General features: G+C 41.7%; 6 protein-coding genes and 6 non-coding genes across 16 annotated transcripts in view; 6 read left to right on the plus strand and 6 right to left on the minus strand.

The window, feature by feature from the left end:
- The window catches only part of LOC146988818 (uncharacterized), a 3,452-nt gene extending 2,510 nt beyond the window's left edge, over positions 1–942 (plus strand). Inside the window, exon 3 of the mRNA XM_085775421.1 lies at positions 1–942. This exon is cut by the window's left edge and continues 107 nt beyond it. Within this exon, the coding sequence (XP_085631547.1) occupies positions 1–942 (942 nt within the window).
- A 2,835-nt stretch (positions 943–3,777) lies between these two features.
- On the minus strand, positions 3,778–3,850 carry trnav-cac (transfer RNA valine (anticodon CAC)). The gene has a single exon. It is a non-coding gene; the product is annotated as a tRNA-Val (tRNA).
- Positions 3,851–3,941: 91 nt separating this feature from the next.
- trnad-guc (transfer RNA aspartic acid (anticodon GUC)) lies at positions 3,942–4,013 on the minus strand. The gene has a single exon. It is a non-coding gene; the product is annotated as a tRNA-Asp (tRNA).
- Positions 4,014–4,099: 86 nt separating this feature from the next.
- trnav-aac (transfer RNA valine (anticodon AAC)) lies at positions 4,100–4,172 on the minus strand. Its single transcript has one exon. It is a non-coding gene; the product is annotated as a tRNA-Val (tRNA).
- A 981-nt stretch (positions 4,173–5,153) lies between these two features.
- Positions 5,154–5,226, minus strand: trnav-cac (transfer RNA valine (anticodon CAC)). The gene has a single exon. It is a non-coding gene; the product is annotated as a tRNA-Val (tRNA).
- A 249-nt stretch (positions 5,227–5,475) lies between these two features.
- trnav-aac (transfer RNA valine (anticodon AAC)) lies at positions 5,476–5,548 on the minus strand. The gene has a single exon. It is a non-coding gene; the product is annotated as a tRNA-Val (tRNA).
- Positions 5,549–6,457: 909 nt separating this feature from the next.
- trnav-cac (transfer RNA valine (anticodon CAC)) lies at positions 6,458–6,530 on the minus strand. The gene has a single exon. It is a non-coding gene; the product is annotated as a tRNA-Val (tRNA).
- Positions 6,531–9,045: 2,515 nt separating this feature from the next.
- On the plus strand, positions 9,046–10,141 carry LOC146988825 (uncharacterized). Its single transcript, XM_085775330.1, has 2 exons — positions 9,046–9,724; positions 10,077–10,141. Exons 1-2 carry the CDS (start codon positions 9,046–9,048, stop codon positions 10,139–10,141), a joined length of 744 nt encoding a protein of 247 aa, XP_085631456.1.
- A 1,185-nt stretch (positions 10,142–11,326) lies between these two features.
- Positions 11,327–14,792, plus strand: LOC146988826 (uncharacterized). Its single transcript, XM_085775422.1, has 3 exons — positions 11,327–12,354; positions 12,456–13,636; positions 13,735–14,792. Exons 1-3 carry the CDS (start codon positions 11,357–11,359, stop codon positions 14,790–14,792), a joined length of 3,237 nt encoding a protein of 1,078 aa, XP_085631548.1. The 5' UTR covers positions 11,327–11,356.
- Positions 14,793–19,738: 4,946 nt separating this feature from the next.
- On the plus strand, positions 19,739–26,210 carry tmem44 (transmembrane protein 44). Its single transcript, XM_085774535.1, is given in 11 exon segments — positions 19,739–20,053; positions 20,130–20,256; positions 20,353–20,443; positions 20,681–20,838; positions 21,772–21,858; positions 21,961–22,131; positions 22,502–22,663; positions 22,941–23,009; positions 23,093–23,233; positions 25,850–25,998; positions 26,000–26,210. Coding segments are annotated over 11 exon segments (1,371 nt in total). The 5' UTR covers positions 19,739–19,886; the 3' UTR covers positions 26,049–26,210.
- A 9,040-nt stretch (positions 26,211–35,250) lies between these two features.
- Positions 35,251–72,894, plus strand: atp13a3 (ATPase 13A3). 2 transcript variants are annotated; one of them, XM_085774536.1, is made up of 34 exons: positions 35,251–35,390; positions 45,608–45,688; positions 51,143–51,229; positions 51,331–51,504; positions 53,629–53,856; positions 54,291–54,361; positions 54,591–54,674; positions 54,966–55,035; positions 55,992–56,126; positions 57,296–57,368; positions 58,173–58,304; positions 59,114–59,296; positions 59,643–59,800; positions 60,735–60,923; positions 61,104–61,165; positions 61,568–61,718; positions 61,979–62,098; positions 62,390–62,407; positions 62,689–62,842; positions 63,088–63,208; positions 63,513–63,637; positions 64,872–65,032; positions 66,410–66,538; positions 66,662–66,741; positions 66,944–66,986; positions 67,087–67,196; positions 67,367–67,463; positions 67,566–67,638; positions 67,748–67,925; positions 68,958–69,136; positions 69,242–69,330; positions 69,495–69,575; positions 70,419–70,511; positions 72,204–72,894. In XM_085774536.1, exons 3-34 carry the CDS (start codon positions 51,179–51,181, stop codon positions 72,396–72,398), a joined length of 3,807 nt encoding a protein of 1,268 aa, XP_085630662.1. In that variant the 5' UTR covers positions 35,251–35,390; positions 45,608–45,688; positions 51,143–51,178; the 3' UTR covers positions 72,399–72,894. The 2 variants fall into 2 exon arrangements, with proteins under 2 accessions (XP_085630662.1, XP_085630663.1); XM_085774537.1 differs by lacking the exon at positions 70,419–70,511.
- A 7,660-nt stretch (positions 72,895–80,554) lies between these two features.
- On the plus strand, positions 80,555–120,165 carry opa1 (OPA1 mitochondrial dynamin like GTPase). Of its 4 annotated transcripts, XM_085774547.1 has the most exons (31): positions 80,555–80,741; positions 83,167–83,497; positions 84,467–84,563; positions 84,701–84,808; positions 86,228–86,278; positions 87,552–87,634; positions 89,289–89,444; positions 91,693–91,746; positions 91,982–92,086; positions 92,384–92,470; positions 92,711–92,824; positions 93,085–93,165; positions 93,268–93,342; positions 93,440–93,511; positions 93,705–93,804; positions 93,978–94,108; positions 94,493–94,565; positions 94,778–94,850; positions 94,931–95,046; positions 96,052–96,116; positions 96,208–96,284; positions 97,341–97,506; positions 98,348–98,500; positions 98,769–98,877; positions 99,286–99,365; positions 99,501–99,641; positions 99,790–99,906; positions 100,038–100,131; positions 100,723–100,833; positions 117,707–117,781; positions 117,959–120,165. In XM_085774547.1, exons 1-30 carry the CDS (start codon positions 80,713–80,715, stop codon positions 117,769–117,771), a joined length of 3,114 nt encoding a protein of 1,037 aa, XP_085630673.1. In that variant the 5' UTR covers positions 80,555–80,712; the 3' UTR covers positions 117,772–117,781; positions 117,959–120,165. The 4 variants fall into 4 exon arrangements, with proteins under 4 accessions (XP_085630673.1, XP_085630674.1, XP_085630675.1 ...); XM_085774548.1 differs by lacking the exon at positions 86,228–86,278 and having other exon boundaries at positions 117,959–119,552; XM_085774549.1 differs by lacking the exon at positions 89,289–89,444 and having other exon boundaries at positions 117,959–119,256.
- The last annotated feature ends 22,999 nt before the right edge of the window (positions 120,166–143,164 follow it).

The raw sequence follows: 143,164 nt of genomic DNA on the forward strand, positions 1-143,164 counted from the left end.
ACTCCACCGATGAAGGCTGCCATCGATGGCTTGCTGCAGAAGCATCGTGGAGAGGAGGACATGCTGCGGCGTGTGGATCAGGAGTACGCAGACATGGTCCATCAGTCTGCCTCCGATCCCAACAGCTTGCTGCACCCCACCACCAGGCTGCACATATCGCGGTATGTGAAGCACCTGGCAAAACTGCTGAACACCAGCTCCTCCCTGAACACGAGCCAGGAGAAACTCCTGCAGACTCAGCAGCTGTGGCACGCTCTGTCGGAGGGGAGTGAGACTGCCAGTGTGCCAGTGGTCACTCTGAAGCCAGCTGTTGTTAATCCACCTGCTCTCTCCACACCTCTGTCTCAAGACTCTATTGAGAAGATTGTGGAGAGCATCTTGGAGAAGCAACAGAGGCAGCAGCAGCAGCAACAACAGCAGCAGGAGCAGAAGAAGAGGCAGACAAAGACCTGTCTCGCCTGCGGACAGCCGAAGTCCCGTTATGAGGGTGACGGGTCATCGGTGCACTTTTTTTTCCAGCAGGGGCCTATTCGCTACTTCTACTGCTCCAAGAAAGTGCACCAGGTCTACGCTGCTGATGGACTCTCTGACTCCAGAATGCCCTTTGAAGAGTTCCAGGGGACAGAGTTCTTCCAAAGGGAGCTGGAAGCTGCCAGAAAACGGGCTGAGGAGAGAGCAGACAAGAAGAGGAAAAGGCCGGAGTCTGAGAAAGGAGGCCGCCTCTGCAGATTCTGCCACTTGGAGGTGAAACAGGGACCAAACAGCCCCCACATCCACACCAGCTTCCCTGGAGTGGCAGGGAAATACATTTACTGCCCCTCCAAGGTGTTCTCTCTCTTCAAGGAGAAGGGCATGGCCAAGGAGATGACCTGGGGGGAGTTTCAGGCCTCTCCTTTCTATGAGGCAGAGAAGCAGAGATGGGTGGAGGACAGAAAGAAGTGATGTACAGTATATGTTGTAAATATGTATGTAAATGTTGTACATAGTTTGTGATGTTGAATAGAGAGAACCAAGTTATTGTTTTGTATGTTTACATGTTCTCTCTATGCACTGTATCATACTGTACATATATATAGTAGATGTAAATATAATCATTTGTAAATATCTATCTATCTACTGTATCATAATGTACATATATATATAGTAGATGTAAATATAATCATTTGTAAATATGTAAATATCTATCTATCTATCTATCTATCTATCTATCTATCTATCTATCTATCTATCTATCTATCTATCTATCTATCTATCTATCTATCTATCTATCTACTGTATCATAATGTACATATATATAGTAGATGTAAATATAATAATTTGTAAATATCTATCTATCTATCTATCTATCTACTATATCTACAGTATTGCACATATTGTTCTTTTGGCTGCTACTTTGTATGCCAAAACAACAACAAAGTGTGTAAGTGAACTTACAGTAAAACAGTGCACAAAGTTTGAAATATTTTGTCATACACATGTATATAGTTGTCTTGACCTTTAATATTCCACTTTTCATCTTTATGTAGCCTACATCTGTTGCAATCCAACATCATATTCTTGTTTTCCAGTATTCTTTCATGTTGATACATTGTAAATATTAAAACTGTCAATATGATCAACATGTTAATTGTTCTGCCTAATTACTTTATTTTTTTCATACCTCAATATCTCAGAGTAAAATTTAATTCTGTAGTCTAAAATACTTAGAAAAGAAAAGTAGGACTCTCACAACTATTACTATTACTACTACCGTCAGTATGTTTTGAAAAGTCCATGGTATTAGTACAGACCCTGTATTAGACCCACTGCAGTTTGCATACAGGTAAGGATGGAGTAGCCTAAAGATGATGTCTTATCTATCTACTGTATCTACAGTATTACACATATTGTTCTTTTGGCTGCTACTTTGTATCTTTGTACAAAGTAGCAGCCAAAACAACAGCAAAGTGTGTAGTGAACTTAAAACAGTAGGATGTACACTTTCCAATAAGATGATACTATAATAATTAAATAATGGTGCATTTCCAAATCTAATCAAACATTTCTCAAGCGTTTTCAAAGAGTTTACAGTCATTTAGAATGAAATTTGATGAAGCTCCACTCGGGATTCGAACACGGGTCTGTGTGGAGTTTGAAAAAAAGAAAAAAAGTTGGCTGTTTCTCCGTTACGGGAATTCACAGCTGGCCCCCGCGTGACAGGCGGAGATACTGTCCACTATACTAACGAGGACTGATGTGGACATTACAGCTGTGTCCAGTCACAACCTGATCATATCCTGCTTGTTTCATAAAACCTTGAGAAAATTGCTTTGTTTCCGCCCAATTTCAAATCGGGGACCTTTCGCGTGTTAGGCTAACCACTACACTACGGAAACTGCACCCACGTGCAAATTGAGGAGGCGAAACCACATCCCCTAAAGGGCCCTTCACACCGAACGCGGTTTGCACTGCACCCACCATGGGGTAGGGCACAGAGCAGGGCAGCATGGTGGCAAAGCACGGCGGCAGCGCGCATGTTTGGCGCCGTTGCTAAGCGACAGAGCAGGAAGTGTTTTCTCCCCAGCGCGTTTGGTTCCGAGTTTGTGCAAGATATACCTCTCATCGTCGCAGCAAAGAGCTCTTGCTTTAATTCTCCTGAGGAGGAGGAGGAGACGAGCAGCAGCAGCTGCAAAGAAAAGGGTGTGCGTCCACCCGATCCTGATGGCAAGGCAGGAATTGGGGGAGTACCAGCTCGTCCGGGAGCTCCACTTCCATACGGACCGCTTCGAGGTCTACTTCAGGCTGAGCAAGGAGCAGTTTGACAGCCTGTTGTCCAGAGTTGGTCTGGGCGCAGTGACACAAAATAAATTAGTTTTTCCTCCATTGTCTCATCGGACTGTAGCTCTGCTTCTGCGCACTTTTTTTTCAGAACTGGCTTCTCTCCTATTGGACGCACCAAGATTAAACATTTTTCAATTGGAGCTTGGCACGCGACGGTGGCAGGCGCCCCCCTCGCACGTCTAAGTTTTATCATCCCCTAAGTTTTAGGTGAGCTGCAATAAGCTGAAAACACAACTGTCTCCCCATCAGGGAATCGAACCCCAGTCTTCCACGTGACAGGCGGAGATACCGTCCAATAGGGGTGTTCTGATTAATCAACATAATTGATTACATCGACACTTACAACATACTGTCGATTATGCAAACACACACAGCAGATGTTGTTCACAAACAGAAGTGGACACATGTTGACCACTTAACAATGGCAATAACCGTTAACTGATAAGATTATAATGCTATATTGAATGTCTGTGACTAGACTTGTGCCGCCCAGCAACGTGAGCCGCAATTGAGAAGACGATCGACGATGTGTGTCTTTTTTTCTTTATTTTTTTTCTTGCCGTTATAAAACACAACGCTGCTGCAGCTGAGCAGGTCCACATCCATTGAGCTCTCCCTCAGCTGACGGTGCTCACATGGAGGTTAGAGCTTCACATGTTGAAGAGAGAGGGTGAACCGGCTGGAGAGAGAGCGGAGCGACTGACTTTTTGGGGGGGGTTTTTTAACCGTCACCGTCCTTACAGGCAGATGTCCGTCATGGGGACTGCGCTGCATAACTGGCATACTGTCAGTCCTCCAGTGTAACATTTTGTTGCGAAGTATGACTGAAGGCAGGAGTGGAAGTCTGCACAGTTGACACTTGCCCTACTGTCCACTATATCAACGAGGATTGATGTGGTGGTGACAGCTGTGTCCAGTCGTAACCTGACCATATCTTGCTTGTTTTATAAAACCCTTTGTTTCCGCCCGGTTTCGAACCGGGGACCTTTCGCGTGTGAGGCGAACGTGATAACCACTACACTACGGAAACTATACCCCCATGCACCCACGTGCAAATCGAGGAGGCGAAACCACATCCCCTAAGTTTTAGGTGAGCTGCAATAAGCTGAAAATAGAACTGTCTCCCCGTCGGGGAATCGAACCCCGGTCTTCCGCGTGACAGGCGGAGATACTGTCCACTATACTAACGAGGACTGATGTGGAGGGGACAGCTGTGTCCAGTCACAACCTGACCATATCCTGCTTTTTTTATAAAAAAAAAAAAAAAAGAAAATTGCTTTGTTTCCGCCCGGTTTCGAACCGGGGACCTTTCGCGTGTTAGGCGAACGTGATAACCACTACACTACGGAAACTGCACCTACATGCTAATTGAGGAGGTGAAACCACATCCCCTGGAGGGCCCTTCACACCGAACGCGGTTTGCGCTGCGCCCACCGCTCTGCTTCAGCGCACTTTTTTTTCAGAACCGGCTTCTCTCCTATTGGACGCACCAAGATTAAACATTTTTCAATTGGAGCTCGGCGCGTGACAGTGGCAGGCGCCCCCCTCGCACGTCTAAGTTTTATCATCCCCTAAGTTTTAGGTGAGCTGCAATAAGCTGAAAACACAACTGTCTCCCCGTTGGTGAATTGAACCCCCAGTCTTCCACATGACAGGCGGAGATACCGTCCAACAGGGCTGTTCTGATTAATCAACATAATTGATTACGTCGACACTTACAACATACCGTTGATTACGCAAACACGCACAGCAGATGTTGTTCACAAACAGAAGTGGACACACGTTGACCACTTAACAATGGCAATAACCGTTAACTGATAAGATTATAATGCCATATTGAATGTCTGTGACTAGACTTGTGCCGCCCAGCAACGTGAGCCGCAATTGAGAAGACGATCGACGATGTGTGTCTTTTTTTCTTTCTTTTTTTTCTTGCTGTTATAAAACACACCGCTGCTGCAGCTGAGCAGGTCCACATCCATTGAGCTCTCCCTCAGCTGACGGTGCTCACATGGAGGTTAGAGCTTCACATGTTGAAGAGAGAGGGTGAACCGGCTGGAGAGAGAGCGGAGCGACTGACTTTTTGGGGGGTTTTTTTTAACCGTCACCGTCCTTACAGGCAGATGTCCGTCATGGGGACTGCGCTGCATAACTGGCATACTGTCAGTCCTCCAGTGTAACATTTTGTTGCGAAGTATGACTGAAGGCAGGAGTGGAAGTCTGCACAGTTGACACTTGCCCTACTGTCCACTATATCAACGAGGATTGATGTGGTGGTGACAGCTGTGTCCAGTCGTAACCTGACCATATCTTGCTTGTTTTATAAAACCCTTTGTTTCCGCCCGGTTTCGAACCGGGGACCTTTAACGTGTGAGGCGAACGTGATAACCACTACACTACGGAAACTATACCCCCATGCACCCACGTGCAAATCGAGGAGGCGAAACCACATCCCCTAAGTTTTAGGTGAGCTGCAATAAGCTTTAAATAGAACTGTCTCCCCGTCGGGGAATCGAACCCCGGTCTTCGGCCTCCGCGTGACAGGCGGAGATACTGTCCACTATACTAACGAGGACTGATGTGGAGGGAACAGCTGTGTCCAGTCACAACCTGACCATATCCTGCTTGTTTCATAAAACCCTGAGAAAATTGCTTTGTTTCCGCCCGGTTTCGAATCGGGGACCTTTCGCGTGTTAGGCGAACGTGATAACCACTACACTACGGAAACTGCACCCACATGCAAATTGAGGAGGTGAAACCACATCCCCTTAAGGGCCCTTCACACCGAACGCGGTTTGCACTGCACCCACCGCTCTGCTTCAGTGCACTTTTTTTTCAGAACCAGCTTCTCTCCTATTGGACGCGCCAAGATGTCGTCACAGTGTGCTGCACCCAGATTAAACATTTTTCAATTGGAGCTTGGCGCGTGACAGTGGCAGGCGCCCCCCTCGCACGTCTAAGTTTTATCATCCCCTAAGTTTTAGGTGAGCTGCAATAAGCTGAAAACACAACTGTCTCCCCGTTGGGGAATTGAACCCCCAGTCTTCCACATGACAGGCGGAGATACCGTCCAATAGGGCTGTTCCGATTAATCAACATAATTGATCACGTCGACACTTACAACATACCGTTGATTACGCAAACACACACAGCAGACGTTGTTCACAAACAGAAGTGGACACATGTTGACCACTTAACAATGGCAATAACCGTTAACTGATAAGATTATAATGCTATATTGAATGTCTGTGACTAGACTTGTGCCGCCCAGCAACGTGAGTCGCAATTGAGAAGATGATCGACAATGTGTGTCGCAGCAAAGAGCTCTTGCTTTAATTCTCCTGAGGAGGAGACGAGCAGCAGCAGCTGCAAAGAAAAGGGTGTGCGTCCACCCGATCCTGATGGCAAGGCAGGAATTGGGGGAGTACCAGCTCGTCCGGGAGCTCCACTTCCATACGGACCGCTTCGAGGTCTACAGCCTGCGAAATATGACTGAAGGCAGGAGTGGAAGTCTGCACAGTTGACACTTGCCCTACTGTCCACTATATCAACGAGGATTGATGTAGTGGTGACAGCTGTGTCCAGTCGTAACCTGACCATATCTTGCTTGTTTTATAAAACCCTGAGAAAATTGCTTTGTTTCCGCCCGGTTTCGAACCGGGGACCTTTCGCGTGTGAGGCGAACGTGATAACCACTACACTACGGAAACTATACCCACATGCACCCACTTGCAAACTGAGGAGGCGAAACCACATCTAAGTTTTAGGATGAGCCGCAATAAGCTGAAAACACAGCTGTCTCCCCGTCGGGGAATCGATTAACTCTTTACTTGCTTCAAGTAAAAAAAACTTCTCGGCGCATCTTTGAGTAGCCATCTGACGCTGTCTGTGGAAAAAAATGTACACTTCAAGCAAGTAAAGAGTTGAAATTCCTGTGTTTATGACACAAGCGGTAGCTCCTACTGCGCCTGAATACACCAGCACTGCAACTTCGGGCTCGCGCGAGACTCCAGGAGACTTTGAATTAGATCTAGTTTTACAAACATGTCGGCTTGCTTGAAGTAAATAAACTTCTCGGTGCATGTTTGAGTAGCCATCTGATGCTGTCTGTGGAAAAAAATTGCGGCTTTGAGGGCTGGAAACAGCCTAAACAGCGGAACTTACATCCACTCCCATTGCCCAAGCATTGCTGCCGTGGCGATGCGGGGACAGACGCAACTACCGCAAAACAGGAGCGATTAAACTGAAAATCTTCAGATTCATTCTTTTAGACCTAAAATGATATGAAAATACACCCCGAGTTGAATTCGCCTGGAATTGTCCTTTAAGTGGGACAACAAACAATACAACCTCAGCCATACCAACCCAGCAAATACGTAACATAACAGCTTTGCACATATCCCATGACATAGCACATATTGCATAACATAGCCCATATACACCTCATAATTTGACCATAGTAAGAGCACTATAAAAACCACATCCCCTAAGTTTTAGGTGAGCTGCAATAAGCAGAAAACACAACTGCCTCTCCGTTGGAGAATTGAACCCCGGTCTTACACGCAGAGGCCGGGAATTGTTTAGCTACACACCCTAAACCATTTTCCATTCATTCTCTATGGTAGTGCTAAACCACTACGGATGTAATATATTTTTGGCCACTATGCCCCGGTGGCGCTGTCCTCAACCACTTCAATTGTTTTCTAAGAGCCGTCATCCATTCTACGCTGACTTCTGTTGGAGATGAGTCGAGTCCACAGACACTGCGAGAATTTCACTTCAAGTACATTTATCAAAGGTAAGACATGTTTACGTATACATTTAACACCACAAAACATAACTGCCTCCCCGTCGGGGAATCGAACCCCGGTCTTCCGCGCGGAGGCCGGGAATTGTTTAGCTAAAATCCCTAAACCGTTTCTCATTCATTCTCTATGGTAGTGCTAAACCACTACGGATGTAATATATTTTTGGCCGCTACGCCCCGGTGGCGCTGTTCCCAATCACTTACATTGTTTTCTATGAGCTGTCATTCATTCTACGCTGACTTCTGTTGGAGACCAGTCGAGCCCACGGACACAGCCGAGAATTTCACGTAAGAGTACATTTATCGAAGGTAAGATGCTGTTTTTTAATATATAAATTTAACACTACAGTATGAGTTTACTGTCATATCACCGGGTTTATGTTCCGCGCTCATTCAAACTTTACTGTTCGCTATTCATTCATTCACTCGGTACGATTTGTCTCTGTCAAACGGGTTTTGTGTAAATACGGACTGAACTATGAATTAACTTAGTATTGTTTTTTGATAATATACATGTGTGATAAAGTTAACGTTATGATATTGCCGTGACAGCGCCGTACGATAAGTTACCGATCTGTCACCGGTTAACGTTAGCCCGCTTCTTTTTTCTTTCCCCCGGTAATTCATAAAAAGGCGCTCGTAGTAAAAAGGCGCTTGTAGTAAAAAGGCGCTCGTAGTAAAACGCCGCGCAGAATAAACAATGAAACATGATGGTTTTATATTTTCTTGTGTACAGTTGTTGTTGTTGATGACGGTAAATCGTCTTGTCAGTAAAGTTATGGGCGTGTCTTGACGTTAGCTCAGCTTTATTCCTGTCGTCATTGGTTCGAAGTTTACTATGAGACTACGGTGAAGTTATGCGTCAATTCATGAATGAATATTAATTTTTTTTTTTTTCACATTTCACTTTACATCTGAATAGTATCGATGTTGACAGGTCATTCATATAATAGTGTACACAGCTTGTATGATAACTCGTTTGGTAGTTACTGACAAAGTCTGACTACATTATTGTTAAAATAAAATTTTCCGCCATATTTCCACTCTCACACACACACGTTTATTCTTTTAACCTCTTCATTAATACACACTGAAACAGGTTACACACACTAGTAGTTCTCCACTTCTCCTGTAACTGTCACCCTCCCCCCTCCTGTATCCCAATGTGTGAATTCACACACACACACACACACACACACACACACACACACACACACACACACACACACACACACAGGGTCATGACCTGTTTTGAAGTTCAGAGATCAAAGAGAATGTACGGCAGCAACATCTTAAAAGGCCAGGTTGTTAAATGAATAGAATAACAAAATAAATGTGATGCAAAACAAACCTGAAATGTCATAACTTTAAATGTAAAATAAACTTTAAATTCTGTTTTTCTTTTATGGCAGATCGCGATGCAGATGTCTTTTTTCCCTGGGAGACTCAGTGTTGTGTTCCGCAAGGGACCACTTGGGTTTCTCCTCCAGGACCCGTCTGCTGAAGCCAGGCGGATCAAGGACGACCCCACTCTGCAGGACAAGTCTGCACCCACGAGGGAGGACCAGGTGCGGCAGAACGCTCTGGCTCTCGTCCGTCAGAGAGGAGGCGATGCCTCTGACATGACGGAGGTGCTTGGAGACTACATCCTGCAGTTTGGCAAGTACAAGGGGAAGTCTTTCAGGTGGCTCTTGATGAACGACATCGGGTACACAGTGTACCTCATCAAGCACGTCCAGAAGGAGGAGGCCATGGGAATCTCCACGACCGAGGGGCATAGCAAGGACAGCCTGAGATCTTTCGTCCACTATGCTCTCGGTTTTACTGAGATCCAGTCCCTTCTGGCGTACGAGGCCAAGGAAGTGGGTGTTGCAGCAGGCTCAGCGGAGGACGACCAGCTCGTGGGCTTTGGCACCCGGGCCAAGAGCACCTGGAAGGAGGTGTGGGACAGCAGGGCTGATGGCTACGCCAACTTCATCCTGGGGAGGAACTGCGCCCCAGGGACACGCATGGCCAAGCTGCAGCAGTACCTGAGGAAGAGGCAACAGTCTGCTGCTGCTTCCACAAGTGCCTCAAGTGCCCCAGCCAATCCCACAGGTAAGTTCTTTTATTCATATTTTGTACATAATATAAAGTTAGTGGTGGTTAGTTGTCTGGCCAGAAATAGTGCTTTAAATCTGTATCATCTATATCTATATAGAAATATACTTTACATGTAACAAATTACAGCTTCTTTTAATGCAAACTAAATCTTGTTTTATACACACTTCTGTACAACAAAGTGATGGATGAAGATACTGAGTTGGAGAGAGCGATGCTGAGCATAACACCCTCCAAGCTTCAGGTGCAGAGCTGTAAGTACACTTTTTTCTACACTAAATGTCATAATTGATGATGGTTATGTTTTGTATCTGATGTCTCCTCTATTCATTTCTCTGTGTGTAACCAGGTGATGTGCCAGTAGCAGCAGCTACCACACCAGGAGTGCCGTCAGGAGCAAAGACAGGTTCTTAAATTCAGGGTTTCAGGACTGGAGTACAATTCTTTGACATGATGAAATGCCCTCCAAACCTGAGCCTGTTTTTAACTATTATGTTTGTGTTCTGGCCACGTTCTGGCCTTGTTCTGGCCACGTTCTGGCCCCGTTCCTTTAATAATACGGCCCTATGCTGGAGTTGTGTTAACTGTCCTATGGACTATGAATTGATGCCTGCCACCATGAACTGATTTCAACAGCAAAGATGGTAAGTATACACCGTTGTTCTCCATGCATGTTGTTTTAAAACAAATGAAGCAGTCTTGTCTGCTAACACTTGCATGCTTGTTCGTTGAGTCATACTGCTCCTCCCACTTAGGTTAGTGAGTAGTGTCGTCTGATTTGTTGCCTGCCATGTAATTAATCAATTTAACTTTGTGAAGTTATGAGAAGTGGGAGTAGCAAGTTTATGGCTGTTTGAGTTCCTACTAACACCGACACCTGATGACATTGTGAACTCTGAATATAAGTGATTAATTTGTTTTTCTTTTGTAGTTCCATCTGCTGCATCATCTGCTCCCCCTCCTGATACAACTGTTAAACTGCAGGCATCTCCAGCTCATGGTAAAAACACAGAAATCCAGTCCATGTAAACAAATCATGTGTTAACTTGAGTTAAATATGATTATAATTGTTTTGTTTTTTATATTTGACTCTCCTGTAGCTCCAGCCTCACCAGGAGCTAAGAGGAAGACACCTGTGCCCCTCCCACCACAGTTGGCGTTCCTCTTGAAGGAGACTGCAGGTCCCACAGAGGAGGAGAGGACTGAGTCAACTGCAGGTCACATTGTAGTATACAGCTGACATTTAACTACATATCTGCTAATTGCATGAAGCATTTCATTCACTTTAGCCAACATGTTGCCATGTTTATATCCTGTACAAATGCAAAACAGAAAGATTATATTTTTTTCAGGACCCAGCACAAGTCCTGCTCTCACTGCTGCGCGCAAGGTCCTGACTTTTGAGGACAAAGGTGAAGACGGTGAGACAGTGTGAAGAAACCCCCTCTGCAACTCTGCTATAATCATTTCATTTTATCAAAGCTTTTGACACTAACTATAATGATTTTTCTACTGTTTGTCTCCTTGTTTTATCCAGTCCCTCCAGCACAGCTCCCTGTCCCTGTTACTCTGCTTGGGCCTGAGCAGTACACGGTCACCTGGAGCTGTTCCCGGCAGCAGAGGCTGTGGATGAAGACTGAGCTGCAGGATCTCGGACTGTGGCCAGGGTCACGCCCAGTTCGTCACCCAGGAAACAGCATTTCACTGTGGCGTCTTCCTCCGCAGCCCGAGCTCATTGACACAGTGGCTGACCTCCCATCTCCCAACTTCTTCCAGCTGCACCCCTTCTTTATCTGGAAGCCCGAGAGTGACATCATGGTCAGGCTGAGGAACAATTACACCCTGCCTTGCCTCCATGACTGCCGTCATCCTCGGGTGGTCTCTGCTGGCGTGGGCAGGCCCCGGGTGATTGTTGGCACCAGTGGCCAGTATTACATCTTCTCCTCTCGACTCTGCTGCAAGGACTGTCGGAGGATCTGGTCTGCTGACAGTCCCCGGTGGCTGGAGAAACTGCCCAAGCGCTTCACCAACCTCCTGCCTGCATTCCTGACCTACAAGAAGGCCATCTGCAAGTCTGTGATGGATGAGCTGAGGCGCACTGGCAAGTCCCCCACAGACATGGCAAACCAGGTGAACGAGCTCATGCACCTCAAGTATGAGCGAGCTCACCTGGCGTACCTGCACGCCATCGAGAGTGTCAGGGATGCTGAGGCTGGGGTGTATGGGCAGAAGACCATGGCGCAGTTCCTGAGGAAGGAGAACACACCACAGGCTTTCGGGTCGTACGAGGATCCAGATGGCTGGTGTGGGGTCTCTGTGTCGGCCCACTACCTGACTGACTGCCTGCTGGATGAGTTCAGACGCCAGGAGCCGGCCATGTCCAAACTCCTCCAGGGAACTTTTGGACAGGTCTTCAGATCTGACCACACCAGGAAAGTGGCGCGGAAGGTAACGCTGGCGTCCGGCGTTATGTCCAGTTACGCCGTGATGAACGAGAACTGGCTCATTGCTTCCTGGGTGATGGTTCAGTCTGAGGCTGAGAAGTCCTTGGAGTCGATGTACCAGGGACTGCAGAAGAGGTACATCGACGCCGCAGTGGAAAAGGCAGGCTACCACTGGATGGACAGGTGAGAACAGCCATGTTGTCTTTTCACTGATATACAATTAACAGAAATTGTTTCTTTCATTAATCTAAATTGCACTCCGTCTTGCTTTCTTTGGTGTTTAGGGATTGCTGTGCTCCATTTAGGATCCCAGACTCTGCTCCTGGGGAACATCTTCACTGGGACGCCTGGAAGACCACCCCCTCCGTTGTTGCTGAGGCCACCTCTGGACCGCTGGCAAACTCTTGTGCATCACGCTCGTGTTACAACAGCAACATGGTTGTGAAGCTGGACTTGTTCCACTGCATGAGACGTTTTACACGAGAGTGCACCTCTGAGCATCACCCTCTGTTCAGCACTTTCTGCCAGCTCCTCTCAGCTGCCTTCTCTGTGGTGGACCAGGATGACCTGAAGAAGCTCCGGGCTGCTTATGAGTTCTGCGGCATCCAGCCACCCAACCCCACCAAGCAGCACATCCGCGAGCACTGCAGGACCAAAGTGCCCCAGCCCATGGAGCTGCTGGACAGAGTGGAGAAAGTGCTGCAACATTTCCACGTGGCAACGGACCCCAACAACGTCCCCCTCTTCAAGGCATCCATGCTGAAGACGTGGCGCATCCAGCGCGTCCACGTTCTCCGTGGTTGCCTGAGTGACCCTGAGCTCAAAGAGGGCATCATGTACAGGTACGGCGGCACCCTGCAGCTCAACCACGTACCTGGGGAAGGTGCAGCAGTCCCCCTCTGGATCCCAGTCAGAGGTACATCACAGCAGGAGGGGTTCCACTGCCACCAGGCTCACTGGGTCACTGGGACCCAAGTCTCCCCTGAGCTGTTCCAGGCCCAGGGCATGACAGGGGTGGCACGCTGGAACTACCAGCGGCTGGTGGACCTGAAGCAGCCCGGTGTCATCCTCCCTGCTGTCTTCGACCCAGCGCTGATTGCCGAGCTGAACTCTGCCTCCCAGAGTGCGACAGGCCAGCAGAAGTACCCTGCTCTCTGCCTCTCTGACAGGGACACTGGAGAGAGGTTCGGCCTTGAGTACAGAGAGCCAGGCTGTCGACCGGTGCCTCTGGACTGGGACAAACACCGGACACAGAAAAGAGACAGAACTGTTTCTCCTCCACCTCTGTCCCCTGTGCCGACACCCTCTCCTGTCAAAGGCCAAGCCCCAGACACAGCACCCTCCTCCAGCCAGACACTGTCCTCTGGCCTGACATTTCCTGCGCCTGTCGTCCCTGTCCTCTCTGCTGGCGTGCTGCTGAAGCAAGAAATGCCAGCAGAAGATAAGGATCATCCAGCAGCACAGGGTAAATTGACATAATTCTTTGTGTATAAAAGTTTGGGTTATGTTTTAATGTAATAACATGATTAACTGAGGATGTCCTATTGCTTTATTATGTTCCAGAAATGTCACAGGCCCTGCCACTGCCGCTGAGGTCATCGCCACGGAGTGCACGCACCGGTCCCATCAAGACAGGTGGGCGTGTGTTTGTGCTGGACCACACACGCTGGACTCCACCGATGAAGGCTGCCATCGATGGCTTGCTGCAGAAGCATCGTGGAGAGGAGGACATGCTGCGGCGTGTGGATCAGGAGTACGCAGACATGGTCCATCAGTCTGCCTCCGATCCCAACAGCTTGCTGCACCCCACCACCAGGCTGCACATATCGCGGTATGTGAAGCACCTGGCAAAACTGCTGAACACCAGCTCCTCCCTGAACACGAGCCAGGAGAAACTCCTGCAGACTCAGCAGCTGTGGCACGCTCTGTCGGAGGGGAGTGAGACTGCCAGTGTGCCAGTGGTCACTCTGAAGCCAGCTGTTGTGAATCCACCTGCTCTCTCCACACCTCTGTCTCAAGACTCTATTGAGAAGATTGTGGAGAGCATCTTGGAGAAGCAACAGAGGCAGCAGCAGCAACAACAGCAGCAACAACAGCAGCAGGAGCAGAAGAAGAGGCAGACAAAGACCTGTCTCGCCTGCGGACAGCCGAAGTCCCGTTATGAGGGTGACGGGTCATCGGTGCACTTTTTTTTCCAGCAGGGGCCTATCCGCTACTTCTACTGCTCCAAGAAAGTGCACCAGGTCTACGCTGCTGATGGACTCTCTGACTCCAGAATGCCCTTTGAAGAGTTCCAGGGGACAGAGTTCTTCCAAAGGGAGCTGGAAGCTGCCAGAAAACGGGCTGAGGAGAGAGCAGACAAGAAGAGGAAAAGGCCGGAGTCTGAGAAAGGAGGCCGCCTCTGCAGATTCTGCCACTTGGAGGTGAAACAGGGACCAAACAGCCCCCACATCCACACCAGCTTCCCTGGAGTGGCAGGGAAATACATTTACTGCCCCTCCAAGGTGTTCTCTCTCTTCAAGGAGAAGGGCATGGCCAAGGAGATGACCTGGGGGGAGTTTCAGGCCTCTCCTTTCTATGAGGCAGAGAAGCAGAGATGGGTGGAGGACAGAAAGAAGTGATGTACAGTATATGTTGTAAATATGTATGTAAATGTTGTACATAGTTTGTGATGTTGAATAGAGAGAACCAAGTTATTGTTTTGTATGTTTACATGTTCTCTCTATGCACTGTATCATACTGTACATATATATAGTAGATGTAAATATAATCATTTGTAAATATCTATCTATCTACTGTATCATAATGTACATATATATATAGTAGATGTAAATATAATCATTTGTAAATATGTAAATATCTATCTATCTATCTATCTATCTATCTATCTATCTATCTATCTATCTATCTATCTATCTATCTACTGTATCATAATGTACATATATATAGTAGATGTAAATATAATAATTTGTAAATATCTATCTATCTATCTATCTATCTATCTATCTATCTATCTATCTATCTATCTATCTATCTATCTATCTATCTATCTATCTATCTATCTATCTACTATATCTACAGTATTGCACATATTGTTCTTTTGGCTGCTACTTTGTATGCCAAAACAACAACAAAGTGTGTAAGTGAACTTACAGTAAAACAGTGCACAAAGTTTGAAATATTTTGTCATACACATGTATATAGTTGTCTTGACCTTTAATATTCCACTTTTCATCTTTATGTAGCCTACATCTGTTGCAATCCAACATCATATTCTTGTTTTCCAGTATTCTTTCATGTTGATACATTGTAAATATTAAAACTGTCAATATGATCAACATGTTAATTGTTCTGCCTAATTACTTTATTTTTTTCATACCTCAATATCTCAGAGTAAAATTTAATTCTGTAGTCTAAAATACTTAGAAAAGAAAAGTAGGACTCTCACAACTATTACTATTACTACTACCGTCAGTATGTTTTGAAAAGTCCATGGTATTAGTACAGACCCTGTATTAGACCCACTGCAGTTTGCATACAGGTAAGGATGGAGTAAAGATGATGTCTTATCTATCTACTGTATCTACAGTATTACACATATTGTTCTTTTGGCTGCTACTTTGTATCTTTGTACAAAGTAGCAGCCAAAACAACAGCAAAGTGTGTAGTGAACTTAAAACAGTAGGATGTACACTTTCCAATAAGATGATACTATAATAATTAAATAATGGTGCATTTCCAAATCTAATCAAACATTTCTCAAGCGTTTTCAAAGAGTTTACAGTCATTTAGAATGAAATTTGATGAAGCTCCACTCGGGATTCGAACACGGGTCTGTGTGGAGTTTGAAAAAAAGAAAAAAAGTTGGCTGTTTCTCCGTTACGGGAATTCACAGCTGGCCTCCGCGTGACAGGCGGAGATACTGTCCACTATACTAACGAGGATTGGTGTAGTCATGACAGCTGTGTCCAGTCGCAACCTTGTCGCTGTGGATAGAGGATTGTATCTCCTGTAAGCGATTCAAAATTAAGCATGCAAAGTGGTAAGTGTACAAGACCATCCTTACCAATAAGAAGTGGTTAGGGGTGGGACACGGCCGTGAAATGTTGTCCAGATAGAGACAGAGCGAGCAAGTTTTTCAGGGTTGGGCGACATCGCTGGACAGAGCGATGTCGTTCGTGGCATGTCAGGACAGGCTGATTGAAAAGTATGCATTCTAATCACTTTTTCTCGCTCGCTTGCGTCACTGTCACATCGCTGTGGATGGATGTACCCCATCCATTCACACTGGTGGGACTTTCTCTGTAAGTTTGACTGTGCCGTGCTGAAAATGTTTGTAGAAATTTGACGTAGTGTTTTTGAAGCTAGATAACACTTTGTCGCCAGCACAGAGTGTACAACAAACCTTAATATTATCGTCTTTAGCTGACACAAACTCAAAATAGTTCCTACATTTCCAGCTAGAAAACGCATGTGAGTTGTCCTCATGCTGAAAACGTGACTTGACGCATAGCCTACGTGACGTCACTCCCAGATACGCAAGAAGAAAGCAAATCATTTTACTAAGGAAAATGACAAAAATATGCAGTATAAGTAACTTTAAAGCAGAATTAAGCGATATGTTTGTGTTAATCAGGGTCCAAAACTAACACTCGCCACTCGCCAATTACGGGTAGATTTTGTCTCTGGCTGGTAAATTTTTAAGACCACTCGCCACTCTGGCGAGTTATTTTTTACAGATCAAAATTTCATTTTTTCGTTACTGGTGGAGAATGATGCTGGTATGTTGTTTCCTGACAGAGTAATGTGTCTTTCCAGCAGAGACGATCTTTGGTCAGGTGAGCGCGTCAGGCCGTCATTCACAGCATCGAGGTGGATAACTGTTGTTACTGTCGTACCCGTTTGTGTGGTTTAGCGCGCCCGGTAAAAAATGCTCTCATTGCTTATAGGGCCGTGATCAGCTCCGGTGACCGCTACGCTGACTGTTTATACCCCCGTATTAATTAAAACCAGACGCGGCCCGACACACGGTGCTGAAGCACGGACCAGCGCGGTCCAACTTTTAATTCTCGGTCCGGACTCCGAACCCGCGCGTCTGATTGGGTTGGTTGGACACATGTCAATCGCTCTGGTCGGACCTCACCGCTGACAACATGTGTGTGGGCGCGCGTGTTTGTTTGTGTGCGCGCGTGTGTGTGTGAGAGAGAGAGAGAGAGAATCAACACTACATTACCCCCCACACACACACTCTGAGAGCAGACAGGAAAGACAGTAGAGCAGTGTTTTTCAACCTTAGGATCAGGACCCCATGTGGGGTCGCCTGGAATTCAGATGGGGTCGCCTTAAATGTCTAGTAATTGAAAAAAATAAATTACTGATAAAATATTTTTTAAACTAATTATTATTCTTTAAAAAAAATACGATTAAAAACACCACACACAATCCTAAACAACTGTAAGAGAGAGAGAGATTTTTGAACTAATGATAGTTTATTTGTTTATTTTCTGTCTGTTCAGCAGGTGGTGGTGGGATTCATAATGGATTAGAATTAGAAGTGTATCTCAAAAAAACTGGATTTTTACACCTATTTTGAATTTTACTCGAACACAAATACAAATAGAAATACTTCCCCGCCCTCAACAAATACAAATAGCTACCGGATGCTTTGCACACCCCTAGTATTAGTACGTACTACTAAAATATTGATTGAGAATCGCATATAAGACCCAAATGACACGTTAAATAATACTGACAGCACTTAAACGCAATTTTTAGTTGGTTGGCTGGTAAAATATCTGCCTGGCTGGTAAAAAAAAATCACTTACCAGCCAGGCTGGCTGGTAAGTGAAAAAGTTAGTTTTGGACCCTGGTGTTAATATAAGTCTTAAATAGTTAGCCTATATCTTCCGACAGCAATCACTTACATAGAGTGTTTGGACCAAAACACGGGTCTCTCAGTCCCTCTGCTCTGCTCTGAGCCGAGGAGAAAACATTTCTTGTATCCTACAAGTTTTATCCAATGAGCCCGTAACTCGTGTTTTTCCGACCTGTGAAGTCGTACCAGTTCGATCTGGTACGAGTTCACGGGTCGGAAGTTACGAGTGGCCGTTATAGTGCACTTTCACAGGTAAAACAGGTCGGAAAAACACGAGTGGGTTGCCTGGAACGCTACAAAGTCGTAAGTTGTGACTTGAAGCTGTAATTTACGGTTTCAAAAGTCTGCCTGGAACGCAGCATTAGCCAAAACGACCGGATCGCTTACTTCTGCTTTAATCTGATTACTTGTAGTAATGTGTTAGATTACCCGTTACTGGGCGGTCATGGATTCTAAACGCGTTACTAATGCGTTACTGGCATCGCGAAAGCTGCGCACTCGCTCTTTCTCTATTTGGACGACATTTCGTGGTGGTGGTGTCCCGCCAACACTTCTTATTGGTTTAAAAGTAGGCCTACACGCTGCTTGTTATGCTAGTTAGCAAAGAGAGGAGGGAAATAAAATGACGGCGACAAGGAATCTTAAAATAGCGCCAGAAGTTTGTTTAAGTCCCTCGATAATTTAAGTTTGGATTCAATAGAATATACTCGCAAACAAAATCGTCAAGCTATCAAGACATCTTAAGTTAGCACATCAGACTGGACACACGCAGAATCCCAAAATACGTAGACAGTCCGTATGCGGCTGCACCTAGCATGTCCTTCACTTTAGTTTGCACAAAACCACGTTGAGTAGCCTATTCTGCCCTACTAAGCCAGACCGCAGTAACTACGCAAACAGTGAAACTGAGAAAAATGGCTTTAAAGTTTTTTGATTTGCCTTCCAAATGTGTTATAGGTAGATGAGTGAAAATACACAGATTTGACAGGTTTTCATTAAGTAATATTCATGCAATTAAATATATGACCACATATTTTACATTTTACCCCTAAAAAGCAGATACTGCGCTCTGGTACCAGGTTTCCTTAAACTAAACAGTTAGACAGGTAATGCTGAGGCAAAGTGCAGTAAAATGTTGTTGTTTTCTTCCGGCTTTCATTACTTAATTACTAACTTTGGCCACCTCAAAAATGATTAATAATTTGACAGTACAAACTTTAGTGAGCTAACATTTAATGTCCAGTGTTTAGCTAAAGTGTTATGTGCTTGTGCTAACCTGCCGAAGCTAATGTTAGCTAGCTACTGTAACTGGCTAGCAGTTAACTTACTGCAGGTGGGCTCAGTTTTGAGCGTGATTTTGTACAGGGTAACTGTAGTTACTGCAATTTTCCATACCTCATATCTCTAAAACTGAGCAAAATTGAAAATTTTTACACAAGATAAAACATTTAGGCCGATTGACAAATTTCACAAAAAACTCAATTTGGAATTTTCACGTAGCCTAGTTACTGCGGTCTGGCTTAGCAGGGCAGTATTGATGACATCTAAAACAACAGCAGCAACAACACATCTTACACCTTTCTATCTGCACATTTACCTTTGTTGAAGTCTATGGAGACTGGTCTTCTTCCATCCAGGCTGGTCTGCGGTGTGCACACCTCTCTCCTCCTCGGTTGGCCCCTCCCTTTTAATAATACGTGAGCCACTGTGTATGTGTGTGCGTCCAAGTACGCGCGTCGTTTGCATGGTCGAGTCGGACCGTGCAGTAGCCTAGTTGTTTACACGGAATGTCGACTCACTCGTAATAATAATTCCTGATATTGATTAGCCTAATTAATTGATGATGGTTCGTGAAACCGGACAAAGATCCAGCATTTCTTCCACCGATCTGTTGGCTTTTTACGCGGATTCAGTCGCCACCTGTTTCTCTCATGAGCCACACAAACTCTGCGTCCCCATCGGTCTCAGCTCTCTGTCTGCCCTGCTTTTACTTTTGTCATGCCTCGTGTAAGTAGATTCTTCTTCTTTTTTTTCTTTTCTTTTTGGTAACATTGGCTTCAAAAATGTAACTGTTTTATCTCAGTCTCGTTTCTCAGAGATGCAAATGTACTGGAGGAAATCAGGGAGAAACCATCATTTTCTTCTATTGCTTCCTTGGTAACCTGTGCAGCACTATTGGAGCCATTCTTTCTAACCAGCTGTATATTCAGGTAACATTGTGGTAAATTGTGGTAGCGCTAATTTTTTAATTTTCTGCAACCACAGTGAACTTAATTCTGCTCTCTCTCTTTCTGCATCCTCTTTAGATTTTAATGGGTGCTTTTGCTGCTTTAATGGATGCTGTCAATTTTATGTCTTGCTATCTCCCTGTGTCCCTATGCTGGAACTCAAAGAGAGGTAGGGGTAGAACAAACTGTATTGTAAACATTACAATACCTGGATTTCTGATCTTTAAAAAAACAAACAAAAAACAAAGTGCAAAATTTAGCACAGGTAAATTAGTACGAGCAGCAGCCAGATGCCTGAATCATTTAGGCAAAACAGCAAGCAGACTTATCAGAGGAGCTCTACAGATAACCAAACAAGTGAACAGAGCAACCGTTTTCCAACTGTTGAATGTGTGTCCACTCACAGCACGGAGGCTGAGGATGTTGCAGAGACGGAGGAGACAGCAACTCCTTGCAGTCTGCATATTGATGGTGGTTGCAGGCGGCTTTCTCAAATCCAGGGTCGGCCACCACATGGCAGACAGGCCTCCCATTGGAAGGACACTCCTGAATGTTATTCCTCAAGTAAGCACACCAACTCTGTGAGCAGTTTCATGATAATGTGGTTAACATGTATGTCTACCAGTTAGGTTAATTTAGTTTTTTGACGTATGGTGTTTGTGTGTGTAACTTTGAAATTTCATTCATTCATTCAGAAATTTTATTTAAAGCAGAAGTAAGTGATATATTTGTGTTAATATAAGTCTTAAATAGTTATATCTTCCGACAGCAATCACTTACATAGAGTGTTTGGACTGAAACACGGGTCTGTCAGTCACTCTGCTCTGCTCTGAGCCGAGGAGAAAACATTTATCGTATCCTACAGTTTTTATCCAATGAGGAGAGAGAACGGCATGCAGGGCTGTGTGTGCAGCCAAGGGACGCCGTGAATGTGGTGACGTAGGGACGAGGACTGTTATGGTGCGTTCAAGGAAACTCGTAACTCATGTTTTTCCGACCTGTGAAGTCGTACCAGTTCGATGTGGTACGAGTTCACGGGTCGGAAGTTACGAGTGGCCGTTATAGTGACTTTCACAGGTAAAACAGGTCGGAAAAACACGAGTGGGTTGCCTGAAACGCTACAAAGTCGTAAGTTGTGACTTGAAGCTGTAATTTACGGTTTCAAAAGCCTGCCTGGAACGCAGCATTAGCCAAAACGACCGGATCGCTTACTTCTGCTTTAATAGGATAAACCCCTTGAGAGGAATCCTCTCGTTTTCGAGGGGGTCCTAATATACATTACAAACCAAAAAGAGACAAGACACAATCAACAATCTACAAACATACAACAACAAAGACAACAGACATCAACACAGACATAAAAGAAATGAGTACAAAAATGGACACAACCTCTGGATGGCCGCAAATGGCCATAGCAATAGCCTAAATAAACTAAGAGAAATGTAAAATAATAACATAATATTCAAATTAAAAATTTCTAAATTGTTATTTTAACAGGACAACACTGAAATCCTGGGTTACACACTAGGTTTGATCTCTTTTGTCATTGCCTGCACCTCCAGGTTCCCTGCAGTCTGCAGAGCCGTAAGTTACTACCAGTATGGGTATTCTGGTTTGCTTTGCCCAATCTGTTCCCAGTGATGGATCAATTTCAAAGGAATGCCATTTACTTTTATATCTCCCTAGTTCAGAGGACAGATGTTGACCCCGGCACCCATGTTCTCCGGACTGCTGTGTTTGCTTGCTGGTGCCCTCTACGCTGCCGCCTTACTCCTCTGTGACACTCGATTTAAGTTTCTTCTGAGAGTGATGCCATGGCTGCTGTCAGCATTATGCTGTGTCATTCTGGATCTTCTTGTATCCTTGAACAACACAGTAACTCTATCTCCTATTCAGTAGCACCCGCATCACAGCCCTCAAACAGATCGTTGGCTACAGAGCTAGATATTATAGTACAATATTGATTTGGCCTATGAAAGGGTTTACATGTTTGTGACATGGTTCTTGGTGGCCTGTTCTTGGAGAAGGACCAATAGATTAGCTGAGATGAAATGTCAACAAATATATAAGATACTTTTATTTCTGAAAAATAAAGTAGGCTACAAAAAGATTAAAAGATAATCATAGACTCGAATTAAAAAAATGGATAGTGTTGCTGTAATCTTTATCAATTGTATAGATTTTTCAATCAGTTGTGATCTATTGACCTTTTACCCAACATCATCAGATTCTATTCCTCCACTGGGGCAAGAGAGGAAGCAGGCAGCACCTTGTAAGACTTTTTCCAGACACAGAGAAACTCTTGGGAAGCTCAGGCATTCTCACTGAGGAGAAAGCTGTTGTTAAGAAACACAGAAAACACAAAGTGGATTTGTCAGCAGAAGCTGAAGTAAGTTTTCTTCTTACTTGATGCTGGCTATTGGCTTTTCTTTGCCTTTGTATTAATATAGGAATATTTTGTTACGCTTTATTGTGTAGACATGGTTACTCCTTGCATTTACGTATGGATCTTGATCTAAGTGAAACTTCCTGATTAAGATAAAGTATATAAAGTTTTCACCAACTGCTTTATATGTAACATTGACAGTGTATTTGGTAAAACCCAGCAGAGTCATTTTTGTTTTGCTTGAGTGTGAACATTGGTCTATTCAACCTATTTTTCAAAGACAAAAAATGTCCAGAGGATGACTGAAATGGGCCATTACATGGATATCAGCATTCACCCTGCAAGAAAAGTAAGTGACGAGCATGCCACTGCAAAATGTTCTTCCTCCGGAGTCAGCAGTTGCTAGAAGAAACTGTTGTGCTCCATTTGCAGATATGCCTAAAGGAGGTGACATTGTCCAAAGAGGAAGCAGAGGACCAGCCTCTCAACAGGACAGTGCGAACGATCAGAGTGGATAGTTTCAGCCTTTCGGACACATCATGTGACTCTTCACTAGTCAGCTCTGATCTGGAGGTGGGTTGCATGAATTAACTGCTTATGGTATGCATTATTAAACCTCTGCTGGAACCCCTTAATTTTGTGAAATGGAGAAAAGTAAGGTTGAGTCACAACAGCCATGGGAACTATTTCATGTTTCTATACCTCCACAGTTCACTGAAGCACTTTGCTGTGTTCCCTTTCACCCTGGAGAAAATGTTGACCACCTAATGTCAATGTACAACTGGCACATTGTCTGCACTATTAAATAGATGTTTTTTCTGCAATCAATTGTACTGTTATTAGTGAAAAAGCTTTGCCTCACTGTAGTTGTGGCTACTGAAAGTGATAGCTGGTTTGTAATAAGGTGTACTTTTCAAAGTGGACCACTAGGTGGTGACAGCATGTTGACATAATGGGTGGTTTATACAACCACTGTGAAAAGTGTTTCACTGCTGTAAACTTGGGCTGTATCACCTTGTGTGAACTGTTCTGATGACTTGAATCTGTTCAGTTTGTTGCCCTTTTTATATGGTCTTATGTAACTGACCCATAAAGCACTGAAGTTCATGAAGAGATGAAAGCTATGCCATCTGAACAGACAGACAAACAGATTCACGTTTTTTACTATGACTGTGTTTCTCTGAGTATAATAAACACTAGACTTGAATGCGCAGCAGTTTCACAGAGCTACATTTGACTGTGTCCCTTCATGATGGCAATACTCATCGGGAGGCGGGTGTTTCAAAATGTACTCAAGGATGGTTTTGACTGTGCCTGCAGATTGTTCAATATTGTATTCAAGATAAAAACAAACTAACATAATGCAACCCAGAAGCACTGCTGAAAAGAAGTAACAGAGAGGAAAGCGTGTGAGCTTCTGCAAACCAAGCTCTGTGCTTTTCACGTGATGCTCAGGGAAGTAAGTCAGACAGCTGTCAGAGTGTCTTGTAAGAGGCAAACTGTCAGCATGTTTCATAGGATTGATGAGTCAAACTCTATAGAGAGATGAGTGTGTGTTTTGTGGTTAAAAGTATATGGAGAGGTCACTTGTGAGAAGTATGATTTGTATTTTAACTTTATCCCGCAGTGTACAGTTGTACCCAGAATTAAATACTGGCCACAGAGCAAAACTGGCCCTGACAGTTCACATTTATATAATTTCCTCTCCTCTGAAAGACATAGTTTGAGTTTGAAAGGGGAGTGAAATTACAAGCTTTTCCCTTCTCAGGCCCTGACGCTCCCTGCCACAAGAGAAACTCCCTCAGTGCTGTAGCAAGCCAAGCCATGGAGGATGTCATTTAACTAGAAACAAAGGCAAGGCATGGTGTGAGCGCAAACAATTGCAGCTCAAAACTGTTCACCCAACAGGAAAAAGCAAATGACGAGACCCTTAGCATAGTTAGTGTGTAAGAGGGCTTTAAAAAAGTCTTCAAAATGTCTGTATGTACACCTTGCATTTGGGTATGTGTACAACTTAATTTTGCTGTCGTTTTACCTTTAATCTTATCTCAGTCGATCCGTCTATTATCCCAAAGTACAGCAGGAGCTTCCAAATATTCAATGCTCAGATCAGTGTGCAACAACATAAAAGTTATATCTGTATAGTTTTGATAACAAGATATCTAATCTGTAATATTTTTAATCAAAGGCATAAACAGGTCATAGATTTGTCCCTGTCTCTCTCTCCACTTGCTGGTTAGCATTAACAGAGGCTGTTTACTTGGTGATGTAACAGAACGATTGCTTCCTCCCGAAGTGTCTAATGTTTAACCCCTAAAAGACAGAGTTTAAAATGACTTCAAAGTGGGCAACCGTGCCAGCATATTTTTTAAAGTATTTGCATAGAACACTCCTTTTTCCCCTAATTTTTACAATAACCTAACGATTCACTTATTAAGATAAAACCATACAGCCTTTTTGGAGTGAGATGCATGTCTAAACTGAGCTGTCGGATCAGCTCGAATGGTATTGTGCCTTTGTGATCTTTGCACATTTCTGCTGAGTGCAAGTTCTTCGCTAGGCTGAGGTGGAGGTGAGGGGGGTGGGGGTGGGGGTGGGGGTGGGGGGTCGACTGAGGGGTACAGTGAGGGGAGGAATTGTTTGAGATTTGCCTTGTGGCCCAATTGTTCTGCTGTAAAGGATCTTTGATTAAAGACCAAAACTGGGCAGGGCCTGTCTGCTTAGGAAGTAGTGCAAAATGGTTGCCTTGTCTATAGGGGGCCAGTGCTACCCTCTGCTATTTTGGGAGATGTTTATGGTCTGTTGTGTGGCCTGGAATTTAACTGTGTACGAACACTGCTAAACATTTCATATTGTCAGTTTAGGTAATGTGCACTGCTCATACAATATTAGTTGTTAAAACAGTAAAATAAACTTTCCAGAAGCTCTAACATAACAAACAGCCCGCATTGAAAGGGACAAAGTTCAGGGCCTCAGCAGAAGGAGACCAAAAAATGATTAACTATAAAGGAACAACACTGAAATGTCAGTTAATTTACCAAAAAACACCAATACGTAATACACTTTTATACACCCTGTGGAAGAAATTAGCTACATAGGCTCCATATAAACACAGTATAATATGATATATCTTAATCCCTCCGCTATAATTCTCCATAATAAGTCATTTAACCTGTCCATGTTTTCCAGTGGGATTTTGAAGAGGCACGTGGCCACTGGAGAGAACCAACAACAATGCAGCAGCAAGGGGATAAGTTCCCCCTCCAAGAGTGGACAGGAAACCCCAGCCCGCTTAATGTCTGCACCTGTGCCATGTCTGGACACTCACAGAAAACTGTCTGGTAAAGAATTGGGGAAGTGTGTCTGTGCTCTAAGTCTGGCTAAGTGACAAAGGACTGTCATTTTCAGTTCGTAACACGTAAGATAAGCACATCTGCTACTTTCATTTGAGTAATTTGTAACAGCAAACATTACTTGTCTTATTTTAGTGCACCAGTAAAAGGTCTAACGTGTGGCTGTGTATAATAAAACTGTAACATCAACTGGCAATCAATGTTGGTAAAGTGATTGTGAAAATTGCAGTGCTTCAGCTGATTATGGTGAATGTTTTTTTTTTTATTATTGGTGCATTGTGCACCTTTGTCTCTAACTTGTGGCAGTTTGTTAGTGCAAAGCAGCAAAAACTTTTTACTGTCCAAACGGTCATGGCTGTATTCATCAAGCCCTCTGAGAACTGATGTCTGCAAGGAAGGTTTACGGAAAAGACCTCCCCTAATAAAACAATATTGCTCCCTTGCTGCCTTGCAAGGTTATTGGGTCACATCCTGTATTTTGCTAGTCAACCTGGGTTATCAGGGCTGGACTGGGAAAGGGACCGACAGAGCAGATAAGCACCAGACTAGACGGCCAGAGCTTGTCCGTCCTCTTCATCATCCCTCAGACCTCTGTCCATCTGGCTGCTCCCGGGGCTTTAAAGGATGATGCTAGAGCAACTAACTAGGGCATTTTTAAATGAAGGGACTTCCTAACGCCCGATAACCAAACAATACACAGATAAGAGCAAAGTTATGAAGTACAATGTACTCCTCCCTGTTACATTTCCTCAAGTGACATGTCAAAGACAAATGACTGGGACAAATGACAGGGAAACAACGGGAAAACAACTAATGAAGTGTAACAAAGCAATTGCTGATATCAGCAGTGGCAATTAATATTACTTAACACTCTGTTTGTCATGTAAACATGACTGAGTTGGGGGTGTAATTCAATAATGTAGGGTTCACAATTTCACAAACATATCATGAGTGTATATTGTTCTTCCAGCTTATGTTAATGATTCAATTCATTGTGTTGAATGCACTAAGTATGTCACAATGGGAAAAACCCATTGTTTTCATGCATGGAGGGAATTAATTCATGTGATTGTGATTAATCATCATCTAGCTCTGTCGATTGTATCTTTGTCATATTTCATTCAGTGTCTCCTATATAAATCTACATCTAACACTGTTAAGTCAGAATGTGATAAGTTAACCCACAATGAAAAGCCTCATGCAGTGCTTCCTGCTGCTCATGGGGGCAGTCTAAAGGTGCTGATGGACTTGGATGTATCCCATGTGTATATCTTGTGGAGAGCCCTGAAATCTGAGGCGATCAGAGAGAGGTCCCTCATGATACACTTAGCATTTTGATTTTATCACGTGCCAACAAAATATGGCTCCCTGGTGAGACTGCAACATTATTTTTTATGAATAGATAACCCATTAAATTGTTTAACTGAGAACTTAAACCTACGTAAGAGCCTTCTTGGGAAAAAAAATTATGTTTGCACTCCATTAATGTCATCTGAAGTGATGATAAATGCTGAGTTGGCATTGCTCCATCTCTGGGCCTCATCTTTGTCTCCTTTGAGATTGGGTGAAAGGAAAACAAACCGTGTATCCCACATAAAAAGGTGGAATTTTGTTTGCAGAGGTGATCAAGAGCAAGGATTAGCACATCTGAAGCAGCAGTGGGTAATGGGCCTTTCTGTTTTTCTTGGCCTGTACGTCAGTGATCGCTCCACTGCAGAGGACATGGAAGGTAGTTGATGGGTGATTTGAGGCCTCAGGACATTTTGTTCACCTTGCAAGTTGGTCGGCTGGGGAGGAGTGGGAAGGGGGAAAATTGTTCAACACAATATCCAGAATACATAAAAGGCAGAATACATCAGAAACTGAAGGCTGATTGATGAATAACCACCAGTCACTGATTAAGGATTTTATAGCCTAATAGATAAGGGTGAATTCTTAAGAACATTTGAGTCTAAGTTCGATTTCATTCTCCTATCATAAATAACTCTACTGACTCATTTGGTGAAAATTTGGGTGTGATGTGGACTTATTATGGGAAATGCACTAGTGTTTTAATGACTAGCATTCGAGAATAAAAGATAAAATGTCTTGGCTTCTGCTTTGATTCCAAAAAACTCACTCAGAATCCACATTGGTGAATCGACACCTTTAGACCCAACAATGTCTCTTCTATCTGAGGAAACTGAAGAGTGCTACAATCCCTCAACGGCTCATGGGGAACCTCTACCACTATGCTATTGGTAGCATACTGACCTACGAGCAGGGCCGTTGCTAGGAATTCTGGGCCCCCTTAAAGAATACTAAAGTGGGCCCCTCCCCCTAACTTTTCCTTTTTTTTTCTTAGACTACGTATGTATTATAATTTTTTATTTAGCCTTCTTTGTTTTGATGCTAATGCAGCAGCAGCAGTCAAAATGTAATTTCTAGTCAAAACAAATCTCATTATACTTAAAATAAGACACATCATATTAAAAGTAGCTTGTTTTTAGACACTTTTTACTTCTTTCAAGCATATTTTCACTTGGAATAAGTAGAAAAAATCTGATAGTGGAGCAAGTTTTTCTTCCTTATTCCAAGCACAAAAAACTTACTTTCACTGGCAGAGTTTTCTATTTATTGTGAATTTAAGTGAAAATGATCTAAAAACAAGTTAATTTTTAGGTTCTTCTTTTAGATTCTTATTTTAAGTGGAAAGAGATTAGTTTTGACCAGAAATTAGACATTTGGACAAGAAATAAGACAAATATTATTGGAAAGATGTTGAGTTTTTACAGTGTACTATGAGTATTAGTCAGGGTCTTACGCAGAATAAATCAGTCATACAAAGATTAGACTACTGGGGTTTTTTATGGGCCCCACTGGGCGCTGGGCCCCTAGAATTATCATCACCTTTCTCCCCTATACAACGGCCCTGCCTACGAGTGTTGTTCTCCAGCTGTACTAAGGCTGAGCAACAGGCCCTCCAGAGTGAAAACAGCGGGGAAATCATCGGGGCTGTTCTCCCAGGGATCAGCACCATCCACAGCACCTGCTGTTTACGCCGTGTGCATCCTGCATGAATTTTGATTCCACCTGCTGCCCTCTGGGAGGAGATACATTTGCAGGTCCATTTGCACCAGAACCACCAGACTGGCCAACAGCGTCTATCCTAAGGCAGTGAGGCTGCTACGGAAAGAACAGCCCCCCACCCCCTCCTCTGCCCCCCCATTCGTCATCACACACCACACTCCACCACTGCAACAACTGTGAATTGGACTTTGCATTGTTGCAGCTCTCACACAACATTCCAGTCATCTCAATTTACTGCCCCCACCCCTATTCTTCCTATTCTTCTTTGCACACAGACTTGACTTGAATATTGCACTGTGCACTTGCACTATATCTGCTACTGAACTGTTATTGTCTAACAACTGAGCCTGCAATGGGATCATTGTTGTTTTGTTGTTTTGCTGTGCTAAATAGCACACAGTGCTTATTTTGGATATGTTTTCACAATTGGGAGGCACTTTTAATACTTCTATTCCAGCTCTAAGATGTTTGTGCTAATGACCATGTTTGGATTATTTCTTGTAATTTATAATCTGTTTTCTTCAATTAACCAAAACAAAGATTCAGTACATTCCTGGACATTTTGCTTCTATATAGGTAGGAGGGGTGAGGGGCATACCTTTCATTTTCTTTCTCGTGAGTTGGTAATAATAGACACCATGACTCATTATTACCCAATCATCATACCAGAAACTACCAGAAACACAAATTGAAGTAGCCTAAGCATTGACAACCTCAGGCTCGAAAGGGTCTATGAAAATACCTTTTTGGGGTTGATAATTGATCAAAATCTTGGAAACCCCAAATAAATTGTTTGGTTAGAGTGGTATAATCAACCAAAACAAGACATATGATATAATACATATTACCTACCTGTCATATGAAGGTACTCGGTCTCTCTCACTCACCCAGCTTTGAGTAAAAATGATTAAAAATAATCGTATGATGATGAGGCCTAGTAGAAGTAGTTTATTCGACCTTGTGCACAAATTGTTACAGTCAGGCATCAATCAACAATCAATCAACCTTCAATAGGCTAATGCATTCCTTAATTCATAATTGTTACATAGATCGAAGAAACTACTTCTGCTACCACCTCATCATCATAATAATAATATACCTCATCATCAACAATATACAAAAAATGTTTAAGGAAAGACATAACACAGTTTAAAAAGAAATTAAAACATAGTACTATGATATAAAGCTATAGCCTAAACAGGGTTGAACATTTGAGATTTGACTTCAACTTTAATTCTTCATTTCGGTTAAACCGTGGGAGCTCTTTATGGTTTCAATGTGACTATAGTAGCAAAAATCTAATTATCAACAGATGAAGCCAAATAGATAGGCCTAATCAGCATTAAAATTGTCGTCAAATCTCAAATGTTCAATTATAGCTTTCTATCATACTATGTTTTAATTTATTTTTAAACTGTGTTGTGTTTTTGCTTTGTTCGAAATCCTCTGGCATCCTCTCTTTCTTTAAACAATTTTTTGTATATTATTTGGGAGTGAATTATTCTTTGCTTTGCACAATTAAAGCAGAAGTAAGCGATCCGGTCGTTTTGGCTAACTTCTTGTCAGCAGATGGAGTTAGCAGTCCCCGCCCTCGTCCCTACGTCACCACATTCACGTGCATCCCTTGGCTGCACACACAGAGAGGACCGCCCCTTTATGCCGTTCTCTCTCCTCATTGGATAAAGGTTGTAGGATACGAGGAAAGTTTTCTCCTCGGCTTACAGCAGAGCAGAGTGACTGACAGACCCGTGTTTCGGACCAAACACTCTGATTGCTGTCGGAAGATATAACTATTTAAGGGTGTATTCACACCTGCAGTGTTAGTGCGCACTAAATCTGGTGCGCACTAAATTTGGTCCAGTTTGGGTCAGTGTGAAAGCACATCGCACTCTAATGCGCACCAAAACTAGTGCGGCCTGAGGACGTGGTCTCGGTTCGGCTCCAGCCGAACTCTGGTGCGCACTAGTTTAGGTGTGAAAGCAACCGCACTCTGGTGCGACCCAACTGCCAGGCGAACTCAACACGTTTGAGCTAAAAGGGCTCCCGTAGTCGTTGACAACGGGTTAACGCAGCGGGGAGACCGCCCGGTGCTCCGGTGCTGCGGAGCTCTGTCCCCACAAACGAAGCAGCAGCAGCAGCAGCAGCCGGGCGCTGCGTGTCCGCTGAGTCGCTCAGACACCGACAGGTCGGCGGCTCCGTCCCTTGTGGCCGCGGAGCAGCTGGTTACCGTGGTTACCGAGCAGCAGAGGTCCGCCCGTGTTTAACGTTTAACCGGGAACTAACGGGACCGAGCTGGGTGAACGCAACCGGAAACCAGCCAGAAGTACCAAACAGAGTTATACATGCAAACAATATAGAAATAAATGACCAGAGCTACTAACAACCGACCCTACTTGAGTCTCCATCATGAAAGTTTTATCAATCAGCGCTTCCAGATTCCAACCGGTAGTCATGGAGACGTGACGCTCTCCAAGTTTGGTCCCGAGTGACAAAAAGCAGGTGTGAAAGCAACCGCATTAACTGAAAAATGAAACAATGTATCATTTCAACATTTGGTGCGCACCAGGGTGCGCACTAAACAGGTGTGAATACACCCTAAGACTTATATTAACACAAACATTCCGCTTACTTCTGCTTTAACCAAAACAAAGACTCAGTACATTCCTGGACATTTTGCTATAGGCTAGGTAGGAGGGGTGAGGGGCATACCTCAAATATCTATACTTTTATTTTCTTTCTCGTGAGTTGGTAGAATAATATGACTCATTATTACCTCATCATCATACCAGAAACTACCAGAAACACAAATTGAAGTAAGCATTGACAATATCAGGCTCGAAAGGGTCTATGAAAAGCCCTTCTTGGAGTTTGTTGGCTCTCCTGGCCTGGATGCAGGGGAGGACTAAGCTCAGGTCTCTCTAATCTCAGAACCCCCCCCCCCCCCTTTTTTTTGTTATGTATTTATTTACTTATTACTTATTCATTTATTTACGACTTTATTTTATTACTATTATTTTTTATTTTTTTCTCTCTTCCTTTTATCTTCCTTCTCCTGTGTGTATGTATGTGGTGTTTGTCCCAGTGTGGTTCAGACCTGAAGTGGGTGGGTTTATGGGTGGGTGGGTGGGTGGGACTGGGTTTAGGGGTTTTGTTGACATATTGTTGTGAATGTCTTTTTCCCATATTGTACGATTTCACTTAATGTCATCTTGTTGGAAAACCTCAATAAAAAGATTTGGAAAAAAAAAAGAAAGGGTCTATGAAAATACCTTTTTGGGGGTGATCTTAGTTGGAAACCCCAAATAAATTACCTACCTGTCATATTGTGTAGAGATTTGGGGAAACTATGGAGCCATTTCCCTGACATTAAAAGTTGGCATTAAAAACAGAATTTGGCATTGTAATAACAATTTTTGGCATTGAAAATAAAATTTGGCATTGTAATAAAAGTTGTATTGACACTGAAACAAGTATTGGCATTGAAAAATGTTGGAACACAGGCATAAAAAATACAATATTTAATTTGGATTTAGAAAAAATTTATTATCATGTAGTTTTCAATGTCAGTCTTCAGATTTCTTCTTTATGTCCAGCTTTTTCAGTGTGTTTTTTTTACACTGTATTTCCCCCCAGTCTCACTGGTTTTCAGTTTCAATTTTTTTTTTTTTCTGTTTCACTGTTCTTTTTTTCAATGCCAAGTTACTGTCAGGGTTTTGCCGTGGAGGGGAGGGTCGAGGGGAGGGGCTAGGGACGCATAAAGAAGAAATCTGAAGACTGGCATTGAAAACTACATGATAATATATTTTTAAAAAATCCAAATTAAATATTGTATTTTTTATGCCTGTGTTCCAACATTTTTCAATGCCGATACTTGTTTCAGTGTCAATACAACTTTTATTACAATGCCAAATTTTATTTTCAATGCCAACATTTTTTATTACAATGCCAAATTCTGTTTTCAATGCCAACTTTTAATGTCAGGGAAATAGCTCCATAGGAAACACCTACAAAATCAACCTCTATAATAAACCCTCCCCCCACCGCCGCCACCACCACCTTTTTTTTTTTTTCTTTTTTCAATGAGCTTTATTGAAAACAGCTGTACATATAAACAGATGTACAAAGAACAGGGTTGTACGTACAATTATACAGTAGAACATCAGACAGGTGCTCCAATATCTATCAGTAATCATAAATAATAAGTAAATCACAATAAAATAAGGTAATTATTAGCAATGTTAGTAAATATTCAATCAAAGGAAGGATAATAAATAAATGAACAAATAATATGACGGACGAAAAATGAATTAAAAAAATAGAAAAAGGAAAGAAAAGGGGACAGAATGTAAAAGCTTTATTCTTCTTTGAAAAATCTCTCGTAAATATCTATGGATGTGATGCTTTGTTTAGTGTCAATTAGTGTAAGGGATTTCATGTATTCTTTGAACTCATGCAAGAAACCTCTAAAGTTGGGGTGAAGTTTTGGAGTATTTGCATTTATGTATGTGAAATTTGCCATACAAAATGAATAGGTTTGTAATAAAGGTGATGTCATTTTCTTTATGGGCAAAAAACATAATCACACTTTTACAGTCAATTATAATGTTTATCCTGATTTTACACACTATATATTGTTCAAGTTGAGTCCAGAATAGGCGGGTAGCCTACATATATGAAAAAAAACCACCTAACCCTAAAAAAATTCTAACAAAAGGTTTCTCAGCTGTTTTTTATAGTATTAGATGTCCTTAATAACATACTAAAAGTTTACCAAAATTTGGCCACTAGAAAGGTGTTATTTTCAAGATGGCGTCCAAGATGGATAGGAAGCCTGAGGAGACACCACAGGTGAATAGGGTAACATTTTTAACTAACAGATATCACCATGAAACTTCCCAAGTTTATCACTTACATTAAGACAAATATTTTTTGTATTACAAGTTTTGTCAAATTGTATGTTTAAATATGTAAATTAGGCAATATCTCATTAAATATGCACTAATTTGCATATCCGAAATCTGAACAATGGATAAAAGCCACTTTCAAAATTCTTGTTTTATTTTGTTGACATACTAGAGTCAGAAGTTTTTACAGAGGGGATTTTGGATATCTCTCTTTATCACTCTGTAAATGAGAAAATACTATAGCCCTAAAAATTCAAATATCGTCGTGTTTTTAGGAGTAAAATGTTGTATAAGAGCCCGAAATCTCCACTTCAGCAGCACTTACAGACACCAAACCTTCCAGTTTGATCCCTTTCTATATTCTGAAGGTTTTTACAGAGGGGATTGTTGATATATCATTCATAGCCTGATTTATACAACATTTTACTCCTAAAAACACGACCAACTTGAATTTTTAGGGCTGGTGACAGTATTTTCTCATTTACAGAGTGATAAAGAAAGATATCCAAAATCCCCTCTGTAAAAACTTCTGACTCTAGTATGTCAACAAAATAAAACAAGAATTTTGAAAGTGGCTTTTATCCATTGTTCAGATTTCGGATTATGCAAATTAGCGCATATTTAATGAGATATTGCCTAATTTACATATTTAAACATACAATTTGACAAAACTTGTAATACAAAAAATATTTGTCTTAATGTAAGTGATAAACTTGAGAAGTTTCATGGTGATATCTGTTAGTTAAAAATTTTACCCTATTCACCTGTGGTGTCTCCTCAGGCTTCCTATCCATCTTGGACGCCATCTTGAAAATAACACCTTTCTAGTGGCCAAATTTTGGTAAACTTTTAGTATGTTATTAAGGACATCTAATACTATAAAAAACAACTGAGAAACCTTTTGTTAGAATTTGTTTATAGTCAAGTCATATTTGTACCTGACTATGTCATTTTCTTTATGGGCAAAAAACATAATCACACTTTTACAGTCAATTATAATGTTTATCTTGATTTTACACACTATATATTGTTCAAGTTGAGTCCAGAAACCCCCACCGCCGCCACCACCACCACCACCACCGTGGATTTCACTCACTCTACGACGTCACTTCCTGCCGTCAGACAGACAGCCAGTTCAGGCCAGTTCACTTCACTTCACTACCGCCTGTAATGCTCAGTCTGCCCCACTGAAGCTGTCAAGGCACGGTCGGCGGCGCTGCGCTCGGCTGTCGGCTCAGGCTCAAGCTCGGCTTCGGCTCAAGCTCAAGCTCTAGCTCTTGCGACAACATTTTTCTACCCAACTCGGGTCATTTTTCCTCCTCAACGACGTTTTCCTTCAGATAACAGCTGCTCTCGTCTCACCATGACTCGAAGGTGATCTTCAGCGTGTCCAGGTGGTTCTGGGTGAGTGTCTTTTGCGGGGTTTGCCTTCATCGCTGTCATCATCATCACCACCCATGTGTCAGTTGCTAAAGCTAAAACGTTAGCGTGTGTGTGTGTTTGTGTGAATGTGTGTATCTGTGTGTGTCTGTGTGTGCGGACGTATAAGTCGTCCTCCTTCTTGCGCAAAGGCAGGAAAAAAAAAACGGGCACACGGTTGCGGTGGTAACGCTGTTTCCCCCCTCTCCAACCAACCAACCAACCAACCTCAACGTTGTCTACTCTGAAACCGAAAGCAAGAATAACATAACGTTGTTTGAAGACACATGGGTGCTATTATTGTAGCTAACGTTAGTCACTATAAGTAGCGGGGCTAACAATGAAGCAAGGAAGGAAGGAAGGCTAACCCGGGGCTAACTTAACCCGAGCCAGGCAGGCAGTCCAGTCCAGTCCACAACATCCAGATAGATGTGTCTTTTCCCCGATTAAAGCGCTTCCCTGTGCCGCCTGGGGCTTGTAACGTTAGCCATGAATCGTTGTCAACAATTCAGTGTTTATATATTATGATACCGTTGCCACTAGCTAGAGGAAAAAAAAACAGCCACATGCTAATAATCACTATCCTCTTACAATATTGTGTCTGTTTTTAGTCTGATTGTCTGTCTTTTATGTATTTTTAGTCCCTATGGACCTCTGATTGTGTCCTTAATAAAGTCTTATAAAAAATATATATATAATATGAAGCTTTTAACATCGAGGTTAGGCTACACGATGCACAGTAGTGTCTTTCTCGTCTTCAAATGGCCCTAATATAATAACGAAGTTGTTGCTGTCTGTGTCGTTCAGCAGCTGCACTGCTTTTTAATTAAAATCTCTGGAGCTACTTTTCATCACCCAGTGTTGTTGTGTGTTGTGTGTTGTCGTTTCTATTACAATCAAACGCATCACTGAAAAGAAATGGCTAACAACACACCTCCTTCCTGTCAGCCTCATTCCTTTCAAACACCTGCCATGCCACGCTGATCTGGTTTCCAGTCAGCAGGCAGTTTGATGTAATCATCAATTAGCCTGGGGGCATATTGGTCAAAAGACCCTTGCAAAAAAGAACAACAATTTAACAATCCGCTCCGCATGCATATGCATATAGACATGCAGCCTATGTGCTTTTAAAACATTTCCACACTTATTGTTATGCACTGTTGTAGAGCATTCAGTCGCATCGGATGTCATTATGTTTCCTGACAGAGGAAAGCTTTTAAAGTATTCATTCATGTGATGTTAAAAAGTAAAACAACATTGTAAATCAACAGCCAGGGAGTGAAGTATATACGTCCAATCCTAACCCTACCACAGGAGAAAGTTGTTGTAACATGGTTCAGTTCGATGGTATGAGTTGATAGGTCCTGATGGTATGAATTGATATGGCCCATTGGTATGAGCCGAATGTAAATATTAAAGCAGAAGTAAGCGATCCGGTCGTTTTGGCTAATGCTGCGTTCCAGGCAGGCTTTTGAAACCGTAAATTACAGCTTCAAGTCACAACTTACGACTTTGTAGCGTTCCAGGCAACCCACTCGTGTTTTTCCGACCTGTTTTACCTGTGAAAGTCACTATAACGGCCACTCGTAACTTCCGACCCGTGAACTCGTACCAGATGGTACGACTTCACAGGTCAGAAAAACACGAGTTACGGGCTGCCCTGAACGCACCATAACAGTCCTTGTCCCTACGTCACCACATTCACGCGCATCCCTTGGCTGCACACACAGCCCTTCATGCCGTTCTCTCTCCTCATTGGATAAAAATTGTAGGATACGAGAAAAGTTTTCTCCTCGGCTCAGAGCAGAGCAGAGTGACTGACAGACCCGTGTTTCAGTCCAAACACTCTATGTAAGTGATTGCTGTCGGAAGATATAACTATTTAAGACTTATATTAACACAAATATATCACTTACTTCTGCTTTAATGTGAAACAAGTATGTTTTATTATAGTTTGAATACATATCAAACATACAACACATAACCAGGAACACAAATTAAACTAAACTAAAAACTGGACATAGATCTGATTCAGACTGTGGGTGATGATTCAAGAAAAAACTCATATGATTTGTTTTGTTTCTTTGTTTTTTTTTCCCCCGGCTAGATTAAGAAGAGACATGCTTTGGCTTACAGGTCTCAGTTTTTGCTGTGAACTTCAGCACTTCCTTATTTCCCCTCTTTGAACGACACTTAAGACTCTGTCAAATTGTCCACCATGTAGTGAACGGCCATTTCCAAGCCACAAATTCTCAATTTGATTGAGGTCTGGACTGGAGGACTGGTCTGAAACTAAAGTGGGAAAGTTATTACTTTTACTACACTTTGTTTCTGGGTCTCTCAAAAGCCGTCTGGCAAAAACCAGCCATGTAAGTTAGTTTCAACTACGGTTTTCTTATAGACAAGAACCTGCCATGTAGCTGAAACACCAGAGAAACAGTTGTTTTTTTAATGTACAATGATGCTAGTCCGTCACAGTAGCCGCTTCACTGCTCCTTTAGAGGGGCCCAGGGGTCTTGGTGAACTCACTCATTGGTGGCCCGCATACACAGACAATGAATATTTGAGGATCTTACAGGTGTTTATATCCCACTTTGCTATTTTCCCCTAATTGTGCTGCTGTGACATGTTTGTGCATCACTGCTTTATTGTGCATTGTTTGCAGTATAGTTTTGTTTTATTGACTTATATATTTGGCCAAATCTTTTAGCTTTTGTTACACTTTAATTGATGTCCTTTCAACCTAATTCAGCGGTTTAATGTGATTGACGTTTGTCACAGCAAAGAGAATGAATGTTTACTCAATACTCTTGTATTATATTTGTGGTTAATTTAGATCAGTTTATGGTGATTTATTTTCACTTAGATGGTAAAGAGCCTCGAGCTGAAAGTGGCTATGGTCGCATTGCTTGTGGTTGCATGCCGCCAGTGTGGATATTGTTAATTGAGACTGCTGGCTGCATTTATTTATTTGTGCCATGGCATAGCTGGCATACCCAGACCACAGAAGGTTTCAGTAAACAAAGGATGAGAAAGGGGTTAGAAGCTTTATATAGCCACCACCAATCAGTTTAAAAATAACCTGATCAAGTTTGCTTGAGTAGCACAAATACTAATTCTACACAGCAGCTCGGGAGAAATGTATTCATTGTCTGTCCTTTTTTTCTCCCCCTTTTTTTATGATAACTGATAGTGGGTTGAATAGCATGTGTGTTTTCTGTGGTGCCACAGGGAGGCTTAGGAGATAATTAGTTTGTCTAGCTTTAATGGGAATGTGACCTTTGAGTTGAGAGAAAAAATATCAACACAGGTTTTTGTTGGCGTCTCTGTAGTTATATACACCTAATCAGTGCAGTATTTTACCACGCTGTAGGATTCAGGGGCGATATGCAGCGGTCCTTTCAATGTTATTTTGTCCAGGATCATACAAAAGGAAGCACAGAGTAAGAACTGAACCACTGCTTGAATACGATACCTCTGAATTCTTAATGTGTTCATGATACATTGCGTAAAAGTAGGAGTCACGATGCACATGTAGAAATAAAACCTACTGAGTTAATTTTTTAACTAGATGTGATTTGTCTCTGGTTAACTATTTTCCATTGCTTTAGTTAGCCTTTCTAAATCATTGGCAGCACATGGAGAGATTATTTGCATTAGTTTGCATTCATGCTTTGCTTGTGTTTCATACTCTCAGAAAATTAGACTTGTGTAAACTACTGAATGAGTTTTCATAATTCTGCACATTTTGCAGTTTCTGACATCATGTGATTACCACAGTGAGACAACATTAACTATCCTGATGTGTACAGATTGCAGGAATAAACGAATTTGCTACCCGAACATGCCCTTTTAACCTTTGAGTTCCTTATTCTCTGGGAGAGAGCCTGAGGTCTTGGCCGAACTGGAGATTTGGAAGCAGTTTAGTCTCAGTTAAAGAAGTAAGGCGCCAACGTTCAATGGGTTTTTGAGCCAGTACCTTAAGACTTTTCACAGGTGAGCTTTAAAACAGCAGACTGTAATGGAAGGCCTGCCAGTGTTGATTCAGAGTGGAGATGAGAAATATCCTGACATGGTAAAAGTCCTTTCTGCAGCTCAGCACTATTTGGTGTGGAAGCACGAATGCAGCGGCATAGAGGAACGGATCTTTCTAGTGCCATCATAGCGGTTTGTCTCCAACAAGACCAGGACAAGCCGACGGCCCACATCAGTGGAAGCGAACATGCTTTCTATGAAAATAGAAACAACTGTGAAATTTGACACACTAATGTAAACCTGGGAGCAAAGCTGTGCAATTAGATGAATACACTCAGTGCGAAGGAAGGGACTAAAGGGAGTTCATCGCTGATTCTCCTTCTGATTTTAAATACTAGATCATGTTCACCTAGCAGGGTTCCTACGCATGTATGGAAAGTATGAAAAAGTTTGGAATTTGATTTTATACATTTCCAGGTCTGGAAAAGTATGGAAAATGGAGACTTTTGTATGGAAATATATTTATCTTAACACTTATCTGGGTTTGGTCTTATCTGAAGTTATTTGCGTTAATTATTTTGTATGTGCTATTATACCTAGCTACAATCTCCAGGAAATTACTTGGTTACATAATGGCATACACGTTCAGAATAATGAAAACAAATGATTGCATGCTTTTTTTAAAAATATTATCCACATCTATTTACCCAAATATCACAAATAATTTGATTTTTTTTTACCGAGAAGTCTGGAAATTAGGGTCTGGAAACAGTATGGAATCTGGAAATTTCAAATGTGTAGGAACCCTGACCTAGCAAATCAAGTAGTACTTCCTTTTACAAATAATTTTAAGATTTTAATTTTAAGGCCTTTTATAGTCGTGTCCATTAGATTTTAATCCTCAGTCTCTTGTCCTTCAAGAACATCTTCATCATCCCATCCCTCGTTCAACTGAAGGATGCTGAGATTTGCGCTCTGATGCTGTTGGGACATGTATAGCAGATTATCATTTGTAATTTTGTGGTGTGTCCCTCTCTTTTGGCTCCAACTTCCTCATCAGCAACTGTTTGTTTGAAAAATCAACAAGTGTTATTTTTTTTCTGGGGCAGTCTGTGACAGAGGATCTGGTTAGAGCCCTCCTTAAAATGCTCAGGCTGATGATAATCATGGAGCAGCTCGTCATTAAATGCTGTAAATCAGCTTCTTTTACACCCCCTTTACACACCTGGTCCAACTACCAAACAGATGACCGTCCGCAGCCCAGTAGCTGTTGACAGCACTAATCATCTCGCATTATGGCAGTGACACAGCCTCGCACTTGTTGCATCCTGAGTTGCGCTGGATGAGAGGCTGTGCAGCAAGAGACAGCTGCTGAGGATGTGACTCTAATGCTCTGTGGACATACGAAACGCTGATGCACCAGAAAAAAAACTCTCAAAATTGCGTTTTTGAGAGGGCGAAAGAGTTGGAAGACTTCCATTTGTTCTATTAGCCCGTAGCATGATATGACTGTAACATTAACCAGGCACTCACAGCCCCAAAATACTCCCTGTTGGACTCCACCTCAAGTCTAGTCTGGGGATAGAGGGGGACGTACATCTTCTCGGGGGCGTGTTTGACTGAGATTATGACACAGTTGGAGTTATATTTATTTCCCTTATAGTACTCAAATGGCAATTAACTGGATTTATATAGTAGGTATTAAAGGGATAGTTCAACATTTTGGCAAAGTGGCCCATTGCCATAATTGCTATAGTCATAGCAGTAGGTTCATAACCTTTAATTGTAGGTGTAAGCTATTTTTAGTACAGCGGAGCGCAGCAGCAGGCTGCTCAGAGCTACGCTATGGAGGCTAAGGGAATTTCTTGGTTTCCCTCATTAAACTCATCAAATACAAAAAAAACCACCACGCTATGAGATAATGACGGAACGATACGAAACGGAGCCGTTTTCGAGGTAAATTCATACAAAACCGCTGATGCGCGTTGCGTTCAGGGACAGTTTTTCAGCAAGCAGTCTCCGTATTTACCCTGTATTTACCTCGAAAACGGCTCCGTTTCGTATCGTTCCGTCATTATCTCATAGCGTGGTGGTTGTGCAGGTCACAACTTGTCTACAAAAGCGCTGTGGAGTTTTGGGATGTTGAATTTGATGAGTTTAATGAGGGAAACCAAGAAATTCCCTTAGCCTCCATAGCGTAGCTCTGAGCAGCCAGCTGCTGCGCTCCGCCGTACTGAAAATAGCTTACACCTACAATTAAAGGTAATGAACCTACTGCTATGACTATAGCGATTATGGCAATGGGCCAATTTGCCAAAATGTTGAACTATCCCTTTAATATAAATCTGATTTACCCAAATCTTTTGCAATATTATTCATATTGTTGTATTCCACCAAAGAGACGTTATGTGGCATTTACAGCTTTTTTCCATGAAGTTATATTGAATATCTGACAAAAGACAAAGTATCTGGGGTGTAATGCATTCCAGGTTAGCCCCAGATATTCACAGTAGTCTTCTTCTCATTTGCTACCCTGACCAGAACACTAAACCTGGACAGTGTTTACATTTTTAAGACGGATCAAAGCTCCTTGAAGAAAGATGGTAAGAAATGACCGCTAATGGCTTCGTAGAGCCACATTGGAGATACCACAGGCCTGCCTTGCTGCTATGCCATGACAGTTTTTTTTTTAAAACCTCTCGAGCTTTATACACAGAAGAGTTCAACATTTTCCAATTTGGAATTAAATCAGTGACCAGTACCATGTTATTGCTTTGATACAGGACCGGTCACGTACTGCACCATGCCACCCAGAAGGAGGAGTGTGCCTGTAAAAGCAAGTGGACCCACACATTATCTTGGCATCTTGCAGAAAGCTATAGGTGTCAGATTTTGTCTCTTCGTTTCTCTGCTAATCTCACCTTTTGTCAGAATCTCCACCCTCAACTTTGCTGCTGCGTCATCATCCTCTCCATCTAATCGTGTGTTCCACAGAAACGAGAGTAGCCTTTTCTGCTAATGGTGAATTCAGAAATGACAACTGGCTTCTCCATCCAGTCATGATTTTGAATTTACCCCCATATCTGACAAGCTGCACTCCAGGAGAGTCTGAATATATTGGTTTATTCACCTGTTGCATATTACCCAGCTTATCTTATCTGTTCTTTATCTGTAGCGTTGATGTTTATTTTGTTGTGTGTCAGTTGGAAGTTTATAAGTTTGTGACCTTTGTTTTCTGTGATTCACTTTCACTCACTTAACATTTCCGATCTTTGGTGTTTGTTCTACCTAATGCTGTAGTCTAGATAGTTTGTGCTTTACAGATACTCTGGACTTATCATCCAGAGAAATGGTCGTTATTTTTATGGTGCTACTGAATTATCTCGCTGATCAAACAATTAAAAAGGTTACACCTGATGATAATTGTGATATTTTTCACTAATTGAACTTAATCTTACCTACAAAATGTAGAAATAATATATAATAAAGAGTCTGTTACATTCAGAAATATTATTTCTCATCCAGGTTCATTATACCATTAAGCTGCTCTAATAGGTTAAAAAAAGTGTTTTAATCTCTCACACAACAGTTTTTCATAGTCTGTCAAGCAACACCGCTGTTAATCCAAGAGCATGTGGTGTGACTTAAAACTTTGTACACTTTTGATCTGCAGGATTATTTTTTTCCCAGCCCTGTCCCTCCACTTTTCTTCTTATTGGTACTTGATGGGATTGTAGTCCACATACACTCCCACATACGGACCTTTTTGGTTGTTGTCATCCTTCATTCCCTGATCTCATCCATGTTAAACTTCCTTTCCCCTTATATGGATTGGCAGCAAGTTCTTCCTCACGGTTCTTCTCACTTTTTATGATCTGAAACAGAGACGTTCTGTGTTGCCTCGAAGGACTTTGTCTGAAACCTGTGTATGTTATCTGAAAACGAGCAGTATGAGAGTACCCATGGTATGTTTTGGTATGGTCTGTCTGGGGCAGTGTTTTGATTTAGGCTATGTCTTGGAGTTGCAGCATTAAGGTGAGTGTTGGTCGTGGTTTAGCTCGAACCATGTTTGAAGTTTGAGAAGAAATAGATAAAAAACTATTTTGATTTCTCCTTAGTCGAGTTGTTAAGGGAGGTTTGCTGATATAAACCTGTTGTCAGTGGTGGTGGGCTCTCAAAGTGGACTTTGGAAGAGTTGTTGGTTGTTCAGACAGCAGAGGAAGGGCAGGTGGTCATACATTTTTTTTAGTATAGCCAGTGGCCGCAGTGATAAACAGCTTGATTGGCCCATGATGGGGAACAAAGCTCGGCTATAATACCCAATGAGTAGGAGGGGAAGTGATAAAGAAAGCACATTGAGTGCAGAGCATGATAGCAACAAAACACTTTTTCCTCCGAATGCTTCCATGAATTATAGACTTCTGTCATTAGGTCATGGCTCATTGTTCACTTTTTCCTTTTTGTCTGTATGTTGAAGAACAGGGCAGAAAGGGAAAGGAGAATGTCTACTCTTAGCTGTCCTCTCCAGCTCTTTATTTGTGTACATTTGCTTTGCTTGTATGTAAAACCTGTGTGCCAGCCACTGTCAATGACTCGGCCTGGTTCAAAAGGGATCTTTACTTTGTACAGATGATATTTAGCGAATTGAGACAGTTCGTCCTCATCCAAGTATACTTCTTGAAGTGTAACTTTATGTTTATGCTACTTTGACTTTGATTTGATTTTATATTCATTGTTTTCCAAACAATAATGTCTATCATTTTCCATACAACAGTTAATGTTTACAGCAGATTAAACAATAAAGAAAGTTACCATTAGTTGTATCTATGCCTTCAGCTGTAGTGAATCTGCAAATCACACAGATGTGTTATAAAGAGGCCCATTTGCTAATGGTGGTGAATGTATTGCTGATTGTAAGATGAAAGTAGTTGTTAAACTAGTGATACAAAGAGTTAAAAAAAACAACAACTAGTGTCTTTTGATAATTATCCAAACATATTTTAGCTGTGGTTGATAACAGAATCAGATCTACAGTACCATACTTTTGCACTTAGAATAGTTCTATATGTTTTCTACCTGTGTTGATTGTTGTAAAGTTACAGTTTCTTTCCAGGAACTCTGATGATTGTCATGTTCAATTTGTTTGAAAAATGACATTGTTTTTTTTTTTTTTCTTCTTCTTCCAAGCCAGCATTGCTTATTAATACAATAGCAGACTAATCAAATGCGAGACAACAATGTGTGTGTGCTTTAGGCTGGGCTCAAGGAATCTATTAATATCTCTGAAGTCATGCTGACTCCTAGAGGCCCCAAACATGGTCCTCTTATATTCCAGCAGGAACACTGGTTTCTACTGTTATCCTCTCATTCACAACGGAAGAGATAATTTATATGCTGTTTTTTTTTTCTCTGCTACTTTTTCTGACCGGAAAATGGGGAAGATTTATTGCGTTATATCATTTAGCATTTGTACGGGATGGGAACACCCTGCCATGTTAACAGATAGGAGTCACCTGACAGTTGTCATTTCACCATGAAGTAATTTCTTTTTTTACTCAAGGGGTTGCTCTTTATATTATTAACTACAGTACGTAACCAGGTTCTTTTTATCACTGGGAAATAATTATTAGGAACAGACTTTAAAAGGAACAGGGTCAACACATGACAGGAGGATAGGTGGTAACAGAAGTCTACATAAACTAGTGTGAAGAGGAAGATGTAAATCTGAATATTGGATGATTGGCTCTAGTCCATAAGATTCTGTCCTGAATTGAGCAGAGTGGACATGGTCTCAGTATTTCTACACTCTTTTGGGGTATTACATGATGCTGACAGGTTATTAATGGACTTCTTCACTTCAGACAGTACCCCCATTTCTAATGAATCATTTCTCTGCAAAGTTGTTGTTAGCAGGGACAAACAGACCAAATAAAATAATTATTAATAAAACTTTCAGAGACAAGTCTGAAGTGCTTTTGTTGATGAAAATTATCAATGTAATCTATAGAAATATACATCAGTGAACACAACATGTTTCACATTATCTGGTTGGTTAGGTAAAATCCTTTGCTGGAGCTCAGTACAAACTAACCAATATTCTTTTCCCCAGAGTTACTCTGAGTTACCCTGCGCTGCCTCTTTCACAGTCAATTTTGTGTAATTAGCTAAAAGATGCTTGTGGAAAGTTTTATAATATTCACAGTTAGTAATTATTTGCTTTTCCCCAGGGTTCCAGGTTGGTGTGGTGAGAGTGCGCGCTAACTACGGGGAGGAGCAGTGCCTGGGGCATCGTGTCCCTGGCTCTCAAGGTAACTGAAGAATCTCAAGAATCTCAATCTCAAGAAACTGATTAATGTTGCTGTACTGTTGAGGAGATGCAGCCCAGAGAAGAGCGAGTGTCTCTTACTTACTTGATTGAATTGCACAGATTATTAACATATGAATGTGCAACTGATTCAGTGGGACACCGGCGAAATGACCCAGAGACTTCTCCTATGTCTTAAGTCTCTGCTTTCGCTCAGAAGGAGAAGCCTCTGCTCATTATATATTTTTTTCCAACTCTTCACGGACATTGATGTCATTTGGTTGTTTTCATCTCCTACTTTGCCAAATCACCAAGACCACACTCAGGCAGTAAATCCCCTTGAGCTGACTGCACTGCAAATATACTTACTGAACAGACTTGTTTTGTTTAGTGGACAAGAGCTTTCTGTTTGGCTGTTTGATGATACACATTGAGTCATTGACTGAGTTGTTTTTTGTATTGACCTGGGGAACCTTAGTCATTTTATTACTGTATGCATTTTACAACAAAATAACGTTTGATTGTCAGTTTATTTACCCTGCTACAACTGTATAATATATAATATATTTATATATATTTGGTTTTCTTGCCATTTTAGCCAATATTTTAATTGATCAATTCTTATCTTTTGTTCAAACTATGATATGTGCTATCTTAACATTGTTTCCTAACATTTATAAACTCACAGTAATTTTGTGACAGTGCCTGATCGCTGCTCTTGCACAAGTTTGTCTTACTGAGAGTATAGCTTGTAATATTTCTCCATTCCCACCAGTTAACATGTAACATATTGGCACTTTGGTCATAAATCGGGTGAACATGTCTGGCTTGTCAGCGACCAAGCTTCAACTTTGACTGGTTGTCTGTTTGGAGCCTGTAATTATGGACAGCTTTATGTTTTGTGAGGTTGCACCCTGCTGTTAACTGGGCAGATGATCTCAACACAACACACTGTGTAACAATCTCTGGTTTCGAAAACCACGTAAAGCTGATACTTTTCAATCATTTTGGGTGCTGTTTTTTTCATTGGTGTGTTATCTGAGTCACCATTACTGACAGCTATTCTGTGAAAGAGTGTATCCATGATACCCTGGTATCGGCATTTCCAGTCATTGGAGAGATTGGGGAGGGAATGTTCTTGTTTCACTGCACCCACTGCTTAGCGCCGGTCAGGGGGCTGCTATTGTAAAATATAGGAAGGGCTTGGTCCTAAGCAAAATATCCCGCTGTATGCCAGAGAAAAAGTCCAGCCGGGTGCAGCTGGCAGATAAGATCAGTGTGTGGGGGAGTGATACAGGATCAGTGGGTGTTTTTAGGGTGGTGGGGGCAGAAGCAGGGTGGCCGAATGGGCACAGTGTCCTGTCACAGCATGCGAGCGATTCTCTGTGATATCTGTTCTCTTACTCTCACTGTTTGTGCCACTTTAATATAGCTTTTTTTTTTAAAGTGTGTGTGTTTGTACATGTACTGCTCTGTGATAGGCATGTCCTATCATTTGATTTCACCAAAGACAGCTACTGCACAGACAGAGATGGTGCCTGATTTTGTGTTCAGTTTTGTGTGTTGGCATCTTAGCAGGGCATGATGAGATGTCACCAGTTTCTACTGAAACCCCAGTGAAATCCTCCTGGGCGTAGCTGACTGACCAATTGATCACAAGCTTCTGTCTTTGAAGCCAGTATCCGAATTAGCCTCTTTTTTTTTTAAATGGCGCTTTCTCATAGTAGGAGTCCTCACAAACAGTCAGCCTCCTTGTTTTTTTTCTTGGGCTTGGTGCAGTGCATAAGCCACAAAGTGGAAAACTAACTTGCAGGAGTTTGGTATTGCTTTTAGCCTCATAGACAGATTGTCTGCAGCTGAACTGTCCTTTCTAAGGGCCTGTTCGCTTTGACCCAGATACCCCTCTGTCAATCTCATTACAGCATGAGATACACACTCACACAAAGTGACAGTGTCTCTTCCTTGGCAGCTGGCTTTTCCCCAGGGACAACTGAGATGAGGAAAAAGGGAAGAGCTTGAAATTTGGTAACACACATCTGATGACTCAGTTTGTCTGTGTGTGGGTGTGTCGGCGCTCTAAGGAGATAATCTCAGGTGTTTCGAGGTCAAGCAGTTGTCTGAAAGGAGCTGCACACTTACAGTTGGCGAGTATCCAAGTGCTCCAATTAACTACTGAACTCTGATAACTTTCCTGTACTTTGGACCCACAGACAGTTATGTCTTCCTTTTGTTAATGCTCTGTTCCCACAGAGTTCACAGAGGGTTCAACAGATTTCACCAGAGTTAAGAGTAACATCATCTAAGTCCATGTGCTATCAATCATTTTGCGGCTCATGTACACGTCTCAAATTCCTTGAATATTTTCTGTGTATTGAAAATCAGCTTGTTATTGACATTCAGTTGAAAATCTTAAGTCAGCTCAGGTGTAGTGAGATTTGCATTACATTGCAAAATTGCTGCCTTTACGTTTGCTGCTCAAAACTAATGTATGGTAGCGTTTCACAGTACGTGAGACTCGAGGGCTGCACATCTGACACCGTGATCAGCATTACTGGAGCACCACAGGGGACTGTGCTCTCCCCTGTCCTGTTCACCCCGTACACGGCTGACTTCCAGTATAACTCTGAGCTCAGTCACATGCAGAAGTGCTGCAGGTTTCATCGGGCCACTCTACCTACAACTGGCCGTCCGGCAATATGGCAGAGTCCTGGTTGACCCAAACTTCCTCCAGTTAAGAATGATGGATGCCACTGTGCTCTTAGAAACAATGAGTGCGGCAGGTTTTTTTTGTCGCCTTGCCCAGATCTGGGCCTTGCTACCATTCTGTGTCTGAGCTCTTTGGAGCAGTTCCTTCGACCTCATGGATCTATTTTTGCTCCGATATTCATTGTGAGCTGTAAGACCTTTCTAAATCACGTCCAAACTATTTAATTCAACACAGCTGGACTCAGATTAAGGTGTAGAACCATCTCAAGAATGAACAAAAGACATTGATGGCACCTGAATGACCTACATTGAGTGTCACAGCAAATGATCTGAATACTTACGCTCACGTGATAGTTTAGTTGTTTGTTTTTTTTTTAATTAATTTGCAAAACATTGTAAAATTCTGGGTTTGTGCTGTCATTTTGCGGTGGTGAGTGTAGATATGAATTTTATTGATTTTAACATAAAGCTGCAACATAACTAATGGTGAATAATTGAGGGGTTCTGAATACTTTGCGTATCCACTGTATATAGTGTATATTTTCTTTAACTTGTGTCCTCTACATTCAAATTGTATGTCCTTGCTGCTACTGAAATCTTAGATTTCCCTTGGGATTAATAAAGTATCTCTAAATCCAAGTCCAATTTCAGTGATTTATCTCCTATTGAGCAGACGCAGATGAGGTTTGTATCTTTGTTGAAGTATACGTTATATTGTGAAACACTGTATGCTGGGTAGGGACCAATAGGGTTGGACGGTATGAGCAAAATCTTATATCACGGTATGAGTAATTTCATATCACGGTAACGGTATATATCACGGTATGTTTTTTCCCCCCTGTAAATTCAATTAATGGCTTAAAATAACCATACTGTCGCATTTGATCATTTTCCTCTTTTATTTTTTAACTTTGATTTCTATATAAAAAATAAAAAAAAGACAGGAAAAATGCCAGAGCAGTCTGGCTCCAGTTAGTGCAATTATTGCTATATATATATATAAAAAAGAAATCACAGAATCACAAATTAGCATTTTACAAAAATGCCTACGGTCTGTGCTGTCTATGGCTGTTCAAACAGGTCAAACCGGGAAAATCAAAGAAGTGACTTTAGAGTTCCTAAGTAACCTTTACAGTCTATGGTAGTACACAAAGGGCTCAAATTTCAACAACTGACGGAAAAACGGTGGGTGGGAGGGACGGAAGTGACCATAATAAACAAACAGCCTGTCCTACAGTAAAAATGGCACATGGAGGAGTAAAGCAATATGTTAAGCGGCAATATATATTTAAGCATCAAAGATGTTAACCCACATAGTTTGAAACAATGTTTAAAACACACACAGCCAGTGTCACAACTAAGCATAAAAAGCCCGCTAGCTTAATGCTAACGTATAATGTAAAACACCATAGACGGGCTAACAGAAATTAGCATCGCTTATAACTTGACTTACTCCTCTTCTGAAAAACTCTGACAAGTCAAACTTTAGGATGTGTTAGAGGTCTAATTCATCTGTCTAACCATCAGAACTATGACACATGAAACGGTAAACACAGCTGATCGATCGAAAAAAATTACGGCTGGAGTGAATTACTTTCACTTTTCACTTTTTCGTCTTGTTGGGCGGTCGGGCTGCTTCCGTTTCCTCGTGACTCCCACTCATGGATGTATTGTCATGGATTATGCTCCCACTCCTGCTTTCACTCTCCGCCTCAGCCATGGTTGTTATCACTCCGGTAACCGGTAAAGCTGTTTCTTCTTCGTCGTGCTCATGCAACCACCTCAAGCAGTCTGCTGCAGTGCCGGCTCCCCCGTGTGTCGAGGCGGTGTAACTACAGTGACTTCAGAGAGATGCCGCAGATATCTGCTCTTTCTCCGGTATAAACGGTATTGCAAAATCTCTACCGGTAGACATTTTATACCGTCACACGGTATAATACCGTCATACCGCCCAACCCTAGGGACCAACCACAAAAACTCAGAAATATACTTTTTCTAGTTGGTTGTAATGAATTGGCAGAGTAGTAGTAAGGCAAATTTGTTCTGCTGAAAATACACACAATCACATTGGCACTGACTGTATCTTATCAGATCTGTCCATGATGTTCAGAAGTCGAAACAGCCACTATCACACCCGTTCCCCCATATGGTTCCAGTGTCCATCTGTCCCTGGACACTCTGCTCCTACTTCGGAGAAAATGCTTTGTTTGTTTAGATAAACGCAGCAGTGTACAACTTCATTGCCGAGTGGCTATTGCTGTGTTTGTATGGGATCAAGGCAGGATAATCAGACTAAAAGGTCACACTGTCACCCAAATTACAAACTGCACCACCAATGTACCAGTAGATTATGATAACATATTAAATAGCAACTGGTTGCAGAGTAATGGTTCACAACTCCATCCAGTCTATAAGCCCCAGCTCAAACGGTGTGGAGTTATTGCATGATTTTTTGCAACGGCAGAAATGCAGGAAATAACACTGAATGTTTTGGATTTTTCCCTTTGTCAACCTGTTTCACATCATTATGTAATGGAGAAATCAGAAAAAAGTGTGACGGAATGTCTTGGGGACAAACTGGATTTTCCACACACAACTCTTTTGCGTAATATCCTTAGAAAGTGTCTTGAGACCCTACTTGGGGGTGTTTGACCTTTTGGTGTCCAGTCACAGTTGTTTTGTTTGGTTGTTTTTGGAGCTGAAATGTTTTCCATGCTGTTATCCTGACATTTTGACTGTTGTGTGTTTACAGTGACTAAGGAAGGGGCTTAGCAAACTGTTCTGCAGCATGGAGAAGGAAGACCTCAAGGTCCTCAACAAGGGGGAAGAAGAGGAGATGGTACGCTTCTTTAATTTAATTTTGCATAAGTGCCAAGATGAGATGTCATACTTTCTGACATGTGTGACGACTGCATCGTGTCTTTTTCCTGTACCTTTTAGGAGCTGCAAGGCTACCGTCTATGTCGTTGGCGGCTGGCCCTTGTGGCCCTCGGGGTGCTGTGTACAGGGGGCTTCCTCCTCCTGGTGCTCTACTGGATGCCAGAGTGGTGTGTTAAATCCACCTGCACCCGTACCACAGCCCGTGATGCTGAAGTGGTGTTGATGCGCTCCACGGTAGGTGGCAAGTCGAGCTGTGGTGGTGATATGATCGACAAAAAATGTAGTGTCTGCGTCTTCTGGGGAAAACGCCACATATTCTACATACCAGGGCGTTGAGGGGTGTAGCCAGTATCATCTCCAGAATAGTTTGATGCTGTTTTAATTATGTGGGTGTGAAGGGCTGTTCAAAAAAATGTTATGAGTCCAAAAAACATCATAAAAATGCGCCGCACCCTCGCAGCCCCACCCCTTAACCTACAGACAATCTTTTAAAGTTTTGGTTTCCATGGTGTAAAGATGAAATCTACCAAATCTGAAGTCAGTTGGGTGAAATCCCTACGATGAGTTCCTGTTGGTTTGACATGTAATGATGTCAGGAGACCTTTTTGTACATCTTTGTGTGATACATATGTCGACCGATTTTTGTCTGCCTACGACAAAGTAACCCCAATACAGAGGGATTTTGAAAAAATTCAAGAGGGCGCTGTTTTGCCATTTTGGCTCGACCATGTGCAGCAGCCAGCGCCCCTAAAATACGTCAAATTTGGGCCGTCCGGACATATGTGCAAAACAGTACGATTTCAATAGGATCCTAAATAGGGCGTCTAGTCCAAATGATGTGAGGCACAATCTGGCGTATACTGTATCTATATGCAAGAGATACAGATCTCAGCCTCATGTGCTTTTAGAGTGGTGAGTGAACACAACCAGTGTATTGTATCGCAATATGTTGCAACACAGTGAATACACTCAGACAGACAGACAGACAGGCTACCGGCACCAACTTTAGGGCAAATCTGGAAGAGCAGTAAGTAGCACACAGGGTGATGGGCACTGTGTGACCAATGTTTACGCTGTGGACTGATAGAGAGACGACCATACAATCCTGCATAGACTCGAAACAACATCAGGCTGCGTCCAGATACAGGGGAACAGGAGTGAGCCAGGGATTCAGATTTTTAAATACATTTTGTCTGGGCACAAGTATCGACCAAGTATAAGGAGCCAGTCAAAAAAAAAAAAAAACACCACCGGGGGGCGTAGCTTTGTAGCCAAAAACAGTTTGAAGATTTCTCTTTCCCTCTGTCAAAATCAATATCTGATTTAAGTGTACGACCTTATGAGAGTTCAGAAATCGGTAAATGTAGTTTACAACCGGCATTGGTTCACAGGGATTAAAGTTCTTCGTTGCTACTGTGGATTTCCATCATTTTGAGTCCATAGAGACTAATATGGTGGTGTAGATCCGAGGAGGGGGGTAATGAACCAGGAGTAACTAACTCACCAGCCAAAAATGACCCATTATGAGCAGTATTTCACAATAGAAATATTAAAACATCTTATACTTCAGATCACTGATAAAACCAATAACATAACATAATATATAGATGCTGTGAAGTGTTAAGATAGTTAAAGGAATAGTTCACTCAAAATTGAAATTTCACTCATTATCTACTCACCCTCATGTCGACTAAGGGCTGGGAGAAGTTTCAGAGTCATCCGTGGCTTCTCTGAGTTACAGGGGGTCTCGGCATAGCAGTGCATGTCCATATAACGGTTGCAAATGGATACCAACTGTCTTCGTAACAAAAAGACACACCAAAAAACATCCAAATACCTCCATGCTGCTCGTATGTAATGTCCGTCTTGTATTGAAGCCCCGAAATGCGAAATTGTTCCGAAAAAAATTAAATAAGTCTATATTTGCGAGATTTGGACGGACCAGGAAGAGGAGCTTCCGCTGCAAACAAGCTTGAAATATAGACTTATTTAATTTTTTCGGAACAATTCCGCATTTCGGGGCTTCAATACAAGACGGACATTACATACGAGCAGCATGGAGGTATTTGGATGTTTTTTGGTGTGTCTTTTTGTTATGAAGACAGTTGGTATCCATTTGCAACTGTTATATTGACATGCACTGCTACGCCGAGACCCCCTGTAACTCAGAGAAGCCACGGAGGACTCTGAAACTTCTCCCATCCCTTAGTCGACATGAGGGTGAGTAGATAATGAGTGCAATTTGAATTTTGGGTGAACTATTCTTTTAAGTTAGTAATGAAGGAGGATTATGAGCCTTAAGAATGACGCTCAAAAGTTCAGTAAGTCTAATTTTATTCGTGCTGCTTGTTTGACCAGGATGAGTTCCGGCGCTGGTTCCTGGCCAGGGTGCGAGTGATGCTGGCCCCAGGGAGAAACCCCTTCCACAGCCTGGATACCCAGACCACCTCCCCCCCCTCTTCTCCTTCCTGCCCCTTCTCCTCCCCCGACTCCCCCCCTCTGGCCAACGGACACACCCCTCATCCCTCCGAAGGCAGCCCCGCTCAGGAGCTCATCAGAAGATTTGCCGAGTACCAGCCCACACAGGTAGCCCCCCAGTCTCTGCAATATACTGTATCTACAGTATTTTAATGAGTAATTATTTTCTAAAGTAATCATATCACAATTTTTGAATTTATGTCACATAAAACATATTGCTGTCTTGGCCTTTTGTCTTTCTGTAGAGACAGGACACACATGCACTCATTAGCTTTGCGGTTCTTGTGACCACATAGTTTACATAACTTCTGACCCAAACAATAAACTAAGTTGTTCTGCTATACTATAATTTCCTCCTGAAATATTCAAATTGACTACATGGGAAGTTGATATGGTGCACTTTGTCAGTCTGCTTTTCCTATCAGTTTTCCTTTTAAAATTTGATTTGACTTGTGTGGACAACATTATAATGCGACTGAGTGACAGGCATCAGGTGAAAGTCATTGACTCTTCCTTCTGTCCCTCTTTTTTGATTCCCTCAGATTCGTTATTTTACCTTTCATAGCACAAAGTATTATTGGAATGACGAGGTGCAGAATTTTGAAGTCTTATGGTAAGCATTTCTTTTAATTATCTACAGAGTTTGTATTTGCTATTGTTACGTCATGTTCCAGTTACTGTCACAGCAGAAACAGTAATGCACAACACTTATAATAACAATAGATAAAATCAGCAAAACAAGCCCTTCGAATACCAGCTGTAGTATCAGTTAGATTTGCATCTATTTTAGGCTAATTAAGTGCTGAGTTGGTCTCATGCTTTCTCCCACTTTCCACTTGCAGTGGCCTGGAGGATCTGCAGGTCAACTGCTCCACCCTCCACTCGGAGCACAGTGCAGGCCTGACCAGGAACCAGCAGGAGTACAGGTAATGACTCATCTGTCCTGTCCACCAGGCAGCCAGACAGGGGGAGGGCACTCTGGCCTGTAGGTCAGATGATCCTCATATGTGAGTTATGGTAGCTGCAGATAATGGGCCCTCTGCGCTGACATTGCCTTTGGTTTTGTCGAGACTGATGTCAATTGTGAAATTGTTAAGAATGAAAACCCGCAAACTCTTAACCTTTAACGGTGCATTGTTGTGTGTCTGTGCAGAATATTCTGTGCATGTGTGTTAGATACAACAGTCCTAATGAATGTCTCTTTCACAACTTGTCAGGAAACTGTTCTTCGGAGTGAATGAAATTGCAGTGAAAGTGCCTTCTGTTTTCAAGCTGCTTATCAAAGAGGTAAGGCCTTATTTGAAGCATTTTCTTTAACCCAGAGTTTGACTTTTTCTTGGCGTGAAAAACACTTTGTCAAATTGTGTGTTCAACTACATTTAATTCATTTTCACATGAATATTGTGACAAAGAAATAGTTTTTATGCAAAATATTATACAAAGTGTAACTTAATGTATACCAATTGGTTTAATTATTCAGCTACTGATTGATCCTCATATGTGAGTTATGGTAGCTGCAGATAATGGGCCCTCTGCGCTGACATTGCCTTTGGAGAAATGTGTTGTCACTCTTATGCACTTCCAGGTAAAGCAATAGAAATAATGAGCAAATTATTGTAACAATTTTGATCGAGTAACTCTTTATTATATATTATTAAGTAATTTTGTAATTGACAGAGCCAAAACATTCTGATTTCAGTTTCTCAAGTAAGAATTACTGTTCATTTCTTTTAACCTCTATATCAGTAAACTTAATATATTAGCATTTTTGACTTTTTGCTAAAAACGCCAAAAGTTGAATATTTCAATTTAGGGCCCTTCTCGTTCAGGGATTGCCTGCAGGGTGTCTAGCCTAGTGTGTGTGACAGGATGTCTACATACTTGAATCATTTCTTTTGGTTATGCAAAAACAAGCATGTAAAGCCAACATTTTACCCTGTAGAAAAGCTTCAGGCTAGATGGATAAATGTTTACTGTTGTTATTTCTGCATTGGTATTTAGTCACTTCAACCGCCAACAGGATGTATGTTAACAATTCAAACAGCTACTCATCAGCCTAATCCGTGTAAATAATCTCTGATCCTCTGTACTCTGTTCTTAGACCTGGTCCTCCTCAGTATTACTCTTTTATACCATAGCTTCTATTACTACTACTTCTCATATAAACTTTGCTGTAGTTCTATTGTCATACTCTCGCTGCTTCATTTGACACTCTGGTTTCTCCCTTCACCTCCCCCCTGCAGGTCCTCAACCCTTTCTACATCTTCCAGCTCTTCAGTGTGATCCTGTGGAGTGCCGATGAGTATTACTACTATGCTGTGGCCATTGTTTTCATGTCGGTCATATCCATAGCTACCTCTCTGTACACCATCAAAAAGGTGAGCTCCACGAATTGGTGAGACTGTACTAAAATAGAGCCATTTATCGTAATGCATATACCATACAGTATGTAGCAGGACCAGGTTAAAGTGAAAGTTGTAGTTTGATCAATGTGCGATCCCATATGGCTACACACAGGGCTTCAGCAATTAACTCCTCATGTCACAATTAGTGGCTGTGTTATGGTTTGATTCAGTTTAGATTCTTTTGATTTGCAGATTTTATCCACATGTTAAACCACATAGCATCACAAGTTCTTAAAGCAGAAGTAAGCGGAATATTTGTGTTAATATAAGTCTTAAATAGTTATATCTTCCGACAGCAATCACTTACATAGAGTGTTTGGTCTGAAACACGGGTCTGTCAGTCACTCTGCTCTGAGCTGTGTGTGCAGCCAAGGGATGCCGTGAATGTGGTGACGTCGGGACGAGGACTGTTATGGTGCGTTCAAGGCAGCCCGTAACTCGTGTTTTTCCGACCTGTGAAGTCGTACCAGTTCGATCTGGTACGAGTTCACGGGTTGGAAGTTACGAGTGGCCGTTATAGTGCAGTTTCACAGGTAAAACAGGTCGGAAAAACACGAGTGGGTTGCCTGGAACGCTACAAAGTCGTAAGTTGTGACTTGAAGCTGTAATTTACGGTTTCAAAAGCCTGCCTGGAACGCAGCATTAGCCGAAACGACCGGATCGCTTACTTCTGCTTTAAGAGACCAATTTAAGTTCAGTAATTTTGATGAACGTCTTTTCTTAATTACGACATGAACATGTCCTGAGTAACCTAGAGCCTAGTTTTATCTTAATGTTGTTTCTCTATTTTGTTTGATGATGTTATTAGGAAAACTCACTCTTTCGTGGAAGACAAGATAATGTATTGCATACATTTTAAACTGCTGTAACTTCACACCGACTTATCAGCATAATTTGTAATGCTAAAGCATCAGAGCAAGGCCGAGGCCAAGCGACGTCAGACACACTCGCTGTCCCATTAATATCTAATCCAGGGTTTTCAAACTAGCATAAAGGCTCATCTGCACACGGTCTAGTGCCCCTGGCTTTGTAGCTCATAAACTCAGATGAAAACACACTTGCCGTTTCACAGGTGGTCGTGAGAATCAAGAACCATTCAGTTTTTTCATCACTGTTTTCTTTGTGTTTTGTTTTTCCTCCAGCAATACGTCATGCTTCACGATATGGTGGCAACTCACAGTATTGTCCGTGTGTCTGTATGCCGAGCCAACAATGGTTTGTCAATTTTTTTGTTCTTGTCTCTCTTTTTTTCTTCTCTTTCTTTTTCTGTAGATTTATTTGACTAGTAGCCCACAGCATGTATTACTCTATTCTGCTTCCACCTTGTCTGAAGAGTGCTCTCCAAACCAAACCTGACAGTAGACATTTTTCTGCTTCTGTGCTGAGCCAGACTCGATTACACAGTTACCCTGCTTTGGCTCTCTTCCAGATGGCTTCTTGGGTGGGACACTGCAGACCCTGAGATAGAGGGAGTTTCTATGAGATAGTGAGAGTAGCATATACATTTAAAAATACCCTAGCCATTCCCTTTAAAACCAGTAACGTGTCTGCATAGGTGATACATAAACATGTCTTATCGGCTGTTGCCAATTACAATAAATTTCACGCATTGAGCAAAGGGGGAAAAAAAACAACTTTTTACAGTACTTGGGATTAATCAGAAATTATTCTGTGAGGGTTTGTACGCCTCTTATTTATGTTTATGCATCCATTTATTGCACTGGTCCACACTTGCGATGCCTCAGCTTTTCTTCCTGCTGCCTAGAGGGGCGTGAGTAATGAGATACTGTATGTGCTGAACAAGACTCAGGGGCTCTGACACACAAAATATCTCCTTTCTCACCCCCCCCTCACCCTGCAACTCCACCATCTGCCACTGTTGGCTTATTTACACACTTTTCACCTTTATTCTTACTACTTATTTTCTTTCTTTTTTTCTATTAGCCACATTGTTTTCTACACCTGTGTATTTATTGTACACATCTATTCTCTCCTCTCTCTCTCTCATTGCACCCTCAGATATTGAAGAGATTTTATCTACTGATCTTGTGCCCGGTGATGTGATGGTCATTCCCAGCAACGGGACCATTATGCCATGTGATGCTGTGTTGATCAGTGGCACCTGCATCGTCAATGAAAGCATGCTCACAGGTGAGAGGAGAAAATCTGAAAATTTTGGAAAACAACAACAATATTTAAAGGGATAGTTCAACATTTTGGCAAATTGGCCCATTGCCATAATTGCTATAGTCATAGCAGTAGGTTCGTTACCTTTAATTGTAGGTGTAAGCTATTTTTAGTACAGCGGAGCGCAGCAGCAGGCTGCTCAGAGTTACGCTATGGAGGCTAAGGGAATTTCTTGGTTTCCCTCATTAAACTCATCAAATACAAAATCCCAAAACTCCACAGCGCTTTTGTAGACAAGTTGTGAGCTGCACAACCACCACGCTATGAGATAATGACGGAACGATACGAAACGGAGCCGTTTTCGAGGTAAATTCATACAAAACCGCTGATGCGCGTTGCGTTCAGGGACAGTTTTTCAGCAAGCAGTCTCCGTATTTACCCTGTATTTACCTCGAAAATGGCTCCGTTTCGTATCGTTCCGTCATTATCTCATAGCGTGGTGGTTGTGCAGGTCACAACTTGTCTACAAAAGCGCTGTGGAGTTTTGGGATGTTGAATTTGATGAGTTTAATGAGGGAAACCAAGAAATTCCCTTAGCCTCCATAGCGTAGCTCTGAGCAGCCAGCTGCTGCGCTCCGCCGTACTGAAAATAGCTTACACCTACAATTAAAGGTAATGAACCTACTGCTATGACTATAGCGATTATGACAATGGGCCAATTTGCCAAAATGTTGAACTATCCCTTTAAGAAGTTTATAGATAAACTTACCACAAAATGCTTTCTTTCTACACCGGCCAGAAGCCAGATCTAATATCAATGTACTCTCCATCAGGTGAGAGTGTTCCTGTGACAAAGACTAATCTCCCAAACCCAGTTCCAGGGGAGAGGGGGGAGGAGGTTGACAATGCCTACAACACAGAGGACTATAAAAGACACACACTTTTCTGTGGCACTAACGTCATCCAGACCCGCTTCTACACAGGAGAACTAGTGAAAGCTGTGGTGGTCCGCACAGGTAAGTCTGTGTGTGTGTGTGTGTGTGTGTGTGTAAAAACACCTGTATTCTCAGTGTTGTGATGTATCTGATGTGTATCCACTCATATATTTTTATCCATAATGTAAACTGGACTCAATGAAACTGAAATACAGTAGTTGGCTGCAGACAAACAATCTGGAGACTCGTTCTGTACCTCTCAAGCACCACTGCTGCTCATTACAACGGCATTGCAGCATTTCAGAGGTCACGAATATCGCTTTCATTCCGCCAATGTACTGTAATCCCTGTTCCACTAAATGTGTTAAATTCACTTTTAGAAGACGTCTGTCGCAGCAGTTTTGAAAGACTTTGTTTCTTCGCTCAGGTTTCAGCACAGCCAAAGGCCAGCTGGTGCGCTCCATTCTGTATCCCAAACCCACCGACTTCAAGCTGTACCGTGATGCCTACCTCTTCCTGTTGTGTCTGGTTGCTGTGGCCGGAATCGGCTTTGTCTACTCCATCGTCCTTAGCATCATGAATAAGGTATGAAAAACATAACTGTTTCAGCGTACTGTATGTTTAGATATCGGTACACCACGGCAGGTATTTTTTTAGGGGACAAGTGGCCCTTTTACATTCCCATTCACATAGTTTCACACAGACCCGGAAGCTGCCCGGTTCAACAGTTTAATCTCCTTACCAAAGAAAAGCCTACCGTGGCGGCAGCTTAAACTGAGTTCAGAGATTTTTGCCCACTAGGTGGCTGAAAAGGGAGAGAAGGACAGGAGACAGGGAACTAATGCAAGTATGCAAGATGTAGGTGTAAAAAAAACAACAACAAAACAAACAAATATGACATGAAATGTGACTAATAATTAAACAGTGAGCTTGTGTGGGAATTTTCTTTGCTGGTGTTGTTTAAATCCAAATTGTTCTAAAAGTGTAACAATGCCTCTTTTTCATTTGGTATTGTGCAATTAGGAAGAAAGTCTTATAAAATGCCAAAACCAGCTGCACTTTTTAGAAGTTGCACACTGAGACCAGCGGAAAATATATTATTTTCCCTTTATGCAACATTACATAAAAAGCTTTTCTTAGCAACACACAACACTTTAACACATTAGTTGATCTCTATGTGCTTAAAAAAAGGAACTGTTTGAGACATTGGTTTGCATTCTAGGCTTTTAGTAGGATTAGCGCCAGACTTAGAGGATCAGCCAGTTTGGGTCATTTATTTGGATTTGGTGTTAACATGAACACTCAGAGGAGAAACATACTGTGTAGAAAGCTCATATCTGCAAACGCCACATATCTGAGTCTGAAACCAGGATTTTAGCAGCCCTTCCAAGAAAATGAGTGAGATTGAGTTGTGACTGATCTGATATGACCGTGAGTGTGAAATCCTGACCTGATGTATAGTTTGAAAGGTCATTATTACAAAAGAGGCAGATCAGGATGTAAACTTCTCCTCCCCTAGGTGCCAGCTAAGACCATCATCATTGAGTCCCTGGACATCATCACCATCACTGTGCCACCAGCGCTGCCAGCTGCCATGACAGCTGGCATTGTGTATGCCCAGCGACGCCTCAAACACATTGGCATTTTCTGCATCAGCCCACAAAGGATTAACATCTGTGGGCAAATTAATCTGGTCTGTTTTGATAAGGTGAGCACAAGTAGAAGTTGGACTTACTGTAAGTTACCAAGTAATTGATTCATATTGTTGATGTTAGAGTTGCTGTGATGAAGTCACTCCAAATTACCCAAATGAATGCTACCTGCCTTTGGTTGTGATCAACGCAGAACCCATCTATCCAGATTTATTCTACTTTCTTTGTACTGACAGACGGGAACTCTGACAGAGGATGGATTAGACCTATGGGGAGTGCAGAGAGTTGAGAATGGCAGGTAAGCTGATCTTTGGCTACATTACTGACAACCTGGTGACACACATTCAAAGTATTTATATAATCTTACTGCAGATGGTCACATTTCTTTATATCTTTGATGTCAGACACTTAAATTTACTGAAAAATGCAAATATGACACTGATGAACTTTTTGACTTTATTTAGTTGCGCACCAACTTACTCTAACAACTTAAGGTGGTTAATTTTATTCATAAAATAACTAAGTAATAATGTTTGACCAAGAGTATCTGTCTCAACTAATAAAGCGGTATTGACCTCTGTCTGTTTTCATACATGTCATTAAAATCCTAATATCCTAATATCCTAAATATTGATATATATTTTTCACATAATAAAAAAATATTTGTCAGAGTGAAACTTCTCCTTTCCTTTCTGTTCAGTTTCCACCTGTCAGAGGAAAATGCCTACAAGAAGAACCTTGTCAAGTCCCAGTTTGTGGCTTGCATGGCCACCTGCCACTCTCTTACCAAAATAGAGGGCCAGCTGTCTGGAGACCCACTGGACCTCAAAATGTTTGAGGCTACAGGCTGGGTGAGTTATTCTATGTCTATCCATAAGCTTAAAGTTGTTGATTTCAATCACAAATCACAAGTCAGACCACCCTTAAAAAGGTGTATTGGGACCAACAGCCATATGAAATCCATTTTATGTGTAGGCTGTTTATGAATAACAGAGAAATGTCAAACATGAAAGTCATGCCTTGTGTTAAATACTTTTCTTGCTATCTCTGTTTGTTGTTTCATAAACAGTTCTTTGTGATTCATGTTTTCTCGAAACCTTTGATTGCCCAGATCCTGGAAGAGGCCACCGAGGAGGAAACATCGCTTCACAACCGTATCATGCCCACTGTCGTTCGACCCCCAAAGCAGCTGTTGCCCCCAGAGCCTGCTGTGGCTGAAGACCAGGACATGGTATGTATAGCAGCCCAGTTGTTCAACAGGATAACAGGATACCATAAATCATTTTATCATCCCATAGACATAGGCTAAGTGAAATATATATCTATTTAATATTCCAGCTGGAGAGAGGTCTGATCTGTTCTGTAATTAGTCCAATTAAAGTTGCGTTGAACTAAATCCGCAGTATATCAACAGAAAAAAAAAAAAAAAAAACTACAACACTGTAACAAAAGCAACATTATTAATCTGAAGGTTTGCTTTATTTGTATTGACATTATGTTTTGCTCTTTTTTCTCATTCTAGGAACTCTATGAGCTCTCGGTAAGAACTCTTCAAAATGCAGTAATCAAAATTGTCTTTACCTTAATGACCTGTAAGCATGAACAGTGGACTTGAACTGTTAATGTTGACAAAAATATTGACTTGTCCGTACACTCATCTTCCATACTAACATCAAGGATACCTTTAGATTCTAAAGTATATTTTACATTATCCATATTTAGTACAGCAATACGTTTTTTCGCCTTGACATAAATGATAGACTGTTATTTTGTGTGTTTTTGTTTTTGTTTGTATGTGTGTGTGTGTGTGTGCATGTGCAGTCGGCGTATGAGATAGGTATTGTGCGCCAGTTTCCCTTTTCTTCAGCTCTCCAAAGAATGAGTGTGGTTGCTCGTCTGCTGGGGGAGAAGCGTATGAATGCATACACAAAGGGGGCACCAGAGGTGGTGGCAAGTCTCTGCAAGAAAGAGACAGGTGAGGTGTGCACTAGGTGCATTGGGAAATGCTTAGCCTTTTATTTGGACCCACTAGACTGCCAAATGTGTAGGAGTTGTAGGTGCATCACTGCAGTATCTACATCTGTATGTTTTTGGTAACCTGTGATCCCTACCCTGAGCTTAAAAACTACAGAAGTTTGATGCCTTATTTCTCTTCTTTTCCTGCTGTTTGCACTTGTTTAATGTTAATCATTTCTCCACTGTCTCTCCATCTCTTTGTAGTGCCAGAAAATTTTGCCGAGGTTTTGGAGGGCTACACCATGCAGGGTTTCAGGGTGATTGCTCTGGCTCACCGTCGACTCGAATCAAAACTCACGTGGCACAAAGTCCAGAACGTCAACAGGTTGGATTGACTGCCGTTGCTTTTGATTTTAACTAAATATCCTTTTCAGGGAGGTTTGCTCCTCACCAGTGATGTTACACACTCTTATACCTGCGTTCCTCATGTCTGTCCATCTTATAATGGCTACTTCCAGCATTATTAAGCACCATGTCATAAACTGTAAGCTGTCTCAAACTGGTTTTTAAGATGAATAGATGACAATGAATCCAATAGAACAGGGGATTGGCAGCTACTTGTTTTGTATTTGAAGCTTTTTGGACTGGACACCGAGATACTAATGTGTACTCATCTTCCTTTGAACTAGGGATCACATCGAGGCAAACATGGAGTTCCTGGGTCTGATCATAATGCAGAACAAGCTGAAGGCTGAAACCCCAGCTGTGCTCCAGGACCTCCACCAAGCCCACATCCGCACTGTCATGGTTACTGGTGAGAGCTCACACGTCTGCACATACGTATACACAGAGCCCCAAACAAAGACAGTTTTTGCATCGTAACATTTCCTAAATAGGAATGCAAAACACACAAACACTATAACTAACAGCACTTAAACACACAATATTTGTACTTCTCCCACCAGCCGATTAAAACCTCTTGAACTGTTATCACACACGGCGCCCAGGAAACTTGGTAATCTCCTGTGTTTTGGCACTGGATATATTTAGCCCCTTGGGTATTTACTCAGCTGTACCAGTAATCTCAACTAATAACATTTCTAGGCTGCTCAGTGTAACTGGCACAAACTAACTCCATTGTCCTCCAGAGGATCCATTGTTGTTGGTGTTTTTCTTCTTTACTTCATTCCCTTCGCTCTTACATTACCCTTTGTTTTGTGAAAGGTGCTGCAGGCAAAGAACATTATTTAGAATTCATGAGTGACTCATCGTTTGCACATACGGCTGCTAGTTGTTTGTAAACTGAAAAGTGCTTTACAATTTAAATTAACCCATATAGTACGTATTCAAAGTGTTTCATGGATTAAAAAAAAAAGAAACGGGTGAAGTCACAATGTAAGGACAAAAGGTAATGACGTACGTATGAACCTTCAGATGATAAAAACAAAAGCAAAATACAAACAGCCTCTTTTCAAAACACTATTATGTGTCTAAGGCCTTTAGATTAGTGCACTCAGGCAGAATTTCTAATTCTCAGTGGCAAATGTCTTACTCTCTGCCTCAAGTCTTGCCCTCAGACCAGAGACAACTTCTGATTTGCAGATTTAAGGGAGTGAGCATGGGAGTAGGGGAGAGATGTACATGAGACGGGGCCAAGGCTGCTCACGGATTTAAAACAAGCAATGAGATTTAAAAATCCATTCAAATGTAGCTATGCAAATATGCTTTTTTTTTTGCAAACACAGTCTGTGCCATCACATCTCAAACCAATTTATAGCGCCCCCTTGTGGTTGTAAAATGCTCCAGGACAACAAGATTGTATTTTCATTCACAATTGTAGCACCAGTCACCAGCAGGCAAACAAAAGGCAGATGGAAGAGCATAATCCAGTAGACTCTTGTGGGTAGTGCTAGTGTTACAGGTTTGAGCTTTGTACTTGATAGTTGATTGTTTGCACATTCAAGCATAATGCAGGGATGTGCGTTAGGTAAACAAGTCAATGAAATATGTAATCTTGGTGATTAATGTTTTCTCCACCCACTGTCCAGGTGACAACATGCTGACAGCGATTTCAGTGGCCCGAGACTGTGGAATGATCCCTCCCAAGGACACAGTCATCATCGCTGATGCACTCCCTCCCCACGATGGACAGGCTGCCAAGATCACCTGGAGATACGCTGACAAGCCGAGCAAGACAACTCGCCTGGAGGTGAGGCGTCGAAACTAATACTAAACGTGGAAATAATGCTAAAACAAACAAAACATGAACAGATGCAACAGTGGAAAAAGGTTTGCACAATCAGACATGCACAGCATGCAGGCACACAAATGTACAGCCATGAGCCGAAAGACAAACTGAAGTCCATGTGGCTGCATGTAATGATGAAATGTCTCATGTCTATGTAGTGGAAGTAAACGCTGTCTCACTTTTTTTATTGTGACAGTAAGAGACAAACTAAATTGAACTTGTTTGTAAGTACCTGGTTATATAGACTCAAAGGGATTTATATTTGTGTTTTCTTTTTTAAGGGGTGCTGTGCTGTGTTGTCAATGATATCTATACCAAAGTCCAAACACAGGCTATTGTGTCATAAAGCATCACACAAGTAGTTTACTGATAAGATGAGTATATAGAAAGCCTATCAGCATTTGAATGAAAAGTAAAATTCAATGTAGCCGTCGAACAAAATCCGCTTATTTGGATCTTGAATTCAGGTACATCTTTCTGTGTGTAAAAGGGAAAGAAAAGTTCACATAATTCAATCCAATACAAATAGAACTTTTTGAGAAATATTGAATTATATATTAAAGGTTGAATATGGAGAATGAGCAGAACACCACCATCTATCGATCAAGATAGGAATTGCAACAACAGAAAAATAACTCCAGCAGTCGGTTGCCAAGTATAACACACTGTTGCTAGGGAAGCCACACAGAGGAGAAGAACTATACAGGATATTTACCTTATGTTTCATTTTTGCCTTCAATAAACAGCTTCGGACTAATTGTGATGTTAGATAAATGACTTGTAACTTGTTACAGGGAGGGTCGAGGCTCGCTTCCACATGTCATCGTGGCTGAAAACCAAACCTGCGAGTCCGTGACACAAACGAACGTCTCTGACAAACGTGCTCCATAAACCGCAATCTCTTGTTTATGACAGATAAACAAGAGATAACTACACAAATACACTCATCGTAACATGTGTATGATAATCCATCGATCCACTGATTAATTTTACGTTGAAAATAAATGCACACGACCGGGAGGAGGGTTGGCAAGGGGGGAGAAGTGACCCCCAATGCCGGCTACTGGCTGGTACCAGGTAAACGGGAAGTCATTGTCGAACCTGTCAACGATTAGTTAAATTAGTTAATTCAGACTAAATATAATTTTTTATGGAAAAGCAACACTTGTATTCTGCACCGCTCTAAACGCCCCGTGGATGTATTATTTTTGAAAAAATAGCGCTTTTAATAAGGATTCTCTATATTCAACCTTTAATTAGTTTGAAATGTCTGTTCAACTCACTACTAGTGACTATTTATATCGAATATTTGACCTCTGATCTGTACTTTTGTTATAGGAGGTCAACATCAGCCTGGAGGATGTGTGCCATGTAGATGAGCCCAAAACACAGGAGCTGTTCCACTTTGCTATGAATGGAAAATCATTTGCAGTAATCGAAGAGCATTTTCCCGACATGCTACAAAAGGTATGATGTCTCCCAAATGAGAATATCTCCTCACTCTGGTGTGTTCTGTTACTGCAGTAGAAAGGTTGAAGTTGTACCACTGTACACAATATCTAATGCTTGTGTTGTCATGACCCTGCGTAGTTGGTGCTACATGGGACGGTGTTTGCCCGGATGGCCCCAGACCAGAAAACACAGCTTATCGAGGCGTTGCAAGGCGTGGAGTGAGTATTTTAGCCAGGGATGGTTACGTTTATTTATTAATTATTGTACATTGTATGTATGTCCCTCTCTGCACTCTGTTAGATTATCATGAGTAGTAAAAGCCATAAGTCATAATTGTAAAAAAAATGTATGAAATGTTATTAGAAATAAATACTGATATCCTTAAGAGTCACTGTTTTGTTTTGTTTTGTTTGCTCACAGCTACTTTGTAGGGATGTGTGGAGATGGAGCAAATGATTGTGGGGTACGTACAGCCATGAGTTTTGGTGTCATAACAGATTGAAATTGATATAAATCGGAGGCAGTCTCTACATAAGCTTATCTTTCTTTCTTTCCTCACCCAGGCACTGAAGAGGGCTCATGGTGGCATCTCTCTCTCAGAGCTCGAGGCCTCTGTAGCCTCTCCTTTCACGTCCAGGACCCCCAACATCTCCTGTGTCCCCAGCCTCATCAGGTTTTTTTTGGGTTTTTTTTTTTTGCCTTCTTTTCATTTTATTACCTTAATCCTAGTAATTGAAAGAAGTCAATTTAGTGCAGTCTGAAAGTGTTTTTTAATGACTTCAAATTATTATGGAGTTGTATGTTGTATACTGTACTTAACACAGTGTTTTCTCCCTTTTACAGGGAGGGCCGCGCTGCTCTCATCACCTCCTTCTGTGTGTTCAAGTTTATGGCTCTCTACAGCATTATTCAGTATATCAGTGTCACTCTCCTCTATTCTGTACGTATTGCTGCCTCTGTAATCAATACTAGCTGTGTGACGTGGTCCATTGTACTCAACAGGAGTGTCTGACATGTGTTTTCTGCTGTCTTTGTTCCCCAGATACTCAGTAACCTTGGAGACTTCCAGTTCCTCTTCATTGATGTCGCTATCATCCTCGTCATTGTCTTTACCAGTAAGTAGAAGAGGAGTCACGATGATAAAGCAGTTTGTCTCACAGCATGGTCAAATCTCACACACATGCTTTTCTTTCTAATCTACTTTCTGTCCATTCTCCTCATCAGTGAGTCTCAATCCTGCGTGGAAAGAGCTTGTGGCACGTCGGCCGCCATCAGGTCTGATCTCAGGGCCTCTGTTGTTCTCCGTGCTGACCCAGATCCTCATCTGCTTGGGCTTCCAGACCATTACATTCCTTTGGGTTCGACAGCAGCCCTGGTACACAGTCTGGACACCATTTGCAGAGTGAGTATCTTTCTTAAAGGATTCAACTCGGGGGGTGTATTTTCCTATCATTTTAGGTCTAAAAGAAGGAATCTGAAGATTTTCAGTTTAATTGCTCCTGTTTTGCGGTAGTTGCGTCTGTCCCCGCATCGCCACGGCAGCAATGAATGGGAGTGGATGTAAGTTACGCTGTTTAGGCTGTTTCCATCCCTCAAAACCGCAATTTTTTTCCACAGACAGCGTCAGATGGCTACTCAAACATGCACCGAGAAGTTTATTTACTTCAAGCAAGCCGACATGTTTGTAAAACTAGATCTAATTCAAAGTCTCCCGGAGTCTCGCGTGAGCCCGAAGTTGCAGTGCTGGTGTGTTCAGGTGCAGTAGGAGCTACCGCTTGTGTCATAAACACAGGAATATCAACTCTTTACTTGCTTCAAATGTACATTTTTTTCCACAGACAGCGTCAGGTGGCTACTCAAACATGCGCCAAGAAGGTTTTTTTACTTGAAGCAAGTAAAGAGTTGATATTCCTGTGTTTATGACACAAGCGGTAGCTTTTCCCACTGCACCTGAACACACCGAGCACGGCAACTGGGTCTCGCGCGAGACTCCGGGAGACGTTGCATTAGATCTAGTTTTACAAACATGTCGGCTTGCTTGAAATAAATAAACTTCTCGGTGCATGTTTGAGTAGCCATCTGATGCTGTCTGTGGAAAAAAATTGCGGTTTTGAGGGCTGGAAACAGCCTAAACAGCGGAACTTACATCCACTCCCATTCATTGCTGCGGTGGCGATGCGGGGACAGACGCAACTACCGCAAAACAGGAGCAATTAAACTGAAAATCTTCAGATTCCTTCTTTTAGACCTAAAATGATAGGAAAATACACAGTTGAATTCGCCTGGAATTGTCCTTTAACAAATGGCCTAACAGTAGTCTCACTTTGCTTTTGAATGTGTATTAATTGATAATAGCCCATTTGAACACCCCTTTTTTGTTCAGTTAAACAGTCCCTGTATTTTGACTAAAGTTCTTCTTGTGTCCTTACCCCAGCGCCTGCAACTCCTCATCCCATATTAACATCTCAGACCACAACGATACAGAATTGGATGACCACAATATCCAAAACTACGAGAACACCAGCCTCTTCTACGTCTCCTCCTTCCAGTATCTCATTGTTGCCATTGTTTTCTCCAAAGGCAAACCTTTCAGGCAGCCTAGCTACAAGAATTGTAAGGAACCTCCTTCTTAAGACTAATAAATCTCCCTTAAAATTGTTACAAGGTTATATTTTGTATTTTAAATTTGTATGTTTACTTTTTTTATGCACTGCCCAGGGCCTTTTATGGTGTCTGCCTTGGGTTTGTATTGTTTCCTGCTGTTCATCATGTTCTACCCTGTCGAAACCATCGACAGCTTTCTTGAGGTAAGAAGACCTTATACTGTTATGTGTTTAAAATCATATTAAAACACGCCTCAGTAAACTGCTATGGAGCATTAAACAAGAATTTCTTCATACTTCATTTTGGAGTATCTCTCTCTCTCTCTCTTTCTTTCTCTCTCTCTTTCTCTCTCTCTCTCTCTGTACAGATTGTTTGCGTCCCGTTTGAATGGAGGCTAACTCTCTTCATCATCGTCTTAGTCAATGCTGCTGTATCTGTTGTGGTGGAGGTAAGACACGCACAAACATACACACACGTGACAGTAGATGTTTTTCCCATGTTCAGTTTTTGTTTTTTCATGCAGTGTGCCCATCTTTCTCTCACTTAGCTGGAAAGCAGGATTGATCTTGTGTTGTAAGAAAGGCTCAAAGTGAAAATGTTAGCGTCTTCCCTGAGACAAATGTGATGTCAGTTATTATTAACTAATGATGTATGTGACCGTTTTTTTTTTAAACTTTTTTTTCTTCATAAGATACATGTGTTAGTGAAAATCATCAAAGCAGCGTATGCTTGTCTTGTCATAATTTTGGACGGACAAATGCGTTTAGAAAATAACTTACTGTGCAACTGCATGACAATGGATAGTTTATGCTGGCCTGCCACACTCAGTGGAGCAGTATCACTACACTTCTGCCTTCCTTCTAGATGGCTGCCTTTGCATACACACACTGCTTAGCAGACACATCAGATGAAGCTATTCCCCAAACTACCAGTGCAAATTCCTTTCACCTTTTTTTTTTTTTAAAGTTAATTAAAGAAAATCAAGCAAAAAAAGAATGATTTTGCACATAATCAAACATTTTTCCAAACTTTTCAGAATTTTGAGACAGTACTTACCATGCACTCTCTTCCTACTAATTTAACTTTAACCTCACATGTAATGATTGTAATGAACACAACAACTTCACAGAAGACAGAAAAATTGCCACGTGATTACATAAAGCTTTGGTACAATGTGGCAGTGCAAACACAATTGAAGACCTCTGTGCAAAGAAAACCAATAGCAGGAGCTATGTGAAATCAAATTAGCCTCTCTGTAATTCTTTCCCCTGCCCACTGCGCTATTCCATAGACCTTCATCCTTGACATCGTCTTATGGAAGCTTGTGTTCAGCCGAGACAAACAGGGCAGCTTTGGCATCACTCCTGTCGCCCCGACACCACAGGTTGGGAATATCTGACACCTTCTTCTCTAGCCCTTTCATTTTCCTGTTGTGTGGTCTTCCCTCTCTCTGTCCCCACCTTCTTCTCTATTGTAACCTCTAACCAAGAAATGCATGTGCGAGACACCAGCCTCATCCTTAACTTTCCTCTCATGTCCTCCTAATGGGCACCCTGTTCATGGGGGATAACAGTTACAGTTGTACGCCAAACCTGTTATGAGATAAGCTTTTTGGACAATTGGTTTACCTAATAACATCGTTGCTGAAATACAGTTACGTTAAAGGGATAGTAGCATTTTTTTTTAAGTGGGGTTGTATGATCTACAAATAGCCCCTAAGTACTTTAATTGCAGTAGAAGACTCTCTACACTCCTCCCATGGAACTGTGTATTTTTTTTTTTCAGGTAAAACCTCTTTTAGGCCACGTAAATAGGCCGTTTCTTTGGGTCCATTCACAACACTGTATGTTGTAAATCTCTGGGCAGGGCTATGGGCTGGCGTTGCTAACAGGAGGAGTGCAGAGAGTCTTCTACTGCAATTACAGTACTTAGGGGCTATTTGTAGATCATACAACCCCACTTTAAAAAAAATGCTACTATCCCTTTAAGACAGCTGTGTCTCTGACCGGAAAGTCATTTGTTTAATTTGAGACTCAGTTGACCCCCACTTGTAGAATATAACAATACAACAAGCGCTTCTTACAATGTTGTGGTCAAGACATTGCATTGCATTTCTGAAGCATGTGTTGCTGAAAAGAGCATCAATAATTTCAATTTATAAGTAAAGAGAGTGAAGCTGTCACTCAGCACACTGAAGCACAAGAGATAAGGTGGTGCTAGTGCACACACTTCTAGTCAGAAATCCTCAAGCTAGAGCAGCCATGACATTATTTAAATATTAACGTAACACCTTTTAACAGTCTTTTATCTCTGAAATGAACTGTATGTAAAGGTGGTGACATACACCGCTACAAAGCACACATCGAGTTTTTGTGGGTATTTCCATACTATTACCATACTACGTGTGATATGTAGCCATGCAAATGTGTACCATACACGTTGCAGTTGAAAACATTAATCACATTTTTACTGATTGCTCAAACCCTTTCCAAGCCTTGAATATCTCGTTTCCCCATAGAAGTACGATTGCTTGCCACCTCCTTTCTCCTGTTTACTGCGCCTCCACTTTGTCTAAGCTTTATTTGCTACACTTTTCCCTTGGTTTCCTTGTTACCTAACTGTCAGTCAACGCTGTCAGTGGTTCCTATCACAGTAGATTTAAAATTGAAGCTGGCTAGCCTTAAATGTCTGTTCCAATATAATATTTTATTTGTTACTATTTATTTTTAATCTTTATAGATTTGCTGTGGAATCTTTTCTTTGTTTGACCTTTGACTTCATGAGCTTGTTTTTAAGTAGAAGGCTCATTGTTTAAGCCATTTACTGAAAAATAACTATCATGCTGAATTTTGTTTTGAATGACTTGCGTGCATGTACACTCACTGCAGTCTACCAGTTTAAAGAAATGTGCCTGTGTGTTACACAAATGGTTCCTGTGCAGTTTCTTACTTTGCATGCAACAGATAAAAAATAGCATGCCATTGTCAGTCACTTGATGGAACTTTTCATTCCTCCCTTTCCTCCTTTCACTGGTATTTTTTTATTTTTTTTATTTTTGGGGTTGTGGTATTTTCAGGGGGTCATTGACCTGCGGGCGTACAAGTGTCTGTCCTGGCTGTGCTGCCCACGCAAGATGCCCAAGGCCCGCTACATGCATCTGGCCCAGGAGCTCAGTGTGGACCCCGACTGGCCTCCAAAGCCAACCACCACCACTGAAGCCAAACCCCGCCCAGAAAATGGTTCCACCTATCAAATTATGCTCAACTCCTAGCACACAAACCATCACAGTATTTGGTCTAACCAGAATGCATATTCAACCTCGTCACATTAAATATCGCAGGACAATTGCTTGTCAGCGCCATTCTCAGAGACTTGCGTCTAATACTGTAGGTTCAGAAACATTACTGCAAAAACCATAGGATTACACATAAGTACCAAATAAAGTTAAAGCTTCAGTTCCCACAGTACGTACAATACGCTCTCTGTCTTGCCCACTTGCGTGTGCTCAGGTCTCTTTTGCTTATGTTCAAATGTCATTTAGATATCTATCACAGCAAATTTAATTCCCATCCCCTATTGCAGTGTGTTCACCAAAGCAGTCGGCCCACATTGGGTGGTGGTTTAATAACACAGGTTGAATTAGCAGCATGACCTCTTGATATCCCCTCTGTTTAGATGCGGGTATAAAGGAGAACCAAAGCTCCACTACACTTCAGCTACGCTTCTGACACACGCGTGCTGTTGGATGGAGTGGTATTAAATGCTAGAATAGAACTGCTATTATGCCACTGTTAAAAAGCACGCTGTTCTGTTTTAATTAGCAGCCACAGTACTAGATACTCATTTTACACTAAGAGTGAAATAACCTAATATCATGAATGGTCCTTTCACAATCATCACTGCACTGAAAAAAGAAAATATAAATCTAGAGTAAAGGATGAAATAGATGTTATCCCTCTTAAGTTCAATCCACTCTAGCTCAAAATGAGAGTAAGAGGAATGGTCAGCGTAGAGTTTGAAGAAGAGGGCAAAACACAGAGGTCCCACTTTAAAAATTGAGAGATTCTGTTATTAGAAGAGTTAAAGCCAATAGAGTTGAATTTGGACTGAATAATGGATGGATACCTGTAGGTGGTTGCACTGACCAATTCAGTAATATGATCTGATCTAACAGCATGCAGGCGTTCAGTCAGCTTTTAGAGCGTTTCCACAGTGATTAGTTTGTTTTACAGGTCTTACCTATCGTGGGCAGTGCAGGCTCTGATTGCTACTATGTAGTGGTATTATACATCTAATGTACATTTATATACTGAGATAGCATATCCACCTGATAACCAAACATATTTTAAAGCTTACTATGGACCCCCAGTGATTACTAATTTGAGACCAGTAATATATACATTGAGAATTATAGAACATTCGTAATGATGAAAGGTTGTAATCTTTCTTGTTCGCTCACACACCATAGGCAGGAGTTCATATTCACATTTAATACTGAAAACAAAGATATGCATATCAAATTGGTTAAAGGAAGTTTAAATCACAGATTGAAGGTTGTTTTTGTTTTGTTTTTTGGCCTGGTGCCATAGGCCTCACCCTGGCCTCTGAAATTCAAACTTTTGTGCCTGGCCATCTTTGATTTAAATTCTGGAGAACATAGGAAATATTTTGTTGACATTATAAGGACATAAGGTAGGTTTAGAGTGAGCTTTTAAAGTTGCGATCCATACTACATCACAGGCTGATGATTGAAAGTATAAAATTGTTAGGCCATAATGTTCATTCACTTTCAGAATATGATGGCTTTTAAAATGTAAAGAATTTAAGGAGAGCAGTGAGGCAGACTGGTGCACAGTCAGACAGATGTGCTCGACCACTCTCAACCACAGGCTGGGACCTGTGGCAGGCTCTACATCATGTTTGCCGGTTTGTCAGATTACATTTACTGGTTTTTAACACAGATATTATGTAGAAAAGTTAAAAAAAATAAAAATAAAAAATAAAAAGAAGAAGGAAAAAAAATACAGTAACAAAAACAACTGTCAATTTAGCCATGCTAGTAGTAGCGGTCTGTTGGTCCAGGCTGATACTTTCTTTTTTTTTTTTACTTGCGGATGCATTGACCCATGGCACAGATGTTCATGTATTTTTTGTAGGACCTTATTTTCCATGTTCATGTCACAAACCAGTCAGCAACATGTCAGTTCATAACAGGATACGTCTAAAGCTACTGACTAAATTTTCATCAACTTCAGTTGTACTGTATTATTAAAGCCAACAGAGCTTTCTTTCATCCGTCAAAAAAGTTGCTTTCTTGTGTGTAATGAGCTTTTTGCAACCTCATGGGCCACTACCATTGCTTGTATGTTTTTGCATCTGTGAGCCCCGTCCTGTCGATATCTACTGACATCACACAGGAACCTGAAAGTATATCAAGACTTGCATGAAGCCATGTGTCCCTATTCGTCATGTTCTGAAAACTTGAAAGACTAGATGGTTGCAATACTAGAAATATTGCAACTGATATACAGCATCACCGTAGAATTAGGAAACATTTACATTCACATGTCTGTTCAAGAAAAAATAACTACACAAGAAACAGCATGAATCTGACTGGTTAACAGTTAATTACATGCATGAGACCATAGGAATCAAAGCATCCTTCATCTACAAACTCATGTCAGATTGGCTACAGAAAGCCAGTAGTTTATTGATCTTTTTTTTATTATTTAAACAAAATTTCTTCCTATGGAAGGTTTGATCAAAAGTGCGATAGTAGAATAGGGTAAAGATGTGTGCATCCCACTTATGCACAGCTCTTGGCACATTTAAAAGATCCATGAAACAGCACACCCTGCTTAAAATGGATGGAGATTACCATGTAGAGTTGTGTCCATGTATTACACAAAGGCTACCTGCATAGAAAGATAAGGGCTATATTTTATGTTCACCGCCTTTTCTTTGACATTTAAAGTGATACTCGCCAATATCTGTTGTCAAAAGTATTCTTTACCCACTCACGGCCTATGGACTGTGAAGGTGGCTGTAAAAGTTTGTTCCTTAATGAAACCTTACTGTGGCACACTGGTAGAGTTAGAGTCCAGTCATGACATAATCAGCAAACACACACCAGAGAAGCAGTTTGCACTCCTTTGGTGGATTGAAGATTATTTCTTTTGCATTTTGATACCTTTTTCACACGTGAAAATCAAGTTTCATTGGAAATCTCTAGTAGCTGACTCAAGTAACCAGTTACTGTAAGAGAAAACTACAAACTTCCTAAAGTCACCAGAGATGAAAATGCAGTTTAAGTGCAGAGAATCACTTTAAAGCAAAAACACTACCATACATGCAGCTGGTTCCCACAGTATAACTAAGCACCCCGCCTTTTAAGCATTTTACGGTTTCATGTTAATGATTTCAAATAGTGTGTGTGTCTCAAAGTATTTTCATAGTGCGACCCAGTGGCTATAAACCATCGTGTCTAAAGAATGTCAAATATATGAAAAAGTTATTTCTTCTGCAGTGACATCATAACACAGCATTTTTCTTCTCACAAATCTGGCAAAAACACTGTATTATCTCACACTTGTATGACATTAAACCACCTTTATCTTGTCTGTTGATTATTGATTATTTTATACATATAGAAACGGTCACAATAGATTTCAATATCGGATATACAGTAACAAGTCTGACGTAGCTCAGCTGCTAAAAGCCATTGTTTATCGAGGTCCTTGCGATAATATTCCAAATGCATATGAAACTTGTGATCCATACTGTTTTTTACTACAAGCTAAAATGTGACATGTGACAATAGTTTTCATAGATACATTGATTATTTAATGAGGAACATGATAGTATTTTTTTTAATAGTATTTTTGTGGGCAAATTGTCAGTGGGAGGAGACGGATGTTTAGTCAATGAAACTGGTAAGAAAAGCATAACATGGCTCAAATGGACATTATTGTGCCAATTTGCAGAAAAATTGTGATATTTTGTCAAAACACATCTACAGTAAGACTCGAATCATTATTTTTGTGGGATTTAAACAATGTTGTTGATGTGCCCACACACGGGCCACATGGGTTTCTGTGCTTCTGAATATTCAGTGGTATTTTTTTCCCCCTTTGCTTTCAGGGTTTATTTGGTTTTTTTTTGTTTTTTTTTCTCTAGATACCTACTGAGGCTAAAATTGAATGTTGTGTAAAGAGCAAAATTTAATGCAATACTATGATTATTGATTCTGTTTCCAAAGACTTTTCATCACATTGTTTGAAAAAAGAAAAAAAAAAGTTTTATTTTAAAAGCCTTTGTTCAGTTCTGTTAAATCTGATTTGACTCAGTAGAAGTGGACTAAACAGTGATAATAATATTAGAAGATGGATTCTATCTGTATATATGAGATGTACATTTTTAGTGCGTGCATAAAAGTCAAAAGATTTAGGTATAAAATGTATGGTTTTGGATTATCAAAGGGCTGGTGTGTCTCTGTCTGCTATTTTGGTACTGTTACAATCAGTTGTTTGTCAATTATTTTGATTTGTACTGTCTATTGGATTTGTTTGTACTTTGACTTTGTACTTTGGGGAGTTAGCTTAGATATTCCTTATTTGGGCATGAAATCTGGGCATTTATTTCACAATTTGAATCAGTTATTGTGAAGTATGATTGGGGCACTTGGATCAATATGTGTTCTGTCTTGGTTAAACATAATGGAGCAAATGTCTGCTTTAGAGCCTGAAAGAAGTTAAACTTTAACCAACCTGAATGGAAAAAAATATTTTTGCAGGTTCCTATAATAAATCTACTTCTCAGCTTTTTTCTATTTTGTTTCACTGCTTTGTATAAAACCAATGATCTGACACAAGAAGGGAATTCAACTGATGTAGTATATCTAGCACCTCATCTCAGCAAATTATGAATTTGAAAAAACATCTGACAATCTTTTTACTTTACTTTCTGATCATCCGATGTACACATTTTACTTTTTTTTGTTTTGTTTGGAGCCTATTAAGAATCTTGTGCATCTGTGTAAAATTACAAAATTGGCAAAAAGAATGTGCATTGCTGCTCAATATCAGCAGTTTGTTATAGATGTGACTATGTTGCTGCTAGGGGTAAAATGATTCGGTCTCAGCTGTGTCATTATCATGCACCTTGAAACAGAAAATTCATCAATTTAATGATGTGCAAAGTGTAAATGCGATTGCTTTTCTTCTACGCTACTGTTTTGCCTTTTATTGTGACACAGCTATGTCAAAGCAATTGATTTTTATGCTGAAACCTCTATGCTCTTACACAGGTACAACATATACCGACTGTTAACAGTTAGCATCGGCCTCTTAGTCACATGATGTATTTTAAACAAACCATCAAATGGCATTTAGATTGAGTCAGCCACTGAGTGTATGAGCCCTCATGTGGATGTTGTTTCCTCAGGGAAATGTCTATTTGTAATGAATAGAGAAAATAATAAAAGTTGATACCCAAACTGAATGAAAATATATTGTTGGTTAAAAAAAAAGATTTTTTTTACAGTTCATCAGTATGTCAGCTCTTTCAGTAGAGTCTATTTGATGTGCTTCTTATTTGCAGCTCCCACACCTCTCAGCAAGAGGCTCACCTGGGGTATATGTGTTTTTGTTATTGGCAGAGATGTACATTTTTCAGAAATTTTTTTTGTACTTCATAATTTATTTTTTATTTATTTCCATTTCTTTTCCCCTGAGGATTGTATTTCATATTTATCTTGATTTCTTTCTTTTCAATAAATGTTATGAAAACAATATGCAATATCTGTCTCTATTATCCCCCCACAAATAATACTGACTTGAAATTGGAAGACAATTGTTGAATAGATATGACTATGATGCAGTACCCAGAAAATCTGAATGGTCACAAGATAGATGATCACAAGTTGATAGAGATGACCTAAATATGAACAACTCAACAGCACATAATGGCTGTGGGATACTGAGGGCTATGAAGGTTTTACAGATAGTGTCCAAATTCAGGCACAAGATGTCTCATTTTGAAGAACCATTGATATTTGTCAACATTTCATGCATCCCTTCCATGAATGTGGACTCAAAGGATCTTGCCTGTGAATTGGGAAATGTACTGTACAGCTCCAGTGTTGTGCACTTTCTGCCCTTGTTAACATTCACCCTGGAGTGCACAAACACGTCTTACATAAGAGCCTGTGTACTTTAATCTCAAATGCGTTTTGTCAAATCTAAACCATTTATTCAAGTTATATATTTACTAATCACACCATCATTCTTGCCAATTTAAATGTCCACTTAAGAGATAGCAGTCAGGGTGGTGCTAACTTTACTGTCTGACTGTGAGGTTGCATACTTTGAGGGAATGACTCACAATTAATGGCATTCTTATGTAAGAAACTTCAAAAAAAGGTTCACAGAACATTTTCATTTCACATTAAAGCTACAGTGCATTGCAGCACACGTTCTAAGATGTATTTTTTTTATATATAGTATCTCCCGCGACGGAGTCATGCTAATTTTATAATCATATGAGGACAGTATGGTCACACTGGTTGAGATAAGTAATAACACAAAATGCTACCATCAGGAAAGACCAGGCATTTTGCCGTGCATCAAATAGATTCAGTGTTAATGTGTGAAGGATTTAACTCAAAGTTTTATTCCATCATCGACGCACCGTAAGGCTGCCTTACCCTAATCCTAACAAAAATAAAATGTATGGCTGCCCTCTTGGCCAGGCCTCCCTTGGAAAAGAGATCTTTGATCTTAATGGAACTAACCGGCTAAATAAAGGTTTCCCCAATGAATTTATTGAACTTTTCAGTTATTTTGATATCAGAAAAAATGACTGGTAAAATATTGCCATGTAAAAAATGGAGGCCCTGTGAACATTTTAGATAAAATTTAATCTAGCTTTCAATTTCATCTATACTATACAGAGTTAAGACTAGTCCAACAAATTTGTGATGGGCGCACAAAAATAGAGCCAGCCCAAGGCATAAGCAAATCCTGTGTATTAAAAACCCTTAATTGTTGTTGTTGCAGTTTATTTAAAAAGAAAAAAAGAAAAAAAAGGCGGTGGAGTGTTTACAGCAAATCCATTATCTGTTGGTTTATTTTGTTACTTTTAGTTGTCGGCCTAGATGACATTCAGTATGTCACTTAGTATCAGTTTGAATATTAAGTGTAAATCAACCCCAGGCTGCTGCACCTTTAGCTGAATTTGGTTCCATTTCAGAATAAAAACCACAGATGGGTAAAACCCTATACAATATATGGTAAAAACATGTCAGGCTAGGATGATGATCATGGTTCGTAATATAATTACAGATTAGAAAAATTAAATAAGTTTGTAGTAGGTGTGTAAATGATCAATATTCAGCATTATTGGCAGTAATATAGGGCTCCAAAATAACATTTAAAATGGGTCATTATCAAAATACGGTGATTTTCCGAGTCAAAAAAGTTGAAAATTGAATTTAGTGGGAACTATTTATTAGCATGTTGACCATGTTACCAACTATAATGGACAACTATAATAGGGGTAACACCAATGACAGTAACACCAATGACAAATATCTATAAAAGGCTAATTATACAAAATAGTGTCCAAGCTAGCTCAAAGCCAGCATGAGTCAGCACCTTAAAATCTATAAATTATACTTATTAAACTGTTTTTTTCCATAAGAATATTTCATTATAGCGCAAATCAAAGTAACACCAATGACACAAAAAAAAGAACCACATTGAAAAATGACATTTTAATAATTGGAAATATCTTACTTTTTACTCTTGAAAGAGACACTCACAATGTTTTGGCTTAAATGGCTCTTTTTCTTCTAATTCTTTCTGATCTTGGGAGTTCTCTTACATATTCTTAACCTTTCAAAATAATGGTCTGTGATACCAGTAACACCAATGACACCAAATCGAAGGACAGATATTCTTTTTAAAATATTTTTATCATTAAATAGCCAATTTAGATTTAATTTTATTCATATATTAAGCCCAGTGTTTGCCCATTATTGACCACTGTTTTTTTTTTAAACAAAAAAGAGGAAATATTTTTACACTGTCCAATAGCGTTGAACCATGGCAGTGGGCCAAGTGTTTTTTTTAGATACAAAGGAAATTAAAACTGAAAAAAATAAAATAAAACAGTAAATATATAAACTGAAATTATCATCATCATTTAAAATGGTTTTAAATTACATAATTTTGGTTTAATGTGGATGATTTTTTAAAAATTTTCAAGCATTTGTGTGTCTGGAAAGTGCAGGGTATTTTGATAATGACCTGATGTGTGGAAGTCATGGTAGAGGTGTTGACGTCTTTTACATAGGAACCACTCTTCGACTGACGCGGTTTCTGTCGGAGGCAGTTTGAGGTCGGTAACGTCCACAGGAAGTGGACTGTCATTCTGGCTGTGTCCTTGTTAGCTAACGAAGACAGTTAGCGGCCGGGGAAATGTGTACCATTTGGAAAGATGAATTAAACTGTGCCTAAAGAGTGGGAGAGGGTTTGTAAAAAAAGATTTTTGCGAAGGTTTTTACCCAGCTGTTAACGACAGCAAACATGTTGCGTGTCGGGAGCAAAGCCGCCTGGTAAGTGTGTTTGTGTGTGTGTTTGTGTGTGTGTTTGGTGAAGGCAGCGGTGACTGACTGAAGCTTAGCCGTGTTAGCTTAGCTGTGTCAGGGAAGGAAAGCATTGGTTCAGCTGGGTCTGTCTGTTTGACAGCTGAGGACAGGCTACACGCTACTAGCTGTAAGTTAGCTGTCGTCCTTGTGAATAAAACACACCCCATCTAAAACTATTAACGACTCACTCACTGCATTGATAAGCTCTGTCCACACACACAAACACACACTGCCACTGACTGACATGTTTGTTATTATAAGCTGCTAAGCGGCCTGAGCTGAGCAGCTGTAGCGATACCGAGCAAGCTAACTGGCTAGCTGTGTGGCTAACCTGGGTGGATGTGTTTAACAGTGATATTGTTTTTAAATGCTTTTCTCTCTAACCAACACTTTTGCGTTTTTAAATAAATGGTGTCATTACATTGTAGGATGACGATTTGTTTTCAGCTTTGTTGTTGTTGTTAATGCATCTCAGCCATAGATCTCAGCTGACAGACACCGTTACCTTGGAGGGCCAAATTAGCCTGGTAACAGTAAGTTAACAGTAACAGTAACGTTACTGGTGGTCGTTCCTAATATTATCGTGTGGTTGATTTTTATTTGTGTCAAACAAGCACATCAAAGAAAGAAAAAAAAAGACAAACAATCTATGTAACAAGAAACAAAACAATAATAATGATACTGTGCAAGTTTGAGAAGAATAAAAATCAACGTAACCACACGATAATATTAGGAACGACCACCAGTAACGTTACTGTTACTGTTACCAGGCTACTTTGGCCCTCCAAGGTAACGGTGTCTGTCAGCTGAGATGCATTGACGTTGTACCGACACGATCACGTACTGTACCTAACTAAAAGTATAACTGAGGCATACACCAGCCTCAGTAAGTTAGTTATATGCACTATGCCACTTCTGTAATGTTGTTTCTTCTCGATTTGGGTAAAAATGAACAAATTCTCTGCAGTTTCTGTTTTTACAACAACAAACAAAAGCAAACCATTGGATTCCCTGGTTTGAAAGACTCACATTTTTCTCATAGAATGAGTTTCTTAGAGTTCATACTACTGTTTCATTGCTTCACTTAAAGTTTAGATGATGAGCAGAAGCTCCCTGTAAAGGTTGTTTCATCTAGCCACATTATAAAGAGACTAGGGATGCACCCGTTATGAAATTATGGACCGATACAGATGTTTTTTGTTTATTTTCTTTTATTTTACTTTTATTTGCGCTTGCTTTCAACTCTGTTTTTAGTGTTTTGTTTGTTTTTATTCTGTCTTATGCTTCTTTTTTTAATGTTTTGTCTTTATGTAAAGCACATTGAGTTGCCTTGATATGAAATGCGCTATATAAATAAAGATGCCTTACCTTGCCTTGCCTAAGATAACAATTTGGCCGATAGCCGACACTGGTACCAATGTTTTTTCTCTGTAATTTATTCCTTCATTGCTTAAAGAAAACCAAGAAATCTTCATCACTCCCACACAACCCTCATTTTTGCTCACTTGATTTCAACAAATTGAATGTGCACACGCCTTCTTGCATCTCAGGAGAGTCAAATACCCCCCAAAAAGAGAGAAAAAAAAAACAGACTTCTCCTCCGAGTCAGCACAATATGCCACTGACTGAACAGATAAAACATCGGCCACTGCCATCAGTATTTTCTGATGGCCGATGTCAGTCAAAGAGGGCGAATATCGGCCGATACCGGCCACATAATCAGAAAAGTACCGGGGTTCATGAAGTCGTTCAAACATCCTGAGGTCTGCATGTGCACGCTATGAGCATTATGTAATTTTAAGTCAATATTCAGCTTCTTTTATCTCACATTTGAGACACTTGGTGAAAACAGAATGGCAGAATGACAACATTTGTGCTCAAAAAGCAATCTTACAAAATTTCATTTTAGACTTTCTACACTTATATATTACTGTATTCATATCCTATTTCAAGCACCAAAACAGTTCATTCTCATGACTGAAGGTGTGTTTTCACAAGAGATTTGAAATTTTTCAAAAAGCAGACCTCAAATTTCCAGCATTTGGCCTAAATTATTTCTTTATACAGTGTTCTAGGACAAATTGAAATTGGCCTCAGTGTGCTTACAGCGGAGGTTCTAATATTTAGACATAAAACACTTGAGTATTGATCTGCAAGTAGAAAGATACATTTAAGAAAATATGTAAAAGTTGAGAAAATGGCCTCAAGCCTCAGAGGGCTTAAACATGTCTGTATTCAGTTTTAACCAGTGATTTGGTGTTTGCGCTTAAGAGTGCAGGGCCACAAACAAAAATCTTGTTTAGGGGGCCACCAAAATCCTAGGGCCGGCCCTGGGTGCATCCCTAAAAGAGACGTTTGTGTAACTTGTTGTCTGATTTCTCTGCCCTTTCAGCGTGGCATGCAGGAACCTGGTCTCCACCAAAATGGGTGTGAGATTCCTGGTACCGCTACAGAAGCTGCACCCTCTGTCCCGCGCCATCCACCACCGCTATTCGGGAAACACTAACCCTCAACGGTATCCTCATCGCACTGCAGCCCGCTACTTCACCTCTATGTCACGGTTGCCCATGCGACCACCCAAGCCCCCTCCTGGATCGGGGGGCCGTGGCCACCAGCAGCAGCAGCAGCGCAACTTCTGGGCTGTCCGCCTCGCTGCTCGGCTGCTGAAGCTCCGATACATTCTGCTGGGCTCAGCAGTGGGAGGAGGGTACACGGCTAAAAAGGTCAGTATGGAGTCACTGAATATGTTTTATGTTGTTGTTTTTCCCCCCCCAACCTTTTTCTTGGAATTGTTTTTAAAGCAGAAGTAAGCGATCCGGTGGGGCGGTGCGTGGCGCAGTGGGTAGAGCGGCCGCCCCATGTAGAGGCTACAGTCCTCGCCGCAGGCGTCCCCGGTTCGAATCCCGCGTCAGACCTTTCCTGCGTGTCATTCCCCCTCTCTCTGCCTCCCCATTTCCTGTCTATCTCTACTGTCATCACTATCAAATAAAGGCAAAAAGCCGAAAAATATACTTTAAAAAAAAAAAAAAAAAGAAGTAAGCGATCCGGTCGTTTTCGCTAATGCTGCGTTCCAGGCAGGCTTTTGAAACCGTAAATTACAGCTTCAAGTCACAACTTACGACTTTGTAGCGTTCCAGGCAACCCACTTGTGTTTTTCCGACCTGATTTACCTGTGAAAGTCACTATAACGGCCACTCGTAACTTCCGACCCGTGAACTCGTACCAAATCGAACTGGTACCACTTCACAGGTCGGAAAAACACGAGTTACGGGCTGCCCTGAACGCACCATAACAGTCCTCGTCCCTACGTCACCACATTCACGCACATCCCTTGGCTGCACACACAGCCCTTCATGCCGTTCTCTCTCCTCATTGGATAAAACTTGTAAGATACGAGAAAAGTTTTCTCCTCAGCTCAGAGCAGAGCAGAGTGACTGACAGACCCGTGTTTCGGTCCAAACACTCTATGTAAGTGATTGCTGTCGGAAGATAGAACTATTTAAGACTTATATTAACACAAAAATATCGCTTACTTCTGCTTTAAATTCTTAGCTATATTCATCAAGGATTTTTTTTTTTTTTACATGTTTATTATACAATACACATTTCCGCCGTTAGTGGTCGTCATGCATGTGTTTAATAAACTGTACTGCATGTGTGAAAATAACAAAGGGTCTTTATTTTACTCTCAGACCTACGACGAATGGAAGGACATGCTGCCTGACCTCAGTGAATACAACTGGGTCATTCCTGATTTCGTCTGGGAATTGAGTGAGCAAATTGATTTTGGTAAGCATCTTCTGTTTAGTGTTTGAAGTGAAAGATGAACAGTTGATGGTACAATTATGCATCATGGGATATGGCTTTTTTGTCATATCCACCATTTATGTCTTCTCCGCTTAACCTGTTATCTTGTGTACCCACAGATAAACTGGCCAAGGCTCTACCAGAGATGGAGGAAATAGCCAAACTGCTACCTGACATGGATAAAATTGGAGAGAACTTCACTTTCCTCAAAAGCCTCCTGTCTACCGGTGAGTGCACAAAACCTGGTCTTCATCCTTTTTACAGCATCATAACAAAAATAAAATTGTTACATGAAAACATCAGATGTCCAGTCCGGTGTCTAGGTTAGAGATAACAGTAATTGTACCAAAGCAAACCTACAGTATCAACCACGTCTGCCTTTGTGTCTTTGCATAATGCATTTTACTATTCAGTACTAGTAGTAAGTCTCTCTCACCTCAGACTGACCTGAGCAGACTGAGATAACATAGGTTGAAAGCTATTACAAAATATGAGGGAATAGCCTGCTTTGTACGTTTGAATTGTTGTGTGTTCTGCAACAGCCCGCCTGTCCGTGGTTGTGGTTGCTGACTGAGCCCTTCCTTTATGCATTTATAAAAACTTATAACTGCTCTGTTTTGGACCAGTACTTTTGTAGGCAGTGCTACTACAAGTGCACATTACAGCAGATAATCTATGGTTGACTAGTAGTATTTATCAATTAGAATACTTTTATGTTCACAAAAAATAAACATAAACTTAAAACACAAGTCATTTTGCCTGAGTGCCTGTCCTTGCGTAGCTAAGGTGAAAACTCGTGTTACTGTAAATTAACCCCACACACCATCTTTTTTATTTTGTTACATTTATCATGTGTTTTGTTTGATAGGATTAATCCCATAATTGTAGAGTAAAAAGGGGTTTAGTGCAGTTGGGGAGAACCTCAGACCACCAGTTTGTCATCACTTCTGCTATGTGTAAAACCGTTCACAATAAGTCCTGCTTCACATGTTTTGATTTCCTCTGCTAATGGCACACAATGACTCACACATCCCAAATGTATGGAAGAATGACTGACAAAAGGGACAGTTCACCCTTGAGCTTTACTCCCTATAATGTCAGTTGAAATTTCCTAAAAAAAAAAAAAATTGGTTGTCAGCAAATTTGCAACAGGTTTATACCCCCCCTTTACTTTTACTACCAGTCTGCCTTTGAAGAGTTTCAAAAAGTAAAGGAAATAAATCACCATGAAATGTGTCAAATTTATCAAATCAGTTTTGAATTGAGTATCTTGAGTCCAAAAGGAAGGACCTGCTGATAAAAATAAGAAATAAATCTTAATCTGCCTACAACTCTCTACACTCTAGCAAGTAGAGGAAATTGCTTTAAGCTTTACAGCAGCCCATTCATAGGCTGATAATTAGGAAAGAGGACATTTTGGGCTCAGGACCAGTTTGGGGTGTGCTCATCTCTTTTAACAGTTTCTCATTAAGTGGCTACTTCACTTGAATTTCCAGCAGCTGCTTTGTTTTAATACACACCATTTAGCTGTGTCCCTGCTTTGACCATCATCCCTCTGCTTCGGTCTTTTATGATTTTTATCTTGTGTTGTTCTCCCTTTCTCCTCCTCCCCTATCCTCCTGTCCTCCTCCCCACATTCTTCACAGGTGTGAGTTTGGGTAGTGAAGTCAAAGGAGCTGGTCTGCATCTGTTGTTAGGTGTGTAAACCCTGCAGTCAGTAGCGCTGCCCACTCCCCTCTATTATCTCTGTCGCTGTTTGACCACCACCACCGTGCCACTGTATTGGTTTGGTTGTGGGTTCCTGCTTGCGGTCCTGAGGAGCGCATGCCACGGTTCAGCTGTAAAAACAGGAAGATTCGGTACCACGTTGGGTTCCCGGTTGCAGACCAGTGCTGCTGTTTAACAGCAGTGTCCATGGTTAACAGTCAACACAGGTTATATTTTATTTAGTGAAATGTGTTACCTGTGACTAAAATGCTGAAAAGGTCTTGGACCCGGGGTTTTCAGAGGAGTATGATCATTTATACCGACATCTGATTTGACCCTGTGCCTGACACTTTGTTTGAATTGTAAAAGCCTTGTTAGATATGTCTCACTCTTCCAGACTAATTTGAAAAATGTGTGAACTTTTCTCTAGTTCACTTCAAAGCAAAAGTGAAAGGAAAGTGGTAAATAGGAGCAATAACCCATAATGATCTTTTTAATTGTTCCTTTCTGGTCTGGAAAGCTCTGAGATGCACATCCACTGTTTCCCTTTAGTTTGTCTCCTCTTCCCCTTTGACTTTCTGTAACATGACTGTCCTTGGCTGTACTCTGTCCCACCTGTGTGATTTTTCTTTTTGCCTCCTTTGACTTCCACCCTCTCTCCCCTGGCCTGTATCTGCTGCTTTCTTTTTACCTACACGCTCAATGCTAATAATGGGGAGATCTCTTTCTGCCATAATTTACTGACACTCAGATGTTTGGAAAATGCACACAAAATTTTAAGTTGACATTTTTGATATATTGACAGAAGAATAAGTAAGTACATTTTAATACACAATATTTGGATTGTAAAAGACAAATATTTGTTAAATATCTTTACATAAATTATGTCAGATAGTGTTGATAATTACAATGACATGAATGTCTGCTCTTAACTGACTGATGTGATTGGTGACACTTTTGGAAGCTACTGTTTCAATAAAAACTGACACAACCAGTTTTTATTGTAAAACACATAACATTTGTGTGTACATGGTATATGCACATAATATATGTGTATATCAGTGCAAGATTTTTCAAACATTTGAGCTTTGATAACCTTGGTCTTTATTTTTCTAATCATAGGCCTGCTTTAAACCACTGTCTGGCATATTTAGATCTGGGCATAATTGTATTCCTAAACTTGTTTACAGTTAGTACTCAACGTGATCAGCGATACATTTTCTTTGGTAACCTTATTTTGTGGTGTTCTGTCTCCTCTGGTAGAAACCTCAGGTGATCCCCCTCTAAAAGCCACAGATTCATCTTCTGCAGCGACACAAGATGCCAGCGACAAGCAATACAAAAAGGCAAGTTTATGAAAACCTGCTGAAAGTTTTCAGCTTTCTGCTCTCTACTACGCCACCACAGCTTGGGCCCAGTCCGCTCCTGTCGTCTGCAGCTTGGCTACGTTTCACTTCAGTGGCAAGAACTGTAGTGGACTGAATCAAAATGCACTCAGAAAATTTCAGTAATGAGTTTTGAGTCTTGTGCAAGGCATTAGGCCATATATTTTAAGAGCCTGTGAGGCACCAGGCAGACTTCATGTTGCCTCACATAAGCATCGGATCCTGACTATTTGAGCATTAGCGCTCATAAAGTGCCTCAACTGATGCATTCACTTTATTTTGTATTTATAAATTCTGTGTGCATTTTGAGCCACTGTGTTCTACTGAATGTGAAATGTTTCACACTAGCTGCCAGTTTATTATCAAGATGCCCTTCTGACGTCCTAAGGAAACGTTATGGTAAGACACATGAGAGCTTTTCTCAGTCCAGAGCAGTATACTATTGAGTGTCGTTCCTTGTACATATTGTATTACACTCATTCATATCTTTATCATTGTTTCATCTGCCTTTACTGCTTGTCATTCATCTCAACCTTTTTCCCCATAAGGCTCTCTCACCTGGCCAACACTTTGTATACATATGTGTTTCATTTCCTTTGTTCTCTTTCCTTTTTGCTGTTTATACATTTAGTCTTTTCTGTTAAGTGACCACTTTCATTGTCTCTGTTTAGTTTTTTTTTTATGTCATAGTACGTGTTTTTATGTTTTCTTATGCAGAATTAAGCTTTGTAAACAAACGACAGAAAACTTTGAGTATGGATATTCTAAGATGAGCTGCATTTAAAAAGATTATAGCTTTCCTCTCCTATGCCCTGCTTTTTGTCTGCAATCATGGTCCCCAACATGAACACGTGTAACACAACAAAAATTTTACAAGTTGAAGCTTCACTTTAAAAAACAATAACATATGTGAATTAGCAAAAACCAGCACAGAATTGCACAATGATGTCATGTTGGTGACCTCTGAACCGAAGCAAATTTTACCTGCTGTATGCCTTACCCCAAATAGAGCGATATCCTAGTGCTTGCTTTGCTTATTTTCATCTTCAACATCATCAGATTGATTATTTTCAGAACCGGCTAATATTGTATTGAAACACACTGAAACAATAGGGACTCAACTTGGTTATTATTTTTACATGTATTATATAAACTAAGTATAAGTATGAAAATCAGTTACAGTGTTGTCTGAATTATGGTGAGCTTGAATCTACAGTGGCGAATGCTGGTGAGGAAAGGGGAGCAGAGTCACTGTTGTTGCCACTTGTTGCGAGGTGCTGCTGCTAGTGGTATTGGTTGCCTCCTCTGCCTTCAGTCTGGCAAAGTTTGGCATCTCCCTATTGTGTTTGAGAGAGACTAACTTTGGCCACGGACCTCGGTTCTCTTAATAAACCTGAGCGTTAACTGAATCGTAAAAATCTCTCAACAAACAGCACCAATGCCAGCGACTGAGACACCGACGACACGTTTCCTCTGTTGTACAGTAGGCTTGTGTTATTTCTTGGATGCAGCAATTGGCCTGTACTGTGTGGCCGACCAGACGAGTTGCTGGTTGTTGTGTTTTTTTTTTTTTTTGCTGCTCCTACCTCTTTCTCACTATGACGTACCCCAGCAGGGTCTGCTCGGCGAGCTCATTCTTATTCAGCAGCAGATCCAGCGGCACGAGGAGGAGGTCCGGCGGGCCGCTGCAGCCAATAATGCGCGTCCCCCACCGCCAGAGCCTGCTCCCAGTCCGCCTCCGAACCCCAGCCCCCTTCAACAGAAACGAAAGGTGAAGGTCCCACCCCACTTAGACTCGATTTGTCCCACAAATGGCTCCTAAAGATCAAAGCTAAAGAGTACACTGCAAAAACTCAAAATCTTTCCAAGAATATTTGTCTTATTTCTTGTCAAAATGTCTCATTTCTAGTCAAAACTAATCTCTTTCCACTTAAAATAAGACTCATCACCTAAAAATGAACTTGTTTTGAGATAATTTTCACTTGTATTAAACTAATTTTCACTTGTATTAAACTAATTTTCACTTGAAATAAGTAGAAAAATCTGCCAATGAAAGCAAGTTTTTTGTGCTTGTAATAAGAAAGATTTTTCTACTTATTTCAAGTGAAAATCTGCTTGAAAGAAGTAAAACGTGTCTAAAAACAAGCTACTTTTTAATGTGATGAGTCTTATTTTAAGTATAATTAGATTTGTTTTGACTAGAAATGAGACATTTTGACTAGAAATAAGACAAATATTCTTGGTAAGATTTTGAGTTTTTGCAGTGTAGGAACGAAATATACACCCTAGCACAGTTTTTTATTTATACCAGCTGCCTTGACAAGAGTAACTTAACACCAGGCTGAACAGCAGGGTTTCACTGGTCCCCCCGGAGGAAAGTTTCACGTTTGTCGCACCTCTAAAACACATCCAGCGTCACTGATTGGTGTGGTTGGACATGGTTGGATCACACCATCAACAGTTATGTCCCAGTGTACTGCCATACACACTGAGGCATCACTGCAGAAAGAAAGGTGAGAAGGTTTATGTACCAGAGGGGAGTGAAAACTCTTTCAGTTGGTGTTAAGTTGCTCTGCACTTGATTAGTGGAGAGTAGAGCTGGCAGTTTTAACAACTGAATAAAAGTCTCTCTATTTTAGAAGATTCAGTTTTTTGGTAGCGTTGCTTTCTATTACTCCCTTAAATGCACAGGATGGAGGACATGACATGAACAGCTGCTAAAAACTAATTGATTAAAACCAATTAATACATTCCAAGGCTGTGGCCATGCAATGAATTTGTAATGTCCACCACATAGACCAAAGTAGCATCTTTAAACAGAACGTAACACAGTGCAACAGAGACCAATCCGTACTCTACATGTACTTTAAATTATTTATTGTATTGCCACTGCATTGGATTATATTGTATTTTACAGGTGTTTATGTCTAGTCCTCCACTGAAGTCAAGGTGCAAAATGTTTTAAAATTAATTAATACAATTTTTAATTTATATTATTTCTAGTTCAGGCCGTTAGTCTGGCCCTTACGATTCCCAACAGTAGCCTCCATGTTTCACCCCCATAGTCTGTCAGGCTGTGCTAAAATTTATTTTGTCAGTGGGCTGTGGAAAAGGCATGCATGGACCTTCATAGCCTGGCTCCAGAAGTGACGTAGTAGCGCAGCCTCACTTCCATGCAAATGGATGGATTGTCATCAGGAGCACAATAATGTACGGAAACATTGCATGGAGTGGAGTGGCAACCTGCTGCATGGTGTGAGCTGCACTATTTGAAACTACCACGGATGGACGACTTACATAAAAACAACTCAGTCATGTTATCTTCAACACAGAAATTGTCTTAAAGTTTTCAAAAAGTATAGTGAAGCCCAAATAACTTTCTTAATTAAGGAACTTCAGATCTTATAAAAAGTTGTTGCCATGTAGTGCTAGACGGTAGTTTACAACGCACTTCTTGTCCTTGTCGTGTGGAGTAGAAATTATTTTTGCTAAATTAGTTTTGCGTGTTTGTCTGTTTCTTGAATTCCCTTTCTTCTGCTGCCAGTCCCATCTGTCCATGTATGCTGTGTCTCCTGCTTTCTGTCCTGTTTCTCATCCTGCCAAAACTATTGCGAGTGTACAAAATGCAAAAATCAAATGACCAATGCGGGGGGAAAAAATCAAGCTGTAATGCCTTCATAATTTTTGGGGATGGGATTGGTTGATATTTTTCAGGGCTCACTCTGATTGGTGTCTGTTTTGTGGAATAGAGCTTGTTGATCAAAGCTGAGTAAACCCAGAACAAGTACTGTCTGCCTGGAATCTGATCTTGTTCTTCTCTTCATGCATTAACATGACTATACTCTGGTTCTCTCTGTAACACAGTGTGCACGTAATGAACCTTCCTGATGCTGGTGGGATTTCATGCTTATGAAGTTGCACAGTGAGAGTGACGGGTAGCCCTTATTTTCAACATGAAAAGAAAACAATAACTCAATTTGTTGCTATTCTTTTTCTGTTTTTATTCTTTAACCTTTTAGTCATCAGACAAAGAAAAGGTAGACCAGCTCCAAGAAGAACTGCTCCGTACCCAGGTACAGTAGATTTTGTGATACTCTTGCTAAAAATCTAATCTTATTATCATGAAAGAGCTTTTATTTTCTAATAAATACTGGTGTAATATGATTGGCAGGAACTGGCCAGTACAATACAATTATCTCGGTAAAGATGAAAGATTAGTAAACCCCACATTTGAAGTGTTACTGATGCTCATTGTTGATGAATATCAGCATTGTTGATTGTTGATGGTTACTACTGTTTATCCCATAGCTAAAATATCAGCGCATGCTGGAGAGACTGGAGAAGGAGAATAAAGAGTTAAGGAAAGTGGTGCTGCAAAAAGATGATAAGGGCATTCACCAAAGGAAAGTGAAGGTGGGTTTGTAAACACACACAAACACAGACAATAAACACATTAACCTCGACTTGCATGGTTTACATTTGAGATTAAACAATTATAGATAATTATTCAGAGGACAGGGTAGTTTTAGCTGCTCTCCTCTTTGGGTACTGTCCTCTTCATGCTGCTCTGAACGGTTAGTGTTGGTTCAGTTACTGTAGCCTCTCTTCCTTTAGCTGTTCCTTCTAATCACTGCTAGACTCTCTGGATAGAAGTGTTGTAAATGTATTTTATCATGTCATCACTGTTCATTTTTGTGTCTCCCCGTGTAGAAATCCCTTATTGACCTGTATTCTGAAGTTCTGGACATTTTGTCTGACTACGATGCCAACTACAACACACAGGACCACCTACCCAGGGTAAGGAGCAGTCAGATTGAAGTCCTCATTCACTAGAGATGGTTTGCTTTCAAAGAAGGGCTTCATTGATTCCTCACAAATTGTCTAACAAGATTACTCGGTGTGTTTGAAGTGTTTACCTACAATCCTTACAAGATTCCCAACTTAGATTTTTTTTATTAGCTGGAGTGGACACTGATCCTTGCCACTCTTTATCCTTTGCTTTACCCCAGTCACTCAGTTTCTCCTCTCCTCCTTCAGGTGGTTGTGGTCGGAGATCAGAGCGCTGGGAAAACTAGCGTGCTGGAGATGATAGCTCAGGCCAGGATCTTTCCTCGGGGCTCAGGAGAGATGATGACACGTTCTCCTGTCAAGGTGAGTGGACTCATACTAGATGAAAAGAGATATGGACAATTGATACAGACATTTACCAACAGCTGGTTATTTTGAAGTGCTATTATTACTACGCTTGTACACTGTCATTGTTGACATGCCATGAAGTTAGCTTTACTTAACAATAGTCATCTCCTAACCAGAATCTAAGTGATTTAATTTACTGCTGGCAACCAAGAAATGAAGGTATAGAATTTGTTTTAAAAAAAAAGCTTTTGACAATGCTCACTTTCTTGCTCTAGGTAACCCTGAGTGAAGGTCCCCATCATGTGGCCTTGTTCAAGGATAGTGGCAGAGAGTTTGACCTTACCAAGGAAGAGGATGTAAGTCACAAAGTCATTCACTTCATCCAACTACTGTGAATTTGAGATTTAACTTTGTTCTCAGTTAATGCAATTTTACCTGTTTTCCCCAATGTCTTGCAGCTGTCTGCTCTGAGGCATGAGATTGAGCTGAGGATGAGGAAGAGTGTGAAGGAGGGGCAGACAGTCAGCTCTGAGGTTGGACATAGTGCTTCCACTCTAAGAAACTGCACCATTATATTTTTTGTGTAAAGTCTCATGGTATAATGATGTTTCTCTTTTGTTTACATGATAGACAATATCCCTGAGTGTCAAAGGCCCTGGCATCCAGAGGATGGTGCTTGTTGACTTACCAGGTGTCATCAGTGTAAGTATAAGTTCGTATGAATGTCTGAATGTCTACAAAAGTATTTTACTGTGTTCAAGATTCTCTCTCTGTAATACACAGGTACTTTCTTAGTTTACTCTTTTGTTATGTTCATATCATTTCTTTACAGTTATCAATTACAATGATACAGTTTTATGATACTAAAATCTTTCATGCTGATTTTTGTCCTCAGACGGTGACTTCTGGCATGGCAGCAGACACCAAGGAAACCATCTTCAGCATCAGCAAAGCCTACATGCAGAACCCCAATGCTATCATCCTCTGTATTCAAGGTGAGCCATAAACACACCATTCCCACGTATAATATCAACGGGTGTCAAACTGAACAGGGAGATGATGTGTTAGAATTAAAGTCTGACTTTCAGACCCACACACTTTCCTGTTGTCCCCATTTTATTCATCTCTACACCATTTCTTTATCTCTTGTGACCTTTCCTGTGTTCAGATGGCAGTGTCGATGCAGAGCGGAGCATCGTAACTGACTTGGTTAGCCAGATGGACCCCCACGGGAAGAGGACTATCTTTGTCCTCACCAAGGTGGACTTGGCTGAGAAGAACCTGGCCAGCCCAAGCAGAGTAAGATGATTTACTTGGTCACTTACCCCAGCGTTGAGCCTTTAGTCTATACTACTCTCAATATTTTTCATCACTTTTAAAGTGGGTAAATGATGAAGTTCAAAATAATGATTATAATTTTTACCCATATATGAAATGTGGTAGGAAGATGGAAGCTAAAAAGGTGTGATTAATAACAAAACAACCGCAACTTCTGAGGATTTTTTGTTTGAGTATGACAAACCAGCCGTCAACCATGAGAGATGAAAATATGAATCTGTCCAACAGAGGGCGCCCACTACTTAGATTTTAACCAGCTTGTCCCTCAATGACCCAGTGTTAAGGAACCTTGCAGTGCAGATTGGGGGAAGTCCTTTCTGTTAAACCTTTTTTTTTTTTCCCCAGATCCAACAAATAGTGGAAGGAAAGCTGTTTCCGATGAAGGCTCTGGGCTATTTTGCTGTGGTAACAGGCAAAGGTAATCTCTGCAACTGAGTCATCCATTGTTTAATTTCAAGTTATTTAATGAGGACCTTCAGATCATTATCATATCCTAACTCTTACATTTTGTTGGCCTGTATAACTCATTATGTAGCTTACATAATATTATTATTCCGTATCAAATCATAACCAAACATTACCTTAAATGTCAATTACTCACTCCTTGTTCTGCTATTTACCTGCACACAGGGAGCACCGGCGAAAGCATAGACTCCATTAAAGACTATGAGGAGGACTTCTTCCAGAACTCCAGATTACTTAGGCAAGTAGCACCTGATTCATCAAAATCGTACATGGTGTTGAATAATGCAAAGCTGACAGTTAATGTATTGATTCAAGCAGGGATGGCATGTTGAAGGCCCACCAGGTGACCACCAAGAACCTCAGTCTGGCCGTTTCCGACTGCTTCTGGAAGATGGTTCGGGAGTCTGTTGAGCAGCAGGCCGATGTCTTCAAAGGTACGACAGCACAGCAACAGGTTTATTGTTTTAATAAATTAATTTTTTTTTCCACACAAGGTTGAGTGGTTGAGTTGTAAACCTTCCTGTTTGCACCAAATCCCTTTTATGTTGCCAGGTTTGTTATGAAAATGGGAGATACAGTACCATAGTAAAATTTTATTCAATATCTGTGATGTTGGCTCCGGCCTCGACTCATTACGCTGCACAGGGAACAGGTGCTACTTCTGCCCACTCCCCCCGCCTGCTTGTGTTGGCTTTACTCAGCCTACACTGCCACGCTTCTCTACCTCTCCAGTCCTGCCTTCCAACCGCAATTAGTCTAGACAATTACAAGCCCATTGCTAACTGCACGGGAGATTTATGGCTGTGAGACCGCAGTTCCCATAGGGCCATTGTGTGGCGTATCGATCCGTAGCCCATCAAATCACACACAGCCGGCCTCAATCGTCCTCGCCTGGCGCCACCGTGGCCCCCACAAACCAGCAATTAGCCTAATCTCCACTGTGGATAGGGAGCTGTGGAAAGGGACAGCAGACTTGGTGTGCGTGTGTTTCCATGTCTGTGACTCTGTCGCAGTGTCTTTCTCTGTGTGCGTATGTGAGAACAGAAACTCTGACTTTTGATAAAGCACATGTGATTGGCCCCATCCCCTCTCCTCCTAAGGGACAATTTAAAAGAGTGAGGCCTCAAGCATTTTTTAAAAAATAATAGGCACCATCATCAGTCTGAAAGCCGCCTTTATATCATACCAAGTTAAAAACAAAGATGGCCCTGCCTGTTGATTATAGTTATTACTATTTGATGTCATCCAGGTATGACGACAAACACTTGGGAAATGGCTTATAACTAGTGAGACTAAGGAGGGTTAAAGTTCAAATAAGGCTTTGTGGTTGAACAACTTATACTAAATTACAATGTCACTGATTTTTAAATGTGATGATCAAGATTAAACCTGCTGGTGTTCTTATTATAAATGATCATCAATGTCTCTTCTCACCACAGCTTCCCGCTTCAACCTGGAGACAGAATGGAAGAACAACTACCCTCGTCTTAGAGAGCTGGACAGGGTGAGAGACTTCGACAGATGTCCTCTTACACAGAAGTTCTCCCAAGGCTCGTCATATTAATCCAAATGATTCTCGTTTTGTTTTCTCACAGAACGAACTGTATGAAAAGGCCAAAAATGAAATCTTGGATGAAGTCATTAGTTTGAGTCAAGTGACCCCACAGCATTGGTAAGTTAAAGATGATTTATATCAAAATAGCATCAATGGTGCAATATTTAAACCTTTTCTAAAAACTAATAATATAATTAATGGACTCCAACTTTGCAAAAACAGTCACAGTATTGAGAGATTTATTTTTGTGCCCCTGATTTAGATAATCATTCATAACAAGAGTTCACCTGTAGAGGACTAAACCTTGTAAAATTGTATAGCTGAACTAGATCATGCATTTGTAATTGCTACAGCAGCACTCGACTAGACGTGTGAGGAAAGCTATTTTTAGGGCAATCTGCTGGTTTTTGTCTCAAAGCATTTACCGTCGTCATGTGAATGTATAGTTATACCTCACCCCCAATGAGGAAAACCTTGCTAAATGAGATGTATGCATGCTGTTGTGGCTGTCCCCAGTGTGCGTGCCATCAGTTGTCCGAGATCAATACTCTGATGAATGGCCCATGGATGGGAACAGGGGGTGGCCCTGTTAGCCAGCAGCCAGCCAGCACTATTGGAGAATGTGCTTATTGACAGTGAGGGGTGCTAGCCTGAACAAAAGGGGAGCCTAATGAAATATGAGCGTGTGTTTATGATTAATGAGAGGGGCACAACACCGCTCTGGTCTCGGGGGAACTTGGGGAAGGTTTTGTTCCATTGTCACGCTGCTGTGGAGAGATAGAGTGAGAGTGTGGGGGCCTTTGGCTACTAACAGGTTCATACCGAAGCTGTATTGGAATCTACAGTCAAGGGCAATCACAGCAGCAGCGCAGACCACAGAGTGAAAGCAGCTGCGGCCAAGAGCGATCCCTCTTCACTCATTGTTTTCAAGCCCCACCGGGTCACTTAAGTGAACTGAGCCAGACACCTAAAAAGCAACTTTGTTCCAAGCACTCTGGCTTGTTAGATAACATCTGAAACAAAAACATGATAACCTAAATCTAAAAAAGATGTAAACATGTATTACCTTAACGTTGTTGCGCCTTCAAATTGCAACAACCAGCTACAAAGTGAAACACTGATAACATTTCTTTCAAAGTACACAACGAGTTACTGTATGTTTTACCCCCCCAGGGAGGCCATCCTGCAGAAGAAGCTCTGGGAACGTGTTTCCACCCATGTAATTGAGAACATCTACCTGCCTGCTGCCCAAACAATGGACTCGGGTACCTTTAACACCACTGTAGACATCAAGCTGAAGCAGTGGACTGACAAGCAGCTGCCACACAAAGCACTGGAGGTAAAGCAAACTGTCATTTTACAATTCAGACTATAGTAGTGAGTTCACATTAAATCAGTTTAATCATATGTTTGATCCAAACCTCTTTCATATACGTTTTTTTTTTGTTTTTTTTTGGATCTCCATTAAAGCAGAAGTAAGTGGTCCGGTCGTTTTCGCTAATGCTGCGTTCCAGGCAGGCTTTTGAAATCGTAAATTACAGCTTCAAGTCACAACTTACGACTTTGTAGCGTTCCAGGCAACCCACTCGTGTTTTTCCGACCTGTTTTACCGGTGAAAGTCACTATAACGGCCACTCGTAACTTCCGACCGGTGAACTCGTACCAGATCGAACTGGTACGACTTCACGGTCGGAAAAATACGAGTTTCCTTGAACGCACCATAACAGTCCTCGTCCCTACGTTGCCACATTCACGGCGTTCCTTGGCTGCACACACAGCCCTGCATGCCGTTCTCTCTCCTCATTGGATAAAAACTGTAGGATACGATAAATGTTTTCTCCTCGGCTCAGAGCAGAGCAGAGTGACTGACAGACCCGTGTTTCAGACCAAACACTCTATGTAAGTGATTGCTGTCGGAAGATATAACTATTTAAGACTTATATTAACACAAATATATCACTTACTTCTGCTTTAACTTTGGCAAAGGTCATTGCTATTCTTCCTGGAGTCCATACCCGACACAATTATCTTTCCACTGCAGTACACATTTTACCACCTTAATGCCATAAGTTTTTATATTTTGTCCCAGGCTGTATGGATTATAAGGTATATTCAAACAGCCAATGGCCTTGTGGTATTCTGATCCTTTTCTTTCCCCAATGCCTTCCGCTCCTCGTCAGGTTGCCTGGGAGACGCTGCAGGAGGAGTTTGCCCGCTTCATGGCTGAATACAAAGGCAAAGACCAGGACGACATCTTTGACAAGCTGAAGGAGGCTGTGAAGGACGAGAGCATCAAAAGGCACAAGTGGAACGAGAGGGCCAAGGACAGCCTGGTAAACACACAGTAAATCCACCAACCCTGAGCACAAGGATACACAGAGCTTACACACAAGTCGATTTAATCCATCCCTCCCGAAAGGCAATTTAGTTAACATGTACCATGCGTTAAAAAGAAACTGGTCTTCGTGACATTGGTGTATTCATGCCATCAAGTATCATACCTGGTACAGGACTTATTGTACCTTTCTGTTCAATTACATTCCATCATACAGCCCGGCTGATAATTTGATTTTCTCTTCGCCCTCTCGTTGTATTTGTCAGAGGGTAATCCAGCACAATGCCCTAGAAGACCGCTCCATCACAGACAAGCCTCAGTGGGATGCAGCTATCCAGTTCATGGAGGAAACCTTACAGTCACGTCTCAAAGACAGTATGTTGGCCGTGATTGCTGAGGCTTCGCTTTCTCTCTCTTTCTGTAACTATGTGATAACAAAATGTTCCATTGTTGTCAAAGCAGGAATTTCTAAATTAATCAAATCATCATCCATTTTCTTTTTGATATACTGCATTTTTCACATTCTTCTTGTTCTTCTTCTGGTTACTTGGGGGTCAGAACCATTTAATTTGTGGGACAAACTCAGGAATCAGTCTAATGTTCACTATGATTCAATATGATGCAGGAGGCCCACATAAACATTTCACAGACACAATGGTCAGAAATGGCCAGTCTTTCTCATTATATACTCTAGTGTGTTTTAGCTATTCTCGATGCAAGAGGTTGTGTGAAATTTGATGTTGTCCATCGTCTTTGAGCGGCTGTCTTTCTCTCTTCTTGTAGCCGACTCAGTAATCAAAGACATGGTGGGTCCAGACTGGAAGCAGAGGTGGCTGAACTGGAAGAATCGCACACCAGATCAGGTCAGAGTTTGGGATGAGTCTCCCCAAATTCTTGAAGAAACACAACTTACACCTTTAAATATAAGAAGAAATAATACCAGTACTAAATTAGTACCGGTAAACAACAATACTGACTCGTTTCCTTTGGCCTTTTAGCACATCCGCAACGAAACGAAAAACGAGCTGGAGCGTTTGCTGAAGCTGCATGATGAACACACAGCCTACCTGGCCAATGACGAGGTCACCACAGTGAGAAAGAACCTCGAAGGACGAGGGGTGGAGGTTGATCCTGTGCTGGTGAGTTTCTAGACAAAAGTTACATCATCATAAAAACATGATGGGGATAAATATATTAGAAATCCAGTTTGCATACACAGAGTTGTAGCTTTATATAATAACTGTCCCCCATTAACACCTCGCGTGCCGACTTCTTTTCCTGAACCAGATCAAGGACACGTGGCATCAGCTGTATCGCCGACACTTCTTGCAGAAGGCGCTGGCTCACTGTAACCTCTGCAAAAGAGGTTTTTACTACTACCAGAGACACTTTGTTGACTCTGAGGTAAGGAGAAGGATGAGTTACCCTGAGGTGTCTTTTTTTAATCTGCATCCTTTTTATTTAATTCAAAATTTTCATTTTGTTATATATTATTGTGTAAAAAAACTTGAACCGTGTCTGTTTGTTTTTCCCAGCTGGAGTGCAATGATGTGGTACTGTTCTGGAGGATCCAGAGGATGCTAGTCATCACAGCCAATACTCTCCGACAGCAGCTCACCAACACTGAGGGTATGGAGTATAGACTGATTTATAATGGAAGGTGGAGGTTTCCACAATTAGCATGCAAAACAAGCAGCTATGGATTGGTTCTACTATATCTAACTCTTTGCCTTCCTCTGTTAGACAACTATGTTTTTATAAGTTGTGATCGTTCAGTTTGGTCTCTTACTGGTACTTTTGAACTATTCAGTGATGTTACCAGGTTATCATCGAAATCTTTACTCCATACTTGAAGATGTTGCTCTTTCTGATGGAGTCAACACTGAGTTCAATGGACAAAGCTTAAAGTGGTCCAGATATTAGATTACTAGGCTGTTGGACAACCTTAACTGCTGGCCTGAACTTTGTCAAATAATTTTCTGCAAGATTTCCAAATGGTTTTCCAGATCAGTCATTGATAATGATTCGATAATGAAATTGGTCCTACAGTACAACCAGTGTGCTCAAAACAACCCATTGTGAGAATAGACAATGTCTGAAAAGTGTTGATCAAATAATCCAATCAGCAAACGGAAAGAAAAATCCAATGCATTGTTGCTGGATTGGATATTGATTCTTGTGTTTTGCATGTGTCTTTGTTCCTCCGTTTGTCCTTCTCAGTGCGCCGGTTGGAGAAAAATGTGAAGGAGGTGCTGGATGACTTTGGGGAAGACACGGAGAAGAAGACACATCTGATCACAGGACGGCGAGTCCAGCTGGCCGAGGATCTCAGTAAGATAAACAAACACTTAGAAAACAGAAGCTCGTGCAACAGTAGAAGATGAAATTGAAATTAATAAAAAAGGGGTATTTTAGGCCTCTCATTGGCTGTTGGCTTCCACATGTTAAAATATACTTATTTGACTCAACTTGTGAGCTCAGCTAGATACACTTCAATAGTTCTATTAGAGGAAATCTTGAAGTTGTCAGTAGGTGGCAGTGGTGCTTAACGGATCTCCATGGATTGTGTCAGATAAAGCAGAAATCAGTTAGTTAATACTTCAAACAGATACATTATTTGCAAGTCAGAATAACTTGAATGTCTGGTGACCAGCTGCTTTTAAGCTTTATTTTACTATTGTTCTTTGACACCTGACAGTTATTAATGTAATAAGCAGTAATACTGTCGCATTGTAAACACTGGGTGTTGGATTGGAGTTGGTCAGAGTTGTGTATGGCTGGCCTGATGAGCCTGGACAAAAACCTTCTTTACATATGTGGTGATGACATATTTGGAGGCTTGAACTGGCACAAGGGAAGGTAAGAGTTGTCTGATTCTGTCCCACCAACCTTGAACCTCTTTTCACTTTTCAACTTTACTGATTAAAAACAGTACAATGCAAAGTGCCCACATACCTACAAGGCAAGTCCAGACTTACTCTCTCTCATGCATTATAATCCATGTATTATATGAACAGCCTTTTAGGTTACACCACATGCAATATATCTGAACTTTGTCAAATTTCTTGAGTCACGTCAGATTGGTAAATTCTGTCCTTCAGGAGCTTGCCTGTGTACTGCATCCATCTGGTTCTACAACTGGATGTTTAACGCTTAAAATGACTGACACTCAAATCAAATCAAATCAAATCAAATACCCTTTATTGTCATTGCAACAGACAAGTGCAACTTTGAGGATTGGACACCTGGCCAACTTAGTTGTATAAAAGTTACATTAAAGGGATAGTTCAACATTTTGGCAAATTGGCCCATTGCCATAATCGCTATAGTCATAGCAGTAGGTTCATTACCTTTAATTGTAGGTGTAAGCTATTTTCAGTACGGCGGAGCGCAGCAGCTGGCTGCTCAGAGCTACGCTATGGAGGCTAAGGGAATTTCTTGGTTTCCCTCATTAAACTCATCAAATTCAACATCCCAAAACTCCACAGCGCTTTTGTAGACAAGTTGTGACCTGCACAACCACCACGCTATGAGATAATGACGGAACGATACGAAACGGAGCCGTTTTCGAGGTAAATACAGGGTAAATACGGAGACTGCTTGCTGAAAAACTGTCCCTGAACGCAACGCGCATCAGCGGTTTTGTATGAATTGAATTTACCTCGAAAACGGCTCCGTTTCGTATCGTTCCGTCATTATCTCATAGCGTGGTGGTTGTGCAGCTCACAACTTGTCTACAAAAGCGCTGTGGAGTTTTGGGATTTTGTATTTGATGAGTTTAATGAGGGAAACCAAGAAATTCCGTTAGCCTCCATAGCGTAGCTCTGAGCAGCCAGCTGCTGCGCTCCGCTGTACTAAAAATAGCTTACACCTACAATTAAAGGTAACGAACCTACTGCTATGACTATAGCAATTATGGCAATGGGCCAATTTGCCAAAATGTTGAACTATCCCTTTAAGAAACCTTAGTGATAGGCACTTGGTATCAGTGATCAATATTCATTCATTTAATTAGTTCATTTTATTTTTTTTTTTAAATTTTTTTTAGCAAAGTTAATGAACCAGACCCAAACCGACAATACTGCAAACGGCTGTTTTGCTTTGTATATTAGAGGGTGTGGCGTTCTGTATGAGTCAGACTACCAGTATGGCTCTGGTCTCATTTCTAGTCTGGCGTTAATAGTAACCAGAGATGGATAGAGAGGATTTCTAGTGCAAACACACACACACACACCAGCAACAACCACTGTAGTTGTTGAGTATTAGTCATGTCTTGGACCATACCACCACTGACATGACTGGACCTGTGTGTGTTGTCTGATACCGTGGATATGTTTTCAGGCTCGACTGGTTTACAGAGTGGATTAAGGCACATAGGCTACCGGTCAGCACAGTTTTTTGGAGCGTTATCCATCAGATGTATTTGTTCCAACAGATCAGATGTGTGTGAAACGTCTGCATGTACTGGTAATCTTGCCTGTGTGTAAATGTGCATTTGCAGAATGGATCCAGAATCTCTAAAGGAAATTGACTCATTTAACCTTGGTTAAGAGACAGCATGTAGGTATGCACTCTATGCAGCATTATTACAGTGAACGTGAAGTATATCTGCACTGTTAAAAACTTTTAAACAACCTTTATTGGCAGTGGGCTAATTGTTTACCTGTCTGCTTGCTGAAGCCTCCTATGAAGAGCTAGTTCAATTAGGGTTCAGTGTCTTCCAGCTTTGTTCTAATTCAACAAATCTCTGCTGGCTAAACAAAGTCTGTATTCACACAGCACGAGGCAGGCTGCCATTTTGCAACTCTGTACACATTCACACACATAATGATAGTTCCTATCACCACAAATACACACACACACACTCTGGGAAACATTGTTTACACACATCTACCTCAAAGTAGAAGTTATACACACACACTAACACAACTGTTTTCTCATTCATTCATACAAAAAAGCAGTAATAAGTCTCAACTGTGTCGACACATTTTGGGGCAGTTTTCAATTAAAGCACATACACTACTCACAAAAAGTTAAGGATGTTTGGCTTTTGGATTAAATTTCAGAATGCACCTAAAATGCATTATAACCTTTACAGGTGAACTTAATTTAACCTTCTCTAAACTTTTGAATGCACACGTCAAATTGTTCAATGTTTCTGTCCTTATTGAATAACATGCTGTTCTCTAACAAGGTGATTAACCACAAACATCACAAGCACTGTCTGATTTAGTGGTTCAATTGTCATTGAACCACTAAATGTTCTGGTTCAGTAACAATTTGTATGTTCAAACGTCCACCATGTTCAAATTTTGACATCATGAGACCAAGACAACACTTTGATCAAATTGATCAAGTTATTGAGACATTGAGATGTTTGTTGTTGCTATAGCCACCACTGTTGTTACCTTTTGTTTGAGATAAAGAAATTACCATTGCATCCTTATACTTAAAAGGATTTCATGATAGAATATCACTGTAGCATACACTTTTTATAGGGATATTCTTGTCAAATATCCCTAACTTTTTGTGAGTAGTGTATATTTTCATTGTCTAATCTTGGTTATTAGTAGACACTTACCGGTAATGTTTACTGTTAACTTTTTCAAATCAGATTCTGTACGAAATTCGTAGAGTGTTTGATTTATTTATTTTTTCACACCTTGCAGATGTGGTGACCTTATGACACATGCATGCATTAGCTATATTCTCCAGCTATGTAGTGACAGGATTCAACTGGCAGTGTTTGCCCCCTGGCCCTGAGAAATCTCATCCTCGTCTACTTCCTGCTGCCAGATATTCTTGGCTTTTATATACAGAATCTAATTGATGGGTGTTTCTTGGGCTTCACACACAAACATTAACCCTGCAAGCGTGATTTGTTTGGACTCTTACGCATGCACACAGTTCCCATTGTTTCCCTCCTTCATGTTTGGCTTCCTGACTGCTGATGGGGGGGCTCATGTTGTAAAAGGCCTACAGGTGAATGAGGCAAGGTTTGAGTGGTTAGACTGACTGTGTGTAAGTGTGCGTGTTTGTGTTGGTTAGATTGAGTCAGTTATGTCCCTAAGAAAACACACACACACACACACCTCTTCATTGACATTTTTCCTTTGTTACTACCAGTGTAAACACACCCACATATGCACGCATGTTCCCACATCAAATAAGAACAGAATTGTTGTGCATTTAAGAAGACAAACATTTAGTAACAACACTGAGTAATGACACACACACACACACACACCAACAGCATTTTTTTGGCCTGGTAGAGTTAAACAAGGGGCTGTTTTTACCTCCTCTGCTGTGGAGTCATGACACCAGCCTAGGGGAAAGAAGAGTGGGTGTACACACACACGCACACACACTACACACACACACACACACACACACACACACGCACACACACACACTCACTCTCTCTCTCTCCATTCCCCACACTGTCAGGAATGCCCAAACCTGCCTGGCCTTGCAAATCCTATAAGGCAATTCAATCCCAAACTTTCCCAAACAGGCATGACATTCCCACTTCCCACCACCAAAGACTCCTCTCAGCGGTAGATGTGGGAATGTGGTTGGAATCTTTCACGGGATAGAAACACACCTGTTCATGCACACACATACACACACACACACACACACACACACACACACACACAGAGTGACAGGCTCCTGGGGTCCAGCATGTATGGGAACCTTGTAACTTCACTGGCTATTAAATCTCAGGTTTTTCCTTTTTGTTTTTTACTATCTTATCTCAGAATAGTAAACGGGGTCTGAAAGACAGCCGGTTTTCAGATGTGGTGACTAGTTGAGTGGCGTGTGAAGAAGTCTTGTGGTGTCTGAACACCTCCATTATTTGTGTGGCAGAGAGACACCCTCACATTCTGCATGTGCATCATTGAAAACTGCCAGTAGTTAGAGGACACAACAATTAGACCCACAGCACTCAGATTTTTATCGAAAAATATGTCTCTTCCGTTATGAAATTAAACATGGGGGAAAACTGTTGATAAATGTAGAAATACTAAACCTAGCCCTACTTTCGGCACCCTGGTGGTCTAATGGTTTAAGTTGCTGACCATGAACCACAACTCTACCGGTTTGCATCTGGCATGGAGCCTTTGTTGCATATTATTCCCCTTGTCTCTTCACTCATTTCCTGTCTGTCTTTGTAGTCTACTCCCTAGTAAATGCATACAATTCCTGGGAGGGAAAAAAAACATTTGAAAATGTCTCATAACTTCTTATATTAAAGTATTCTGTAAATGTACTGCACCTCTCAGCATGCCTATATCACTTAGCCCTAATTGTATGTTGATGTCAGGTTTTTCTTTTCCACCTACCAGGGAAAGTGTGTGTTTCAGAGTTTTAGTTTTGTCAGTCTGTCAGGTTGAGTTAGTGGGTGAGTGGAGGATCTGGGTCATTAGCTGTCTGACACTTTGCACAGGGTTTTCTGTATAATGCAGCCTAGAACCATGTGTGTGGGCGGGGGTATATGGGTCCATCAGTCTAGACTGCACTGCATGGCTGATGGGCTGACACACCTCAAAGCACAAAGTGTACAAGCTTCCTTGGGGGAAAAGTTTTTGAACAAAGAAATATATATACGTATATATCAAAACGTTTTTTTTTTATGTGTGTGTGTAAAAATATTTAACCTGTGGAGCCTTTTAATTTGTTTTAAAAGTCTCACTTCAGATTCAATAACCGATGACTGATAACTGAGTGTAGCTGGGTTAAAAAAAAAAAGCATTTAGTCGAAATTCCCCCAATTAATTGCACAAATGCCTCATACATTTTAGCTGTTGGCTTGGCAGCCATTGCAGCTGTGGGTTCTCAGTTAGGGAAGTGTGTTTGTAACTTCAACACCATCCTTTCACTAGAGCAATTTTGTGTTTTTTCAAATCGGGTTAAACACTTTGTAGCAGTTGCACACTCTTCCTCCCGGACCACAGGGAAATAGATTTTGTGCATGCCATGTCACACATTATGAAATTACTGTTCCTCAGTTTTCGCCTTTTTAAAAGGTAGCAGGTCAAAAAGCCTCAGGCCTAAACCATAGTACGACCTCACAGGTCAGCCAGCTAATACCACAGGCTACTTGATCCAGATAGCTTTCTTTTCCCCCCTCTCCATCTATCAAGATCTCATCGTCACTGTTTCTCTGCCTCTGTCAAATTCTGTCCGACTGCCCCTCACCCTGTCATCTCTGTCATCTCGCCTCTCTCTCCCTTGACAGAGAGAGGGGGGGGGAGAGAGAAAAAAACAAACAGGGGAAACAGACAGGAGACACCACGGTCACCTGACATCCTCTCCTGTAAGAAAAGGAGGGAAGAGAGGAGGGAAAAGGAGGGAGAGTTTGGAGGTTGTAGAAAGGATAAACACTCTTAACAAAAGCAGAAATGTGCTCCCAGGGACAGTCTGCTGTTAAGCTCTATCTGCCCCTACTCGCATTGCTCAGGTTACAAATACAGGTCAGGTTTGTGCGTCAGTGAGTGCGAGCGTGAAAGCACCGTTAATGAGCGGCACAATGTACACTGCAAAGAGGTGTGTGTGTGTGTGTGTGTGTGTGTGTGTTTGTCAGCATGTGCCAGACCAGCTGTATGGCACAGTGCCGCCTCTGGAGCAAAGCCCAGGCCTAATGTGCAAGCACAGGCCTCTTAGGAGACCACTGGGATGTTGCCTGGCTGCTTCACTGCCCCTCATAGAAATCAGAGTTTTGTGTATGTGCGTCGTACCGGAAAGTGCGCCATACGAGAGCGTTTCCAGAGTCGCTGCTGCACTGTTGTGGTGGTGGTGTTGCTTGTCATATTTACAGTAATACCGCGAGACACTTCACACTCTCGGGCATAGATCATGACTGCACCGTTTTTTTTTTTGCTAAAAGGTTTGTGTCAGCAAATTATGTCATATGCGGTACATGTATGTATATGCCGTTTATAACAGAGAGCGCCCTGTCAGTGGGATTTAATACGTGTGTTAGCTTCAAGGCTAATGACAGTTTCAGCCCTCGTCGTATTCCCACAGCATCCCATAGTTTTGTGTTCACGCCTCATCACCCTGTCTGCATATGTGTGTTTTTTATTTCTCTCTCTAGCTCCGACCCACAGCCTCACTTGGTTCCAGTAAATTGTTGTGTCAGTGGTCTGTTTTTCTTCCTCTGCTCCTCTTCTTCCTCTGACACATAAACTGGCTGCCTGTGAAGAGAGTGAAAGTGCTTCCTGGCTGCCGCTCTCGTCCTGGTGGCTGTTTGTCCACCAAGAGCGTGCTGGCATGAGCACCTGAGCAGGAGAAGAGTGATGATATCTCAGTGGCCAATTGAACAGAATCAGCAGCACAAATTATATCGTTCACTGGATTTAACAGTTGTCATATCTTAGAGTGAGGTTCGGGCGACTTTTCTCTTTTGTTTTTTTTAGTTTGGAAACATACAGGTCACTATGTTCATTATGCTTGAAGTAAAGCATTTTGCAGTGTAAGCATTTTCAGACATTAAAATCATGTCTGTTTGTTTCAGACTTGGCTGGCTGAGTCAAATCAGTCAACGCCACCGCCAGCAAACAAAAAGTTCACCGAGGGCTTGTTGCTACCGATGAACGCAACAATGTGCGGAAATTTATGGATTTCAGCTTTTGTGCTCAGGTTATTTGAGGGTTAAGGAATTATAGGTGTCAACTGAAGTTGCTCTCAAGAACAGGGGTAATGTGTGAAGTGCTTGCATGTTTGCGCATGCCGTCACTTTCTCCTTTTCCCTTTATCTCGTGTGGAAGCAGAATACAATAAAGCTCTGGTTGTCTGGGCTTGCTCACCGGAATGCCTCCTCAGCCTCACGCTCACTTTGTTTCCTTTCATCTCCCCCTCCTCCCTCCTCCTCCCCCTTCTCCTCCTCCCTTGAGCAGCTTCCTCCAGAGTGATTAGCCAGGGCTCAATGAGAAGTGCTTCTCTGTTCCCTGGATGACGTATCATCTCAAGGTGTTGTGTGCACATGTGCCGGCGTACAGGAGGGAGGGAAGCAGTTGCTGCCTTTGCACAAAGTGGGTTCTTCTTATTCTGGGTGCTGCTTCAAGTTTTGCTCATAGATAGATAGATAGATAGATAGATAGATAGATAGATAGATAGATAGATAGATAGATAGATAGATAGATAGATAGATAGATACGTTTATTGTCATTGTCATTTCCACAACAACGAGTCTTAGAGGCGTTAATACTTCTGTTGCTTCATCCTCCATGTATCTGAAAACAATTTCATTTTCATCCTGATGACATCATATCCTGTTTAAACCCCAGACAAACCAAAGAAGCTTAAAGGGACAACGAGGAGTTTCTAATCGGTTATAAAAAAGTCTCACGTTAATGTGGATGAATCTCCGCTACCCACACTTGTTAATGGGCCCATTTTCGATAAATATATCATTCTGTCTCTATCGTTATTTTGTTACTATTAGTGGTGGCGGAGATGCTGGTCGAGCCGACCAGCGTTTCTTTACTTTCAGTTTCGCAACGAGTCATGAGAATAACGTAGCTGAATCGCCGTTTATGGTCGGAACTACGACGGTATGTGAACCTCTTTGAACCTCTGACTTTAATTATTGATGAATGAAAACATGAGTCCGTCTTGCGCCGGTCAAAAGAATTTTACGGTGCGCGCGGAGGCTCATAAATATAGTGTGAAAATGCTTTGCTTTTCCAAAACTCCTCGTTGTCCCTTTAAGTTAACTATACAGTTTGAGTTTTCTTAGTTTCATCATACTGTACATCTTTTTTTAACGAATAAGAAATCCACTCAGTGCACCCACTCAGTTTGAACCCAGTTACACATGAACCATGAAATGAATATTTTACAGTCCTATATTAAATCACAGCATGTACAGTACCTTACACTGAGGTCTCTTATACTTCACATATTTGTTTGAGCTTGTGCCTCTAATAGTGTTAACATTTTTGAAAGTGGTTATTATTTGCAGATCTTTTTGTAAAGCTCCACATTTAAACAAAATAACTTTTTAAAGGCAAAAAGCAAATAATGTTTAATGTCCATTCTCTGTTCTAACTCTGTAATCAGAGTTAATTTGGTGTTTCAGTATTGCCGAAAACTCATACATCAGTAGATCAGTTTACAAATGCTTCTCCGGGGCAAAGTTACCTCTTAGTCTGCTGTGTTGAGACCACAGATCAAATCACATCTCTGTGCCAGGTGTCTCTGACAGCTGTTTGGCTGCAAAAGTAGAGAGTTAGCGGGTTGACACACATGTCATCATTTTTGAAAGGGTAATTTACCACTTTGATGCCATGTTGGGGACGCTCGCCCTCAGATGCACTCTTATGATCTACTGTATATGAATTTGATTTATAACTTCATCTGCCGTTTTGTCTTGTTTCCCCGTCTACACTGTTGCCTGGCGTTGTTCCTCCTCACGCTGCTCCCCTTTGCACGCCGTCTTATTTTTATGTCTCTCGTTCTTGGTCTTGTTCTTTTTCTCCTCGTCTTTCTCTTGCTCTTTTTTGTAAACCTCATCTGCACTCATCCTGACCACAGCCTTCATTGTCTCCGAATTAAATGGACAGTGTTAGCAGTGTGGCTGTGTAAACTGAGAGGCTTAGTAGTGTTACAATATAAGTTTGTTTTTTCCCACGGAGGAGGAAACCTCAGGCTTCAGTGTTGCTGCCAAAAGATCCATTTTCTCCCCTGGAGTGTCAAGTACACAAACACTAGATCAACAGTTGTCATAACACTGGCATAGATGTGGTGTCCTGTCTACATTTTATACAATCTCGTCCTGTACATGTTTTGGGAGAGCGACTTCTCAAATGAACACACTACTTTCTATTCCAAGGCATCCTTTGATTATTATTATTATCATTAGGTTCTTCTTAATGCTCTGTGCACTGCTAGATAGTGAAGAACAAGGTTAATACAGTCTGAAAGACATTTTAATAAAGCTGCACAGAGAGCAAGAGTTAGCATTGGCACAACCACTAACGCTGTGTCATCCAGTTCCCGCGTGCTAATAAACAACATTAACAAATAACAGATATTAGTAACTATGCCAACTGCCGTCATACATAATCACCTGTTTTAGTGCACAACAGACTCTGATCTCATCTGGTAGATGATCCTCACAGCTCCTTTCACCTGTCAACCAAGCATAAGCAGCAGCGTTGGTGGTCGAGACCTGATCCAGAGTTTCTCAGTGAGGAAGGAAGCGTAGATGTGCCTCCAGCCCCAAGTTTCCCACTTTCTGTCACTTTTTATGTGAGAAACCCAAGTTAAATCAAATATTAATAACAGCAGAGTGTTTTTACATACTGTAGTTCGACCCAGGTACACTCAGCCTATCCACGTGTTTTATAATGTCTCGATTATGCAGCTGTTGATCGCCGGCCAGAGTGATCAGCCGTTAACAGTCTTGGATGAAATACTTCAATACCTTTCATATCGTATATCAATATGAAAACACAAGTACGATGTTAAAAATGTGTTTGTACTTAAGTGTCCCTGCAATTGAATATCCACTGAACAGCGTACACTGACATTTTTGTTGTTAGCTGCGTTTTGGCGAGACTGTTCCCAGTATTTACAGTCAGATTAAGTTGGCTCACAGACCATCTGCAGGTGATGTGGCTGCTTCTGAATGTGCTCCCCAGACAGAGACTCAGGAAATAACTCCAGCGGACTAAAGGAAGTAAGAAAAAAGAGCTGTGTGTTTTAGATGACAACCAATCAAGAGGTGCTGATGGAACTGGTGTTTAAAAAAAAAAAGAAAAAAGAAAAAGAAGAAGCCTTATAGGAGAGTGTAAAGACCATGATTCATCCTCCTCAGGGACAGAAAGAGCAAATGTAGGGAAAATAGGGAAGAGAAGGAGGTGTGTGTGAGGAGGGGAACCTCAGCGAGGCTTCTGTTCACATGTTTGCTGCGCAGCGTGGCCGCCTCGGACCCAACGTTCACTGACCCACCCGTCAACTGTTGGTTTAGATGTGGTAACAGGAAAGTCGTACTCTTATTTGTGTGTTAATGCTGCTTTTATCCAGCGCTGTGCTCCTCTGTGAGCCACTAGTTGCACTTTGTTGACCCTGTATCTAAGTAAAACACCTGCAGTCCAGTTATTCCAGCCTCTGGGCCTGAACAGGCCTTTTCTAGAGGCTCAAAGGAATTCCAGGTGCATTTACTATCTCCTCAGAGTCATATGGATGGAAAGGTGTGTGTGTGTCTGTGTGTGTGGGGGGGGTCCAGAGCAGCTGGAAACAGATATTTACCTGGGGGCAAGAAGAGAAAGAGTTGGCCTGTCGTATCGCTCTCTGTTGTCTTGTTTGATCGGCTGGTTTGGGGTCAGCGGCGTGTCAAGAGGGGGACTAAGTCAAGGTGATTCGAAATTACATTTCAGGCCATGTTATCAACTGGGTTGGACGCGTGCATGTTTTTTTTCCAACTCAACTGTGTGTGTGTGTGTGTGTGTGTTTTGTGAGCTCACTCTGGTCTGGTCTGTTAACTTAGTCCACACACCTGTGGCTGATTCAGTGGAGGGGAGTTCCTCTGAGGGATTATGACAGGATCTCAGTTTAAACCAGACTTATCAGCCTCACATCCTCGGGCCCAAGTGGCCTCTCAAGATTGATTGCCACTTAGCGTCAGCACAGGCCTCTGTTTGAGTGCAAAAGGTGAGTCTTGGAAAACATCAGACCCCTGAGTTGCTGTGATTTACACACACACGAAGTCTGTCTCAGGCCTGCACATTTATAAGAACGGTATGGGAAAAAGATGGTGACTGTTGTGTTAAGATGATAAGTTAGTTTCTCTTTCTTTGCTTTTGTATTACTTACAGTTACTGTTGTAGCTCTTTTCTCAGATAAATGCCTCTGGCCTCCAGGGAAACTCTCCATCTTCCAGATTTTCTCATCACTATCTTCATCTTTACAACCCCCTGCACTAAAGTGTTTAATGTTTGGCCCTTCAAAGGCACAAGCAGTGCTTGTCAATAAAAGCTGTGCCTTGCTTGGCTCGTTTTAAAAGATTTTCTCTGCATTTTGCTTTTTCGTTTTTGTTTAGTCTGCCCTCTGGCTGACCTCGAGCTTTGACCTGTTCAGACCTACGTATGTCTTTCCCCAGGTTGCGCTGCTCTATCCCAGGCATCTGTTTTCTAGATAAGGGCCGTGAGTATGAGGGCTGATTCATTGCTCTGTCACTGACATGGCGTTCGGGCCGTCGACGTTACAGATCTCCCTGTGTCGATGTCTCCCATGGCCCGGTTTTTATAGCGTGACAATCCAGATTTAGTGACAAATCAAGCAGCATGCTGCGGAAAAAGGCTTTTCTGTTTGTTACATTAAGAGATCATCTTTCAAAGAAGGAAACAGCAGGCCGTTTAAACATTCAGTGTCCCCACCTACACTGTGACCTTGGCAGTCATGAGATATAAAAAGTCTCTTCATGACTGATGACAGGGTGGGACAGGAACTAAACCCTCCACCCCTACTCTCTCTCTAGTGACCATACAGTGAACGGCTGCTCTCTTGTCAGTACAAACCTTCAGCGCGGCATGCGAGAGGAGGCTCAACCTTGGCACCAAACTCCATCCACTGAAATCTTTCTGTTGCCACTTCTTAACATACATCCATACAGCCACAGCCACCCTTTCTTTATAGTTCCCTCCCTTTCACATCCAGTGAAGAAGAGTAGCCATCTCCCACAGGAAGAGGATTAGTATTTTTTTTTTCTGTCTCACAGTAAGTTGCAGGCCTACTTCTCATCTGTTTCTCTCCTCTGTTCTCCCTCTTCTCTGTGGTGGCTACTTGTCCAGCAGGGCCACGCAGTTTCACAGTCTAATTACAGGTCAATTAAAGGCTTTCTGGCTCAGCCCTCCTTCCAGCGCTCCGGCCGTAGCAGGCTTAGGGGACTCTACAGAGTGAGAGTGAATGAGATATCATTTCATGTGGAGATCAGCCGAGAGAAGGCCTTGAAAGAGGGGATTGGGGGAAAAGGCTCCCCTTCTCTTTCTCTGAATGGGCGAGAGTCCCTCCACCCTCGGCAACCCACACAACACCCAGCATCTGAAAGAGGGGGCCTCTGGGATAGAGGCCAGAGGATTATGGGAATATTCATGACCAGATAAAGGGGTGAGCGGTTGAATGACTGTGTTTTGGGGCTCATCTCTTAGGTAAACAGGAGCCTAAATGGAGTTTTAGATCGCTACTCCCACTGCTCAGAGAGGAACAGGCTTCTGTCCACTGTTTTTTTCTCTTCTTCTTTTTTTGTTGCATTTCCACAGAACGAAAGAAAGCCTTGTTGTGGCCTTTTCTCCCACTTGCTGCTGTCTTTTGGTGGCAAACAGATGGTGCTGGGGGAAATAAATATCTGTTTCTCACAGTTTTTATCCACAGAATATTGGCTTTTCTGAAAGATGCCATTCACATTCACCCGTGGCCTCCTGGGCTGCTCAAGGCGGCTGAGGGCTCATTTTAAAGTCATTAAACATCCCGCTGTAAGGGAATGGTTGATGGGACTTGCTGTTCCCATTTATGCTGTTTTACCTCATGGTGTAACTTCATTATGCAGGGAGTCAGGTGCACGTTAACCTTAAAACTGGAATTTCTAGCAGGACATTTTAACCTAATACCTAATATTAAATGTTTCAAACAAAATTGGAAGAAATTAAATAAGGGAAAAAATAGAAAAAGACTTCAAGAGGAACTATGCAGGATTTGTAGCTTAACTATGCTACATTTAATTGTGATGGTTTACTAAATGGCTTAACTCGTTACAAGGGAGAATGGAGGCTCTCTGCCTTCCATGTGCGCGTCACTTATTGCCTCTCTTGGCCTAAAAAAAAAACCATTTTGTAAGATCGGTGTCCCAGCTCTCGTCTCGTGACACAAACGCACCCCGTAAACACTGTAATCTCTTGTTTATGACACATTAAACTACAAAAATATACACATCATAACATCGTATATGATACATAACGTTATCTACAGCTGTATCGACTGCTTTCTCACAGGCATCGTTGTAAACAAATGCACATGGCCAGGAGGAGGGTTAGCAAAACAGCGGAAAAGCGACCGGACTTACATAGTTCTCCTTTAAAAGACATAAATTGAAGGCTGGCTGTCAGTTGTGAAGCAGCTTCTCTGAAGGTGTCACGTTTTGTTGTGTCTGGTTTAACCAAAAGCAAATAAATGTGGAGGCTCACACTCAAGAATTGGAGAAAGAAGAGTTGACCAACAGGTGTTGACTCTTTCACACTTCCTGAATGCCGCTAAGCTTAAGCACAAAATACAACTGCATCTGAGAGTTAATTTATACAACCTTCCCACTATCATCCAGCCAAAAGAAAGAAGGAAATTGATCATGTGGGTCTACTGATACTAGCCCACTACTCAGTTATTGCATAGAGACGTCAGGGCCCATGAAGGCAAACGTGTGTGTGACGTCATTTAGCTATAAAACATAAAATTAAGTCGACTTGATGAGATGACACGTGCTGTAGCAGAGCACTGCATCAGTGGTGGGTTACAGCTGCTTCAACAGACGGCGCTGAAGTGAAGGAGTGTGATTTTACACCTTTGTTAACCGAACTAGCCGATCAGAGGATTCACAAACCGTCCACGAGGCCACGGCTGCCCCGCTGATCCAGCAGAGCTCAGCGCCTCTGCCCGACAGTTGGCAGCAGGATCATTAATGTTTAACCTGTGTTAAGCAGCATCCGTCTAAAAACACTGAGGCTCCTTTGAGCATCGTCAGCCACATCTAAACCCAAGTTAAAGGCTTTGAAGCCTGAGACGGGGGATTTCCCATGTTTTGATGAGCTGACTGTCAGTACCCTCCTTCCCACACAGCCGCCAAAACTCCACACACCCTTACACCTCGCGTCTCTTTCTGTTTTTTTTTTCCTCAGGTCAGAGACAGATGTTGGTAATCCTGCTCTGATTGGCTGGGATTGAGCGACGTTGTCCTGCGGTCAGGGGCACACAGCCCACGCGGCTGAACTCTTGTCAGTTGCCTTTGAGCCGTGCCCTGCGGTGGGCTGTGTGTTGGAACGGCGTACCGCAGGGTTATGTTTCATTCAGCCCCACACCTGCTGCAGCGACTTGTCAGCGTGCCCCTCGACAGGCCCCCTTAATGCCTCCATTAGGTGTTGTAATCTCCCACTAACGCCCTGCCATTTTGCCTGAGTGTGTTAACAGAGTATCAAAGGCCGGGGAATTTTTTTTTCTTTTTTTTTCTCCCCTTTCCTTTCCTTTCCTTTCTTTTTTCTTTTTTTTTTTACCACCTGCCAGCGGTGAGTGTGTAGGAAGGTGAAAAGAGGTGGAGGTGGCATGACTGCACAGCTCTTGCTGGTTTTCAAGTAATTGAGGTGTGTGTGCGTGCGCCATTCTGGGCCAAGCTTCTCCTGGCTGTCAGTCAATTTCTCTCCGTTCTGCCTACCTGTATGTGTCTGTGTGTGTGCGAGCTCTTGTGTTATCCACTTCTCAGCTCTGCTAGTGTTTCAGGACGTGTGTGGGGGTGTGTGCCTGCATCTCTCCTAACAACCGTTTGCTTTTCATCCGTCAGGAAAAGGATACCTCGGCGGCCGTGCTCCCATCAAAGGGGCTTCGCACAAGCCCCTGAGTGCAAGATTTAGTTTCACTCCAAAGCACGCACGCAGTTATCACCTTTGTGCCGACCTGAAATGGACACTCAGGACACGGCTGCTCCGTGGTCCAAACCGCAGTGATTTATTTATCTCCCCCCCCTGAAAACGGACAAGTCTTTTTAAAGCTCTGTTTCCATTGGGCCTCGCTCGTAGGAAAACAGCCGACAATAGGTCGCCTATGGATCTCGTGGGGCTGATTGATCAAGATACAGCAGTGCTAGTTTGTTCTTCAGAGCCGGTGTTTGAGTTTGTGCTTGGGGGAGATCCAGACAGATTAGCGAGGGTGACAGGGAAGCTGGAGAGCCATCCAGGCCTGGAGGTGCAGCTGGCATTGGGAGCCACGGCTTCCTTTTCTCTGCGTTGGCCCACAGACTTCCTTCAGCCTCTGTTTAATCAGCGATTAAGACTGCTTCAGATGACTCGCTCATCTCGTGTGACAGTACATGTTGGGTGGAAGGATTGCTGGTCTTATGCAGTCCCCCGGACAATAGGAGTGTACTCATGAAAAGAAGTGACTGACTGTTTTTCCAGTAGATTCCCTCCTTTCATGTGAAATGTTGTTGTTATGGTATCTCCCTCTGTCCATTAGAAAAGTGCCCGGGAGGTACATACCATGAAAAGGGTGATGGTGAGGGCTTTGATGTGGTCTGTGCTTACTGGAAAAAGGGGTACTCACTTGTTCATCATCAGATGCGTGAAGCAGGTCTGCCTTGAGGTTTGGCTGTCACAGTCTGGGGGGACCATCTGGTGTTTTGGTGAAAAGGCCAGAGAATTTCTACCTGAAGAGATTCATTTCACCAGTGATTTATAACCAGCTGCCCGTGCTGATGTCGCTGGTACTTACTGTGTATTGTGAAATTTGCTTAAGCAGATTAAGCAGCAAAAAAAACCTAAAAACAGCAGTTGTTAGAAATGTTGAGCAGTGAAATTAATAATTTTGACTATTTGGTCTATTAAACACCAACAAGTATTCAAGTCAGAAATGCCAGCTGCCGGGGGCGCTGCCTCAACTTGGTCCAAGTCATAGAAGCCATGGGTTCATATGCGACCTGCGGCCCTTTGCTGCATGTCATCCTCTCTCTTTCTCTCACTGTCCCGTCGCAATAAAAGCCCAAAAAGATAATAAAAAAAAGTCAGAAGGCACTTTTTGTCTTTAAAAATCTCGATTGTCCATCCAGCAGTCAGAAACCAAGAGGTTTTAAGTACTTACTGATAAACATCATACAGATCATCACGTTTGAGAGGTTGACAACATTTGGCATGAAGATGGAGGAACACTCTTGATGAGATTCATTTTCTAATATTTAATAACTAATATCAGTCAATATCATGTTACAGTTTCAGCTCTGCAGTTCACTGCACAAAGCAGACATTCTTCATATTCATGAAGGTGGAGCCCGTGATTTGTTGGCAACTTGTCTTTCTTCAAACAGTACATGCCAGTTAAATTTCTGTTGGACATTTGATTGAAGAATTAACATTGTCTCAATTTTCACACTTTTTTTTTTGGTGTGTGTCAATATTGTTGAGAGCATTTCTGACAAACCAACCCACTTTGTGCTTCTCTGCAGAGAAAGTTCGTGAGATCCAGGAGAAACTTGAAGCCTTCATCGAAGCTCTTCACAAGGAGAAATAAATCAATCTAGGTATTTGTCTCTGTCCCACACTCTGTGATCTCTGTGTATCAAAATGTGCATCATCTGTAATAATCAAAGCACTGACTCATTACTCGTCCATCTTGTTGGTCAGTTGTAAAAGACAAATAGTATCTCGACGTCTGTCTCATTTGGGTTTTCCTCCATCCTTCTTCCTCTTCTTTGCAGAGCTATTGACAGTAAATGTCTGGATCACAGCAGAGAGGAGAGATGCACTGAACAACGTGAATCTGTAAATGACCGTCATCACCTCCTGGCCCTGCCTCACCACTCCACCACCTGGTTTTAATGTCCCGGCTTCCCTTCCTGTAACCCCCCGCCCCCCCCAGACAGTGATGGGAGCCGGACCTGGACTTGAAGGATAAGATGGAGGAACAGTTTTCAATCCCTCTGTTTGATTTTTTTTTTTCTTTTACTCTTTTTCCTCACGAGCTGTCCTGGCGTCAGGAGAGGGACTTCTGCACAGGAGCCCAACAAACAGTCACATCAGGAGGAAAAAGACGTTTGCACAGCGTTTTCAATAAATGAGGCTTGGGTACATCTCCATCTCCCCACTTTCTTATTTTTATTTCAGATTTTTTTTTCTTTTTTCTTTTCCCCTGGCCTGTGGTGTTTGTGTATATGTGACTCTACAAGTGTGTGTGTGTATTCACTGCTCTGTGTACAGAGAAACACACACAACACTGGCACTGGTCCTGATGGGTGAAACAGCCTTGAATTTCATACCTTCGTCTCACCTGGTGCTCATAAGATTCATAAAGTCAACCCGCTGGTAGATTCACAATTTGCTTCTCTGTTAAAGTTTAGAATATTTTTTTAGTTGCACTAAGGATCCAAAGCACTTCAGTTATCCCTCCGAGCTAAATCTATGGTCTCCATTGACTCTGCATGTAACCCTAAATAAGACTGCAGGTCCGGCAGATGTTCTCACCATGAATCTATACAGTAAGGATTCAAAGTAAATATGTAGTTTAACATTCAGCTTCTTCTCAGCTCTGAAGACACTGGAATCAACATTATGTAAAGATTTCATTTCTCACTATTTTGATCCATTGTGAAGGGGGGGGGGGGGGTTATTTTACAAGTAGTGTGTTTGTATGTCTGCCAAATGCACATAATGCTCAGGCCATGCCTCTAACTCACTACTTGGCTCGGTGTACTGTATAATGCTCAGTCATTATACATTAACATTTCATCCACTGTATAATCAACGCTGTGTTTCAACTTGACAGTTCCTTAGTAAAATTTCCAAAAATAATAAAAACATACCCACTTCATAGACTGAAATGTAAATAAACAAACAAAGTCACGATGTTTGTAGCTCTTTAACACGTCATTACACTAGGCACTGCAGTTTTAACTGATTATGTGATCATGTGAACCTATTTATACGGTTTATAATGCCATTATTCAACATCAGTATCACATCAGTTAAAAATGCTATTAATTTAGAGATAGATTTGAAGGTAGATCTTATTCGATTTTGAAAACTTATTCCAATATCTGTCAGTTGTCAGTCACACGCCGTGTCTCTTCATTCGTCTCTTCTCCAGTCCATCCTGATGAGTCGTTCTATCACGCAGGGGGGAGGAGGGATGATATCATGATGTGTTTGCGAGCTGCACCAGGTTTCATGTTGGTTGTTTATTTGGCAGGACACTTCTTCAAGTCTGTGTAGACGAGCGCACAGGCTCACCCCTACTCGTCCACTCCTGTGTCTGTGATCGAACTGTCATTAAGATCTTTGGCCTCTCGCTGCTTCTGGGATGAGATCAAACCCCCTAAAACAAGGAAAATGTACAGTACTTCTCCTAGTAGTCATGGGAAAAAAAAGACAAAAAAATAACATGCTGGTGGTTGATTTTAAATCAAAAATGTGTATTGCTTTTGTCAACTCACTGATTCTTTCACCTGTCACTGCACAGGGCCGGATGTTTCTCAATCTTGTGCTTCTTCCTCACTCTCTTCTACAAGCCTCCTCTTCTCTCACGTCGCACCACTCTCTCTGCACTTCCTTCATTTGGACCATGCAGACATCTGCTCACCCTTCATTGCTTAAAACAAACTGTCATATATTTGACAAAAAAAGGGGGTGAGAGACATTGTTAACCCTATCCATTCATTCATATGTGTATATGGGTATATAAATAATACGCCGTGCATTCTGTACAGCTAAAGTTAAGCACGCAGTACGTACGCGGAGTGGGCCGCTTGTGTAACAGAAAATCGATGAGTTGGTTCAAACAAATGTTTTATGTTGTAGAGAGTAATGTTTGCATGGTGTACCCCATCAGATGTGCTTTATTTATTAAATTTGTGTTGAAAAGAACAAAAAAGTGCAAATAAAATTGACATAAATAAATGATTTTTCATGACGCGCCAGCTTGTCCCATCACTGTTGAACCGATCTGCACGACAGTGGATCGTCATCCAGCTCATTATCAGCATTTTTTGGCAGGTTTTTTGTATAACAGTGCATTGTATTTAATCTAATATGTGCTTCATATGTAATATCTTTTTCATTCATTCATTCATTCATTTTCTATACCGCTTATCCTGCACTAGGGTCACGGGTGAGCTGGAGCCTATCTCAGCTGACTTTGGGCGAGAGGCGGGGTACATCCTGGACAGGTCGCCAGTCTATCGCAGGGCCAACATATATAGACAGACAACCATTCACACTCTCATTCACACCTATGGGCAATTAAAGTCGCCAATTAACCTAACCTGCATGTCTCTGGACTGTATGTAATATCTTCATTTTTTTAAAGTCTAATTGGTAATGGAGCAGATGAAGTACAACATGGAAATACACAAAGTGCAAGTACCACTACTACTGCTTGAGTAAATGTACTTATGTTACGCTCTGCCACTGCTCGTCTCAAAGTCTTATTTGCAGCGTTGCTTTGAACAGATTTATTTATCATTTACTTGAACTTTTTCAGCCTTTGAGGTTGTGAGATCAGAGAAAGAAAAAAAACAATGAGCTCTGATGCATTGTTTCACTCTTATCCTTGGAGAGTTGTGTTAAATGCACATGCGTTACCATTACGTATCCTGCAGCTGGTTGCTGCTGGATGCAGCGACCTGTGCGCTGACATGCTGAGGCCTCTGCTCCAGGTCTGGGCAAACCCTCTGAGTATTTAAGTCTGCGGGCTGTTATCTCATCTCAGAGACATGATGCGGCCGGAGGCAGCCAGCCAGCCGAGGGCCTGACTGATTAATAAGTCAGAGTCCAGAGGTCCTACACTCCTGGGCATCCTCTCTTCTTTCACAAGAGCCCGGTTGTTACAGCATCTTCACATCGCTCCAAGGGCAGCGTGGTGGAGAGGGAGGGATAAGGAAGAGGGAGGAGGGGGTCTAGTCCTGCCTATGAACACCTGAGGCTTTACACATGAAGATATCTGCCTCGCATCATCATGCTGCTTTCTCTGTGCCTGTTATATTCCCCTGTTTTCCTGAAAACAAGAGAAAAGGAGTAAAAAAAAAAAAAAAAAAACCAAAAAACGCCGCCTAATGACTTTGTAGCAGGCGTGAAAAGAATGGGGGAAAAGTCAACCTCCAGCAGAAGGCCTTTGTGCAATCAGATAGCCACGTTCTGGGAGAAGGGAGGCCGGCCGGGACACACTATACACCATTAGCATCTGCAAAGGCCGTCACATTGACTAATAGCCAGCGCCACAACAGCACAGTGGTTCAGTTTGTGTTCTCCCTCAATCCCCTTTATGCTGGTGACACAAAAGCAGCCGGAGCAGACCTGTCAAATGTGCCACAGCAGCCGACGTGCACAAAGCTTCATTTCTAGTCTTTTTTAAGAAAAAGAAAGGACCAATCTTGTTGCTTCATTTTTTTTAATCCCCCACCTCATCCCACAGACAGATTTTGGGGTTTTTTGGGCGGCAGAGGCGTGGCCGGTCGGTATATGATGAAAACCTTGAATAAGTCGAAGAAAGGAGCAATAAATTGTGGGGTTGGGCGTTTTTTTGGCAGTAGCAGCGGTGTAAGCATTTGTTTGCCTCCTTGTTGGCGGCGTTGGCTTTGTGTTCTGCTTTGTGTTCGTCTTTCTGTCTCTTCTGTGATCAAGCTGCCGGTTGAGGTTCTGGGAGATTTTTGGCAACTAGATTAACACACATGGCCTTCGACTGGTGGGATCCTGCCTGGTACCAAAGAGCTGCTTTAAAGCATCCTCAGGTGCACATTTCACCTTGGAGACTGCTCAGTAAATGATCTCTCATTGGTTTTCTATGTGTCAAACCATTAATTTAACAACTGTATAATCAGTGTAGATTTAGAAAACAGGTGGATTGTTGACTGTTTAGTGTACAGTTTTTATTTGATTGAAAGAAATGACTTAAAACCCTTTCACAATCTGAGCAACTGGTCGCACACGAACCAATAATATTTAGTTTGAACCAGTCTGCTTGTTTGACATTAGAGATGTGTATTTTTTGTTTCATCTGACGACCTCTTGCTGATGCGAGTGGGTGGGACTGATGTAGTTATACACAATGGATGAATGAATGAATGAATTATTTAAAACAGGGACAATGCACAAAAAACATTAATCTTGTAAAACAAGAAGAGATGCTTTGAGCCAGGTTATAGCAACAATTGCTCATTTCCGCCTGTAGTCCCCGGGCAGGTAAAGTGGGAACAGATACAATATTAATATTAATTGAAATAGGACATAATAACTATAATATTTAAAAAAAAAAAAAAATTGACAGAATGCACTAATAAAAGCAGGGAAACAGAAGCGCCAAATCATAAAGTGCATAATAGGGACTAACAGCACCTACACTCTCTCTCACTCTCATCACACATTCAAACAATCATCCTCCTCTAATAACCACACTCATAGCCAGACACATACACACACTCACATAATACTCAACAATGTGAAGACTGAGTGATATCCCAATCTAACTGTCATTGATTGGTACTAACAGAGCAGCTAAAGGTTTTGAATGTTAATCAACTGTTTTAAATGTATGTATGTATTTTTAACCATGTGCTGTATCTCCAAAACACCAACTTTTTTAACTTTTAGTTCAGAAAAAGACATTTCCAGCCAGGTGACGTCAATGAATTTCAAACAATCCAGTAGTGTTTTAATGGTTTCATCTGAAGAATTTGGAGAAATATCTCAAACCATAAAATCACCATTATGTCAAATAGGCTATAAAACAATATGTTTTTCTATCTTTGGTTTGCTGAGATGTGGTGATGCACCTATGTGTTTTTTTTTTAATATTTAACAGAAAGACACAAAGTGTTAATTTCTTAGATGGGTTTGGTCAGGGTTTTGGTTCACTGACGATGACAAATACTTACAACATAGCATACTATGTCAGTCACTCACGAGACAGTCACGAGACACCGTCCAACCTTTGAAAAGACATGACAACAAGTACACGAGAGACTGTTTGACTCCCTGTAGGTGAGAGACTTTGTGTAATCAATCAATTAATCAATCAATCAATCAATTTGTTTATTTCGGGCATGTCAATTTAAATCATCATCATCATCACACTTCATCTTAGTTCAAATAATACAATACACATGGCCGAAAGGGAAAGCGGGAGAAGCAAAAGCTTATCTAGTCTCGCCCCCAGTACCCACAGAATAAAAATCTTTTCATAATCAGATCTTATCATAATCTTCTTCTTTTGTTTTTTGCTTTTTTACATTTTGATATAACATTCTTTTACTTATGACATTTGACATAACATGTTACAGCAGTAGGTAGTATGCAGATCATATCATAATATTTTCGTTTGTTTTTTCTTTTTTACATTTTGATATAACATTCTTTTACTTATGACATTTTGACATAACATGTTACAGCATGTAATATCCAAGGACTCGGAGATGCTCTGACACCTCGAGTACAATGATTCGGCCTGTGAGGGTCACTTATCAGCACTTCAGTCAACAAGAGCAGATAAACACAGTGGAAGTAAATCTAACACTTTGCGCCCCGGGGAGACAAACTACCGCTGTTGAGTCACCAAGGATGAATCTTATCAGAGGCTTGTTGAAGCAACAGGCTTCCTTCTCCGTTTCAGCCAACAAAACCTTCTACTGTCCCCGGGGCCCGCTGCTTTCTGCCCTGCAGAGAATAGCGTCACAATTGCCCTTTGTGTTCATTATGTTGGAGGCATCTTCCCATTGCACTGTGGGGTCCATTCCAATGCTGAATTAGGCCCATGGGGATTTTAGCCAAGTCACGGAGGTCAGTGACCTTCCTTGTCATACCCCCCAACACACACACACATATATATACAGAGAGCCCTGTTCTTATTCTGTGTGAGCTATAAATTATGGCACTACTCAGTGCTTAAATTTTAGGAACTGAAGGAGGCTGCACCGTGTGAATCCTATGGTGGTCCTGTATCTATATATAGATGTGTGTGTGTGTGTGCGCAAACGTTAGCCACTATTTTCCACAGGGGTGGCAGGGCAGAGAACGGCCGCATGTTCTCACCATTCAAACGTGACGTCCACCCCGAAAGAATCCATAAAATGACCTCATCTTCTCTCACAGCGCAGGACGTCATAAATGAATCAGGCCATTGTCGCAGTGAAACAGTCTCCATTAATAAAATCCCTGATGTTCTTTATGTCTAGATTTTCCCACTAATCCCCCCCCCCCCCTCAGTTGCAGGGTGTCCGCTCACACTGCAGGGTCGCCCTCTACACAAGAGATAGAAAACAAACAAGAGAGGGGCAGCACTGTCATCTCACCCAAGATTCACCCTCACATCACACTCACTGTTTGGTTCATTTCTGGGGAACAACCAAAACCTACATGAGGCATCCATTGTTGCTAACAAACAGCATGGCGAAATAGGATCCTCATATCCAGGAAGTATCCTTGAAATTGGACTTTTTAATACACAAAGAACTGAACTTGCACTGTGTCAACAGGTTTCAGCTAAACTCTACAAAAAAACAAAAAAAAAAAAAAAACCTCACTCAAGATGAAATATTAGCTTCATTTTCAGCTTCAGGAGACGCAGCAACCTCTTTGTATCATCTGTCCCATTACATAGCTTTGTCGACAAACCTGTTTTTCAAGAATTTCATACCAAAGAGCAGGAAGTCCTTATCTCAAAGGCTTGAATCTGAATTTATAAGTAACAACATTTTCATGGCAACTGAACTATATCAACATCATCATAGAAAACAACATGATCTGTGATTCTAGATCAAATGGTTGATTTGATTTAGAATTTGGTTTAACACTTCAATTTTGTTACATATGCTCCATTGCTCTCGCTGAAATGTACTGACAAATATGCACTTAAAATCAGTCATGCTCTGTGGACTTGGCTGGTCTCACCAGCTTGATACTCTTAGTCACTGGAAGGCTCTGTCAATACAGTATGGGATGGTTATTGCGAAGAAAATGATTCTTAAAGTCTGGAACAAAGAAACATCCCCATGTTTTGAAGCCTGGCTCACTGAGTTCTCAAATACTTTATATATGGAAAAAAATTCGATTTGAGTTATTAGGAAACTCAGACAGATTCCATCAAATATGGCAACCATTTCTTGATCACATCACACAGCGGAGAGGACCCTCATGACACCTCGATATCCTGATTATGTTTGAACATTTATTTGTCTATAATTTATATAAATAAGTATAACTTTATACAGTCACGGATGGCCACAGAAACTGTTATACTGTAGAGTACAGCTTTCACCCTTTTTCTTTTTTCTTCTATCTTTCCTTTTTTTCCCCTAACCTGCTTTGGGGGAAGGGGGTGGGAAGGAAGGGGTAATTGTTTGGGTTGTTATGTACCTGGATGTTTTGAAAATGAATAAATAAAGTACTTAAATAAATCAGTCGTGCTCTGTGGTGATATCTGCTGAAAGTCACAGTCAGTTCATACTGATAATCAAATATTGATATAGACATCCCACGCACATCAGATTCAACTAGAACTGAGACTGTGACTCCTGGAGGAATTCAAATGAAATCATACCTGCCCCCCACAAGATGGGGAAAGTGTGTGAATAGTCAAATGCTGAATTGTTGGGCAAAGAAATAAAAGTGTGTGTGTGTGTGTGTGTGTGTGTGTGTGTGTGTGAGAGAGAGAGAGAGAGAGACAGAGAGAGAGAGTTTGTGTGTTTGTGTGTGTAACGACAGAGGGTTGGGGAATTTTCCTGTGCAGAATGGAGATAGGCAAAGTTGCCATGGAAAAACTATTGGTCGCGCAAACTGTTTCTTAATCAAGTGGAGGTCTTACTGAGAGGGAGGGACTGGGAGCTTTTAGCACAAGAAGCGACTCTGGGTTTGCATGGACTTAGTGGGATTATGTGAGCAGCATTCATGGCAACCAGCGAGGCCAGCAGGTGAGGTCTGGGCTCTGCTTGCCTTAGCCTTTAGGTAAACAGAGAAGACGGTTGCCAAATCCTGGCTGTGTTGCCAGGCTGAAATTGTATCTGTCCACACCACTTACGTCAGTCAGGCTGATCTGCCTCCGCCTGCAGAGCCGAGGGGACGGGGGCCTGCACTTGTTGCCGGATGGGGGACACTGAGGACCGGCTTTCATCATCTAAGTGCCGCAGTGAGGCCAGACCAAAAACGGTCTGGTGACATTACTTGACTGGCCATCAATAGTATCTTAGCAGGCACTAAAACCAAAAGCAAACAGGCGCTGCTGCGGCTGAGTCAGTGTGGATGTTTGCGGCACAGCTCTGTAGCAGCATCGTGCAGAAATGACAACACACTTGGTAAAGTGATCAAGTTTGCGAACTTTTGTCTGTTTTTGAGAAACACTGATCTGCTTTCGCTGAGCTTGTTATACTTTTAATTAGATTTACATTTTCAAACAGGCCTGTTTTACATGTGTTCTGGGAGTTACAAAGCATAACAGGCTTACGTTACATGAATAGTTCAGTGTTCAGTGTTTTCCCATAGTGCTTCATCACAACAGATTAAGACAAGAGAATTGCCACGTTACATATTCAGCACTGTCAGGAATTCTTACACATTAGTTTCACACACACACACAAACACAAAAAGTTGTTTTTCACATGACCTTTGCACATGTAGGGGAGACTGGGGACAGTTGCAACAAGGGACGGTTGCAAATATGCAATTCTATAGCCTAGTTGTATCTTATTCTATGGGACAGACGTAGCCACATATATTTTCCTTTGAAAATGAGAGAAAAGTACATTTATTTGATGTCATACAGTGAATAAATCATCCAAAAGTAGAGTACATGTTTATAAAAGTTTTTTGTATTGCAAATAGTTCCATTCTTCTTGTCTCACACTGAGCTATTGAGTTTTATTAACACTGTTAATCTCTGCACATTGACTCAAGGCCTATGTCTACGCAAAACAAAACTCCAACTGTTCTCTGATAAATATTACTAAATAACTAAATAATACTATAGTATTATTGTAAGACAATGCATATTTTAGGAATAATATGCTTATTGAGACAAAAATCAAAAGTTAATTAGTGAAATTTAATGTATGTTTAATATGTTGCAACCGTCCCCACGTTTGGGGTCAGTTGCAACGTCTGGATTCTTCCATTCAAATGAATATTGTGATTGATGTGTCATATGTAACCATCTTTAAATGGTATGACTAATTAGCTGACAAATGTATGTTTAATCTATAAAAGTTTGGTGAGCCGAGTCCAAATAGTCTCTGAGTAACTGAGAAAAATGTAAAAAGTGTTGCAACTGTCCCCAGTCTCCCCTAAGATGTGAAAATAAGATTAGAAGAGATTTAAGAAGATGGTGATCTGAATGAAAACGAGCTCTGAGAAGGTGACGTTAGTGGAAATGAACAGGGGACATTTCATAGATACGTATATGTAACACACAGGGAAGATGGATGAACGGCCGAATCGGGATCCATGGATAAACTCTGTCTTTGTCTCTGTGTCTTATTTGACACCGCTCTGCCAACTTCGGTCACACACTTTTGTCATCTGTATGATTTAAAATGTAAACTTGTAAACTTTTGTGGCCTTCATTGTTCGCCTGTGCGTATTGTAAAACTAAACAAAACTTTTTAAAGTGAAATCCATCTCTTGCCGCCTCGGCCTCCCATCATGCCATCGTTGTGCTCCTCCTCCTCCTCCTCCTCCTCTGCAACTTCTCTGTTTGTTCACCTGCTGGTCAGTCGCATCCGGGCTGAAAGGCCATCGCTTCACCCTGCTGACCTCCTGACCTCCTGCAGCCTCCACACGCCTCCTCTCTGCACTAGCAAATATCATCTGTCAGTCAGTCAAGATTGCTCTGCTGCCCACTGACTGCTTGACTGTTGCCAGAGAACAGTTTTAGCACCGCTGGACAACAGGCCAGGGCATGCCTCTGTTTGTGTGTTACTGTGTGTGTGTGTGGCTGTGTATTGTTATTGTTATCATCTCTTTGATTTGTATTATGTGTGTATATGCCCGGCGGGGATATGCGGCACGTTCATCAGTTATACCAACTCCAATGATTAACTTTAAATCCTGTTTTCAAATTGCAATCAATTCAAAATTTTGTGAATTTCAAATTTAGTTCAGTTTCAAATAGGAGAGTTTTTGTTTGGGACCTGTTCAACTAAAATATTTGTGGTCAATATTTTTTAGATTAACTTGTTTCAGTGTTTCCACACTAAATTTGCAAAAGTCAAACTTTACAGAAACAAAAGTGGAGAAATTCAAATAAGTCCCAGATGGTGGTTACGTAAATTGCTCTCGGGGAACAGATACAATGAAAAAAGTTCAGTCACACACATTTAGATTTTTCTGCACTAAAATGTCTGAAATCAAATCACCCATTTCCTCATTCTAGTAAGTAAACCATGCACAAAAATATTAGACCCTAAAAAAAAAAAAAAGATTAAGAAAAATAAGAGGTTTCTATGAATTATCTTCACTTTTGATGTGTAGAACTGTGTGTGTTTATGTGTGTGTGAGCGAGCTTGTTTACCATGTTTTTGGGCTCTGTAAACAGGGAGCCAGAGAGCTTTGTGGGAACCAAAGTTGGGACAAGGACCTAGAGAATGCATTGTGATGACGGGGTCCTCACAAACATACTAAACTATCTGTTGTAGTAAAAAGATCTGGGTGTGTGTGTGTGCGTGTGTGTGTGTTATCCTGGGTGCTCAGGAATGTTTGCTCTGCCAACACTCAGTGACTGTAGTCGTCGTTGTCTCTCCAGCCCGGAGTGAAACAGACACTCTGCAGCCTTTTATCAGCCGAACGTGGTCCGTCCCTGTAAGAGGAGGAAAGTAAATAATGGTCAGACTTTAATAGGTGGATAATGTGGTCGCAGGGCACATGTCTGACTGTCCCTGAGCAAACAGGGCTGTAGCAGCACTGCAAACACACACACACACACACACACAAACATCCAGGCCAATAGCTCTTGTAAAAGGAAGATATAAAGACAGTAAAGAAGAAATATGAACGTTAAGTCCTTTATCCCCCACTCCCATGAGGACCAGGATTTAATTCATTCTTTCAGCAACAACACACTCACACACTGACATGAGCCAGGTGGACCAGTGATACAAAGTTTAATTGAATAACACTGCACTACACTGTATTTTTTTTTTCTTTTTTCCATTTCCATATCAAAATTAGCACCAGGAAATAATTTCACAGAATACAAAGGTAAGATATCAAACTGTTTTTTTTTTTAAAGCACAGAAACTATAGTTTTTAAAGAGACTTATCTTCACTCACTTCACACCAGTTTTCTTGTCTTCTGTTGTTAAACTGTTTTTTTTTTTTTGCTTTTTCTAAACTCCTAATTCACATCATTTTTGATTGATTTGTTTTGTTTATTTTTGTTTCGCATTTCAAAGCAGACAACCTGAAAATGAGCTCAGTTGAAGAGGCAGAAACTATAAAGTGAATATTAAAGCAGAAGTAAGCGATCCGGTCGTTTTGGCTAATGCTGCGTTCCAGGCAGGCTTTTGAAACCGTAAATTACAGCTTCAAGTCACAACTTACGACTTTGTAGCGTTCCAGGCAACCCACTCGTGTTTTTCCGACCTGTTTTACCTGTGAAAGTCACTATAACGGCCACTCGTAACTTCTGAACGGTGAACTCGTACCAGATCGAACTGGTACGACTTCACAGGTCGGAAAAACACGAGTTACGAGTTTCCTTGAACGCACCATAACAGTCCTCGTCCCTACGTCACCACATTCAGGCGCATCCCTTGGCTGCACACACAGCCCTTCATGCCGTTCTCTCTCCTCATTGGATAAAAACTGTAGGATACGATAAATGTTTTCTCTTCGGCTCAGAGCAGAGCAGAATGACTGACAGACCCGTGTTTCAGTCCAAACACTCTATAGAAGTGATTGCTGTCGGAAGATATAACTATTTAAGACTTATATTAACACAAATATATCACTTACTTCTGCTTTAAATGAAACTATCCAGATCTATCTCAGAATCACATGTTAAATATGCCTTTTTTGATCATTACTATCCACTCTTATTTTTTCCTTCTTCTGCCCCCCTCTTGTACTAAATCTTCTCCATCACCTGTACCTCCCCTCTAACATCCTTGAAACTGTCTTACTCACACACACAGGCACACTCATGCATTTAAACACCCACAGGACACACATGCTCCCTGAAGACTCCAGAGGCCAATTAAGACGGTCTACCTACCTTTAGGGCACGTACCGCAGCCCCACCACCCCACCACCACCCCACCACTTGAGTCACCACCACTGACTACCCCCCCCCCCCATCTGTAGACCCTTTGACCCCTGACACACGACCTCTGTGCTGAATGAGTACACACAGAGGCGTCAGAGCAAGACCCCCGGCCATTTCTGCTCCACCATGACACACACACACACACACACACACACCCTCTGGCTGTGCACACTGAACTGAGCAGTAAAAGAGGTATGGGCCACTGGTCATGCACGAGGTGTCTCCCTTCACTGCCTCCTCACCGTACACATACACACACGCACACACACACACACACACACACACACACACACACACACACACACACACACACACACACACACACACACACACACACAAACACACACAGCTGGGAGGTGAGGGGTTAGTTGTGGGTCGCAGGTTAATACAGTCCAAATGGACAGGACAGCAGTGGGACACCAGGGGCGCTGTAGAGATGAGCACGAGGAGCATCTGAGTTTCTTTAGTTCCTTTTTTTTTTTTTTTTTTTTTTACAAATTATTTTATTATTAGGCAAAGCAGAGCAAGTTTATTTGTATATTTTGCCTCAAAGGGCTTTACATCCCTCTGGTGCAGAGGGATGGAGCTCTGGAGAAATATGTGGAAACGCAGAGAGAGAGTGAGACACCAAGGCCAAAGAACAACCAAGTACAACAGATAAAGACAAGACAAAAAATGTGTAGGACTGAAAATGGGTGATACTTGCAGAAGGCAGACCTAGTGACATGCTTTATGTAGGAGCTGAAGGATGAATCCTGGTCAAAAAATGACTCCAAGGTTCCTCATAGTTGTACTCGAGTCCAAGGTGATGCCATCCAAGGTAGCGATCTGACTAGAAAATGTGTCCCTGAGATGTTTAGGTCCAAACACAATAACCTCTGTTTTATCTAAATTTAGTAGCAGGAAGTTAGAGGACACCCAGGAGTTTATATCTATCAAAAAGTCTTGTAAATTGACAAGGTGGCTTCTACCATCTGGTTTTATCAATAACTAAAGCTGTGTATCATCAGCATAACAATGGAAATTGATGGAGTGCTTTTGGATTACATCCCCTAATTGAAGCATGTAAAGAATGAAGAGTATCGGACCTAATACAGAATCCTGTGGTACACCGTAAGTAACTATTAGCACTGTCTTTTTTTATTTTATTTTATTTATTTATTTTTTACATAATATATGGTTGGCTTGTAGTTAAATGCTGAAAATGTTGCAAACTCCATCAACAATGATGTGAGTGATGTGAAGTGAATCTTGGGTGAGATTACAAGAAAGAAGGAATAGGGGAAGGAAAGAATCCAGGTACGAAGAGTAGATGAAGTGTAACCTGATAATAAGATATGGTAAATCAAATTAAACACTATGTCTTAGTATTTCCATTAGAAAATGAGAAAGAAAGAAAGAAATATATTGTAAAAGGTTCAACTTTTATTCCTCTGTCCCCTGCTGTCCATGAAATAATTGTAAAAAAATGTATTTTTACAGATCTATACTTTGCAAGCGTGTACGTTTGCAGCCGTGACTTCTCCTTTCTGATCGAGCTGGTGTTGAAATCTTCATACTATAACTGCAGCTGTTTCACCCTCTGATCATCTTTGCACCGAATCCAACACAATGCCTTCAGCCAGGTCTGAGACAAAATGCGAATTGTTGCGACGTGGTGGTGGTGGTCAGTGTATGAGGACATCAAAGCGATGAGCTCAGTGGAGGCAACACTGGGAGGATAAAACCAGAGCTGGCCAACAAAACTAAGCCCAACCTGAAAGGCAGGCAGGCCCAGTAATACGGGATCATCCCTGGTGTAATTCCTCCCTCCTGGTCCCCAACAAAGAGACCTGCATGTCTGGGGGAGGGGTTCAGGGAAGGTCCGGTGGTCTGATAGTCACTGACCAGGTCACCATGCCAACAGCATACACGCATACATATATATACACACACACACACACACTCTTAACAACCTCCTGCAACAGTCCGAAGCCCTCTTGCCCTTTTGCATCCCCTCCATATTCTAATCAGCCGTCCTGGGCCTCACATTGTGTGCTAACGTGTCCAAACATGGCGGGAGATCAGAGGTCAGCCTGGCCACTGACCTTGGCCCCTAGCGGCCCCCCCCCCCTTCAGAGGCCCAGCGGAGGGGTTGAATTGCTGGATGTGGGTGGCGTCAAGCCACGGCTCTGTCTTTCTGCGGCAAGTCCGGTTTCTAATCGGCTCAGAGGGCCGCCAGTCGGAGGCCGCAGACCAGTCGGTATTGTCCAGCTGCGTCTGAAAGCCCCTGACGCTGAAAGACCAGGGGGCAGAACAGGGTCAGACTGGCCGCAGCGCTCTGTTGCCTTTCAAATGCCATCGATACCCTCCTTCACTCTGCCCAGCCCTGCATAGCGAGCGCCCAGCCATGGACAGACAACCTCTGCTTTGACGGTCACCAGAGGATGACACAGCTGTAGGTAAAAGCAGAAACCAATCGTAAGAAGAACCTAAAATATCAAAGTGGATCATTTGGACTTTAATACACAATACAAATCAGCATTGTTCGTCTCTCCAGAGTACTGCCTTCCCCTCTGTCCTGATCTGGCGCTGTCCTAATTGTGCCGTATCAAGCATCAGGGTATTTTTATCCTCATTTACTGTCCTCGGCCTTCAGTGAGTTCAAATTTAGGAGACACTAGCTATAATAACAATTTGCATCTGAACATGCTTTGTCTTCGTCTGCAAGGACTACTAATTCTGATTCTGATGATACAAGGCGGGTGTTAGTTTGCTGAGCCAAGTTTATTTCTAACTCTGTACAAGTAGAACCACATGTTCCAAACATCTGTGGGTGGAGATGATATGGAGTTTCAGTTGTATTACCCAGGTTAGCTGGACACACACACACACACACACACACACACACACACACACTGGCTCCACTTGTTGACTCGGGACTCAATTAGCAGCTGATAAAAAGATGTTGCCAGACCCCTGATTCACTTCCACTCACACAGCTGCTGGTGTCCTCAGGCTGCCCTCGGAGACTGACCCACACACACGTTAATTCTATTACAGCCGTCTGCCAGACTAATTTCATCAAGCATCTCTCGCTAACTTACACGCGCTAATCACATTTTCAGCAAAACTAATACTGATCAATGAGGTGGGCAAGGAGATGAAGTGGTGTGGGAGCACGTGGGGCCAGTGAAGTGACACAAACCTCTTTTTAAGCCACATTCCTCGGGACCAGAAAGAAAGAGAGAGTCATTTTTCTGAGGAGTGCTAAATTCTCTGTTGCCAAACTCTGGGTATTTAAATTCTGTGATGAATGCTTTTGGCTCCATCGAGCCCAAGAGAGCTGACCGAGTCTGATCACATGAGTTATGGCGTCATTAATGACCTTAATGGAAACCGTTATTTACTTTACAGAACCCTCTTGACATAAATCCAAGACAGTGAGCACTTTGATGTCAGGTAAACAGTAATTATGCTGTACACATAGTGACATATTTTTATATTTGCAGGTAAAAAAAAGAAAGAAAGAAAATTGGGGTCCCTATACCACTTGGGTCTTGAATGTAAGAGTCATTCTTAATGTTTGAAATAGTGGTTGGACAAAAATAATTAAGACATAAGTCAATGTCTACTTACTGAGTCTTTCCAGAGCTTTCAACCAGAAGGTAATACATGATAATTACACATTTGCTTTTATTAACTTTTAATGCAAATTATTTTATGCATACGTAGTGACAAAATGAGGGCCAACTGTAGCTACCTTGGTGACACTATTGTCCAACATAGTTCATAGTTTTTATTATTTTATTTATTATTTCCAGCTGTTATAACATTGTGATGCTGAACTCCAGAACCTTTAGCAATACAAGGATATTTCTACTTAAACAATAGGTAACTAGACAGAAATGTAAGTAAGCAAAGAGGTTATAAAGCTGATCTAAAATGCTTTATTTACAGATGAAACCAAAAGTGAATGGATCAAAAATGTTGAATTCTGCACATAAACACAATATGTAAGTCAGGTTAAAGTTGAACAAAAAATTGGTTTTGTAAACAGACTTTTACAACGGGAAGTTTGAACAGTAATTTTATGGTTTGTTCTTTCTTCCATTTAAACTTGGCTAACCTAGGAGGTTTTATTCTTTCTGTTATAGTTTGATCACTTGGATTTCTTGCTCAGATCACAGCAGTTGAACTTGCAGACTTCATGCCATTATCACCAAGAGAAATGAGGGTCAAAACTACAAAAATGAGGCCCAAGTTGTATGAGACTGGAATGTCCCTTTACGTAATAAGTCCTCTCCCTGTCACCTGTCACCCTCCCTCTCTACCGCTCTACCCACTCATCACAGTTTGTCTGGTCTTTGATACAAGACGGTGACACTGCAGCATGTCTAAGGAGAGTCCCATTGCATCTAAGTGGGTATGTTTTAATGAAGTGGACTATGAGTCCTCTTCAAACACACACTCACAGCATATGTGACATCCCAGACTCCTCAGCTCTCATCGCCTTTCAGGCTAATAGCACCTGCCAGTGGAATCGTCTCTTTTCCTCTCACAGCCAAGTGAAAGGCGAGCAATTAAATCCAATTGGAGCTTACAGCTATGCTGGGACACGGGCCCCAGGAGGCCCTGGTGGTCCGGACGTTTAATCATCATATGACCTAGTTGCTAGTTCTGATAAATGGGCTTGGGGAGGGAAAGCATTGGCCGGTCATTAATCTACACTCAGATGGGGACAAGCACACACAGTCGCCGCCAAGTTAATTGGCCACTTATTTTAGCACGAGCGGGAGGCTAGAGCAAGATGGAGATGGATGTTCCTCCGCTGATCCATAATACGGCCCTCCGGGGTACTAATACAAGCAAAACAACCAGAATAGGGGAAGGAATTGAAGAGGATCAGAGGAGCAGAGTGAGAGAGAGAACGGGACATTGTCTCTGAGGAGATCTAAGGGTTTTCCACAACTCCATGGGTCATGAAAATACACTTCTGGGTGGATTAAGAGAGGCCAGGTTGACTTTAACTCCAGAGGAGAAACTGACTCCCTGGTTAAATGTATCAATCTGAAAAACTATTACATAAGTTAGATGGACCTCTTAATACTCTACTACTACGTCATGAAGGGGAAAAAAAGTGCTGAATTGCAAGAATGTGCTCTGGTCTCTTATCTCTTCCACTCCTGTGTGTCGACTCTGCCTGGCCATCCAATCGGGTCGTAGTGAGGGGGTCAGCAGTCGTCCAGGTGGCTGCCCGCCTGATGGATGATGGGAACAGGAGGGGCTGACCCAGTCGTGATAAGGACCCTATCTTGACAGGGGCTTCCTCTCCAGGCCTGAGCTCAGTCACACAGCGTCGACAGAGAGAGATGAATGTGCAGTTAGACGGATGGATGGATGGATGGATGGATGAGGGGGAGATAGACATGAGGGTGTCTTATGGAACAAGGCACTGCTTGTCCTTCTGTGTTATCAGTTCACCTCGTGACCCCATTGTGTGTATTTTGGTGTGTCCTCAGTCGGTCCACCACTTCAGTCTGGACTGAAATATCTCGACAGCTATTGTATGGATTATATCATGATCATCAGTTCACTTTTACTGCGTCCAGTACTGTGGTTTATGACATGTAATACCTGCAGAACGAACAGGATCTCCCCATCAGCCTCTGCTCTACTTGTGTTTGGTCCCAGTTAGAAGTTATCAAAAATAAAACAGGATTCTAACTATCAGACTTATGATGTTAGCATTTATCCAAAAGTAAAGAAAAAAACTGAGCTTAGCAGAGCTGCTAGCACGGCTGCAGCCTCTTTATATAGTTTGTTATTTACTGGAAGAAAAAACAGAGCTGAAATGACATGACAGTGTGATGTTTGCAGCTCAGATAAAATAGAAACTGATTAATAGAAAAGGAAAATACAATGAGCTGAGGGCCCAAGGTGTGAGCTGTGACCTGAGATAACAAACAGGTAAAGGAAACAACCAGTCCCATCAATCACCCAGAGAGATCACATGAGATCAGAGACCTGACTATACATGCTCCCTCACTGGAGGTCCTCAGGGGAAAAGTGGGTCTGTTTTTTTTTTATATATGCAAATGTTTGCACTATCCAGTTCCTACTATGCACCGTGTGTGTGTTTTTTTTTCTCATATATAATGTTAGAGGCAATCACTATGTGGAGTTTCTATGTAATAGTGCAGCATTTCTTGTTCTGCTTCTCACCATCATGCCTTGGTGAATACGAGGAATTGGACTGAACACCAGGAGTCTGATCAATATGATCAATTGGGGCGTCACTGCACCGTGTAACCTAATTCCAGCTAATTGGGACTTTTCACACATATCTCCAGAGCAGAATGCCTTCGCTAATGAGCACGGCCGCTTTCACTCTCTGATCTGTGGCCAGCAGCAGGAGCCTGGCCTGGCTGACCTGCTCCGTCCCCGGTGGTCAGCGCTGAGCCGGACACAGCTCCCGGTTCAGCCACACTGAATAGCTGCTCATCCCCCTGTTCTCCGCAGGGGTCCTCGGTCTTGCTAGCTCCAGGCCTGACCCCACAGGAGGGGAGCGAGCCAGGGTCAGGTCCCAGAGTCAACAACGCTGGACCGGCCTCAGCGCCAGCAGCGTGCCCTCTGACCACCAGCCTCCACCGACCTGACCCCGCTCAAGCCTGGTAGGGCTCCCTGTGGTGAGTCAGGGGGGTCAGTCTCCTAGAGGGTCATTGTAGCTGCTGACCAATGATGAAAAGACTCGTGGTCAAGCCAAGGAGACTGTAGGAGCCATGAAAGCGAGGGGATAGCGGCACCCCTGCCGCTGCACTCTAATTTGGCAGGATGCTGGTGCGTCAGAGACAGACGCCGGACCAACAATGGCTCAGCACTGGTAAACAATAATGTTTGTGCAAGGTCTCTTTCTTGGGGCCAATCTACTGCTCACAAAGCCCATCTGGCATCAATAAGATGTCCGTAGATGCTATTCAGCACATCAGTCTTCATTTCGCCTGGCTTTTCAGCAGAGATCCTCTCTGGATGCTCAATACGCAGTGTTGGCCAACACTTAGAAAGTGACAGATGCTATAGATCTAAAGTTTGGAAGTGAAGTGAGCATATGTGAAATCTATCTATTATTAGAATTAAGACTCTATGGTGTCTTGCATGGAACTGTGAAAAGACTCGAACAAAGTAGGAACCTCATTAGTAGAAACTTCTTTTGAATCCGGCTTAAGTTCACCAGATGAGATCCGTGATTTAGAGGTGACATTTATTGCCCTTAAGGTAAGATGAAAAAGTACAAAGTGTAAAAAAATATACATATTTTAAAACAGAACAAAAGAAATGAAAAAAAAAATCTCATCTGTGTTTTTTTGCTCATATTGGAAGATTTGTCTTGACCTCATGCAAGATGTACTTAAGTTTCTCAGTCATTACCAAGAGTCCCACAAAAACAGTTTCTTTCTTCAAGTTTTCTTATACAGTTGTCAATGAACATTTTGTAATAGTAAACAGTAAAATAAAATCTGACTCCCCCAGGAGTCAGATGAAAATGATATTGATTAAATGTCTTCCTGTTAAGCATGAGGCCAGGATGTGGTTAGCATGACTTAGTCTGCCTGCATCCAATTAACACATTATCTATATGTTGTATGAAAAAGAAAAAAAGAACTGTGAAAATGATTGTAATGATTAGTAATAATGACTCCAAGCGAAGCAAATCACATAAGAATGGTATTGATCAGCATATGATCTAACTGGGCAAGAGAGGGAAGTAGTGTGTTTTCCAAAATGGGAAACTATTGGTACATACTGTAGTTATACTTTTTTACCCTATAAAAGCATTGTTGAATTACCTTATTCCACATTCACCTCATCATATACATTTTATCATGTTTACATTGGGTGAAAGACTATTTGTTTTTATGCTCAATCAGTGTAAAAAGAAAATCCCTCAAATTCAATTTGACATGTTTGGGAACCTTTGTATCTCTACTACAATTTAAACTTATTTAGGTAACTTAGGGTTAGAGTTACTGATCCACTGACACTTCATTACTTGTTCAGGGGTTAAAAGTACATGTTGCCACTTGGGCCGAACAGTGTAGAACAGATCACAGATTTGCCCCCGATACACAGTGAAAGTCTCACATGTAAAAAAAAAAAAAATGCTCATTGAAGTTCGTTTCAGGCGCATATGACTCATCGTCTTTATATGGAGGAGTGTGGGAGGAAGTTTGGAACAAGATGGCCAGTGAGTATTTTGTTCCCAGTAATGGGGCTGGGCGGCTTGGGCCGGGGTGAATAGTCAGGAGGCTAATGAATAAGAGCGAGAGACAGAGAGAGAGCGTGAGAGTGGAGGAAGTGAGCACAGCAAGTGGCAGATAGAAGCCAGGACTCTCCTTCTCTCTCTCTCTCTCTCTCTCTCTTTCTCTCTTCCACTCTAGGTTTCTCTCTCTCTCTCTCTCTCTGGGTCTCTCGTCTCGCCCGATCTGGGACAGGAAGTAGGATTGTTTGTGACCAGCACGTGTGATCCACAACCCAGCATGCTCTGCTCTCCTGAGGGAGGTCAGGCAGGAAGTGGCCAGGCGTGGGCTGTGACCTCTGGGTAATGAGCGAGGACCCTCAGGGGGGGAACTGATGCCTGCTGCCACGTTCTATACACACACAGACACACACACACGCACAGACACACACGCGCAGTGCAGTGCGTGTGGAGACAGTAGACCCACTGTAGAGACTACAGACTCTGCTGAAGCACTGCAGTGTCAGACTCAGTAAAAATCACCAGTCAGTTTCAATGACTGTATTTTGCAGGTGTTGCTGCCCTGGATGAGTGAAATCTGAGCCACACTGTTCAGACTGACATTCAGAGAGACAGCAGCACCTCAAGCACATTTCAGAGGGGCAGTTTATAAGTGAGTGTCTGATGGACAACAATGCTTTCATCCTTTGTGTATAGGTGCAGCAACAATATATTGAATTTTCCAAACAACATTATATGTTATGTTGTATAATGTAAGATTTATGATATAGGAAGTAAGAGTTGCAGAAGTTTTATATTTTGCATTCGACAGGCAGAACATATTTTTCTCAAACTCAAACTATTATTATTGTACTATTACAGTAATTGTATATTTAATTTATTATCAGTGTTATGTTTTGTGTTTGTTTTGACGTTGATATTTAAGTGTAAGTGTGGGTCATCATATTGATATCTACTATCTATTTAATGTTTCGTGATAGAAGCCACACATAAAGCAGGTGGAAGACACTGATATCACCGTTTACAATAACTGTTTTCTGCTTTTTGGATAATATGTGTCACAAGTCAGATGTTATGAGATGCAGAACCACAAACTGAATTAACTTGTTTTCTTTAAATCATGAAGGAAACACAAAGGCAGCACTATGTTAAGGGTGTGTGTGTGTGTGTGTGTGTGTGTGTGTGTGTGTGTGTGTGTGTGTGTGTATCTTTGTGTGTGTGTTGTGTGTGTCCTTTCCATTTGTGCAGTTGAAAATTCACTTTGGCAAATTGCTCTCTTCCCATGCCTCTTGCCCTTTCTCTGGCATACAGCTTGTTAAGCTCTGCCATTGTCAGCACTGTGTGTGTGTGCGTGTGTGTGTATACGTGGGTGTGCATGTATCTTGGTGTGTATCTGCATATGTTATATGTTGGGGTCCATGTGTGTTAGCATGTCTGCTTCGTATGTCATTGTGCATATGTAAAGTGTGTGCATGTCAGTGAGTGGCCGGTCTGGATGTCAGACAGTGGGCTAATAAGGGCTAATTCATAGGGTCCATCCTGAAGGGATGGGGGTGGGTGTGTGTGTGTGTGTGTGTGTGAGGGGTGAGTTGTCAGCGGGGCAGCCAGCCAGGTTCCCAGGACACCCTCTGCAGACCACTTGAGACGAAGAGAGAGAGCAGAGAGGGAGCCAGGGAGGAGGAGAGAGGGAAGAAGGAAGAGACGTTCCCAAAACAAAACACAAAAACCTGAGGCCACAAGTCAGTCAGGGAGCCATTCAGATCCCACGCAGGTAGCCAGGGCACAGAGAAGCCAAATTGTCCTTTGTGACACAAGAGCCATTCACTGGGAACAGGATGCTGTCTGCGGGATGTCCCAGACCCCTCGGCGCTGCATTGTAGTAGTGTGTGTTTCGGTGCGTGTGCGTGCATGTCTGGGCCAGTGTTGACTTTCGGGAAAAAAGATTGACGAGGAAGGACTTGGCTCTCCTCTCTGTCAAAACGTCTGACAGTGAATGAACGCTTCATAGACAAACTCAATTAGTCAGCGTGAAGGTTTTGAAGGAGGTGTCTGGTGCGACAATGGGACCCCTACTTTGACATATGGCTGTTGTGAATGTATGGCAAACATATCTCTTTGTTGGTGCTGAGCCTGTGGCAGACAGGTTAGAGGCGGTCTGGGCCGGAGAGACAGACACGGTGATGGAGAGAAAACCGTGAGCAGGCAGAGTGGGAAAGTAACCCACAGCCAGAGACACAGATGGATAACGTATACAGCAGCTCCAAACTCAGAGTCATGAACTGGGACAAGGTTCTCTCTGCATGATGTCATCACACATTAAAGGGTCAGTTCACCCAAATGACAGTATAACATTTGCCCACTTACTCCTACAGGTTTCCTACCCATGCCGATAGTTTTAGTTTTATGTGCCATGGAGACCTTTAAAATCTCTCCAGGACAATGGAGGTGGATGGAATTTAATATTTGATGCTCAAATCAATAAAAAATGAAAACTCAGCAACTATGTCTTCCCAGAAACTTTTATCTGGCTCCATGGGATAATCCACACACCAGATGTCAAAGACTACCTTTCATGAGACACCAGCAGGGTTGACAAAGAGGTTAGTATTGGACAAGCTAGGAATGAGGACGAATTGCACCACTAAAATATTTTCACTCTTTTTCTACCTTTTGCAGAAAATCGTTTAGTTGTGGAAAGTAAAGCGAGTAAATGTATTCAAACAGGGTAACTCAATAGCATGCATGGATTTATCTTCCTAAAATGATCTAAAACAGTCAAAATTAGTGGCATTTCATCCATGACCTCAGTTTTATCTACCACACTATGACACTGAAACCTGTCCCAGTGAGATTTATAAGGTGTTTTATCATAAAGTTCTCAACATCTGTCTATATTTTCCCATGTTCATACACACACGTGTGGGCGTTCACTGAGTGTTTGAACATGTTGCACCATGTACACATGTTCCCATGTAGACTTCATAGATAATATACAGTATGTGCGTATGTGTGGTTACAGCCGGTGATTTCCCGAGGTCATGTTTAATCCTACAGTGCAGTCAGCTCCATTTCTCATCTGTTTTCTGTGACTCCCCTGAAAGCCCCAGTGAATAGCACTGGCAGTTTGCAGTGGCACAAGCTAAGAGTTATACGTAAGACCTTCCTCTCATCTCCAGACCATACCTTCATAAAGCATATTTCACCCTGCGCCGCCCTTATATTACAGAAACGCAGCGTTTCCTGCTTCATATTTTAAAGTTCAGGTGCTGAAAGCAGCTTCATGGTGGGAGACGAGCCAGCATGTCCCGCACAAAAGAATGAATTTATGTCAGCAAAAATCACTACAAGGGGAGGCTGATGGAGGGGGAGGCGGCTGTGTGCTCGTGTGTGTGTGTGTGTGTGTGTGTGTGTGTTCATCCCCATGACAACAAGGATGAAAACATGTACTTCCTTGCACAGTGAGCCCATATAAGGGGGCCGCTGGGCCGAGGCCTGCTCAACAATACCTTTAATGTCATAGCTCAGTGACTGCTCTTTGTGAGCGGGGTGGCGCGCTGCGACCCACACAAAAACTCAAAGGCAAAATGGATTAGAATACGAGAGAAAAGATGACTGAATCAAACCCAGTGGATTGGAGGAGATTAGCTGAAGGGATTATGGGAAAAATGACACACTAATTACTTTCTGCTGGGGTAGGGGATGAGTTTTAAAGTCTTTTTTTTTGAGGGAAGTGTGCACTCATTGGACATTTTGCATATAATTGTTGATGCGATTTCAGTTTACAGTGGTAGAGGCTGCACAGAATTACTTTTCAAACTGAAGTTCATGCTGGGATTTCCAATTAAGAGCTGATTTAAGAAACTATTAACAAATTATGATTTTTAGGGTATAGTAGGGTCAGTTGCTCAAATGATAAGTAATTTGACAGAAAATTAATCTGTATCTACTGTAAAAACTGGTGCATCAATTGTGTAATTTTTTGTCAAGCATCTTATTCAGCTGAGTTATTTAGTTATTTATTCACCCAAACACCATTTTTACAATGTTGGCTGTGGAAGAAAAAGCTCTTGAGAACAATGATGGGCACTTTTCATTATGCTCTGAAACCAAACCCCAGTAACTGTGTAATCTAGAAAATAATCCAGACAATAACAACTATTAGCCCTAGAAGAAACACAGAAAGTCTTAGACCACTTTACCTCTAGTATGACCTTTGGAAACCTAGATATCCTACACTAAATAGTTTCCTTCTCACTGAGTCAAGACTTTGCATTGAAAGTCTTCTGGGGAATTTCCACAGCTGCTTGAGAAGTGACACCCACTGTCAAAAAGTCATAAATAACAGAGAAGTGAATCTTATTTTGAAAAATCATAGCATTTGGTTAATGTCACTGGCTCAACTTACAAACTCAGCTTCTTTTTCTTTGTTCA

Source organism: Trachurus japonicus, chromosome 4 (assembly GCF_045865225.1).
Source record: "Trachurus japonicus isolate A0001 chromosome 4, Traja_1.0".
In the NCBI taxonomy this organism is placed as follows: Eukaryota; Metazoa; Chordata; class Actinopteri; order Carangiformes; family Carangidae; genus Trachurus; species Trachurus japonicus.

Excerpts from the sequence above, each read along its gene's own strand:
- LOC146988826 (XM_085775422.1), top strand. The coding sequence starts at position 11,357 with ATGAAGACTGAGCTGCAGGATCTCGGACTGTGGCCAGGGTCACGCCCA. Across the intron at positions 12,355-12,455 it reads GGCTACCACTGGATGGACAG|GGATTGCTGTGCTCCATTTA; the intron begins GTGAGAACAGCC and ends TTTGGTGTTTAG. Across the intron at positions 13,637-13,734 it reads GGATCATCCAGCAGCACAGG|AAATGTCACAGGCCCTGCCA; the intron begins GTAAATTGACAT and ends ATTATGTTCCAG.
- LOC146988825 (XM_085775330.1), top strand. The coding sequence starts at position 9,046 with ATGCAGATGTCTTTTTTCCCTGGGAGACTCAGTGTTGTGTTCCGCAAG. Across the intron at positions 9,725-10,076 it reads TGCCCCAGCCAATCCCACAG|GTGATGTGCCAGTAGCAGCA; the intron begins GTAAGTTCTTTT and ends GTGTGTAACCAG.
- opa1 (XM_085774547.1), top strand. The coding sequence starts at position 80,713 with ATGTTGCGTGTCGGGAGCAAAGCCGCCTG. Across the intron at positions 91,747-91,981 it reads AAGAACTGCTCCGTACCCAG|CTAAAATATCAGCGCATGCT; the intron begins GTACAGTAGATT and ends TTTATCCCATAG. Across the intron at positions 92,471-92,710 it reads CACAGGACCACCTACCCAGG|GTGGTTGTGGTCGGAGATCA; the intron begins GTAAGGAGCAGT and ends CTCCTCCTTCAG.
- atp13a3 (XM_085774536.1), top strand. The coding sequence starts at position 51,179 with ATGGAGAAGGAAGACCTCAAGGTCCTCAACAAGGGGGAAGAAGAGGAG. Across the intron at positions 58,305-59,113 it reads CAATGAAAGCATGCTCACAG|GTGAGAGTGTTCCTGTGACA; the intron begins GTGAGAGGAGAA and ends ACTCTCCATCAG. Across the intron at positions 67,197-67,366 it reads TGTGTCCCCAGCCTCATCAG|GGAGGGCCGCGCTGCTCTCA; the intron begins GTTTTTTTTGGG and ends TCCCTTTTACAG.